The sequence below is a fragment of the Vulpes vulpes genome, chromosome 1 (genome assembly GCF_048418805.1).
Source record: "Vulpes vulpes isolate BD-2025 chromosome 1, VulVul3, whole genome shotgun sequence".
NCBI classification, from domain to species: Eukaryota; Metazoa; Chordata; class Mammalia; order Carnivora; family Canidae; genus Vulpes; species Vulpes vulpes.
Window position 1 is genome coordinate 198,182,072 of NC_132780.1, and position 144,179 is coordinate 198,326,250.

Sequence of the window (144,179 nt, forward strand, 5' to 3'; positions counted from 1 at the left end):
GTGGACCCATGCAGTTCAAACCTGTGTTGCTCAAGGGTCAACCACAATTCCTGTCTAGCCAGAGTTCCATAAGATTGATTAAGGGTAGTCTAGTTTTTAATCAGCTGCTTCCATCTGTGTCTGGGCACACATGAACATGTGCCTGTATCTTTTTCTTGTGAATGTCCTCATCAGTGGGAGTGCGAGGGCAAGGGATGTGCTGTGACTCAGGAAGAGGAGGAAGCCCCTAGACCATGATTACTCTTGAATCTCAGAGGGCAAAAATAGTGACTACAACTAAAAAGAAACATTTGTGAAGTTCCTATTATGGGCCTGTCCCACTACTGGGTTCTGGGCCCCGGGTTAGGAAGATGAATAAAACATGAAATCAGCATATGCCAGATTTCAAAGACTTGAAACAGAAAAAAATGTAAAATATTCTATCAGCCATTTTTACAGTGATTACATGTTGAGATGAAAATATTTTTGATATAATGGGCTAAATAAAATATTTTACTAAAATTTACTCATTTCCATTTACTTTTTAAATGTGGCAACTATGGGGCACCTGGGGGGCTCAGTGGTTGAACGTCTCCCTTCAGCTCAGGGTGCGACCCTGGGATCCTGGGATCGACTCCTCCACCAGGCTCCTTGCGAGAAACTTGCTTCTCCCTCTGCCTGTGTCTCTGCCTCTCTCTGTGTCTCTCATGAATAAATAAATAAAATCTTTTAAAAAAATAAAAATAAATGTGGCGGCTAGAAACTATTAAATTTACATTTGCGTCTCCTATTATAGTTCTGTTTGACATTGCCCATAGAAGAAACTTTTCTTTAATGATTTGTTGACTTAAAGAATTAACCTCCAAAAATATAATTTCTATTACTGAGTTGTGACAAATCCACAAGTTTGACCGATCGTCTCCTTGCATCTTGTGTCAGTAACCTCCTATCTCATGTAAGTATTAAATGACAACATGTGTCTGCTCCTGTGTGGAAGGCCACTGATTACTAAAAATGAATCATAGGAACAGAATCTCTAAGAGTTTCTGAAAAGGGTGGGAAATAAAATGGGACCCAAGACATCTGAGGAGTAGGTAGGATGGAAAGTGCAGTGAATTTTGAGACTTGCCTCTGGGCTTGTACTCTGAGTTCTCCGTGTAGCCCCTCTGACCTTCCTCATTTTTGTCCTCAACTCACAGTAAGAACTAGACTAGCCCCACCCAATTTCTGTGACTTGAGGTTATAATTTCATGAAACGTGAAGGACCTCATCAGGTATACAAGCACTGATAGCGTTTAGTTAGAAGAAAGGGATGGAGTTTCATTAAGCGAGGAGTGGATGGGCATTTACAAAGGCCAACTCCAAAAGGAAAAAAAAATTAGGGGGAATAATAAATAGACCAGTCATCTTAAGGCAGATGGGCAGAGGAAAAAAAGAATTGAAAAGCTCTGGAGGTAAACCATAGACAATTTCCAATGTCAGCATAAGGAAAGAGAACTTAACCTTCCAGATGGGTGGTTCTCAACACTCCAGCTCCCCAGAAGCATTTGAAAATCTCTGGAGATAGTTTGTAACAAGTTTTCACACCTAGGAGAGGGGAGGTTGTAACTGGCAGCGAGTGGTAGAGGCTAGAGATGCTGCTCACCATCCTGGAGTGCACAACTCCCCCAAGCAGAGGATTATGGGCCTACGGTGTCAACAGTGCCCCGGTGAGGAGGACTGGCTTAGGCAATGGAGAGGAATTCCGGATCAATGACTCGGTCACAGATTGCCTCGCTTTCTGATCTCAGCTATGCGTAATAGCTCTGCACTCTAATCTAGAGAGCTAAACAATTTACACCCTATCCCCGATCTTGCATAGTCAATGGCTATGCCTATTTAAATAAAAATAAACATTACAGAGCCAGGGAATTTGCATAACAGATATTCTTCAAGTTACTGCTTTATAGAATCGTATTTAGCCTTGGAAAGAGAGAAGCAATTAGTGGGATGGACCAACCTGTTCTGATTAAATAGAATGTTAATTTAGAAGTGACCTGAAAGTGAACTCTTTCGAAAGCCAGGAATGTGTTTGTACTAATTTGGGATTTTATTTTCAATTTCTCTCTGATATAAGAGATGTGGAAACAGTAAGAGCCAGAAACTGTCTTCACTGAATATCCATCTGGAAGAATAAAATGATAGAAATATTGGAGCAACTCCAGTCCAATTTTGCAAATTCAAGAGCGGAGCTGTGGAATGAAGTATTGTTTGTAAAACCCCGGGGGACATGGTAGGCTTTAACTAATCGTAACTTCTTCTCTTCTTGTGTTTACCTATTCTGGGAAAAAGTAAGCCTGGGACAAATTATCCCACCCTCTTGTAGCAGACACACATCTTGCAGGATTTTTGCTTTTCAAAGTGGAGTCCAACGTATCATTTTTAAATCCCCCAAAGTTTCCCTTTCCCACTTCCTTTAAGCGGAGAAGAGGATCGGGATCACGACTCACACGACTATCAGTAAATATGCAAGGATCACACTATGTGCACAACACAATGCTCTCTGTGTCTGTCCAGCAAATATCAAGGCATCTGGGTACTAACAGACAAAAAGAAATGGAGCAATAAAGCTGAAGACGTGGCATCTTGCGATTTTATTCCAACTCATGTCATTTCAACTTCAACTATATACTGGTAACTAGGAGATTTCGAACCCCAGCCCAGAACTCGCCCCTGAATTCCAGGCTCACACGGCACGGTCACCTGCCTCATTGACGTGTCTGTTCATGACATTGCAAACTTATCATGTACAAACCAAATTCCTAATTTTCATCCCCAAGACTGCTCCTCTGGTGGCTTCTGTATTTCAGTTGATGAAAATTCCAACCGGCCAGTTGTTTAGGCCAAAATCTTTCATTATATATTGTCTATATGATATAGGTAACATATACTATATAGTAAAAGTATATCCAGAAATCAATTTTATTCTTTTCACCTCATTCATATCCTTTCTACCCTAGAATGGTTTCTCTCTTCTAATGCAATCACTATTTAACTGGTCTCCATGCTTCTAATCGGTCTACGCTCAACAAGATCACCAGGATTATTTTTTTAAAAAACACAAGCTAGATCCCGTTACCTCACAAACCCTCCAGTGGTATCCCATTTCATTCAGGTTAAAAATCCTTAAAATGGCCCCTATGTAATGGCCTATAGCAAGAGCCTCAAGCGTTTTTTGCACAAGGTCAGAGAGTAAATATTTTACACTTTGTGGGCCAGATGGTTTATATCTTTACTACTCAACTCAAAGCAAAATGGACAAATGTAAATGAATGGTCAGGGCTGTGTTGCCCTAAAACTTTGTTCACAAAAGGAGGCCAAACCAAAAAAGATTTGGATAGTTGGCCATCGTTTGGCAACTGCTGTGTAGTGCTCTCATTTCGCCCTTTGCTCTACTCCATCGCACTTAACACCACCTGATGTGCTACTTACTTGTTTATTTTGTTGCCTTTAATTAGAATATAAGCTACGTAAGAGCAGGCACATTTCCTCTTTTTTTTTCTTTTCTTAAAAAATATTCTATTTATTTATTCCTGAGACACACAGAGAGAGGCAGAGACACAGGCAGAGGGAGAAGCAGGCTCCCTGTGGGGAGCTCATGCGGAACTAGATCCGAGGACCCTGGGATGACGCCCTGAGCTGAAGGAGATGCTCAACTGCTGAGCCACCCAGATGCCCCCATTTTCTCTTTTCTTAATGCAGTATTTCTAGTATCTAGAATAATCCTTGGTGCATAGCAGGTATTCAATAAATATTTATTGTGTAGAGTATGTAAGTGAAGATGAAGATTGAGCCCTGCAGATCATTTATCTGCTGGCTGCAATGTCTCTGCACATGTACAAAAAGAACTAAAACATACAATTCACGGCACATACTGTGATGCCCGACCTCATAACACTGGAAAGTATTTCCCAAGGCCTCCATCTTAATTTCTTGATCATGAGTGTGACTAACATTAGAATAACAGGAAGATTTCTTATGTTTCTAGAACACTGTATTTTTCAGAACCACTCTCAACATCTATTATTTCATCTTGGCGACAGTCCTACAAGGAGTCAAATAAAAATTTTATCACTCGCATTTAGAAACCAAAAAGACAAGATGAAGAGGTTAAATAATTTTCCAAGAGTTAAGGAAATTAGTGAGTCCTTTACAGAACCTAGCGAGAAATGAGGTGTAAGGTGGTCTCCACTGAATACTCACTTTGCTATGAGCATTTTTATCTTCTTGGGCATCTGATTCTCAGTAGTTAAGGTTTTATGTTTCCTAATAAAAGGGGAATATATTCAGGAAGGAAAAAAAAAAGAAGAAGAAGAACGTTGTCCCCTGAAACACTTTGCAAAGTTGTGGGAGAAAGCAAAGCAGTTAAATTCACCCATCCCTGAAAATAATAACTCTCTGCGCTTTAGCAAGAGAATTATTGGGTGCTAAATGACAATTTGCTAGTAAGAATGAAGAATTAAGGCAATATTTACTGGGAAGGTAGTAAAAACTTTTTTAAAATAATCAAACTTTTAAACTTCGTTGACCTCTGTTTCTCCAGAGACTCTTCCACCGGGTTTTGGCAGGGGGACACGCGGTCTCGAAAACTCCTCTGCATGGTCTTCCAGCTTCTTTCTTAATCAGGGGCTTGGGGAGCCAGGGCCTGTTTTCTTAGCGGCAAAGAGGCAGCAGGGAGATCTCTGAATTCCTAATTCTGAGGTCAGCCATATCCTAAGGGAGAGATGACAGTGTGAGACTCTGCTTCTTCCACGGGACATTCTGATTCATGACATTTGGTGTCACAGCTCTGTTTCTTTCGTGAGCCCGTCAACGTGAACTCAGTACAAACTCTCTTTAAAGCGTCTACACTCAGCCTCTTAATGCCTAAAATGCAATTTGCATTTAAAAGAAAATGTCAACAGCTCTCTCCACAGGTTCCTCTCTTTGGGATCCTCCCGCCCATTCATTATCTAGAACAACATGATCAGAGAAATCTTTGTAATTAGATGGACCAGTCAAAAACTCTTAATGTATCCTACAGAATGAACTCCCACTTGGGAAGGGCCCCCTGAGTCCTGGGACTGAGAAAGAATCTGGAGCTGCTCTGAGCTCAGCAGGATTAACCCAGCGGCCTGGTTGTGGAAGGGTTGCTAGAGGCCTGATACCACTGGTTTGTCATCCCAGACCTCAGTCCTACATTTTCAGCCCAACTCTCTCTCTCTCTCTCTCTCTCTGTCTCTCTCATTTCCCTTCCCCTCCTCAGCTCCAACTCCCTCCTGCTGCTGAACACATCCTAGGGCCATGCTTCCCCCTTCCTAAAGGATTGCCCACTCTGCGGGCTTCCTCAAGTGCAGTCCCTCTAGCGCCCTGGAGCCCTCCTGCGAGGGTCCCACCCTCCTCTTAATCCCTGTCATCTCTCCTGCCTTCAGACCCCACTGCACCTTTTAATTGAAGGCTTCTGGTGACTTCCTAATACTCAGGTGTTTCCCATTTGACAATCTCCTCTTTTTTAACCCCACGCAAGGCTAAGAATTTGAATTTATTCATTGCATAGGAAGGGATTAAATATACTTGCGGTGTAAAACTAATGATTAATTAGGTTTTTCCTTAAAGTCTTCTTATCCTTTGAGACCTGTGAGTTTACAGCTGCCCACAAAATAAAATCCAAACTTTTCAACATGACGCAACATCCTTCCTGGTCTGGAACAGGCCGCTGCTCCGGGGTGTCTCCTCTACTCAGAGCGCTGTCCCAGGCACGCACACGTACATACACGCCTTGAGTTACAAGAATGCTCACCAACTTGACAGTCCTCAAGTGTGCCTTGTTTCATAGCATGCATTTTTTTAATTTACTCATTTCGGATAGAGAAAGAGAGAGAGCGCAAGCGTGCGCAGGGGGTGGGAAGGAGAAGCAGACTCTCCACCCAGTAGAGAGCCTATATGGAGCTCCATCCCAGGATGCTGGGATCATGACCCAAGCTGAAGGCAGATGCTTACCTGACTGAGCCACCCAGGCACCCCTTACATCATATATTCTTGACACTCCATAACTTTATCCCTTTGTCCAAATTGTCCTTCCCTCCCTAATCTATGTGGACCATCCCTCTTTTCATCCTTGAAAACTCAGCTCATTGATAACTGCTCAGTGAAGTTTATTGGATCCCTCTCCTCCACCCCACCAAACCTAGGGGTAACCACCACTGCATCCTTTGCAGGCTTCTGGAGCTGTATCCATCACAATTTAATAATAAAAGTTACTTGCTTATATGTCTTTCTCTCCTGCCAGATGAAGAGATTCTTGATGCCCTTGCCTTGTTTGCCATTATCGGCCAGGAGTGTTTAATTAATGTGGAGCACCATATGAAGACCTGAAGGGAACTTGCAAAATTTAAAATGCGGATGCAAGGGTATTTAAAAATTATTTAGGTGGGTCAGGTAAGCATAAATTAAGAATACTTTTAAGCAACTTTATGTCAGTTAGGGTACTATCTGGAGACAGAAACCGTGTCAGTACTTTGAGTAGGAAAAAGTGACATAAAGAAACTTGTAGAAGAAGGTTAGTTACTAAGAGGAAAAGCTACCTAAAGACAACTCCAAACAGTCCAGAATTGGCAGGTGCAGAAAAGCAACCACTACCTGTTGGTTGAGGAAAAGGATACAATAAAGGGATTTGAGACTTAGGACAGGGCCTCCCCAAGATGGAGATTCAGGATTCAGATCTCTTCAAAGAGGACGTGGTCTGATGGCTCAAGGGCAGCTATCACATGTGGCCCACAAGGGGTGCTCCGAAGCCGCCCCTGGGTGAAGAAAGCGTGTCCTGAGAATAAGGCTGGAAGTTCTAGACTCCCACACCCCGATTAACAAAGGGAGGATCAGAAGCAGGAGAGGGTGGGCCTGCCCGTGTCACCTTGCAGCATCCCTCTAGTGCCCTCTGTTGGCAAAGCCTAGCGTCAGGCCAACTGCAAAGGAAAAATGCTTCCAGGGTCCAGTTCCATTCTCACCGAGCAGGGCAGGGAAGGGTGGATTTGGAGCTCGAAGACAATAATTTGATAACTGACACAAGTTTCAAAGCAAAACTAAATCAGGAAAATCGACATAAAAAATAACTGAATATAAATATAAATGTAAATGTAAACCTAAACCTAAATCTAAATAATGTAGAAGGGCTATGGGCAGGTAATCCATCATATATTACTCCTAAGAAGAAAACTGTGAATGTGGTTTTTTTTTAATCATTTTACTTTTATAAAACAACAAAAATTCTAATATAGAACCTTGCAAAAGTAATGCTAGTTTTAATTGATTACAGGTTTTTTAATACCAAGCATGAGACATTCCTTTTTTTTTTTTTTTTTTTTTGAGTTCTAGTGACAAAATAAAAAGGCAGGTTTATGTAACCTGAAATCATAAGTTTGATGAGTTTGGAGTATTTGAAATACTATCAAAAGTATCCTAGTCTATTTTACCAGAACCTACAACAGAAAATGTCTTTCACACAAACGAATTACTTCTTTCCTCTACGTTAGAGTAGTAAGAGAAGATGGAAGGCGGTAAAACAACAAAGGGGACACCTGGGTGGCGCAGTGGTTGAGCATCTGCTGTGATTCTGGGGTCCTGGGATCGAATCCCACATCGGGCTCCATCCATGGAGCCTGCTTCTCCCTCTGCCTGTGTCTCTGCCTCTCTCTGTGTCTCTCGTGAATAAATAAATAAAATCTTTAACCAAAAAAAAAAAAAAGGGGGGGAAATAGAAAGACATTAATATGCTTAATTTTTGTCAGCTAAGCAATAACAATATCACTTAATAGAATGAAGGAACAAAATAAATTCATATTATAAGAAAAGACAAATCAAACTTAACCCAAACTTAACCTCTTAGACATTGGACACAGGGCAGAAGATAGTAGAGGACCATCAAGTCACAACTCGGGCTGATTCCCCTGGAACCTGAGGAGTATAAACTATGTCTGTTTTTCCCTGTGTTGTTCCGTTACCAGCATGGATTCAGATATTGTCAGTGTAGTTCTGCATATTGTATTTCATTTTCAGGATCTGTCATCTAGAAACACGAAGTCAGTTATAAAGACAAACATTGTATTCTAGAGTTCGGAAGATAAGAATGCTGGGAAACCTGTTGACCTGACAAATTGAGAAAGCTTCCTTGGTGCAACCCATACTGAGTACCAAAGTTTCTTAAATGTAAATGTAAAACTATTGTCAGAGACATATTTGTTTCCAATGGTTATGATGAGAGTATTTGAGACCTGACAGGCAACGCGTCTACGGATATCAGAGCACTGGCATAATGGACGTCAATTTTTGGTTCCATTTTTCCATGGAGACTTTTATAATAAGAATCGCAACGGTCCGCCACAGGACTTAGCCTGGTCGGTTTCTCTTCAGGGTAAAATCAACACCATACACCCTCGGTGTGTTCTTTCTTCCTTATCTCCTCAACATCTGAAGATTTCTTTCTTTGATTTGCCTTGGATGACCTCCAGACACAGACCACTGGTTTTTACTAAGGAATCTGGTACAACCCGTTAGAAATGCTTATTTTTTTCTTGCAGAGCAGCACCCATGATGCATTGCTTCCTCTCACAGAGCTCACTAATCATAATGCATTTGCCATAGGACTCATCTTGAAAGGACAGGTCACTGAAAGCAAGTTGTTCTTTCCCTTTGGGGAGCATCTGGGAGTAATATTCCCATATGTCAGATCTGTTAGCTCCTGTCTCACCCACATGAAGACACCTGGCCACCAGATTCACCCACCAGCTTGTCGAATCCTGTTGTTCACCAACAGTACAGAGGGTCTGTAGATTGGGGTGACCCAAGAGCGGGATGCTTACCAGAGACAATACCACCTTTTATCCTTTTTTGCTGAGCAATGATTATCAGAGAGATTTGATCAGCCGACTCTGTTATTTTTCTTAGTCTCTGATAAATACTCGTTTCATCCTAAACCATTTTGTTGAGCACCTATTGGAAAAGTGAACTGAGGTCATATTTCTTAAATACTTATTAGACTTTCATGGGCACCCAGATGTATTTTTCTCAAGGTTAACACAGACAGCCTTTATTCATCCTTGAGCATGAATATTCTTGCTGTTTTTGAGAAGATGCATTACATGGCCTAAGAATGATTATTTATATGCTTGGATAATGTGTTAGAGATTTGTAAAGGAGGCTCAGGTACTTCAGCTATTTCTCAAGAATGCATTGTGGTTTAAATTCAAACCAGGCTGCACTCATCAACACATGTTTCTTTGATGAATTATTATTTATGTGAACTGACAAAGCAATGTGATTTTTCCATCAGTCATCAAATCTGCCCTTTCACTGTTGGCAATAAATGTTTATTCTCGTCAGTAAGAACGATCTAAATATGCTTGCAACCTGCTGTTTGTTATGATTTTTTTTGTGTGATAATCATACTTCTTTTATAAAAATCTGATTTAAACATTATACAGCTCTTGAGTTCAAAACTAGGAAACCAAGTGCCTGGGGGCTCCACTGATTAAGCGTTTGCCTTCAACTCAGGTCATGATCCCGGGGTACCAGGATCAAGTCCCACATTGGGCTCCCTACTCAGCGGGCAGCCTACTTCTTCCTTCCCCCTACTGATGCTCTCTCTCTGTCAAATAAATAAATAAAATCTTAAAAAAAAAAAAAAACTAGGAAAGTTAGATTTCTGCAATTTTATTCCAGTGATTAATATTCACCAAGTACCTAATGACATTGGGTTGCTTTATCTCAACAGCTACTCAAGGCTCAAACATACCAAAGGAAATTAAAGAAGATAAGAAAAGTATATGCTGGCCAATGATGGAAATAAGATGTAATAGATCACCCCTCAATGAACATGACCAAATGGGGAGCCTTGATTATTCAATCAAGCAGATATGGCTAAGAAGGCTCCTTATTAAAGGGTCAGCAATGCAGAAAAAGTTGAGGAGCACTGCCATACATCTCACCCAAATTCCGACTACCACAACACTGGCTATTATCACGTCTTTTCCTGGTTTACAAACCTCAATGTTTCCCTATTAAAGATGATCCCCTATTAATTTAAAGAATAAACTCATTGGCCAAACATCCAAAGCCCCCATGCTCTCAATCTACATTTTTAGCTTTCTCTTTCAATCCCATCATATAACTTCCCTGTTTAACATTATATGGTCTCATTCATTTGGGGAATATAAAAAATAGTGAAAGGGAATAAAGGGAAAGGAGAAAAAATAAGTGTGAAATACCAGAAAGGGAGACAGAACATGAAAGACTCCTAACTGTGGGAAATGAACTAGGGGGGGTGGAAGGGGAGGAGGGTGGGAGTTGGGGGTGACTGGGTGGCGGGCACTGAGGGGGGCACTGGACGGGATGAGCACTGGGTGTTATTCTGTATGTTGACAAATTGAACACCAATAAAAAATAAATTTATTTAAAAATATATATATATAAAATAAAATTAAAAAATAGCTCCCCTGTTTAAGAAAACCAACCTTCTCATTTTTTAATCACACCCCAAATGTCTTTGCCCTACACCTTTGTTGTCACTGTTCCCTCCTACTGAGGAGGTGTTTTTTTTTTTTTCCTTTATTTTCTCCTCTGCTTCTTTCCCCAAATTTTATCATCTTTCAAGCCCTGGTTCAAATGTCACTTACTCCCTCAAGAAGCCTTATATTCATAAGAGTAACCTAAGAGTCATCCTCCCTTTTGAACTTCTAACCAATAACTGATGTTTACCCCCAGTTTATCTGGAATAGAGTTGCTTGGGACTGTCATATCCACCAGTAAGTATAAGTTCCTTGAGAAAAAGCACTGAGTTTTACACAACTCTGTACCACCCAGATGATCTAACAGAGTAACTTTGGACATATTAAATGCTCAATTTTATCAACTGGGAAAAAATTCATCCTTTGTCCCTTTTTTTAGGAGAAAATATTATACTTTTGTCAGAGCTCATTCCGTAGATCAATGTGGGGGTTAGTATGAGTCTTTAGTGGACTCTTGCTTCTTGCTTCTTCGTAAGTGATGATGAGCACAAACTACCAGTTTGGAAGACCCACAGATCCCTCCTCGGCATTGCCCCAGAACAATTCCTCTTTAATTCCTTTTGAATTAATATTAATTATTAGGCATGTCATTTTGAGTATGTAAAGTAATATACAAGAAGCCTCATCTCGGGGAGTTAAGGATTGTGTATAACCATGTGTCTGTGTCCTCTCAGTTACCCAGACATTTTCTATTTTTTCTGGCGCCAGGATGGCTTGTGTTAAATCTGGGAAACCACATGCCTTAGCAAATACTAATAGGCTCCTTAATGCATGGATGATGATGGTATGGGTGATTTCTTGAGTTCCCTTGTTTAGTGATATTTTCCTGAATAGTTTCCCTAAAGGGGCTAGAATACCAGGGAAGCTTTTTGGCAATAGATACAGTAAACACCAAGCATATCCTGCATCCCAAATCAATGTAGGGTAGTTGGCCAATGACTCAAGAGAAAAATAGTTTTTCTGTTTTTTAAGAAGTCTAAGGTTAAGTTAGGGAAGAATTAAAAAAAAAAAAAGGTCTTGTGAAAATCACATACCTTAAAAATGGCAGAGTCGGAACATGAACATACATCTATCTGATTTTAGAAATGGAAAACTTTGGCCATGTTGTCTACACATAACCCTCTCCTGGCAATATCTTCATCACCCTGACATGCTTTTTCTCCAAAAGGCTTCCTTTGTTGGTCAAATGTTAAAGTATGTACTCTGTTGGTAGGGAAAGCACAAAGGATAAAAATGGGTGCCAAATTTCTGAGAACAATCATCAGCCCTGAAAATCCTCTAAATGGCTATAACCATTAGTTCTAGCTGTAAGAAAATATATAATTTTCATGTTCATCATTGGTATTACTGTTGCATTAATCCAAGTTATCAAATTATGGAATAAATTTTTCAGAAAAGTAGATCAAGCATCATCCCTGGATGCTGAACCAGTGTTCATTGACCCTTAGTGGTCTGAATAGCTTCAGAATAGAGCATCAAGGTGAGACCTTCTGCCATCATATTTTGTCATTCATTTTTTTTAAGATTTATTTATTTATTTATGATAGACAGAAAGAGAGAGAGGCAGAGACACAGGCAGAGGGAGAAGCAGGCTCCATGCCAGGAGCCCAATGCGGGACTCGATCCCGTGTCTCCAGGACCACGCCCTGGACCAAAGGCAGGCACCAAACCGCTGAGCCACCCAGGGATCCCCTTGTCATTTATTTTTAATTAGATTCGTTCCTTTCTCAAATAGCTGATCACATATATATTTTTAAATTCCTTTGCATCCTCAATGTATCTATTTCAGTTATAATTTATTAATAGCATCCATAAAACTATTTCCAAAATCAAACTCTACTGAAATGTATAATTAATGACACAAACTTGCTCATCTATTCCACTCATTGTGCATTTTTGTGTCTTGATTGCAGTCTTCTAGAAAAAAAATTGTGGCGGTGATATATGTAAATCCCCCCCAAAAAATGTCTTTGCTCTTTCTGTTGGAACAAGATCTCCTTCCCAGCTTACTGTGAAAGAGGAAGAAAATGAAACCAAATATATAATGGTATTTTTTGTTAACAGTACTAGTTCAACAGCCCCTCCCCTGTTTTGCAGATTCATACTTGGGGAGGAATGTGGTGATTTATCTATTCTTAATACCTTCTTCAAGAAGTTCTTAGAAATAGAACCTTGAGACTGAGGACAATGGAAGAGCAAGAGGAATTTGATGTTTATATGCATGGGTCATGAGAAAGCCATCCTATTTCATGTCTAATTGATAGCAAAACAATGAGTGTAAGAATTTATATCTATATAGACGCACGCAGTAGCTGTTTTATTTGCTTACCTTGTGTAGAACATAGCACGTCGTATGCACCTGCTTATTATATTGAACCTCTGACTATTTAGAATTGACACCAGAATGTAAAAGTTCAGAAGATGAATTCCCTCCCAGTTCTAGGCAATGTCTTGATTACCTGGAGCAAGGGTAAAAATCTGTATAGATTTTAGTGTAAGATCTACTTCTGTTATGTGCATTCACATACATGCATTAAATATATCCTCTATATATGATATGTATGTGTATATGACTTATGCCTACAGCTAAAGACAACTCTCACCTAAACAAAACAGTTACCAGACTACTCCATATACTGACCATTTTAGAGAGCAGAATTAAACCTCTAATAATTTTATTCAAATTTGAATCATAGTGCACTCTAAAATTTGTGATATAAAATTTGTATAAGTGGGAAATTCTGGTTTTACTAAAAAAAATCTAAAAAAAAAAAAAATCCACATACCAAACAGATGGGCTAGAAAAATGGCTGGTTTATTTGTGTGTTATGTTCTTAGCCTAACCTCTGTCCACAAAGGATTTAAATGGACTCACAAAAATAAAAACAATAAAAAAGAGGAAAGTAAAAAGTGAGATTATATTTCTTGAAGCATAACTAAGAATAGATATTTAAGGCCAAACTGGGTAAATATCACAAATATGGAGGCTCTAAGGGCCCATGGTCTAACCTTAAGTCCTTGTAGTTTTTGTGTTTCTTTTTTTTTTTTTTTTGGCAGTGGAAGCAAAACGTGATAAAAATGACTTACACAATCTTTTTGGTAGTAATGAAAATGTTGATGTGCCCTTCCCAATGCCCCAATTTTGAAAGAAGTTTGCCCTCTGAGTGTTGTGAGTGAAATCCGTAATAGTCCGTGTGATCTGTCAGCTGTGAAATATCTATCTATGTGCATATATGTCTATCGGGGCTCTTATACACACAGAGAGACTCTGGAATATCTAAAACTTCAATTTAAATGAACTGAAACTTCATAGTATGGAGCAAATCTACAACAGATATTGGATATATTCAAAGGAATCCCAAAAAAAATTATGTTGTGTTGACCCCACAGAAGTATTCTAGAACTAAAAAGGAGATGTTTGTCTCACACCAAGTTAAGAGAAGGCTAATGCCATAAAAGGTGGCCCAGTTTTATCCAGCACCATCCTGGAAAGAGAGAGAGAAAAAAAACTTGGCCTTGAAATAGGCTTTTTGGCCAGGATACTGCACCAGGTTCTGTAAGAAATTTTTCTTAATATTGTCCATCTCTCTCAGCTCTGCTTCTTATGTTTCCCAAGGAAAGTTAAAGATGGCAGAAAGAGCAGACTCCAGATGGAGAGCAGATTAGAAACCACCTTTAGAAGGTTGGTCAGAGTGAGCTGACCTCACTGAGTCTGATCAACTGCAGAACACTGACCACCCTGTGATAATTTTAGTAGAAACCATCTCGTTTTCTTCTAAAGACGTTCAATCTTGGGCGGGGGGTGGGGGTGACTGGGTGACGGGCACTGAGGGGGGCACTTGATGGGATGAGCCCTGGAGCACTGGGTGTTATTCTATATGTTGGTAAATTGAACACCAATAAAAAATAAATTAAAAAAAAAAAAGACATTCAATCTCATCTTTATCCTCCACGAATATCATTATCATCAGAGAGAAAGAAACAAGTCACTTCATCCAAGAAAAAAATCTTAGTGCTAGTTCTAAAAAATTTCTCAGGTAATACTTTCCACCGCGTAGTCTAGTCTAAATAGTAGATATCACCAGAAAGAAAGATGGGGCCCAGAAATTAGGCCGGTGTTTCATAGTTTCTTTCAACCAAAATAGAAGATGTGCCATTAGAGCTTGGGGAAAAGTAATTCTGAGTGGGGTGAAGATAACGTGGACCAAGTGGATCCTCTTTTCAGTTATCCTGATACATGGGTGGAACTTTGAGTGGCCAGGAAATTGCCTTTCAACGGCACCCAAGATAGTCATTTCTTCCCCGGGGCTTTGGGGAAAGGGACTGGAAGCAATTCAAGATTGTATTCTCCACGGAGAGTCTGGAGTCTGAAGTCTGGAGGGAGGGAGAAGTTAGAGTCCACAGGGAGAGTCGGAAGTCTATATCCTGAGTTTATTTGCTGAGGGAGTCTCCTCCACTCTAGGATTTGGCAGAAGGGGCAATTGTTCAGTTTTTAATCGTCTGTGGGAAGATGAAAAGCCTGACCAAGACCCTTGTTCAGCTTCTACACACAGTATGACTTAAAAGATAACCAATGAGAAAATAAACATTGATTTTTTTCAAGTAGTAAATAAGCAAATGGGGGATTGAGCTCCTGAAGATCCCCACTAAGATGGATTGTACCCGGAAAACTTTCAAAGTAGAAGTTACCATGTAAATGGCCTGGGTCTCCCTTTGACTGTGCCTGTAGGGACACAGCCAGGAAATGTGGTAACAGTGGTGCCACGATGCATCCGTTAGAGGAATGAAAGGTATTTAATTGAACAAATATTATGATTTTTACATTACAATGACTGTTTGTTAGGATTGTGTTTTATTCATTGATTTTAGCAAGCTCTCTCATTCTCACTCGTTTCAAGGAACAAGTCACATCTCACTATAATGACAGTGGTCATCATAAATTAATATCAAGCTCTTCCAAGTTTCTTGCTCAGGGCCTTTATTTGATACCTGTGGTTCTGTAGAAATGTGATTGTTCCTGAGGGATTTAACAACCCGATCACTGATTTCCTAGAAATGGGATAGTACTGTAAAATTATTAGCCTTTTTATTATGCAATTAAGGCATGTTTATTACAAACACACATAAAATGGTGGATGAGAAGAAAATCTTAAATCACTCATAATCCTAACATCCAGAAATAACATTTTGGTGTATAATTTTACCCTGCGTTATAAAAAATGTATTTTGTGAAACACGTGAAGGAAGAGGAAGAGGGGGTATTGGGTTAGCATAGGGATTAAGAGCAGCGGCCCAAAGCTGAGGCTGGACGCTTACTGGCCAGGCACCGTGCACACATTGCTTCATCCTCTCATCTCTGAACCAGATGTACATTTAGCTATAAAGGCAGCCTCGCCGACCGCCTCACGAGGCCACGTCTTACAGAGCTGATGGGGGGGTAGACGGCTATTCCCTCTGTTATCCCTATTTTCATCTTCTTTGTCCTACCTTTATTCTTTCTTCCTACCCTTCCTTCCTCCTTCCCTCCTGACTTTTAAAATTTAAGTTGGTTAACTAAACCCGCTTTCTTCACAATAACCCCTCCTAAATTATTTTGTTGTTGTTGTTGCCCCAACTCCTTGGGCCTACCATGTACGTTTTAGGCTCCTTTTCGGACATAATAGTCACCATCGTAATTGTATATGGAATCGTAGGTGCGGGCATCGACATAACATCCCAGGCTCTTCGCAGCCCTCCGCCAGTGCACTGAAGAAGCAGGAATCCCTGTCCTAGCTCTCCTTTCTTCCTCTGCTCCCTGTAAGTGGATTCCCTCGTCTGACATTACTCCCAGTAACACTCTGGAAACTTTCCTCCAGCCACTGGCAAGACAGACTTTCCATTTGTTCTTGCAGCTTGCAGTTAGCAGCTGTGGGGCTGGTGGGCAGGGATGGGGGGAGACGGGGAGGCGCTGCGGGAACCGGAGGGGACACACATTAGCAGAAGCTTCCTTTGATCCACTGGACCCACGGAAGATCAACTTAGTCACCCACGTACACTCGATTTTGAATGTGACAAAAATATTTGTGGATCCCAGGCGTCTGGGGAAAGAAGGAGAAGGAATAGTATAAGACAGTGAGAGAGCGGCCCCCAAACCAGAAGTTTCTGCACAATATGGGAAAGACTTGGTGTGGTTCTGGCCACCAGATGCTCGCTGTTCGAATATCTCGTTACATCTGCAGTTCTCAGAAGCCTAAAATCCTGGGAAATCTACTAATAGCATTTGCAGTCCATCCCAAACCAGGAAGCTTTCAGGAGCGCGCCCGGCCGCGCCGTGTGAGCTCGGTCTTTTGCTTTGTTCCTGCAGCAATCTGATCACTTGCTTTAGAGAGGAAATAGGGTGTTTTTCAACCTTGCCTTGAAATCGTGAAATTCCTGTCATAAAAATAAGAAATCGTATATGAAGCCTCGGGGTCAGATCACCCCCTGGTTTCAGGAGTTCTCAATAGAGTTATTATGTGTTGGAGCAACAAGGTAAGGGGAGATTATGGTTTCATACCAGTATTTGAATTTCCTGATATGTGTTTGCTTGAGAAAGACCCTTATCATCATTGCAATGCTTAAAGAATGGAAAGATCTGGTGGGTTGTTTTGTTTTTGGTTTTTTTTTTTTTTTTTTCGTTTTTTTTTTTTTTTTTTCCCAAATCCAATTTTTGAAATAGAAAACTCCAGATGGAATGAAATAGCCACAGGTTTGGAAAGGGTTTTTTATATGTTATTTTTCTATCTGATAAAAAAAAATACTAATCCAAACGTTCAGGTTTTTTTTTTTTTTATCATCCTTCTTTTCATAGTCCAGTAACATACTTAAATACTGGGAAATACTCACTCTGGCAGGGGGGAAAAAAAAGATAAAAGATCCCTCTAACACATGATATCCCGTGGTATTTTCCTCAGTTGTTAGTCACATTGTATTTTTGGCTGGGCCCCAGGAACCACAACCCTCAATTACAGTTGCTTTCAGACATGTGGAAGAAACACATGCTAAAACAATTAACAAAATTATGACATTTATATTTTTCCCCAGACCGTCAGTCCCTGCGATTCTTCAGCATGTGATTCTGTATGAAACAAAACAATTGTTATAAATCAAGCTGACCGCATTGAGCCTTGCGGAGTGCTCTGAAAATGTCAAAAAGTAAGATAGAAGACAACAGATTTTCCGTGGGCTAAGCATGCTCCACTGCCTGCCGACGGCCAGAGTCTCACGTGGCGCCGGTAGGCAAGCAGAGCACCCCGGCCTTCCATCCGCACGCACCGACCTCAGTTGCCCAACTGCAGTTTGATGACTGGTAGCTCTGAGCTGTCTCGCTCACGCTGCATTTACTGTGCCTCCTACGTTGACAGATGTTGGGGCCTACTCAATGGAACGGGCAGGAGAACCCAAAATTGATGACTTTCAAGTAGAAAATGAAAGAGGGACACCGAGTTGTCATCGTGTAAGGTCTACAGCAAAGGTAAATGCATCTTCTAGCAACCCACACGTGAGAGCACATCTCAGAGGCACCCATCGTGGTGTGCATGTGCTTATGCCCCGTCACCCGACGGACTTGTGGGACTCCGACTGTGGCTCACCATTGACTTCACACATTTGTCATTCTACAAGCATCTGGGCTGAGCGCTGAGGTACTGTAGGCATAGAGATGACTAAGACGCAGCCTCTCGCTCTCGGGGAGCTCCAACGAGCAGACAGGACAGGTTAGTGACTGTGCTCACTGACATGCAAGTAGGCAGCAAGCCAGCCGAAGAGGTCCGGGGAATCCAGGTGAGAAGGAAACGCTTCATCTGCAAGTTGCAACACGGCCTGTGACCTGACCACAGCCAACAAATATGTCTCTGGTAGCTGTGCTAGCATGTCTCTTGCCTGTCCTTCTAGATCCACTCTCTACCTTTTTCTACCCTGTTCCTGCCCCAGGAAGCTGACCTCTGAGGACTAGACCAACAGGTGTTTTTTTTTTGTTTTTGTTTTTGTTTTTGTTTTTGTTTTTTTTGTCTTCTTGGCTACAGACAGGATCCTGGGAGGAGAAGGAGGTCAAACTACGCATTCCCCACCACTTCCCACCACTTCCTCATTTTCCACGGTTTGGTTGCATCTCTCCACCAAAGGCCCCAGTTCCTGACAGTTGTCCCTCTCCACACCCCTCCCCACCTCCAGGTTTCCAGACCCACCTTCCCCTTTTCCCTTCTCCGTAGGAGAGGTACCACATTATCCTGTGACGGGTTCCTAAACTCTGTCCACACCTTTGTTGGAAGGAAGGAAGGAAGGAAGGAAGGAAGGAAGGAAGGAAGGAAGGGAGGGAGGGAGGAAGGAAGGAAGGAAGGAAGGAAGGAAGGAAGGAAGGAAAGAAGGAAGGAGCCTTTATATTAAACCCTCCTCAATTACCTAGTTTGAGCACATTGTCTGTTTCCCACCAGAACTGACTCCTACGTAACCCTCTTAGCATTTTAAGGGTTTATGTTCTCAGAAAAACGAGCTCAGAAGCATCGAACCGGTGTTTTACTAGTCACTGAATGCCCTAAACTAGCTACCTCTCCAAATAATCTCAGTTCTTATTCTCCGGAGACCCGTATGACACCAGAACAGGCCCCATCTCCTCAGTCCTGCCGCAGCAAGCCACACCGACACCCGGTCTTCTCAGCGGGGCCTCCCAGATTCCCACTCTGTGATGTTGCACCTTCCTCCCCCTCCTCAAATCCAATCCAATACTAATCTAGTTGCTGTTGCAAAGAATTTTGGCAGATGTAATTAAGATCTCAAATCAGCTCTCCTTAAAATAGAGATTATCTGGGTGGGCCTGACCTAGGCACAACACACGCTTTTAAAAGCAGAGCATCAAAAAAATAAAAAATAATTTAAAAATAAAATAAAAATAAAATAAAATAAAATAATAAAAGCAGAGCATCTTCTCCAGCTGGTGGATTCAGAGAAAGTCACTTTCACTGGTTCACTTCTTGGTTCCCCTTGAAGGAATCAGCATGCTAGGTCACATCGTGGCACCAGAATAATACCCTGTTGTCCCAGTGTCCTAGGACGGGAAGGAGGTACTGAGTGGTCATCGTGCAGGCAGGAGCTGGGGCTCTGCTCTGCGGCCTCCTGGTCCTTGTTCCAGGCAGGACCGTCCCTACCTGGAAATGTGCTGGTGCCCAGGACGGAGGGCAAGGAAGGGGCAGTCAAGCACAAAACTGATCCTACGGCTTCTGCGTGGGAGCGGCCACACTGCTTCTGCGGGCTCTTTCCTTCTGTAAATCACAAGGCTCGTTCCAAAGGAGCAGGGAAGTACAACCCCTCCCAGAGAAGGGAAGCAGGTGTTGCTTCCCGGTGACACAATCTATCACAGAGCCCAGCAAATAGTTGATGCTTATCAAGTTAAGTAGCCTGAGTAATGAAAAAGTTCAATGGTTCCACCTAGACTTCACTCAACAAATATTTATTAGATTCTTTAAATATTAGGCAGTGTACTAAGTACTATTTAATAAGGCAGATTAATGGGTAATATATGGATTCATCCAGTGTTTGCATTTCAAGGGATACATTTTGTGTATCTGAGAAAAGCACTCACATGAGTTAGTTCATTTCTCCAAGACAAAGCAAAGGTACAACACGGCCTGTTTGCATTTTTCCCCTGCTGCGTTGTAAGTTATCAGACGCTTAGTGGCCTATAGAAACTCAAATTGATCATCTCAGTTTCTGAAGGGCAGCGTCTTGGCGTGGGGGAGCTGCATTCTCTGCTCAGTCTTACCAGGCTGAAGCAAGTGCCAGCTCCATCCCTGGTTCTCAGCCTGGAACTTGAGGTCCTCGCTGGGTGTGAGCAAAAGCCACATCCTTAGGGCTGTAGGACTGAGGTCCTTGTTCTCCTGCTAGTTACTGGCCAGGAGGCAGTAACTCCCAGAGGCAGCTGGATGGGCTCCATGGCAGTTCCCAGCATCTTTTCTCCCCCCAGAATATTCCACGTCTTGGGTTGATACGTTATTTCAATAGCTTTCTGCACTACCCACCTCTAAATGTACCTTTGAAAGCATAGGCTTCTTTTAACTGCTGCCCTGTTTCATACACAGCACCAGCCGTAGGATGCTGCAACAAAGCGTGCATGGGTCTTGTGAGGATTCTTTTCCACTTACAGATTATTTTCATTTGCTTTCAGCGACACGGTTATATTTCATGGTTTAAATATAGGGAAGGGTGCCTTCTGCATGGATGAAACAGTAATTACATATTTTTTAAAAAAGCAAAAGCCTATGTGCAGAATGTTAAATAAAGTTTTGGTTTAAAAGCATCGTGAAAAAATTAATAAAAAAATAAAAATAAAATAAATAAAATAAATAAAAAATAAAAGCAGCGTGACGCCAAGATGTCATCACACGGTAGCTAGCGGCCCCTTCTCAGAAGCTCTAAAGGCCTATGAATAGGACAATCAGATTGACTTCAAGCACTTAGACTCTTCCTTCCCACCACATCCTACTGCCACCTTACTGAACCGCTAATGCTGCATAGTAACGAGGGTGCACAGTGCTTTCCCTGCAGCATGGACGGGGAGGCTGTTTCGTGCTCCGTTAACCATTCTTTTTTTGTTGTTTGTTTGTTTTAAAGATTTTATTTATTTATTAATGAGAGACACACAGAAAGAGAGACAGAGACATAGGCATAGAGACAAGCAGGCTCCATGCAGGGACCCCAACGTGGGACTCGATCCTGGGTCTCCAGGATCACGCCCTGAGCTGAAGGCAGATGCTCAACCACTGAGCCACCCAGGCATCCCTTGGTTAACCATTCTCACACCACGTGCTGTAAGGATTCAAAGATGAGATAGATATAGCCTTGCCCTTCATAAACTCAAAGTTTTCTAAGCTTAAATTTTTCAGATTGAATTTTATTTCTATTTTGTTTGACTTTATTTTATTTAAAATAAAATTAAAATTAAAAATGACTATTTATTTGAGAGAGAGAGACAGAGACAGAGATAGCAACAAGAGAGCACAAGTGGGGAGGAGTGAGAGAAGCAGGGTCCCCACTGAGCAGGGAGTCGGAGCTGGGGCTCCAGCCCAGGACCCTGGGATCACGACCTGAGCAAAAGGTGCTTAATCGACTGAGCCACCCAGGTGCCCCTCAGATTGAATTTTTAAAACTCTCTTCTAAAATAAACAAATTAAAATGTTCAGCGTATGGGGAAAGGCAGAAGAAACTGCTTACTGAGAATAACAGCCACCGAAAATCTAGTTTTCATCCTTGCTCTCTGCTCCAGCGGCTCCTGTCTAACCTGGGTCGCAGAATTGAGGGAGCAGGAAGTGGTAATCGCAGCTCTGCATGAGGACTCGGGAACACATTCCTTACACAGGGCTCCCCCCTTGCCTCGGTTTCACTTTCTGCGGCCTCCCTTGCTGTGCACAACCGTGGTCCAGAATGGTTTTCCCTCCATGAGCACAAGGCCAGTAGCGGCCTAACGCTCCCTCACCTCACCGCGCCTACGTCACCCACTTCACTTCATCTTGGAAGCATTTTATCAGCTCACAGGAAGAAGGGTACAGCATTGTACCTTCTGAGACTGAGAGAGGGAAGCCACATTCACCTGACTTGTATTCCAGTGCAATGTTTTAATTCTTTTCATAGTAGCACTTTTTTTTAATCTCTTACCCACAAAAATTAAACTTCACCACAGGTATGAAAGCACAGGAGAAAAAAAACCACAGTGCATCTATGGTTCAGTGCTACCCCCATGTCAGGCACCCGTGGGGGGTCTGGAACCACACCTCCAACAGTTAAGGGGGGCTGCTATACTCGAGTACATACGTCCCTGGGAGTCCCACCGTCCTAGACCATAAGGCTTTTACACGTAGGGGGAAACACTTCCTCTGGCATCTTACTGGATCACCTTCTGGTTTAACTTTACCTTGTTTGTTCCTTCTCAGAGCTCCCTTAGCACCTCCAGTTTCCTCTCAAATCAGACAAAGTCTGATTGCAAGGTTCCTTGCAGTCTCTATTGCAAGGTTCCTTGTCCAATGACCATAGTGCTCTCTTGTCTAAGTAGAAGATGAGGCTCTGGGTCTGGTTCGTGATCTCAGAAGGAAAACACTGGGGCCTTCATGTGATGCCAAGAATAGGGCCCTGGCCCTGTTCCACCAGCCCGTGGTGCTTCACTTCTTTTATGAAACACGAACTGACTGACATCCCCTAGCCTGGCGTTGAAGACGCCACAATCCTGCCTTTCTAGATCAGACTTCCTCTACTAAGCTGCCACCCAGACATCCTCATCTCTTTGCTACCCCTGAAATCCCCATCTGAGTTCACTTACTTAATTGTTTCTCCCACCTGGAATACCTGTCATCTCCCTCTTTCACTTTTTCAAAGATTTACATCTCCTCTTCCAAGGCCCAATTCGAACCCCATATTCTCTGTATAGACCTCCAGGTCTACATGACAAGACCCGGCGACTTCCCCTGCTCGGAGCGCTCTCCAGTTTGATTGACAACTGCAGTCATCATGCAGAATAGAACCATCTGTGTCTCTAATGGGCCAGGTACGGTGCAGGGAGGGTGTGGGGGCTTTGAAGACCCGCAGGACAATCCCTACTAGACTTTCCTTGCTACTAGAGAGAATGAGATCCATACCTAAGACGATAAGTGTCAGTATTTCCAACCAGTGAATGGCACCTTGCCGTACTACATGTGATATGCTACAGTGATCTGCATCACTCGCTTGATGGTATTTGCAAAAATACACACACAACGACTTCTGACAAGCACTGACTTGTCAGTTAAGATAGTTTAGCATAAAGGAGTTCTCTCCTCCGTGATCTGAAAGGGTTGTGAGGCCAGGAAGCCCCATAGATGGTTGTGCAGCTCTAGCATTTCCCAGGGCAAGACAGCAGGTGCGGCGCAGTGTCACAGGCGGCAGTGCAGACTGCAGCCAGAAGGCCGTGGCCTGAATTACAGCGAAGCTACCGCGGCTGTTCTGGTTTCCTCATCTGTAAGATGGAGATCATAGACGTACATACCTTGCTGACGTTTGGAGAAAACTGAATGAGAAAAAGCACCTAAAGCCCTTGGCACACTGCCTGGCGCACAGTAAAGAGTCAATAACTGTTGGATAGCTTTACGCAGGCTTCATGTACCCCAAATGCAAGGGTATGGCAGTCCCATGATCCTGTTCCACTGTCCCTAAGGAGTGAGGGCCACAGGTGCTGAGGACCACCTGGTGCTCTTGGGTGGCAGGGGGAGGAAAAGAACTTTCACACTTAAACCGAGTCTTCAAACCAATTCTTTTTTTTTTTTTTTTTAATTCTATTGCATCCTGCCTGCTGGAGCTTGGGCAAGCCCGTGGTGTAGGCCATCCCCAGGTGGAGCTGTGGGCAGGGAGCTTTCTCCAGGGAACTCTACCTGGCTCTTGGCCCTGCCGGGGTGAGCAAGGAGGAGTTCACACAAGTTGACTACACCAATCCTGGTTTGCCCAAGACCTGACAGGCCACCCGGGCTGTCCTGGTGTTTTTATTATTAGTGCCCCCATTTCCCTCTTAGACCCGTTCTGGTTTGGATAATCAATTACCCAGCCACCCCAGAGGCAGAGCTTGCTTCCCAGCTTCCCCTCAAAAGAGCAGAGGGGAAGGGGCAAAACACGGGATGGGCTTGAACCTGGATTTGCAGCTCATTCGGTGAACTTGGCCCAGGGTTGTGTTTTGCTCAGTGTGAAACCCGAGTAACGATACCCACCCACCTCACTAGGCTGTGTGGCAATGATGTGGATACGCAGGACCTGACACAGAGTAGCTCCCCAGACGTGGGACTTCTTCCATACCCTTCTCCCCTGCATGGGTGCAGAAACCATCACAGCTGTGCCTTTTCTGAGATGACGCTGCCCCTGGCAGGGGGGTGGGGGGGTGGTCAAGGGTGTCTGCTCCATGCACAGGCTTCCCCTGCAGCGGGCAGGGAAAAAGCCCTTCTGGGGCGGGCAGATCCAGAGCTCTCAGGAAAAGAGAGAGACCCCATGGCTCCTGCTTACAGTCTTCAGCTGTAATCATCCAATTACACCCTTTTATGTTCTATTTTACTGCACCTGAAAGGAGCAGGGATATCTGGATATCTAATAGCTGCGTTTACAGGAGGTGAGCAACTAAAAATAGCCCCACAATCTGTGGGCAGGTTTCCAGGAAATGCTTGACTTGTTAGAGAACTGCAAAGAGAGTGTTAATCAAGCCCTTCATCAGAATCACTTTCCCATGCTGCTCTTAGAAGGTTGAGGGCTTAGGTCTTGTTTTTACCAAGTGAAGTAGCAGCTTAAAAGAATATATAAGCAAAGGGGACTGAAGATTAATACTGGGACATTTGTGGGGATCCTACAGGAGTGACTTTGAGCCGACGATAAACACCACACCACCGCCACCGCCACCACCACCAAGCGATTTATATTTTATTTCCCTCTGTGTGAGCTTGTCTCTAGAATTCCAGGTCCTTAGTAATAATACATGTTTTCCTTTGTTGATCCTCCAGCGTTTAAGTTGGAGAGGCAGAGGACCCATACTTCTTTTTTTTTTTTTAATTGAAAGTAAATATGGTGAAAAGATTTAACGTCACAGCTGGGTGCTACTTGCTGCATTTCACATTATTTCACGCAGAAGATGTGCTGGTTCCTTGCGATTCTTACAAAAGGCAGAGATGAAGGCTGATGAGGATAAATTTCCATTGTCAGAATTTTAGAGTCTGGCATTTTCCTGGAGCTTAAATGCTATATTAATAAATGTTGAATATAGCTTAATGCCACTACTTTTTCTTATGTGAATTGAAGTCAGTTATTAAAAGGTCAGACATTACGAATGATTCTTAGGGAAGGATAGGGTGGAAATGAAATGGGATTCACACATAGTAAGCACTTTTTAAAAAATGTTAGTACCTATCTTTAGGTAGCATTAAAGAATAAATGATAAAACTCCAAGTCGAATTATTCATTTGTTATGCACTTCAATATAGTAAATAAAAATGCAACATTGCCAGAAATTAAGAGTATAATTATTTATCTGCTAGAAGCAAAATCAAGGTGTTTTTTTTTTTGTATCTTTAACTAATCGAACTATTAATTTACAATGTGCTAAGGCATTTTGCAAAAAAAATTTTCCTACTGTACTTTCGATAAACAGTGGACTTAAGGGGATTCTGTGAAAGAGCGAACCAATGTTTTGTCATGAGGAAATAAACACCTTTACATGGAGTAAGACTGCACTATCTTGAAGTGGCAATTGATTCCATCCTGCTGCTTCAATTCTGTTTCAGACTGTTTATTTCTATATAAAGGGGGGTGGTATTCCTGACAAAAATCTTTCAATCAGCTATTAATGAATGGCTCGTGGTCAGGTTCACAGACAAAAGCCTTTTTGTTGACTTCGGTTGGGTCAGATTTCCAGATTTTATGCCTGTTCTCATCCCCTGATGAGAAAGCAAGTCAGAGGAGGACTGTTGAGGGCCATACATCTTGGCAAGTGTGTGAAGCAGGGGCAGCAACCAAGAGATTTCCTTCGAAGATGGGATCTAGTTCCAGGTTTGCCATGAACGGTGTGACATTCTTCCTCAATCTTTGTATATTTAAGGCACAACATTCTCTTTTTGACAGAGATGTCGTGCCTGGGGGCACAATTGTAAGGGAGCAGTGGTGGACTGTGGAACCACTCTGGTCCCAATTCCACCCCAATCCTCCAAAATTCTCGGTCATTATTTCTGCCAAAAGATAGGTAGACAGGCTTCTTCTGAGGTCCCTTTCTGCTAATCTCACCTATATTTTATTTCCTGCCTTATATATATATTTTTTAATAAATACACATTTAAAAAATATATATCAAGTACAAGTCAGATCACTATTTGTATATTAGTAAGAATTAAGAACCATATTATTTGTGATAATGAAGCTCCAAATTTCAAAACAGACTTGTTAGCTCCTTCTCTGTCTTCTTACAGTTGAATAAGTCACCTTGTGTCACCTTTACGGAGGCTCCAACCTTATTTTCATTACAAAGGAAGTGGCGATTTATAGGGCCAAGGATCAGAAAAATCATATAAATGCTAAAAACAAAAAAGAGGCAAGTGAGGAAGGAAACCAGGGTCAAGGAGGTATGCAAGCTCTTTTCTTAGGCAACACCATGAGGTTTAGTAAATGAAGGAGCAGTTGATACACTCTTCGGGAGTGTGGAAGAGGAGGTGGTGTGTTTCTGAAGGAGAGTCTAAGGGAGGGTTAGAGGTCAGAGGTGAACCATTTGGCTGTGGTTTTTATGTGCCTTTTACATTCATGGCTCTCCCATAAAACTAAAACGTAACAGGTTAAATAAGTGTCACTCACACAGGATATTGAAGTTATAATAAGATTGCAGCACCGTGAAGAAGCCTTGGAGAAATTCAGAACTTAATTCACACATTCCTTGCTTAAATAAGGTTGAGCTACTTGTTTCATCCTTTTTAAGAAAGGATTCACTTAGAAAGGATTAGGACATCTTTACTTTTATTTATGGAGACAAGTAGTTTAATAGAGATGACTCGGCTGAGTTTTCATGAAATTGCCAAATATATCTATATATATATAGATATACTTATATATCTACATATATAGATATATTTATATATCTATATAAATGTATATATATATACACACACACACCTATATATATTATGTTTATATGTATATATGTTTATATGTGTGTTTGAGATAGAAAACTGTCCTCCAATTCTTTAGGTATGCCAAAGCATTGCCTTGGAACGGAGCTACGTAGTTAAACATGCTGTGATCCTGATTTCATGTTTTAAGTTATTGCAATAAAAGCTTAGATGCTGATATTCACACATTTAAAATCTCAACACACAAAAAAAAATTAAAAATAAAATAAATAAATAAATAAATAAAATAAAATCTCAGCCTAAGACTTTTGCTCAATTAACTCCTCTGCTGGGTGGCAGGGCACGCTTTCAGAGCCCAGAGGACTTGGCTTCCGGTGTGTGGCTACAAAATGGGGCTTCTTCGCAGTCTCCTGGGTTCCTTAGGACCATGTCTAGAAAATAGGGAGAAACAAAAATCACTAAAAACAGAAGACCTGTTCAAATGTCTCTTGACCTTACCCTTCCAACCCTAAGATCCAGTGACTATGTCAACTCATGGCTAAAATGCACTGAACCTAACTTCTGAGGTCCTGAAAGGCAACAAAACCAACCAAACAAGCAAAGGAAAACCAAGCCAGCCAATGGCCCCCCTCAGAAGGGGTCATCATTGATTTCTCTCTCTCCCACTTGCGGCTACGCTCTGGTCTCTGGATCTTTCCCATTCTCCAACTCCCACTCCCTGGCTCACCAGTCCAAAGGCTTGTCAGCTAAGTCTAAAAGACTAATAACTGTCCTTCCTGCCTCCAGGCTTCCCTCCCTCTCCACATAGCGCTCGCTCTTCCTAAAAACAACTGAAGTCATCATTTCCCCATGCTCTCAAGTCTTATGTCATAAAGTTCAAATTTGCTCTGGCACTTAAGACTCTCCATAATCCCGACTCATTTGTCCTTTTCAGAAATATGGCTCTCTATTCCCTGACCTACAGAAATTCTTGGCTCCAAATAAATGATATTATTCACCAGCCCCGAGTTAGAGCCACAATGTTGCTGCAATATTTTTCATGTCCTTCTCATTCTCTCTCATGTGCAATGGGTCAAGCGAGGTCCTCTCCAGCTATCACAGTCTTCTCCATCCTTTAATGCTGGATTCCAATTCTACCGCTGCTCTGAGGTCCGCTCCCTCTTGCCTCTGAACTCCATCAGTAAACCAGGTCTTTATTGCCCATCTTGCCTTTTGCATTTACCCTTTTTGTTAATAGGCCTTGAAAGGCAACAAAACAAAGCAAAACAAAATGAAAGTACTTTCCACGGACTCATGTGTCTTCCTTCAGCAAGGCCATAAAGTCCTTAAAGAATAAACCCTAAACCTCACCTTCCTCTGTCTCTTGCTCACTTATTTATCAAAGCCTGAGTTCAGGACTTCTTGAGTGATATAATAACAATTATGAAATGTGTCCATACACCCTTATGTTATGCTTACATTTAAAAACCAAATGGTGGGGACGCCTGGGTGGCTCAGTGGTTGAGCATCTGCCTTCGGCTCAGGACGTGACCCCTGGGTTCTGGGATCCAGTCCCACATCGGGCTCCCTGCATGCAGCCTGGTTGTCCCTCTGCTTGTATCTCTGCCTCTCTCTCTCTCTGGGTCTCTCATGAATAAATAAATAAAATCTTTAAAAATATAAAATGAAATAAAATAAAGTGGTCCATCACTTTGAGTATTCCTTATCCCTTGACCAGAGTTGGCATCAATAGACTCACTTGGTGGAGTGTGAAATGTGTGGAAATTCAGATATACTTGCATTATACATTCTTCGATATCAACAGCCTTTCAAGTCCTTAAATCTCTAAAGACCAATGAAAACCGATAAGCGAAAGTATGCAAGTATTCTCTTCATTTCCATTAAAGATATTAGACAGAGTAATAATCTTCAGCCATCACATGTATCACAGTTGTTTTCAGTATCAAAATGTGACTTTTTCCTTCCCTTGTTCCCCTTTAGCCAGCGTTAATTTTTTTAAAGTAATAATTCTACCACAGTCAAAAATTCTTCCTTGTTATTCAAAATTAAAATTTTATATGACCTACAATTTTTTACAATACAAACCTCTGGCAAAATGTAAGACAAAGCCTGAGTGGCTTCACAGAATGACACTATGCATACAGGAAATGGCCATAGTTTAGCTAATTGTGAACTGTTTGCAAAACCTAGTTTTTATATTACTCTTTTTTTATACACAGTAAAGTGAAAGACCTATTTCTAGGAAGCCTAAAGGTCTGGAGTTGTAGGAATTAGTCACATACCTGGATCATCCTTTGCTACAAGCCATCTTGGTTTTACATTATATTTTTTAACCTGGGTTGGGGAAAAAAATAGAAAACTATAGTGAGAAATTAGAAAGGTGGAAGATGTAGGTGGCTTTCCTGGCTTTTCCTCCAGTGAATTTCCGGTAGTGCCCTCAGGACCTTTAAAATGATGGGGAACATGGTCTTTCCCTGCAGCTTCCTGCCGAAGGGCCCAGGAAGAAGTCTGCAGCCTCTTTCGTGCTCCTAGCTGGGACTGCCACACTTTCTCTAAGCTAAGAGGAGTGTATGCCTCTCAAAGTCCCATCCTGAGGGCTGGGGCAAGAAGATGCCTATGGAATTCTCCTCCTGTATCATTTTAGAGAGTGCATTTGCCTGATTTTCTGAATGCTTAATTATCATTGCTTCTGAGTTAGAATATTTTAAATAATGAATTTTTAAAGTAAGTTTCCACTTCAATTGTCTTTGGACACCATCAGGTTCCATTCCTTTGGCATATAAAGCTACGCTTGCAAATTCCCCAGCAGGTGAGCCTTGGGCCCAGGGTGGCATAGGAAAAAGTCTGGGAAAAAGTCTTTTTAGCCAAGCATCAAGAGCAACTTGGAAGTCCATACGTCAGCCCCCAGCAATATGCCCCAGGATGGAGGACTGAAAATATTATCTTTCAAATAGGACTGACTCCTGTAGAGAGAGAATTCCTAAGTCATATTGTTTATCGTCATGCTGTTTTGATGGGCTCAGCCTATCGATAATGATGCTATCAGCTACAAGTACCTGGGGTACTCACCTGGGCCATACTATGTGAGGTGAGCTCCCACGGACATTTCCCCAACTAAAGCCAACGTGGCTGCACTGGCCCCTGAGGTTATCATGACTGCAAAGCCCACCTAAGCAAAAAAAAAAAAAAAAAAAAAATCATAGAACTTTGAAGAACAATATTTATAACTCATAGTTCCTAGAGAATACGCAGCACACCTGTGGACCACAGCACGGTCACAAATAGAGGCTGGAGTGCTGACTAGGGTCTCTGCATCTACTGGGGTTGGAGGGTTTTGCAGGTTCACTCTGTTTTGGCAAATTTGAAACATTAACAACTGGAATTAGGAATAAGCAGAGTCACGCAGGTGGTCGGTTATCTGGGTTAACGAGGACTTTCCAAAAGGGGGACTTAATGGGTGAGGCCATCTGGTTCCTTACCTGGAGTTTTGTCAGGAGCCCTGCCCCCAGCTGGCAGTAGTTTATTCAAGAAGGAAGCCTTTGAAATGGTTGCCTTGGCAATTAAAAGCCTAATGTCAGCCGCGTACACGACACATGCTAATTCCTGTCTTCTGGCTTCGTGGTCTGGAAACATCCTCAGCCAGCATCTGTATTCCCAAATATCTCCTGAGGAGGGGACAGTAAGTTCTTCAAGCCCGTTGTAGAGTTTCGGTTTCAAAGCTTGATTTTCCATGGGCTCCAGGGTGCTTCAGTCCACCTGGCGTCCTGCTCTTGATCTCAGAGTCAGGAGGTGGAGCCCTGCATTGGCTTCCATGCTGAGCGTGGAGCCTGCTTGGGATTTTCTCTCTCCGTCTCCCTCTGCCCCCTTCCCTGGCTCATGAGTGCCCTCTCTCTCTCTCTCTCTTTCTAAAATAAATAAATAAATAAATAAATAAATAAATAAATAAATAAATAAATAATTTGAATCTTTTTTTTTTTTAAGGTCTGAATCTTGAAGAACCAAAAAAACCTGATTTTTCTAGGGAGTAGTTATGAACACAAAACCCACAGCTCTTACTTAAGAAGTGCTTGTTCTAGATAACTTTTTGGGAAACTCTTTAATTTAGATATAAAGTAATTCTAGACTTAGCTATGAAGAATTCTGTCCAAGTGTTTGCCATGCCAATGATTTCAGTGGGAAAACAGTTCTGTTAGCTGTCTTGATCCCATAATCTGCCTGGGTAAGTCACATCTAAGAAGTGGCTCACCAGCAAGCTAACACAAAGTGGTTTCTCTGGCCCTAAAAATGACGTCAGAGGAAAAGGAGAGTGTATGTGAGCGTGGAGCTCACACCGAAGAGTCACAGAGCCTATTTGTTGATTAAAGTCTTGAAAAGTCCAGGGGTGCAGAGATGGGACTGGCCTCATATAACAATACTTCCCAAACACATTTGGCCATGAGACCGAAAAACTGGTTTCTGGTTAGCATGTGGCAGAGCTGGTATTTCCCCAGAATACACTTTGGGAAATAGTGGGTTAAGTATCTTGCCTTAAAAAAGAGAGAGAGAGAGAGAGAGAAAGAGAGAGAGACTTGAATTTTTTTTTCTGACGTGAAGTATAATGGAAATAAACAGCACTTCATTTTTATTCTACCATAATTTACCATTGTCTAGCTAGCCATGGGTTTCTCCCCCATATTTCTAAAGGCCTGGCCTTGGGTCCTCTATTCATCTGTCCTTTTAGTCCTGTTTGCAGGGGTGTGTGTTCAAATGTGCATGAGGATTCCATGCACTTTCTGAAACTGAGAAGGGAGACCTGCCACATGGGGTTCCCCCCACACATATACTCTGTTCCATTTCAACTTTTTATCTTCCTCTTTACTTTAGATTTTCTAGCAAATCTGTAATTATACTTGGTTCTTTCTTTTTTTTTCTTAAGATTTTATTTATTCCTGAGAGACACAGAGAGAGAGGCAGAGACAGAGGCAGAGGGACAAGCAGGCTCCATGTAGGGACCCCTATGCAGGACTCGAAAACAGGCCCCTGGGGATCACGCCCTGAGCTGAAGGCAGATGCTCAACCACTGAGCCCCTCAGGTGTCCCTATACTGGATTCTTTACGGAAGTGGTAGGTGTCTTGATGGTGAGTCAACAGGACAGAGGCTGGATCAACTTCTCAAACAATCAACAGAATTTCCAAAGAGATGATTGAAGCTACACCCTATTAAATATTTAAAGTCCAGAACAGTGGATTAGAAAATAACTTTCCCACACAGAAACTGCAGGGGAACAATTTTGAATCAATGAGGAAAAAAAAAAAAGCGCTGAAAGCAAGAACCACAGACTTAGAGCTACTTTCTTCGTTAATGTGCTCCGACACTGCAATAACTTCTGGTTACATAAGCCATAGGGTGAAAAGCAGATAAAATTATTGGTCTGAGTGTCTCAAAAATACTAAATTAAGAGTGGAAACTCTTTGTCCTCTGAAGGGGGTGTAGAAGACGCAGAGCAACCAGGAACTGAGTAATGCTTTTAGAGCAGAGCGCTAGAACCCACGTCCTGTGATTTCATTCTATCGCTCATGCCAACCTGCAGCCAGAAGATGGGGAGTCCTGCCTCTGCAGTGCAGAGACCCAGAGTCTTCTGGTTTACTTGAATTCTTAGCAAACTTCCCAATTCTCCAGTCAGTAATTTTTGCAACATTAAAGTTTTGCTTTGAGAGGCTTACCAATCTCCACAACTTAGGACCCAAATGCTCCACTGATCCAGTGTTCTCATAGTAGTAGTAGTAGTAGTAGTGGAAGTAGTCAGGTTAAGAGATAAAAGTACTAAGCCAAAATTGACCCCCTATTCATACACACACTCCAATGGAGCCCTTCAGGGTCTGCTCTGGATATTTCTGGGAGTCTGAGAAGCTGCCTTAAGTATGCCCCTCTAATAGTTTGTAGACTCTAGGGCATTCTGTCTTTATGCTCACGTACCCCTCACCAAAATGCCACTCTACCACCAGTGCTGATGGTACCGTCGATGCTCCTGGAAACAGGCCCTGATGCACCCTATGCTGCCACCGGCCGCAGTGTACCAAGGCGTGTCATATTCCCCACAGAGATGGGGAGATCACCCCACTCCTATGCCATGTCACCCTTAGTCATTGCAAGTTCCTTTGTCCACCCCTCTCGCCATCTCACAGAGACCCTCCTACTTCTTCAGCTTTACCCCCAATACCTCAGTCTTGCAACCACAGGGAGCTTGAGGGAAATTTCTACCACAGGGAGCTTGAGGGAAATTTCTACCACATAAAGACTCTAGCAAGGCCAAAAAGCCTACATGCAAATCACCTTGTGCCCACCAACCCCCAACTCCTCATGCCACCAATTTGAAGCCTGATGTTGATCTTCATTTTCACCACATTTCACTGAAAAGGTAGGAACTTCCTCCAGAGAGAGACTTGCCCTTTAGCAGAGGGCTCCCAACAGACTCTCAACCAGGACTTAGAAAATCTGGAGCACGTTCAGAGAGATGTCAAAGAACGATTAAATATTTAAAGCACTGAGAATTATGGAAGAAAGCAAAAGGCTCTGAAGTCACTGGAAGCATCCCACAGGAGCAACAGCATGGGTTTTATAATCAGAGAGACCTACATTTAAATCTCAGCTGTATTTAATAACAATGACCATGAGCATTTGCTTAGCTTTTCTGAGTCCCAGTTTCCTCATCTCTGAAACAGAAATGATACGTAGCTTACAGATTGTCTATATGGTCCAATACCTAATAAAAACATAAGAAACACAATGGGAATGAAAAACTTTGTGAAATAGGATTTCTGTTTCTTTTTGCTCACAATTAAGTGAATGTTGGCCCCAAAAGTTTGGAAAACTTGGGAACCGAAACTCTTGCATTATAGAAATAATAGAAACAATACCACCACCCCCCTCAATGCCACTATGGAGGAACTCTTGAACCAAAAAATCTCATAGGGTCTTGAAATATAGAAATACTAAGACTGGGATTTCAGCTGTCCTGTATCAGACAGTTCCTTCCCTCCACCTTCCAGGTTCCAGTTTTTTCCTGATGTAAATCCATGATTTTCATGAATTGGAAATACATAATGATCCTTCACTTGAAGGTTAATGCATATCAATTTAGGACAAGCAAGCAAATTCAATTTGAGATTAGCAAATAAGGTTCTGCATTAACAAGTGTTCCTTCTTATATCTGAATTGAATTTTACCTTATTTTCACCACTATAGGGCAGAAAAAGAAAGACAGATTTTATATATATATATATCATATATGCATATGTATATATGATATATATATATCACAGTTTATATTAAAAATAGGAGGAAAATCCCACTGTAGTGGGTTGATATTTTTCTTCAGCTTCTGTTTAAAGTAAATGGCTTTGTTGTGCCAAGAATATTTTTGACCTGCAAGGTATACTTTATGTTTGGAGGACCATGAAAAGGAAAAGAAATTCTCATAAAGACGAAGCAGTGCTCTTGTTACATAAATCAAGTTTTCGTTTGGAGTATCTCCAGAAAGATGTAATAAATAGGACTGTCATTATCTATTTTGTAAATAAAATATTCTATTGCATGAATATATTCATTCATTTCATAATTTGGAAAGTAGCAAATTGTGCTGAGCTATGGTAAGAGTTAATAGGATGCATCTTCGTGGTTGTCCTGAGAGGTGCCTGCTGTCGGAATAGATCAGTTATACGTGCGGCAGGGGCCTCAGGTACGTCTCCCTTTATCCTGAGGGAATCAACTGAAGCCACGCATCCTAAGTCATATAAACACTGGATGCAACCCCATGCACACTCTGTACACTCACTAGTTACAAACTGGAGATCATAAAAGAGATGTCTAAGCCAGGATGTATTTGCCAGGCATAAATAAACATGATTTAAGATATAAATGGTCTTGATTCAACTCTAAGCCCTAGATTTCATAAAATTTCCTCCCCATAAAGGGGCATTTCATGAAGCCAATCTGTTTCAGACATAAGTTTTGGGAAACAAGTGATTTTTTTCCCTAAGATCATCAAAAATTTTATGGTTATGATACACATTTTAAATTTGAAAAGTGAAAGCGCTCCCAATCCATAAAATGCCCATGGCATTTCCAGAAACGCTTTTTAAATTCCTCCAGTATAAGTTGAATATGTATTTATGCACTTCTCAATGGATTATTCTCCCTTGTTAACTAGACTGAAAAAAGGCAATAAAATATTCAGCTGCCTAGTGCAGTCTTTCTGATAAAGAATTCAGCTGTAACAGCTATTCAACCAGCAAATGTCTTATTCAGGGATGACCCTAGAAACTCTCATCCCACTAATCTTTGATTTAAAAAAAAAAAAAAAAGTCCCTACTGAAGAACTGCAAATGAATGAAAACTGAAACATATCAAATTTGTCTAAATAATCAAAGAGCAGATTTGCCTTTGTCTTTTTCAGAGGAGAGCTTATATGAACCAAGCCACTTTGTTTTGCCTGTACTTTGCATTTTCTCAAGTCGCAAGGATTTCCCTTTTGGAAATTATATTAATTTAGAGCAGCAGAGTCCTGAAAAGTGCTGTGTGAAGACACTAGACAAATCTAGCAGTATTCTCTAACCATTTGAAAAAGCCCATGCAGCTGTGAAAGGAACTCTTAGAAGAGGGCCAGCATCTTACAGAAGAGCTGTGGACAGCAGCCCAAAGCACAGTCCCCAAAACTTGCCTGATACACTGCCCCAAGTCAGGGCCTCATTCACAATTCTGCACCCGTAACTGTGTCCATCTATGCACGTTACGATCGTGCGTGATACCAACAGCACAGAGAATGAAAAATCACCAGATAACCCTACGATCTCGCTTAAACAGTTCGTTTCAAATTTCTCTTTGCACGATTTTCTATAGAGCTGCTAACCTTAAGAGAAAAGAAAAAAACAAAACAAAACAAAACATGACTAGAGGAAGCTTCTCTCTCCTACCAGAGTTGCTAACTGGAAAAAGAAACGCAGTATGTGTGAAAAGAAGAATAAAGGAACTCGATAATCTACCTGAAAGTCAGGTTCTGAAAAACCTAGAGATAAATATGAATCCGCACAGAGAACAGGGAGTCATCCTTTTTTCTGATAGAAATCTGAATAGTTAAGAATATAAAAATATCTTATCCTTCGGCCCATTATTTTAAAATTTAGGTGATATGTTGGTTAGGTTCATTGTTGCTAATTGCCTGTGACTTAACTTTGGATCTCACAGTACCTTGCCCCCCTCCCAAAAAAAAAGAGTATTTCGTTCCAACCTATTGGAAAAACTGTTCTCTCCCAGCCTCACGGCATCCCCTACACTTAGTAGAATGTGGCTGAAGGCCTCTGTAACCCCGTTTACTCATAGTCATCTCCCCTTGCTTCTGAAGTCGTTGGTGTCTTTAGCTCTTCCTGGTCACTTTGGCATATATTATTATGCTGTTAAATATTTTTTAAGTCTTTTCTTCAGGTAAATATTCTTCAAATGAGTAAATAATTTCCTTGTGTATGCGTTTCGTCTTCCCAAATATATTTCAAGCTCTTTGATATCAGAGAATCTCGGTATGTTCCAAAGCATACGCCTTCTGAAGGTCAGGGTGTGTGTGCGTGCACGTGGGCACGTGGTGTGTGTGCGCAGGTGCACGTGTCAGAGAAACGTCTAAGTCCACCAAGGCTATTTTCTATGACCCAGAGCCCCAAGAACAGGAACAAGGTCGGCCTATCATAGGCACCCTCGATTTCATGTAAGCCAAAGAGAATGGTGAGCCCAGTAAAACGACTCCCGACCAGCGACGGACAGGGGCCTCCTTCATATTTCACTTCGAATATCCTTGATCCTGTCATGGTGCCAAGGGAAGTGGCATGAGGAAGGCGTTCTCAGGCCTCCCTGCGTTTCCATCAAGGCCACTTTGCGCCTGCTCTGTGTCTCATGGTAGGTGACCAAGATAGGTGAGGGAGTCCACACCACGTTTTATGGTTCCCTTATCTTCCCTCACCACCTGCACACATTTCCATACCAACAGGGTGATTATATGCTTCTCACTAAATGTGGAAGGCAGGAAAGGCATTGGAAATGTGGAAGTGGATTCATTCACTCTGTCATCAATTATTTTTGGAGCTCTGCTGGGTCCTAGGCCTTTCTCTGGACCAGGACTGCGACGAAGAACAAAACAGGCCAGGCTTCTGCTTACACAGAACCTTCTGCTCTGATAAGGAGTGAGTGACGTGGCAGGAAGCAAGCAACAAACACATAAAAAATGAACAGCAAGAGTGTTTACAAGGGAAAAGGTGCTCCAACAACAACCACAACAACAACAACAACAGAATGATGCAGCAGAGACCAGGGGTGTTAAGGTGGGCGCTACTGTAGGCAAAGGCCACATGAGACCTCACTGAGAAGTAGACGCCAGACTGAGTGAAGGAGCCATGGCCCTCGGTGCACAGCACTGGCTCCTCGGAAAGAACAAGAACGTGACCGAATCTTGTGTTCAAAAAGAGACAGCAGGCCCGTGGGGCTGAAACACGGTGAGTGATGGGCAGAGAGGCACGAGAAGAGGTCGAGGAAGTATGACGTGCCAGGGCAAGGCTTTGTGATCTCAGAAATAATTTGGGATTTTGTTCTCGGTGCAATAGGGAATCCAGTGGAGGAGTTAGAACAGCTGTGATGTGCTCGGATCTAACTTTTCCAAGGACTACTTTGGCTGCTGGAGTCTGATTTGGGCTAGAACAGAGACAAGAGTGGGAGCCAGAACATGCTCCCACGGTGGTCAATCCCGTTTGAACTGAAGTGACCAATTAGAAATGAAGAAGAAGGTTTCAGAATAAGTTTTGCAGGTGGTTTTGCCAAAGAATTGGAAGACAAGGAATGAATGGCAGAAAGAATCAAGGATAGCTTTGGGGGGGCTGGACTGGGACCAGGTGGACAGCTATGACAAGGACTGCAGTGCGGAGAGGTGGAGGCGGAAAGTGAGCGCTCCGTGTGGCTGTGTCACACCTGAGACAATTAGTGTGCTTGGGAGTGAAAATTTCAAGCAGTCAAGCGACATAGTTCAGAGGCAGCAAGACACACCTGGTCCCAGTGATCAGCATTTGGACCTTGGGAACCACAGTTATGGAGGCTCCAGAAGTAAACGCCGCTGTTCTCTTGCTTGAGGAGCCTTCAGAAGAACGTTGGAGGGATGGTCACATCCATAGTTCAGTGTGTGACAGGTGAGACCTCCGGCAATTCCTGAATCAGGCCCCCAAGGAAAGCATCTGAGAAACCTTCAGAGGGAGTGACTGATTCTGACTCGTGTCACCTTCCAAACCCCACTGCTAAGGTCTTCCGCTCTTCCCCAAAGCTTCCCTACCTTCCCACGTCACTTCCTTCGGGATAGAGTCTATTACTCTTCTGGGCCCATCATTTTCCAGAGCTACTAGGGGAAATCCCAGTTATTTTTCCGTGGCTGATTCCTTCATGCTCTCGACATTTTACAGAGTTAAAGGTGGTCGGTGATGATGTTAAATGGGCTGCTTCTGTGGACTTCCAGGTTTCTTTTCTAGGGGCTTCAGAGGGCCTTTATGGGTTAAAAATGAAAGCACGGGCTTAAATCAATTCTAGCACTTTTTAGCACAACATTTATATTATTCTGTTTGAACGGTGCCAGGAACCATATGATCAGTGATGCTTAAACTCTCAAAGCACCGGGCAGTTCCTGATGCAACATTTTCGTACATGATTTCCTTATTGAATAGATGGTTTATAAGTATTCAGAAGAGTGAGTGGGTGGTGAAACCATTTACCCGCCCCCCCAAAAAAAGTTTATTTTAGTGCAAAACAATTTTAAGTTCATTTTGCTTTTCTTAATGTAAGGTTCTAATGTGCCTTAATATGTATTTAACTATAGTCATTAAGCCTCTAAAGTCAAGAATCTATGAACTAACTAGTAAAAATTTACATCATAAGTGGGGATAGGCTGTAGAAGAGCCACAACAAGATAATGACCAAATAACACACACACACGCACATGCACACACACACACACACACACAAACTGTGCTGTGACTGGTATTTCTTTGTAAAGAATAAACCCAAAGAAACATGTCTCATACATAAGTATAGATTCCAATCAAAAATATGTTTTTGCCAATAGAAAACCCCATATTTTAAATCCTCAGCGCGACTCCAAAGCTCCCTGCCCACATGATGCCCTGGGCCCTGCCCCTTTCTCAAAAAGCAGTTCCCCATTAGCGCACAGAATATCAGGGCTTTCTAGAAAGAACCTTAGAGATCATCCAAGTTGGCCAACACATTCACTTGATGCACACACTTATTTTACACATACACATATTCTGAGTCCCAAGAAGCTTGCTGAGGTATGCAGGGTCATATCACTGGGGCAAGAATTCTTCAAGTTCCCCGCCATAGCCATTGAAACAATTCCTCCATCCTTCCATCAATCCATATTTTACTTTTCTTTGTAAAGCTGACCTACAGGTAAAGAAAATAATTTTAATAAATGAATCTACCCTGAGATATGAATCCTCTTCTTCTTTTTTTTTTTAAAGATTTTATTTATTTATTCATGAGAGACACACAGAGAGAGGCAGAGACACAGGCAGAGGGAGAAGCAGGCTCCATGCGGGGACCTCAATCCCAGGACCCTGGAGTCACACCCTGAGCCAAAGGCAGACACCCAACTGCTGAGCCACCCAGGTGCCCCTGAATCCCTTTCTTCTAACCCTCACTATAATTATTTACTGAATTATTATTCAATTATTATTAAGTTTATCATCATTAATATTATTAAAATTTAATTATAAAACAACAAAACTACAAGACAACCTACAGAATGGGAGAAGATATTTGCAAATGACCTATCAGATAAAGGACTAGTATCCAAGATCTATAAAGAACTTATGAGACTCAACAGCAAAGAAACAAACGATCCAATCATGAAATGAACAGAAGACATAAACAGAAATCTCACCGAGGAAGACCTAGACATGGCCAACAAGCACATGAGAAGATGCTCCGCATCACCTGCCATCAGGGAAATAGAGATCAAAACCACAGTGAGATCCCACATCACCCCAGTGAGAATGGGGAAAATCAACAAGACCGAAAACAACAGATGTTGGAGAGGATGTGGAGAAAAGGGAACCCTCCTGCACTGTGGGTGGGGATGTGACCTGGGGCAGCCACTCTGGAAAACTGTGTGGAGGTTCCTCAAAGAGTTAAAAATAGACCTGCCCTACGACCCAGCAATTGCACTGCTGGGGATTTACCCCAAAGATTCAGATGCAATGAAATGCCGGGACACTTGCACCCCGATGTTTCTAGCAGCAATGTCCACAGTAGCCAAACTGTGGAAGGAGCCTCGGTGTCCATCAAAGGATGATGGATAAAGAAGCTGTGGTCTATGTGTACAATGGAATATTCCTCAGCCATTAGAAACGACAAATACCCCCCATTTGCTTCAACGTGGATGGACCTGGAGGGTATGATGCTGAGTGAAGTAAGTCAATCGGAGAAGGACAGACATTATATGGTCTCATTCATTTGAGGAATATAATAAATAGTGAAATGGAATAAAGGGGAAAGGAGAGAAAATGAGTGGGAAATATCAGAGAGGGTGAGAGAACATGAGAGACTCCTAACTCTGGGAAACGAACAAGGGGTAGTGGAAGGGGAGATGGGTGGGGAGAAGGGGTGACTGGGTGATGGGCACTGAGGGGGGCACTTGACAGGATGAGCACTGGGTGTTATACTATATGTTGGCAAATCAAACTCCAATAAAAAATACACACAAAATAAAGATTATTAAAAAATTATTTACTACTGCAAATACATTTGTAAGTGGTAGTATTTCTGCAGTGAGACAATTTAGTAGCAGGAGGCCAGTTCCAGAATAATTGAGATCACACACCTTCACTGCATGTTCAAGACCATTGCAACTGAAAGGAAAGCAAAGAGAAATTCCTGGCTCCCTGCACTCTCCCCTACAGAAGGAAGGACTAGGGTAACGTTTGTCTCTGATCTTCTTCTCCCTCCCCCAGTATTTGTTGTTGGTTGCTCACGCCCTGATGGCCTAGTCTAATTCTTGCCCAACAGTAAAGGTGACCATCACTATCTTAGAGGTAAAGGGCTTCGCATAGCAGGCTGGCCTTGTAACCCATCCCTACCTGGCCCATCCCACAAAAATACCAAGGATGCAGAGAATCCTGGATGCCCAACCCAAGTACACCCAGAAGGTTCCCAGGACAATTCGCAGCTTCGCTCCGTTTACCAGCCATCCTTGCATTTCTCTAGTTCACCTCTTTCTTTAGGAAGAAGAAAATGGCAATAGCAATTTTGACAACCTTATACTTCCCTACAAAGTGCTCCCCCCCACCCCCGCCCCCGGCTCCCTTTCTTGCTTGCTCAGAAAGTGAGAGAGCTTGACCTCAACGTTGTGCTTCCTCAGAGGACTCCTCCAAGTGAGTCCAAGAAAATCCCATTCAGGGGAAGCCACCCTCTGCCCCAGCCCCATCCTGTGGAGGAACAGGGGCCCTGCCTCTGAGGAGCTCAGGGATAACAGGCAGTTCTGAAAGGCAAATATGGGGACTGTTTTCTGCACCTCTAGCAGAACAGGGCTCCACTCTTCATTTATTCCTCAGTCTGGTAACCAGCTCAGAAAACAGAGGCATCTGCTCTGATTTAAAAAAAAAGAAAAAAGAAAAAAAGAGGGGGTTGAGCATATTAGATTCCACTTTGAAAAAAAAAAGGGGGGGGGACTTTAAAATTGGAGAAAATCCTTTGTTTAATCACATCAAGTCTATGTCACAAGCTGAAAAATGCCAGGAAATTCCAAGCTAAAGGCAGATACTTCATCTATAACTCATGCCACGGGGCTGATTTTTATTCTTTCCTAAGCCTGCAGAGGACGAAGGATTAGAAAAATTGGGTTGTGTGTCTTGTTTTTGGTTTTGTTTTGGTTTGGTTTGGTTTTTTTGGTCTTGTCAGTTCATGTCATAAACTTGGCATTACTCTGTATTTTTTTTTAATTTAATAAGAATATGAGATTATACTGATCCTGTTCTCCAATTTCTTGTTAGTGCTGAACAAGCACTTTTGGCACTCACAACTCAAATTACTGCCATGTTGCTCTGTGCCTTAGTATGTTTGGCTACGAACTCAGGTGTCTTGACCTACCATCTATCTTTAAAGCCTGAGAAAGAAATCATTTTAGCATTCCTGCTTTTAGCTCATATATATATATATATATATAAATCTATGATCTATGACTTGCCTGCAGCTCTGAAGTTAGCACAAAGCCATGAAGAGCAAAAAGAACAGAGGGGATGGGGATGGGGGCGGTGGGGGGGACGGGTGGATGAAAAAATAAAAAAAGACCCACAAGCAGAAAAGTATAAAATCTCCTTCTTTGTGCCCAGCCATGGGTTCTGGATCTTATAAAAGGGGATAAAGAATGTATGTAACTCCAAAAATATGTAACTCTTTTTCTTTTAAATGTGGAAAGTGTTCATTTTTCAATCTGAGTGAATTTCTGTACTGGTTTAAGAGTTGTGGGCTACATAATAAAAATATGGAGCCTGCCACAAATAGTGCCGTTCACCTTTCCAAGGATTTGAAAGCTTAATCACTGCAAACATCTGGGAATAGAGAAGAAAAAAAATGACGACTATGATTGTCAGTCATTATAACAGAAGAGCAAAGCATGCCAGAAATATGGCTTTCGTGAAATAGAGAATGCCCTATAGGAGATTAAACTTTAGGATCAGTTCTCCACCGGTTAGTGAGCATTTACTGAGGACCAACCAACTACATGCTTCACTTACTAGAAAGGTAAACTATGGAACCTGCTGCCAATTAGCCCCTAGCCTAGTTTCAATATGACAGTATGGGGTATAGGATATAGGACAGTGCACATACAGCCACCAGGACTTAAAAATTCATATACAAGGGTTGACTATGGGAACCCAGCAACCACTGCTGCAGTAGGTGAAGCCATGACTCTAGAGTCTTCTTAAAGGCTTGGGGTGGAATCTTACTTTAATTCATTCTTTCACCAGTGTCCATTGAGTGCTCGCTCGGGAGCGTGTCTACGACGGGCACTATCGGTGCAGCAGGGGGAGAAAAAGGGATAGCACCCCTACCCTCACAGAGCTTGGGGGGCAGTCTGCGACGCATGCATCAGTCATCACGCAAATGCAAAATCCCAACTCGTTATAAACCCTGAGGGGAAAGTATCTGGTGAACAGGAGAGTATAAAGAGGTCGCAGTTTGGGCCTGGGGGGTCAGGTAAGACATCTCTAAGCATCTCTTGGGCAGAAGCTCGGGAGAGTGTGGGCCTGCTAGGTGCTCATGGGGCAGAGCGATTAGTGGCAAAGAACAGGGCTTCCAGCAGGCCCCGGCCCGCTCTCAAAAATAAGAGTGCGGCCCTTGGGGTTGAGAACATCTCGTCCATGGATCAACCAGCCTGAAGTCCAGTCTTCTCATTAGTAAAGTCAAATACATTAATATCTGCCGCAGACTTATATAAGAAAATAAATATCACATTTACAGACCATCTTTACAGAAAGAACAGAATATCCTAGGAAAACCTACTGAGATTGTACCAAAGGTCAGTCAATGCCTACTGAGGAGTCAGTCCTACAGACGTAATAGAGGAAAAGAAAGTGATCAAATCCCTACGAGGCCATAAGAAGGAGACAAATTCTAGAGAATAACGAACGGGAAGACATGATGTCTGCAGTGCGAGGTAATTAATGGTGGGGCCTGTGGGGGTCAACACTTCTTTTTTTTAACTTCAGCAAAGTATTAGATTTATGAAGCAAGACATTGAGAAGTTCATATAACTAAATATACAAACTGGCTTGTTTGTTTTGGATCATTCAGTGTCTGAGAGTGAATTATTCATTGAAGCATTAATAAATTAGAATTTTTCTATTTGGCGGTTGGCAAAATTTACTTAAGGAAATAAAAGAGATATCCACCAAGTTTGGACTGGCTTATGCATTTTTTCTTTCAGCTGGCTCAAATCTCAAATCTCTTAAGCGTAGAAGGTTCACGTTATTTATTAATGTGTATCTTTTACTCCACTGATTTATAGTACATGTGAAAACAAATCCTGAGACGGGTTGGAGCTCAAGTATGAAAAGAGCAAGAATTTACCTGCATATTATTTAGTCCAATGATAACACTGACTTTGGTAGGAAAGAGAATCTGCTATGAGAATCAAAGCCAATGGCATTTTCCTCTATCATGAAATAATTTTTAATGACACCCCCTTCCCTTTCAAAATGTCACTGCTATTTTTTTTTCCCCCATGGCTTAAACATGTTTTTTCTCTTACATTCTCCACTGCAGTATGTTTTTGGTGACTTCCAACTTCTGAAAACAATTACAGTTCTGGCCTATTCTTATCTAGATTCAACAGGGAAATGTCATTCTATTAACTACTCCGCATAAAAAATAATGGCCCCAAATGACGATATGCAGTCTAAGATCCATTAGAATTCAACTTTTTCTTAAAAGAAAAACAGAAGACTATTTATTTGACTTCCTAAAAAAAAAAAAAAAAAAAAAAAAAAAAAACAAAACCACACATGGCTACTCACTTTCATTCTGCTTTCTCATATTGTTCAAACATCTCTCCTCAAAAATGTCTTTGTAATTCCTTTTATTCTACTTACTTTGATGAGCTTGATAGAAAGTAAAAGAATCCAGCATGATTTCTCTAGCATGTGATTTCTCTGTTTATTTATGAATCGCAGAGATCATGCACAACCCTTGCAAATTTTACCGCAGTCAGAGAAATATTTCCTGGTATCTGTCACCACCCAATTTTTCAGCACTCTTGGGCGATTTTGGTGAGCACTGGCAAATATGCTTGTCTTCCATTATAATTTCTCATCCTTAGGGAGGAAAAAAGCACAAAACTTAAATCTCAGAATTGCTCCATCTTTCTTAATCCTAGTATCATCAGTAGAGTTATTTTTCTCTTGCCCCACCTATAGCTTAACAGAAAACCACTTCCTTCTCTTAACTAGGAGCTCGTAGGAAACATTTTTCCAGACCCTGTTACATAATAGGCACCTGAAGTATTAGGTCCCTTCTCATTCTTTTCACATATCTGGCTGCATCTTTGACACGTTATTGCTAGAAAACTGATTTAAATTGAAGTTTAATAAAATTATACATTATTTCCTGGTTTAAAATCTCCTATTCAATACATTTCCTCAAATTTGACCTATGGGGGCAGCCCAGGTGGCTCAGCGGTTTAGCGTCGCCTTCAGTCCAGGGCCTGATCCTGGAGACCGGGGATCGAGTCCCACGTCGGGCTCCCTGCATGGAGCCTGCTTCTCCCTCTGCCTGTGTCTCTGCCTCTCTCTCTGTGTGTGTCTCTCATGAATAAATAAAAAAAGTCTTAAAAAAAATTTTTTTTGACCTACGGATTTGAATTAATTTTCCATTGTAGTTCATCATTAAGCCCAGTTTTCTCAATTTACCTTTTGCTCATCTCCTGTCCTCTGACTGCCCCAACATTCCTTTGCTTCTCTAGCTGAGAGTAGAAGTTGTGTGCTGTGAGATTTCAAATCTAGCAACATATTGCCATCAACCAATAAAGGCCTGCTTACCTGGTGCCAGGTGCTCCGCTAGATTCCGCTGGGTGCAAAATACATGCATCTGATACATTCTTTACCCTCGGGATCCGAAGTCTGCTTGGACACAAAGTAATGGAAAAACGATTTGGACCTCAAGTTGCACTAAGTAAAGAGAATTCGGAGAAAAGTGAGGTAGTTGAGGCTGAACCACACGGGGGAGGCTTTGAAGGCGGGGCCAGATTTTGATATGTAAAGAGAAAGATGGTGATCAGCTTGTGGACCAAACTATCTGTCCAGTGACGTGCAAAGCAAAAGGGTCCCAATATGCATCGAGCTTTGTGATGTATTTGTTAGGCTTGATAGCATCCGCTCCTGACCAGAGGCAGCATTGAGTCTGCCTAATTAGGTTTTGTTGGAACAGTAACTGGAACAGCAGAAGCTCAGCAAGAGTATGGTGATACTCATGTAAACTTTCCATTTTACCACACTTTATAGATTTTTCAAAGCATTCCACATTTGTGATCTCATTTGACCCTGTAAAGTAGATAGAACCATACATCTCATTTTAAAAATTAGGGGAAAAAAAAAAGTGAGTCTCAGTGTGAAGAACTTCCCTAGTGCCTTCTGGTATTAGATACAGAATGGTAATGAAATCACAGGCCTTGTGATCCAGAGCTCAGAGCGTTTCCCGCTGGAGCAAATGCAATAAAAAAATTCCCAATTTCAAGAATTATATTGTAATGATTTTTTATGGGTATGTTCCATAGAAGTAAGGCTTACAGAGAAGAATAAGTGTATTTATGAGATCTATCTATAAAATTTCTCATCACTGATTAAAGGGGGAAAATAACCCAAATTCAGCTGAAAGACCTATATAATTCTTTTAGTTTGCATAATAATTTTTAAACTATTTATATACTCATCTAGGAATAGTTTTAGCTAAATTTTTTTATTTCAAATATCGAGCTTATTTATGACCATTCATATATTACAAGTCCTAAAGATGAACAGAAATTATTTCATTGCCTATCAAAACCAGCGTTCAAGTTCAGCTTATGACCTGTGGATTTTAAGATGTGGTTCCCCTGAAGGCTGTCGGAATTTTTTACCAAGCCTTTGACTTTCCCAGTATGGCTACTTAGTATTAATTAGATAGCACTTTCTCAAGATAACACAAATACCCACTTGTTCTATTCTTTGCTCAAAATGCAAACATTTTAATTACCCACATATTCAAACACCCTAAGAATCTTATTCATAGAATCTGAAGCATGTTTCCCTCATTTATGGTCTAAAGAACTCAATAAAATATTACGACTGTGGGCAACCCCGGTTGTTTTTGTAATTGTTCACTATTTCCAGTGTGCATAGATTGTAATCATAGAGACCACTGATTAAGCCCTCCCCTTTGGCCATGAACTGTGCTACTATTACAGATACTACCCCATTGAATTACCTCAATAACTTTATTAGGGGAATATCATTTCCCACATTTTATACATAAAAAAAATTGGGTTTTGGCAGTAACTTGAGTATTGAGAGGTCATTTACTCTGGTTACTCCATTATTGGGATATTTCTACGAAAAGGAAAATATAAGCATAACTGTTGCTATGCCGTTTCCCCTCCCTATTAGCCGAAACAAAAATGGATTGAGTTAGCTCTTTTCCTTCCGCTAACAGAGAGATGGGGCTGTAAATAAATCAGACAGCACATACCCAGATGAATGCAGAGTGGTTTTCATGGATACGCATCCACTCCCATTAATCCCAGTCACCTGGGCTCCTCCTAGAAGCCATGGAAGGACCATACAGGTGCCTGCTGTGTGGGCGACATTTTTCTAGAGATAATGTAAAGTCCAAATTGATATTATTCACCTGTCTGTGTCCTCAACGGGGTAAATACCATTAATTATATGCCAGTAGAAAAAGAGCTGAGAACAGCACACTCCTCCTCTATGCCACCTTCCTGAGCGCTTCCTTAACTCCCTGTCCTGACACATCTACTCCCTTTAGGCTACCGCATGGAATCAAAAAACTTAACAGCTTCTTGGATTTCATCTCAGTCGTCTAAAAGCTGAGAAACTTCAGTTGCCCTCAGCAAATATTTGTTTCCTTATTCATCATTTACTGGCATGTATGTATTGGCCACTATTACTATTACCCAGCTCTTCCCCACCGTCGATGCATGAAAAGGTCTCTGTTACTGGTGATCACATGCCCTATCGTTACTGGTGACATATGTTCTCTTTCCCAAGATTATTTGGATTTTAAGAGGGGAAATGCCTCAACTCAAAGTAATTAATATTAGGCATTAATGAGTATGTTAGGGGCCACACATTTCGATGGAAGGCCTCACTAGTTGCCCTCAAATCCTACCTGGGAGCATTGATCTACAGGTTATTCCAGCCTTGATCATCCATCTCAACATTTCTGTTTTCTTCTCAAGTAGGAACTCCTGCTTTTATTTTTTTTTTTAATTTCAAGATTTTATTTAAATTCTAGTTGGTTAACATACAACGTAGCACTAATTTTAGGGATAGAATTTAGTGATTCATCAGTTGCATTTAACACCCAGTGCTCATTACATCAAGTGCCCTCCTTAATGCCCATCACTCAGTTACCCCATCCCCACCAACCTCTCCTCCAGTAACCCTCTATTTGTTTCCCAGAGTTAAGAGTCTCTTATGGTTTGTCTCTCTCTCCGTTTTTATCTTATTTTATTTTTCCTTCCTTTCCCCTCTGCTCATCTGTTTTGTTTCTTAAACTCCACATGAGTAAAATTACATGGTATTTGTCTTTCTCTGACTTACCTCACGTAACATAATGCATTCTAGCTCCATCTACATTGTTGCAAATGGCAAAGATTTCATTCTTTTTGATAGTGGAGTATATTCCGTTGTATACACACACACACACACACACACACACACACACACTACATCTTCTTTTCCTTTCATCAGTTGATGGACATTTGGGCTCTTTCCATATTTGGGCTATTGTGGACATAGCTGCTATAAACACTAGTGCAGGTGGCCCTTAAATCACTATTTTTGTATCTTTGGGGTAAATCCCCAGCAGTGCAATTGCTGGGTTGTAGGGAGCAATATTTTTAACTCTTTGAGGTACCTCCACACAGTTTTCCAGAGTGGCTGCACCAGTTCACATTCCCACCAACAGTGTAGGAGGGTTCCCCTTTCTCCTCACCCTCCCCAATATCTGATGTTTCCTGAGTTGTTTATTTTAGTCATTCTAACTGGTGTAATTTATATCTCATTGTGGTTTTGATTTGTATTTCCCTGATGAGTGACGTTGAGCATTTTTTCATCTCTTAGCCATTTGTATGTCTTCTTTAGAGAAACGTCCATTCATATCTTCTGCCCATTTCTTAACTGGATTTTTTATCTTTTGGATGTAGAGTTTGATAAGTTCCTTTATAGATTTTGGATACCAGCCCTTTATCCAATTTGGCAGTTGCAAATAGCTTCTCCCACTCCATTGGTTGCCTTTTAGTTTTGTTGACTGTTTCCTTTGCTGTGCAGAAGCTCTTTATCTTGATGAAGTCCCCATAGCTCATTTGTGCTTTTGTTTCCCTTGCCTCTGGAGACGTGTCTAGCAATAAGTTGCTGTGGCTGAGGTCAAAGAGGTCACTGCCTGTGTCCTCCTACAGGATTTTGATGGATTCATGTCTCACATTTAGGTCTTTCATCCATTTTGAATTTTTGTGTGTGTCTGGTGTAAGAGAGGGTCCAGTTTCACTCTTCTGCACGTGGCTGTCCAATTTTCCCAACACCGTTTGCTGAAGAGACTGTCCTTTTTCAGGGGATATTCTTTCCTGCTTTGTCAAAGATTAGTTAACCACATAGTTTTAGATCCATTTCTGGGCTCCCTATTCTGTTCCATTGATCTATGTGTCTGTTTTTGCGCCAGCACCACTCTGTCTTGATCATTACAGCTTTGTAATACAGCTTAAAGTCTAGAATTGTGATGCCTCCAGCTTTCATTTTCTTTTCCAGCATGACTTTGGCTAACCGGGGTCTTTTCTGGTTCTATATAAATTTTGGAATTGTTTGTTCTAGCACTGTGAAAAATGCTGGTGGTTATTTTGATAGAGGTTGTATTGAATGTGTAGATCGCTTTGGGTAATATAGAGATTTTAATATTTGTTCTTGAGCATTGTATGTTTTTCCATTTATTTGCGTCTTCCTCGATTACTTTCCTAAGTGTTCTATAGTTTTCAGAGTATAGATCTTTTGCCTCTCTGGCTAGGTTTATTTCTAGGTATTTATGGGTTTTGGTGCAATTGTAAATGGGGCCGATTCCTTGATTTCTCTTTCTGCTGTTTCATTATTAGTGTATAGAAAAGCAAAAGACCTCTGTGCATTTATCCTTCAACTTTGCTGGATTCCTGTATCATTTCTAGCAATTTTTTAGTAGGATCTTTCAAACCTCCACTTTTAAAACCATCTTCCCAGACCACCAGAATATGGGTATATTTAGTTCTGTTCAGTTTCAACATGAAAGGTATCTGATTTTTTTATAACAAGACACGCTGAGAGACAAATTCTCGGAACAGGTCTTCTCCATAGTATGTTATTTATGAAACACCTTTTTATGTAAATAGTTCTGGGAGTGAGGGGAGAGAGGTGAAGAACAGATGAAAAAGTAAGGCAGTTCCTTCCTTGAAAGAAGCCCATGGTGTTGAGTCCACTCACAAATACACATAGAAAGAGATAAATAAAGGAGACAATAGGGAATGGTGCTGAGTGTGAACTGGAAACGGGAGTGTCCCACCTCAAGGGTCAAAATGGAAATACTGGTGTCATATTTGGAGTTACTGCTCCTCACTCCTCTTTCCCAGGGTGTGGCTGTTGAGAGATATTAATATGCTTATTTTCTTGGATGCCTACATTTTACTGGTCAGCCGTCTTCCTCCCAGCCTTCATGACCTTCCGTACTGTCTACTATGCAGTGGAGTAATGTGGGGTCCTGGAAGGTTTCTAAACACGGCTATGGACCACATGCCTGAGAGTCACTTAGGGCCTCCACTGAAAATATGGCTTTTGGCTACGCCGCTCCAAACACATGAATCATTGGGACTCTAAATTAGCATTTTGACACGTTCTCTAGAGGTTTCTAATGAATGCCAAAGTTGACAAAACTGCACTAAGAATAGCACTCGACTAGAATCGCTAAGCCCTCATTGAGTTCATCTCTAAAATTAAGAGTTGGATCAAATCATCTCCAAGTTAACATCCATCACAAATATTTAAGAATGATTCTAGGTTAAACATTTCTACTGTCCTGTGTATTTCCTTTGGATATTTTGGATGACTTTTCTTGTTTGTTTTCTTTTTTCTCCAGTGTTTAATTCTGCAAAGCTTTTATCCCTCCTCATGTAAGATTTATCTTAACATATGATTATGAAAACAACAGAACAATATAGTTTACTTTGGACATTTGGACACCTTATATGTAACCGATGTGAGGAATAATGGAAGCACACTAGACCCTGATGGAAGCATTACTCCTGAAAATTTAATTTGGTTTAAACCCAAAATCATAAATTTTCAGATGTAGAACACGGGAAGAGTTTGTGCTTATGCTCTATTTATTACCAACCCAACCTTCTAGGACTTGTACTTTATTTGCCCTTTGTCTAAAATATGGGTCCTAGGCACATAATTAATATATAAGAGATATTTTAAAAACAAATATTTTAAGATATCTAATCAGAATTAACCTTGTTCTTGTTAAGCTACAAGACTGCACATTCCACCAGACAGGATACTCCATTTAAACAATTAAAGGTTTTCCAAACGAGTGTTTATTAATTGAGCCATAGCATTACAGTGAAGTCCCTTTGCACTTCCTCTTGTCAAACCTATTGAGGATGCAATGCAGAGCTATTTGGCGGGTGGCCACACTGTAAAGCAGCAGGACATATTTGGCAGATTTATAAGTCGCCAGACTTTTGCCATTTGGCTTGCTAGCACGTTTTCATTTTTTTCTTCTTTCCTTTTTTTTTTTTGTCCTTCATATAAAAATGTTTTTTCCTCAACAGAATTATAATTCGTAGATATAATTAGCATCATGTTAATTATCAGTAATTAAATCAAGACATGACTACAAAATTTTTGCAAAGTGCACAGAATTCTCTCAGGAGAATTTTCTCAAGATCACACAGGGTAATCCTTGACAGGAAAGTGTTGATCTACAAATATTAATTGTAAATGTCCATGTTCTATGCACAAACCCCATTTACCTCCAAAACATGTCAATTTTACTTTATGTAGATGCAAATCATGTAAAAGTATCTGTGAAACAAACCAAAATTCCTTTTTTTCCCCTGAAAGAAATCCAAGTTTCAGTGAATCTGAACTTTTCCATCTTTAATATATATCTTGACCAAATATGGCTGTATGTTGTATTCCCAAACTGATTTCTTAAGCCCTCGGCATCATATTTAGTAAAAAACAAAGCAAAAGAAAAACAAAATTCTGGCCTGAAACCTGAGCAAGAAGGGCCCCTGCCTTGGGCCCTGTATTTTTTTTTTTTTTTAAGATTTTATTTATTTGTTCATGAGAGACACAGAGAGAGAGAGAGGCAGAGACACAGGCAGAGGGAGAAGCAGGCTCCATGCAGGCAGTTGGCCTGTATTTTAAAGGACCCTGCATATCACAAAGAGCAAACAAAAATGCATAAAGGGAAAACATGAATGCCTCCCTCACTCAGGATGGAGAGCTCAGTTCCAGAACCTGAGCTCACTTTTTTTTTTTTTTTAAGTTGCTAACCAAAACTTTCATTGAAAGCAAAAATACCAGGAGGCTGTCTTCTGGAGGTCCTTGGGCCTCAGACCTTAGGCAGTAGGGCCCCTATGCCCTTGAACTGTTAGGAAAAGACTGGAACAAAGTTCTACGTCCAGGCCACCCTCTGCTTCCCAGACGCTAGGCTGAGTTTCTAGTCCCGTGCCCATGTGTCTAGGTCACAGCCCTGGCCTGTGGACGCACAGTCAAGGTTTGCAGGCCCCCCAGCTTGGTCTTCAGAGGTGGCCCTGCAGGGCAAGTCTGTATGCTTGAGGGCAGAGCCACGGGACAGGTGTGCCGGTGGTTGAGGTCCACCTCGGAGGGCACCGCTTGGGGCAGGGCCACGTGGAGGCGAGCTGTTGATGTTACCAGGTGGAGGAGGACGTCACGAGGCTCCTCCTGAAGGGCTGCCAATTCCCTGGGGGACCAGGCATGTTCCCTGGGGGGGGGCCCAGAGGGCTCCCACTGACAGAGCTCGGCCCAGCTCCCCCACCAAGGCCAGGAGGAGGTTCTGAGACTGGGGGAACTGGCCCAGTGGGGGTCAGCAGTAAAGTCAGCATGCGGGGGGGGATGCCCCGAGTGTGGGCCCCAGGCTGCAGCTGAAGGGGCTGGCCGCACCAGTGCTGCCCCCCACTTCCTGTGTCCCCACGTGGCCCCTAAACAACCTGCCTTCCTAACATCACTCAAGCCCCAGGGAAACACTTGATCACACCTTCTGCTCCATATCCTCAAAGGTCTGTGAAGTGTGCCATGAGAGGTACACACTGCTTCAAAGGACAGGGACAACTCTGAGCCAAACACATGAGGAAAGAAAAAAAAGGCAAATTAATTAACTTACCAAATCCTTTCTCTCAGCATAAATACAATGAATTTTTGCATAATGAAATATTATTTCCCAGGAGTGCTGACAGCGTCCTTTAATGCTTCTCTTTGTGTCCCAATTTGTGGTTTTAAGGTACTTGCAGATTAGGTTACTATACACAACAGTTGCATGTTGTAGCTTCTGCAACAATTTAGAAATATTAAATAATTCCTATTACCCTTAAATTTGTACATATGTGGTCAAATAACATGCCAAAGGCATAATATTGACTCTTTACATTGGAAACTAGATGAGTACTGAATGCTTGAATATTTTAACAACAAAAAAATATTTAACAAGTTTCAATTAACTTTTTAAATAAAATTTTAAAAATGAAATGTAAAATATTTAAATAATTTATTAATACATTTATGCAAATTTTAAAATTAATTTTATTTTAATTAAATAAACAATATTTTAGAAGAAAAATATAGTTTCTTAAAATCATATATGAAAACCACCTTTAATACTTTACATTTGTTTTAATTTATATCCTGACTACAATGTATTCAATGTGTATACTTCTAATCCTCTAGATCATTACTGTCAATGCACAAAAATAACTTAGAAATTTTTATTGTAATATAATTAGAACAGAAATGTTCTGAAATAACTTATGTATTTATATTATTACCCATCAAAAAATATGATTCATAAATAAAGTACTTAAACATGTGCAAAATTAATTAAATTCAGTTGTCTTTCATGTTTTCTCAGCTCTCAATGTATAAAAATCAGAGCTTTGAACAAATTCTCTTTTGGTCAGAAAGTATTTGAAAAAGTAGAAGGGTTGAACGAATTTAATCAAAAGTTTGATACCTCAAGGTTATATTTTTTAAATATTTAGACACATAGTGCATATCTAACATAGGATTTTATTCTTGTTCATACCTCTCCAATTTCGGAGAAGGTCAGTTTAACAATGTAAATGTTTAACCAATGGATATAGAGTCTCAAATTAAGGCCATCTCAATCCATGGTTATTATTTCATTAAAAATAAGTGCATATACCACAGTAGCTTAAAAATTAAATCACGGAGAAAAATCACAATATATAGTACTCATCCAACTGATTTCTTTAATACATGTTTCATGGCCAACTCTCATAAACTATAGACTTGAATTACTCCTAATAGGCACAAATACTATTCAAAATCATGAAAGTAACAGAAACTTGGGGTTTAAAAATTATTTTCACAGCATCTGTATCTAAAAGCTTCTCAGTTGACCTCAGTTCCATTTAAGAAATATTGATATGGGAAAAGTCAGTTAACTGGTGAATAAAACATTGGTTGGCATATTCAGACTTCATAAGGAACATTTATTCCTTCATGCTGTTATCTGTCTTAATTATGCGTGGTCATCTTTTCCTCTACCATCTTTTTCATGGCAATTATAATCCCCAAGGCATTAGGTTAGTAAGAATGGAGACTTAAGGTCCGATTGAAAAGAGAATCAAAGCAAAACATCACCAAGCTTTGTCACTATAGAGTGGCATTCTTACAAAGATATCTCATCATGTCCTTAAAAAAATGAATTCATCTGCAATGACTTAAGAATCAAATAGTGGATCCCAACAGATATAAACTGGTATAGGCACAACAATCTGAATTAGATAACTAAATCAAAGCAATTATTTTCAGAAACTAAGAATAAATCCTGATAAACCACAAAAGACCCCAAGTAGCTAAAGCAATCTTGTAAAAGAAGAATAAAACTGGAGGTATCACAATCCCAGATTTCAAGGTATACTATAAAGCTCTGGTAATCAAAACAGTATGGTGCCTGCACAAAAATAGACATATGTGTCAATGTCTATGTGTCAATTGTCTGTTGATCAATGAAACAGAATAGAGAGCCCAAGAATGAACCCACATTTATTTGGTCAATTAATCTTCAACAAAAGAGACAAGAATATACAATGGGAAATAGTCTCTTCAAGAAATGGTATTGGGAAAACTGAACAGCTACATGCAAAAGAATAAAACTGGACCACTTCCTTACACCAAACACAAAAATAAACTCAAAATGGATTAAATTCAAGACCCAAAACCATAAAAATCCTAGAGAAGAGCATAGGCGGTAAGTTCTCTGACATCAACTGTGACAATATGTTTCGAGATATGTCTCCTGAGGCAAGGAAATAAAAGTAATAAACCACTGGGGCTTCATCAAAATAAAAAGCTTCTGCACAGTGAAGGAAACAATCAGCAAAACTAAAAGGCAACCTACTGAATGGGAGAAGATATTTGAAAATGCCATATCTTATAAAGGGTTAGTATCCAAGATATTTAAAGAACTTCTACCACTCAGCACAAAAAAAAAAAAAAAACAAAAACAAAAACAAAAACAAAAACAAAAAAACAAATAATCCTACTAAAAATGAGCAGAAGAGAGAAACAGACATTTCTACAAAGAAGACATACAGATGGCCAACAGACACTTGAAAAGATGGTCAGCGTCATTCATTATCAGAGAAATGCAGATCAAATCACAATGGATATCACCTCATACCTCAGTATGTCTAAAATCAAAAAACACAAGAAGTAACAAGTATTGGTGAGGATGTGGAGAGAAAAGAACCCTCATGAGCTGTTGGTGGGAATGCAAACTGGTGCAGCCACTCTGAAAAACTGTGGAGATTCCTCAAAAATTAAAAACAGAATTACCATGTTATCCAATAATTTCACTACTAGGTATCTATCTGAAGAACACAAAGATTCTAATTCAAAAAGATATAAGATATATGCACCCCTATGTTTATTGCAGCATTATTTACAAAAACCAAGTTATAGAATCAGCCCAAGTGTCTATTGATAGATGAATGGGTAAAGAAGAAATGGGATATATATATATATATATATATATATATATACACACACACACATATATATATACATATACATATATATACATATACATATATATATATACACACACACACACACAGAGACACACACACATGATCCAATATTACTCAGCTATAAAAAAAAATGAAATCTTGCCATTTGCAACAACATGGATAGAGCTAGAGGGCATAATGCTAAATGGAATAAATCAGTCAGAGGAAGAAAAGTACCATATGATTTCATTCATGTGTGGAATAAAATCAAACAAAGAAAAAACAAAACCAACCAGAAAACAGACTCTTAAATGTAGAGAACCAACTGATGGTTACCAGAGGGGAGGGAGGAGTCAAATAGGTGATAGAGATTAAAGAGCACACTTACCATGATGAACACTGAGTAATGTATAAAATCGTTGGATCACTATATTGTACACCTGAAATTAATATAACACTGTGTATTAACTATACTGGAATTAAAGTCTTTTTAAGAATACAATATATGACAAAAATAAATCCTAATAAAATAGAGATCTCTGAAAGCCATATTTTAAGATGAAATTGCAAAAATATCTATAGGCTACCTAGAAACAAGAATTGTGATTACTCAATTATATGAAAGAACATAAAAGCAGTGTACAGTTGGTTATTTGAAAATAATCTACTATGATTATTCACTCGACCCAATGAAGCATTCTTCTTTTATGAGGGATTTTAAAATCCTAGACAAAAGTTAGTGTAATATTCCTGGATTTTACTTTGCTTTGGATATCGCTTCTGGTCATAAGAAAGTAAAAGTGTTCAAGGAAATTCTCTTCATCTGTTCGCAAATACAATTTTGTTCAGGCCTCTCATTTTTAAAACACCCCATGAATATATGTGGCATAGGCAAGAGGTTGGTTCCTTTCTTGTCTTTATTATTAAATTCTTTTCTCTCAATCCCAACGTGAATCTGATGGTTGGTTGCCAGAAAGTACTCTCGTCTTGCTAATAATCAGGTTTTACTATCATTGGAAAGAAAAGGAAATAATGTGAACCTAAAAAGGGATTTTATCTTAAACATTTCGGAAAATAAAACTTCAAATAACATCTTCAGAAAGCTAGAAAATAATGTCATGTGTTCATCTTGGAAATTTTGGTAAGTGTTAACATTGTTAAATGAGGATTCTTGTTATACTTTATAGTCAACAGATAGAGGTACTAGAATGTCTTCATCGTTATCATTATTACTTTAAAAGTCCTCTTCAGATGACAGCATATAATTTCTACAAATCAAGTAAGTTTTTCTATACTTATGCATACTTAAATGAATTTTCATGCCATCATTTATTCTTCAATTTGCTTTGAGAGTTGGTAATTACTGTAATGTACCATAACTCATTCATGTGAGCCTTTAAGTTCAGCTTTATGATGTATACCAATGTGAAGAAAGCTCTGTGGGAAAGATAAGTAAAAAGATACTGCCTTTTACTTCGCAGTATCAATATTTTTTTCCTCAAATAGTCTAAATTAGATTACAATTTTTAAAATTAGTGTTTATCTATGCACAATATTTTCTTTCTCAAATAAACACTACTGAAAATCAGTATGAAAGTAGAATGATAATGACATGTTTTATAGAATAAGATAATGTACAGAAATTGGCATAACACTGAGAAATTATATTTCTTTGATGGAATCAGAATGATGCTTTGTCGGGATAACTTTTATATTTGCATTTATTTCTTTGGTTCTATTCAAAGTCACGATCTACCCACATAGCTCTGCTTATACTGTGTGTGCCATCAATAAAACTCTTCTTTAAACTATCAATTTGCAGATTTTATAAGCTTCTGCTTTCATTTCATTTCATCTCCACTGTTCTTGGTTGTATTTTTATATTTAGCTGAACATACCTAATATGAACATTGAATGGCCTGCAAAGTACCTGGCACTAAAAAGATGCATTTATGTTAGTTCAACATCAGAGGTTCACCCACACCTATTAGATGAAATTACTGTGCATAAGGAACTAATTATTTTTCTGGCTCTTATCATACATTAGCCTCAAAAAAGTAACACATCAGGAAACAGGGTCTTAAATTTCCACATTTCATACTGATATTTATCATTTTAAAACCAATGATTCTACAGTAAACCACTGACCCAGTCTACCATGGAAATGCAACATGGAGGGACTCTTAGGCCATTGACTTGAACCAAATTAAAAAAAAAAAAAAAAATCAGGGAAAATGTTCTTTTAAAGAGCCGGATATCCTAGCTTAAAATCATGGCTTAAGTCCCCAGGGAACTACTATTGACAAATTGCAGAGTTACACTGGCATCCTTTTCCTCAAAGCAATCTTTGAGCTTGCTCACCACTCGGACCAGCATCTACTCCCTCTGGGCTCAGAAGTCATCAGAAGGCACGGCCGCAGGTAGTCAGAGCAAACCTGCCCACCGGGCATGGTGGTGGTCACTGCAGGGAAACCGCCTTGTCCCTGTGAGGTTCCTATGTCCTCTATGTGCTCTTTAAATGACTTCTCAGTAATCAAAGTCTCTTTTTCTTTAAAGGAAGAGTGTAGTGACTTTAATTACTAAAAATGTTATCTAAAGAATGTCAGGATCTGTTAACTGGAGACTTGCTATCCAAAGTGTAGTCCCCAGGCCAGCAACATGTGTATCACTCAGGAGCTGTTAGAAATACAGCATCTCTGGTCCTGGCCTAGATCTGATGAATCAGAATCTGGATTTTTAACAAGATCCTGAGATGATGCACATGCCCATTCAAGATTGAGAAGCCCAGAACTCAAACAGTTGTCTCAAACTATGGTGAGTGAACTGGGTTGTTTTTTGTTTGTTTAGTGATTTCTTTGCAATCTATATTTTTGTAAAATATAATAAAGGTAAACTATTAGAATAATTAAATACAAGACACAAAGGCATACAGACTGCTACAGATATGACTTTTCTATTGTACGCAGACAAAAGAGCATGCTATCAAATTTATCAGGTGTTTGGTGACAACTCCTCACAAATGTGCAGCAACAGGATTGACCCTCACTTTGTTGAAAATTGTTGTTCTATTACGCAATTTATCATAACCTAGAAGAGCTCTAGTCCTTCAAGCTTCTGACTTCTATTTTGGCTTTTCAATTTTATCTGCCATTGGAAAACACATTGCATACTTTCCTTGCACACGTGCAAGATTATTATCATTCAAAAAACAAAATCAAATATATTAGAAAGATAAGAAAGTCCAGCTAACCAATTCCCATCTTTAAACAGTTGGGACCGAACTGCTTCTTATTTTGCAGATGCACAAAGAATGTATTTCATAGTTTAAACCCTCTTGACAGGAATTTTCACCCTCTTGCCTCAGCGTGTAATAATAGTAGTCGATAATCAGTTTCCATATTATCTCGTAATAAAGAGAACAATCTCTAATTTAATGCATCAGACTTTACATAATTCATAGTTTTTACTGTGTTGCTAGGGGCACTGCTTAGTACTGCTGTCTTTTTATTTTAATAGGAGGCCTCCCTTATTGAGGAAAGTAGTGCATTGCTTGCATCCTACCCCAATCTCCTCAACTAGATGACTACCGCAGAACATTCTTCTGTCACACTCAGCATCACAACATGTCACGCACCAGCAGACCATGCCCCTGCACAGAAATTAAACCCCAAACCAGATTTGTTGATAGTGTAATCCTTCATAGTTTTCTTCCTTTTACACAGTTCAGAGCTAGCATACATGGTCAGCTCGGTCAAACAAATCATTCTTCTATACACCATCATGCTCAGATTGCACATATATGAAAAGAACTGCTGTGCTAATAATACATGTACATTTCTCAAGTGTCATTAAAAAAATATCCTGCTAGCTCAGTTTATTCTTTGCATAGATCTTCCGTAGAACTACCAGCTCTTGAAAACATCAAGCTGTAACATCATTGGTTTGATTTGGTTCAAGTCAATGGCGTAAGAGTTCCTCCATGTTGCATTTCCACAGAAGGTAAACTGGGTCAGTGGTTTTCTATACAATCATTGGTTTTATTTTTTTTAATTTTTTATTTATTTATGATAGTCACACAGAGAGAGAGAGAGAGAGAGGCAGAGAAATAGGCAAAGGGAGAAGCAGGCTCCATGCACCAGGAGCCTGACGTGGAATTCGATCCTGGGTCTCCAGGATCGCGCCCTGAGCCAAAGGCAGGTGCTAAACCGCTGCACCACCCAGGGATCCCAAATCATGGGTTTTAAAATTATAAATATCAGTATAAAATGTGGAATAGATGCATAGCCTTAATTCTCCTCTGCAGACTTCCCAGTATTTCTAGCAAAGCATCTTTGATCTGGCCTTTCACAAGTGCTTAAGCATTTGGATAATTTCTTATTCTTAACAGCCCAAAGTGCTACTTTACAAAAAGACCAAAAATTACTAATATTTATATGTGAAATATGAAACATCTTCTGTCAACTTTTGAATTTAATAGCCTTACTGTTAGACTTTAAAAAAACAAAAACAAAAACCTGTGGTCTATAATTTTTATGTAAATTATTCTTAACTTTTAATGGATCTTTACTTCATTAATCAGTACCTTTTAGTTAATAACCAACCATGATTTTAATACCCCACCATCAATTACGGATACAAAGTAGAACTTGTATATGAAGGATCATAATTCCAAGTGCAAGCAGGATAAACTCCTTGATCTTCATTTTTTGGAATCATTGTCACCATCATCAGCATTTTGTTTCTGTATTGATAGTTATTAACCAAAAATAATCCAGTGAACCTTATTTTGCCATATGTTAACTGGAAATGCAAATAAATAATACATGCTATGTCTGCCGTTTAGCTAATAATATTAAATTATAAATTTAATTTGATTGAAAGATAATGGTGGGGGGGTTGCCTCGGTGGCTCAGTTGGTTAAGTGTCCAACTCTATTTTGGCTCAGGTCAGGATCTCAGGGTCATAAGATCAGGCCCCACGTCAAGCTCTGTGCTGGGCAAGGAGCCTGTTTGAGATTCTCTCCCTCCCTCTCTAAATAATAGTAATAATAATAATTGGAAAATTATAAGTTATAGAATAGATGCTTACATTTTTCTTTTCTATTTTTGGGTTACAGTTCACCAACCTGAAAATATCACATGTCGTAATGTATTCTTACTACACATGATTATTAGGTACTTCATGCCACATATGACACCATATAAGTTTGACAATGGTCTAACTGGTCTATACTCTCTGCATTGAGACAAATCAGGAGTTTAAATATCACAATAATATAAAGTTGCAGTAAAAATTCCTAAATGCTTACTCTCAATTTCTGTACATATCGCAGTGCAGAGCATCAGATGCACCGTCTGCAAGCTGGTACCATCTGGTTGGGCCACATTTGACTAGCACTGATCTAGTCTGGCTTTCAGTTTTGTTGAATTTATTTCACTAAGGATATATTGAGCACAGTGCCCTGCTATGAGGTGAAGGTGGTTAAAGCATGTACCTGTTCTAGAGATGCTAAAAGTCCATTTAAGGAGACAAAGAAGGAAATGGATGGTATTTTTACATATGTAATTGCACTGGGTTTTAGATACTCTGAGTATCTAGAGATGCAACTACATTCACGTAGGGGATCTGGGAAGTTTTCCAGAGAAGATAATGCCTGAACTATATATATTAAAAGATGAATGAGTAGCAATAAAATATGGGAATTTTTTCCATGGAGAGAGAACATCTTAAGGAATAGCATGACCTAGTGCTGGAAGAAGGGGTAGGAGGAGTGAGAACACGGTGAACATTTCGGTGCTTCTAAAGGGTGAGGTACAAGATGGGTCATGCAAAAGAGGGAACTGCAAGAAGGAAGTTCACTTTATGAACCCAGGAATTGGCTCCATGATGTCCCCTGAGAGATAAAACAATTTGTTTCCTTACGTGTTCTTTGTTTCATTTATGAACATATGGGAGGCAGGCACAAAAGCACCCCACTCCATTGCTATCCAGGCTACTGTGGAACGCTCACCCACCGTGCATCAGCTTTTGCTTATGGTCTTTAAATGTTTCTGCCATTCCTGTCACCCTAGCATCTCCTTTGTGACGGTGACCGTGAGTCCTTAATTTCTCAAAACTGATCATCCACTCAGGCGTTATTTCAGAATGTTGCTTCTCTCCTTCAAACTAAGTCCTTCTCTGATCTATAGCTATATGATGAGGCCAAGAGGATGAAAAGAACAGGTTATGCTGACTTCAGGTAGTTTTATTACGTGTAGGCAGATAGCTTTCAAACAAATACAGCGAGCCAACTGAAGGATGCTAGAGGGGGAGATGAGGACCGGCTGGGGATGGGCAAAATGGGCAGATGGGGTGGGGGATGTGGGCTTCCAGTTATGGAATGAATAAGTCATGGAGATGAAAGAACGGGGGGTATAGTCAGTGATACTGTGATAGCATTTTATGGCGACAGATGGTAGCCACACTTGTAATGAGCATGGCATAAGGTATACAGTTGTCAAATCACCATTTTGTACACCGGAAATTAACGTAACATTGTGTATCAACCGTACTCAAATAATTAGCAAACAAACAAAAACATAGTGGGGAGATGGAAGTTAAAAGTCACTAGAACAAGAAACGTTGGCCTTTTCTTCTTTATTTTTCATTTAAATATGCTCTTCTTCATCAATTATCAAAATTGCTATGTTGTTAGGTTGAATTCCCGTTCTGACTTCCTTTCATAAGCCTATAGGCCTCAAATAGCTGCCTGCTTCTTACGTTCTCACTCTTTTATTTTTTTTCAGACTCTCCTTTTAGAACTCACTTTGTCCGTGAATCCATTCACTTACTGTGAAAATAATTTGATCACTCTGAAGTGCTATTGATTTGTTTTTACTTTATGTTCTTTTCCCATTTCATCAGAGTAGGAAACTAGATGTTACCGTATCCAGTTAATTAACGTGTTCATCCATGAGGTTACATTACTTAAAAGTGCAAGCATACTTTTTAATATAGTACGTTCCCAGAAGCTATAAAAAAAAAAAAAAAAAAAAAAGGTGATTTCAAAATGGAACCTACTGTTTTTAAAGAAAAACCATAAATCAGGAGATTTTTTTTTTTTAAGTTCTTTCATTTGCGTGGGTATCTCTGTTTTTGCTGGCTCTAGCCACTCAGAATAAGAGAAATCAAAAGTAAGTTTATCTTTCATTTTGTGGATATACTTTGGGCAAGTAAAACTTGAGAAGCAACTTCTACCAGAATTATCTTGAAGATTTTATTTATTTATTTATTTATTTATTTATTTATTTATTTATTTATTATTTGTGTGGGTGGGGAAGAGGAGAGGGACAAGCAGAGTCCACGCTAAGCATGGAGCCCAAAGCAGGGCTCAGCAGGGGCCCAATCCCACTACTGTGAGATCATGACCTGAACCAATATCAAGAGTCAGATACTTAAGCAACTAAACCACCCAGGTGCCTTTACTATCATTTAACCTTCTAAGGCAGTTCTCTCTTCACTGAATAAAATTGATGTAAATGCTCACTATGAAAAAGAAATTGACACATAAAAATGCAACTTTATTGACTCATGCAATAGGCTGGCTATAACTTATACATTATTCAAATACTTCAAAATAATTAATTTGTTTTCTGATTCAGAATCTGGAACAGCTTCTGGACTGGGTTTGGGTGTCCCCATCTCTTGAGATCATTGTCCAGGTAAGTTAGAATTATAGCCTTCCTTTCGCTTACACAAATGTCTTTATCAAAAGAAGACACTTTCACAATTGTCCCATAGACCTTAAAACATTTTCAAGCTCCAGAAGTAAGTGTTAGCATTTTTCACTGTTGATCTGGTTGACATTTCTTAAAATAAAAAGGAAGTTTTTAAAGTAATGACTAAGCCAATACTTTTCCTGTTTTCTTCCATTACCTTAGGTAAAGCTTCTCACCTGAAGTTTCTTGATATCTACAGTGGCGCGATATCTGCTTAATAATTTATTAATAACTTATTCTGCTTAATAACCAAATTGTAAGTGCTGTTACCTTATTCATTCCTTGTCACTCTAGGGACATTTTGAGGCTTGGTTGACGGTTGTCACTGACCTTAACACTTCATTGGAAAAATGAAAGCTTTATAAGCAAGTATTCGATAACCACTCGGTCTTTTCAAAAGAAACCTTAACATTGCACCCAAAGAATTGTAAAAGCTGGACTAAGTAGTGCTAATTTGTGAGTATTTACTTGGGGTTGGGAATGCCAAATAGCAAATAAAAGGCATTGTGAGCTGTGGTGTGAATGTTAATTGGTCAGTAAGAAATGAGAGATGTGGTGAAGCACAAAATTATAGGAAATGAGTAACCTTAAGCAGCAATCCAGCAAAGTCCTGAAAATCACATGCTCCAAACTCACTGTCTGCGGCCTCCGCTACTTATTCTGCAGAACTACTTCAGACTTTCCAGCACAAGGGTAGAGTAAATCCTAAGAGCCAACAGCTGCTTGTGTTATTTCCAAATTATTTCAATTCGTATGCAATAGCTAACCATTGCTCAGATCCTTCTTTGAATGTAAAAGTAAGTCAAATATTTTGAAAAGGATATGGACGGTTTGTATAAACGCAAATAATGAGTAATTTACTTTGCATCCTCTACAATTCTCTCATTTCTCTTATATTAATTTTGTCATTGGGATTTTTCTAAATTCCAAATTACTCCGGGCTTCCCAAAGTGGAGATCATAATTATGTTGCATTGTCTGTCCCCTCAGCGTGCTCAATAAGGTGCTCAAAAATGTGTGCGGACTTGCTTTCTTTTAAATCCATTCTTCAGATACAACTCTTTTTATTCCATAACGGCCCACTCCCTTCTTTATTTTATTTATTTATTTATTTTGGGGGGTGTTATTTCCTCCTCTACTCAAAAGGCTGCATTGATAAAAGTCAAAAATAACAAAAACGTACATGCTTTGTGTTTGCAAATAAGCTCACGAATGGAGTTCACATCTTTGATCTATTTCTTTTCTTTGTTCACATCTGTTGTCCATTTTAATAAAAATTCTCTTTCAGGGCTTGAACTGCAACTTTGATCCGCCACCATGCTTTTGTCTACTGGTCCTCAGCATGAGGCATCAGGCACCAGAGAGTTTCATGGGAGGAAAAGATAGAACATAAACCTCCAGTGACCTTCTAAAGAATAGATTTAATATTTTGACCGTACTTTTCTTTGGAGTACGAGGATATTTCTAGGGTTGGTCAGACACTTAGAAGTGTGGTTCGAAGGACTACTTGCATTTTGTTCCTACTCAAGAATAGGTAACGGTTAAACCTGATACGAAATGTCTGTGTTTTAAGAAAACAAAGCAAAACAAAACAAAAACCTCTGGATTAAGACATCACTGTGATCAGATTACAAAATGATTGCCAAAATTGGTTATTCACACTCAACTGTGACATCGATATCATACCAAGTTGTGTGGCCTGTATTTTTGTTTGTTTGCGTATGCGGATGAGAACATGAGTTGTGAAAGGAGAGAAATTAGTCAATCAGAGATCCAAGCAAAACAATCTACTTGTGGTTTTATAAAGGAAATAGCCACCTCACCATCTAAAACTTTTACTCTCTAAATAATTGTTAAAGCATTGCATAAATACATCTTATGAAGAGACTCTGGTTGTGTGCTTTGGAAAGCCTTTCAGACTTGGTCTTGCATCCCCCAAGCTTGCTATTCACTTAGAAGATTCTTTTTTGGTTGCATTTCTACCAGGTCCCTGTGTTTTAATACAATGTATGCTTATATAATTCTCCTTGAAAATATGTCCTTATTAATTTGTTTCCAAAATAAGAGAAAATGGCCCTCGAGGTCTTTATTAATCTCTGAGATTTTCTTTCTTATTTATCAGAGAATATTAATTCATTTGAATTGTATCCCAATCCCTTCCTTTAGTAACAAGGGACTACCGTAGCAAGCTAGTGTTTGTGAGAAATGAGACAGGGGAGGGAAGAAGAGATTTGCAGGTAAATTGAAGAAGCAGTTTCACAGGGGATTTTTGTTTTTAATAAATTTTATGTTCAGGGTTTATGTAGAGAGAAATCTAGGGAAGAAGAACCATCAGTTGCAATGGTCTCGCTGCATTGCCCAATGTCTTTCAAAGGTACACTAATGAGATAAGCAACCCCATGTCTTTAACACAAAGCAGGATGGGAAGGTACTTGAATGCTGCTCAGTGGAAGAGGATAGAGAAATGAGGCCTCCTTGGTCTCTTCCCCACTACGTCCCTTGACTATTTGCCCTTTAGACAAGGATGAAGTGACCCCCTTAGAGCACTCTTTGTTGGCTCTAGTAGTTTCAAAGCAGAAAATTCTGTGTATAAAGGTAGATTTTTCTGGATTTTTTCATCCCAAAAGAGGATCATGAATAACACAAGCAAGTATAACTATTCCCCACTCAGATTTATTCATATGTTTGGGTGTGACATGGTGCTGCTGTGAAGCTTTCGTGGGTTCATTGTCATGTGACCGTGGTATCTCTACATGAATAAATGTTCTCCCCTCGGCCAGCTGTCTCGTCAATGTGTGCCATTATTCACAGAACCACTACACACATGTGTTGAGGAAAACTCATTGCCACTATCAGGAAATCAACTCAAAACATACATCCTATTTTAAAAATATACATAGCAAGTCATGTTCTTTTAGAAAATCAGTTACAAAAGACACGAAAGTATCAGTTTAGATAACTTCCTTTTTCACTTTCTATCATCCTAGAAATTGTCTAAATACATACAGTTGCCTCCAAGGAATTGTGAACCTTAATATATCCAATTTAGCAGTCCTATCATGCAGTGCACGTGTTTAGGTTTAAGTGTAGCCGTGGTATGCTTCTTCCAGCTGGTACGTATGAATACTTCAAAGTACTTGGCTCTTGACTGATGAAGATTCCATGTCTTATTGATTTGGTTTCTAGAAAAGTAGGAGATTTGTTATTTTCTATGAGCTAGTGGCATTTGAGAAACACATGTGTAAAAGACTTGAAAATTTATATGCACATGCATGTGGGGGCACTTTTATTGATCTCATATGAAGAAGCAGGATCTCCAGGTTGATTTTTTATGTGTGTGTGGAATAAGTCATATTATATAACTCTTTTATTTGCTGCCTATAACATACATGATAGAAAACTAAAATAAAATATTTGTTTTTAAAACCAGATGGAAAATTGTGCTGCCTGGATAATACAATGTCTTCTAGAGACTCACACAAAAAGTATAGCAAAGCTTCCTATTTTTAAAAAATCTTTTTAGAAAGAAAGCAAAGGAAGCAACTTTTTTCTTATCTTTTTAGAAAGAAAGGAAATTATTTTGGAGAGATTAGGATTATTAAGTATTTTTTTTTCTTCCTTTTTGCAAAGGAAGAAAGAAAAAGCTTGCCTAAGACAAGACTCTGCTGCCAAATACTGGTTGCTGAAGGCCCACAGTGAGGTCTAAGTAGAGTTCAAGACTGAAATAAATGTCTAAACACAAGACGAGCATAGTTTCTTTCACCACTGCAGTGCTCCATGTATTAATCTCAGCACTGGAGTTCTTTTCTGCATTTTTGGTTTCTGTTTTTATAAAAATAAAAACCCTCAATATAATGAGAGGAATAATTCCTGAAGCCACTAATGTGTTTCTCGGAGTCAGCACAGATGAGCCTCATTGGCAGTGTTTCCTTCATTGTGTGTGTTTCCACACTCTCAACCCTAAATCTGCAGACTTTAAAGTTTTTTTTTAATCTTTCAACATACAGACTAGAAGTCTCGTCATTAAGTATTTTGCTGCTTGTTTTTAGAAGGCAATATCTTGCAACGTAGTCTCGATTCCTGACTATTTAAGAAGGTACGTGTTGCCCCCTAGGAGTCAGGCCACCAGGCTTCACAATGTCTTTTGGTGTCTTTACCTTTTTGAGCTCATATTATGACTCATAGTACTTTGATAGACATACTCATTCATGCTTTCATGATTAGTATCCACTGGATCTTTCATTGCGAATCATTTGTGTGTCTGTGGCATTGATGACGATAATAGCCAATATTCACCGAGAGCTTACTATGTTCCAGGTGCTCTCCTGTGCTTTATACAAATCTATCATCTACTGTTAGAGTTAAGTGCTCTAATCATATCCTCAAGGGTTCTGAGGCAAAATACCTTAGCTAAAGAACTTACTTAAGATCACTGAGCTGGTAAATGGTGGAGCTCGAATTCACATCTAGGAAGTATGGCTTTAGAGCCCTAACATTTAAGTGAGACCCTATGGACATGGATCAATCCACTGCCCTTATCATTATCCCCATCGCTAGGTGCTGCTGGCCTTGACAAATGATGGAAGGGCCCATTGAAGCCATCCTTAGGCGGTGGTAGATGGACAATGCCTTTTGGGAGGGCATTCTCTATATGATCCACTGACCCACTGAAGTTGTGTGATTTCTCACATAAGCCAAGTAGAGAGATCTAGGAATCAGGGAAAGAAGTCCAGGTGGCACCTTCTGAACCTGGAAAAATGACTCCTGGGAAAATTTCTATGGAGATTCTAAGATAATAGGCTCTGATGGGGATCCCTGGGTGGCTCATTGGTTTAGTGCCTGCCTTCTGCCCAGGGCATGATCCCGAGGTCCTGGGATGGGGTCCCACGTCGGGCTCCCTGAATGGAGCCTGCTTCTCCCTCTGCCTTTGTCTCTGCCTCTCTCTCTCTCAGTCTCTCATGAATAAATACATAAAATAAAATAAATAGGCTCTGATGGATTAGAGCTGTGCTGTCCAACATGGTAACTAATAGTCACATGTGGCTATTTAAATTCATTTTAATTAAAATTAGTTTAAGATTAAAAATTTAGTTCTTCAGACATATTTCAAATACCCAATAGCCACATGTTTGCTAGGAGCTGCTTGTTGAATAGTAAAGATACACTTTCATTGTCATGGAAATCTCTACTACACAGCCCTGGTTTCAGATCTAAAGGTAAAAGGAACAGAGAGTCTGGCAGGGATGGTGACACAGGTGTCCAGATGTGACTGCTCCAGGGGCACCTTTCTAGCCAGATCCCAGCTGCAGCTGGACCTGAGCTATTCCTTCAGCCTAACGGCTACAGGTCACGGCCTATTTTGCAAGCCTGATTCTGGGAGCCACCTACACTCCTTCCAATCAATTTCTTTTCTTTTTTTTTTTTTTAAGATTTTATTTATTCATGAGAGACTCAGAGAGAGAGTCAGACACAGGCAGAGGGAGAAGCAGGCTCCAGCAGGAGGCCTGATGCAGGACTCGATCCCGGGTCTCCAGGATCATGCCCTGGGCTGGAGGCAGTGCTAAACCGCTGAGCCACCCAGGCTGCCCAGGACCATCTGGGTTTAAGCCAGTAGCATAGCAGATTGAAGAGGACCAGAATGAAGAATTGGGCTAGAACTGAGGTCACGTGTAAATTAACGTCCTGGTGGAATGAAAAAAAAGTTTCTGAGAAGTGAATTAAAACAAACAAACAAACAAACAAAAAATCACCAAAACCTCAATTTCTTACAAGCACTCACAGGGACTCTAAGTCAGCATAATTTGGATTTTAATGGAAACATAATCTTACAAATTTTCAGAGGCTGAAAAGGTGAATGGAATTTGAATTATATAAGGAAAAACTTTTTTTTTTTTTTTTTTTTTGCCATCCGATGTATTCAACAATAGAATGGGCTGACTTGTGCCCTAATAAGGTACTTACTAAATCACGGGACGGACTCAGCTAGAAATTGGATAAACAACTGTCAGCAAGGCTGCGGGAAAGATTTCCGTGCAGGTGGGATTTCAAAAGCTTCCTCTCACCTCAAGGCTTTGTGAACCTCTGATTCCAAATAGACTAGCCTCTAAAAAACTAATGCGATTTCTGTTGCAAAAGTAGCAAAATTTTCCTTAAAACCCAGGGAAAAACCAAGAACGTCTATTAAAATACTTGGAATTTTGTGGCTGAGCTCTCCAGTTTAACTCTGCTGATGCCTGGCTCTTTCCACTTCTTTCTGTTTCCTTTGTGTGTAACACAAACTGTAATTTTGCATAAGATGGAAGCTATTAAATTGTGTTAGTGGAAAGGTAAATGGTTCTTAATATTATTAGGATTTTAATCAGAATATGATGAACAAATCTTGGGAAATCTTAACCCTATTTTCTACAAAGGTGAAAACATTTCTCTGTAGAAAAACAATCCTATAACTCGCTCTGATTTCTTCAGTGTTCTGCATATTTATGTTTCCAAGAACATTTCAGTCAGGGGCTGAGCAACTTGGGGAAATAGAATTATGGCTGAGTTTCCCAGGACATTCACATGTGCGACCAACTCTGTGGATATGCTTGGAATCTGTTCCTGGCCCAGGATCAGATACATACATAAACTCCTCATAAACTCATACCACATTTTCATCCTATCTGCTTCCAAGAGTAATTCTTCACAAATGCTGGAAGCCTGCTTTATGTTTCGCTCATTTATTAATGGCCCACATCATCTGTAATTTTTCATACCTTTGGAGACTTCAGGTCTACCTTAATCTCTGCTTGCTCTGCTTTTCACATTTGTTGTTTTTTTTCTTTTAAGTTGCTGCTCTCCCAGCATATGCTAAAAAGGAATATCAAAATAAATGATCATAAACGTTACCAACTTTTCTCATTCAGTAAACATACGCATTAAAAACCCATTGTCCGTATAAGTATGTGGTTTGCCAAGCAGTAAGCTACCACCCTGTGATATTGCTTGCCTTGTTGTACATGTTCCTACCTGTATTTGCATGTATTCGCATTTTTTGTGAATTTTATACATTGCCTCAACAAGTAGGTTATAAGGTCTTAGAAGGCAATGTTGGTAATCCCTATATAGTCTGATAATGCCTTGGACATACTTGGTATGTGACATATATTTTGATTTTATTTTTAATTATGAATATTTTTATATTAAACATGGAAAAGTCAACAAAAAGAAAACATCCAGGAACAATGATAATATTACTAATATCTCCTGAGGACTATGTGACAGTCACTTTTAACTGCTTTGCATGAACTCATCTATTTAATCCTCACAACCCTCTGACGTGAGAATTATCATTATTTCTCCTTTACCGCTGAGAAAACTGAAGTACAAATAGTTAAGTAGTTGGCCCAGTGCCATACAATATGAAAGTGGTGAAGTCAAAATTTTAACTCAGATCTTGTGGCTCCAGAGCCTAGACTCTAATCACAAATGTGCGCTGTCTCTAAAGATGGAGAATATGTTGAAAAACTTAGAAGATGCTAGTTTTTCTTTCTTTTCATTATATCTTCCATCAGGAGGATCAGTAATTAGGGTGACAAGGAAATTGGATGCGTACCTTCCCCCCTAACACCCGCACCAACAAGCGTCCTCTACTCCAGTACACAAGCAGAGGACAGCAGGTGGAGGACCACAGCACACCTGCCCTGATAAGAGTCTGGAAGGCAGGGAAAGAATATGGGCCCTGTTGAGCCCTATTTACTGCATCTGAGAGAACATAGTTCTACATGCCACAAAAATAAGCACAAATTCCCTCTAAAGATTTCTTCCTGGTGGTTTTTAGAGTGTTAAACATCTTTCCTCAAAACCTTAGGGTTACTTTATGTTTTGCCCTTAACCTGAGTTAAAACCATCCTGAGATAAGATTACAGATCCTCCTGGTTTTCTGAGACATGCTTACTCAGTCATTTATTTCTTCAATAAACTATTGTTTGACTACCAGACACTGCATGATTGGGTAAAGACAAATAAGACAAAATTCCTGCCCTCGTGAAACTCACATTTTAATCAAAAGACAGGTAATTGACAAGCAATTGCATGGAGAGGGGGAAACCAGCCTCTCTTATACAAGTGAAATAGAGCCTGTTCCTATAAATGGTCACGCACTCATTCAAACATGCATTCATTCAGCAAGCATTGACCAAGAATACATGTACTGGGTGCTGCACGAATGGTAATTGCCTTCTGTAAAATATGTCCCAGAACTGATCCTAGCTTCCCAGACACACTTGACCATCATAGAGTAGCACAGAGCTGTTAGCCTACCTGGCTCCAAACCCAAAGGTCAATTTATATTGAACGTAAGGTCCAATATACTTGATACTTGTTCAGTATACTCGTGCTCGACATGGTATCATCATCCCATACTGGGGATACTATGATAAACACTTCTATAAAATCTGCCCCCAGATTTACGGTAAGTATAGTTGCATGAAAGCCTTTGTGGGAAAAACCACCCTCTGGTTGCGTATAAGAAGTAGTGATGCTTCTTATAGATACCTCATTTGCTTTAATAGCATGGACATTACATCAATTGTAAGTGATTCCTACCCTAGCTTGCTGATAGAAAATCTAAATCATGATTTAGGAGTCCCTCCTCACCATACCTTATTCAACGATCCCTACTGGGTCTGCCCACGCATGCATACAGGACTTCATGCGTCCATGCATGTTTTGTGCACATTTCCTCTTATTGTCTTGTGTTGACTTTCCCTTTGCTTCAATTTTTATTTATCTTGCATTTATTTTATCTTCTAATAATGTATGCTTCTTTGTGAATTACTTATACCTTGTTAAAAGTGAAATTCAGAGAAGAGATAATTACCTTGATATCTAGCAAGCTGGATGACAGATGACAATGAGAGAGAGAGAGAGAGATTGCAGATTCTTTAGCATTTCTTAAATTTGATACTATGCTTCCATCACTGCTGATTAAAATGTCACCTGCCTAGAGTTTCCTGTCATCATTGTCTTCTACTTACGTGTGCTCTTTAGCACTAAGCCACTACACACATATACTGCACTATGTCCCCTGATTTCCCCCTTGTGCATGCCCTTTACCAACTCCCTTTTCTCTGCAGCCCCATTTCCTCTGTCCTTGTCCAGAGTCTGTGGCTGGGTTAAGGCAGTCATTCTTCCAAATATCCCTGCGGCAAATTCAGGTGGGAGTTTCTGTCCCATTTACAGTGATTCCCACAGTGACTGTTTCTGTGATACACCTGCTCTCTCCTTTGGGAGAAATGGGTCCCATCCTACCGTACACATGCTCTGAATAGTAGATGCCAATTTCTTGCTTGACATGACCTCCCTGGCCACAGTATTTGACTAGAAGCCCTGCATAACATTTAGCAAGGCATTTGGTTGCAAGTAACCAGAACTGTTCAACAGTAGCTCAAACAAACCCAGTTTGTTTTTCTCACATAATGAGAATGCTGGAGGTAGGTAGTTCTTACATTAGTGATTGTGGCTCAAAAAATTGAGACCTATAGTCTTTGCCATTCCCTTGGCTTTTCCACATAAATAGCAATTCATCATCACTAGTTGGCTACTATGACTCAAAGCATTATATCTGTTCTAAGGCCAAGAAAAAAAGCAGAAGGAAAGTGGCTCCCTATCAAGTCCAGTGCCTTTCATCAAGAGCCAAGGTGCAAGAGTGGAGTACCAATGAGTTTTTAGAAACTCCTACAACACACAAATCTCATTGGAATGAAGTAGGTTTTGAGGATACCTCCAGTGGCAAAAAAAAAAAAAAAAAAAAAAAAAAAAAGTTGAAAAAACAGAATAAGATTGTAATGCTCAGCTTAAACTAATCATGATCAATTGCATGGTGCTGGGCCCACTACATCCTGAACAAATTCAGGGTTCTGTTATCAATTAAGAAGTTGGAACTAGGTATTGAATAGGCAGGTGAGCCCCAAGCCTATCTACACCCTGTCTCATGGCCTCAGTGATATTTCCATGGATGAGCAGCACATGACTGAAACTCAGCCAACAGAGCCCTTACATAAGATTTTTGAAACTCTCTGGCAAGACAGCCTCCTGTAGTCACAGATTAAGCCTAATAAAAAAATTTAAAAATAAATTTTAAAAATACCTGGTATGAGAGAAGGAAGCTGACATAAAGAGAAGACAAGATATAGAAAAAGAAAATCCAAATGGCACTCAAGGCACTGATCCGTATGGAGTCATTGGTAAGGGCAGTTTGCATCTACCCTTGAATACAGGATCCAATCAATTCTCTATTATGTTCAAACTAGATCAAGTTAGATTTCTATCCCTTGCGATCAAAGGCTTCCAACTTACCTACTTCTTAACATGTTTCCCTGCTTCAGTCAATGAAGCCCTGAGCCCTTAGAGTTGTTTTTCTCCACCATAAATCCAATATTGCCACCAACTTCTAATTCATGATGTTTTCACTTCACCTGCAAGATGAAGATCAAATATTTTGTTATATTAAAAGCTTTTTGTAACCTGCCTTAAACACAACTCACAAATCTATGTTTCGGCCATATAAAACTTGTAACACTCCTAAAACATGCCTTCATTTCCATGCCATTGTCTCCTTTATCTGAGATGTCTTTCCCCACGTTGTCCAAATAGATAACTCCAATTAATTCCTCAGGACCCAACTCAGCAGATCCTGCCTCTCTAGCTTCCACTGACCTGTATAGGTGCATTCACATCTAAACATACATATGCACACCTGCAAAAAATCTCACTCATCCTTTTCTCAGCTCCAACCGTCCCCTTTACATATCTTTCTCACAACATGGATTGCATTGTAGTATAATTCCTCCCGGTTAAGTGTGAGTCCTGCAAGGGCAGGGACTGAGAAAAAGCAAGGAGTGTTTGTTTCATTGAAATAGGTGAAATATTTGCACAAGTGGAGAAAGGAAAGGACTCTGAAAATCATCTGAATTTTTCACCCATTTGGCTTATATTCAATTACATTCCTCAGTGCTTTGTTTCTTGAACTGTTATTATAGTCACCTCTCATCTTGTAATAATGTTACTGATACTTTATAATTTGAAGAATATGTCCGTGCATAATAATATGCTTATGCACAATAAACCTGGTATTGTGTTTTAGCTCAGTTTTACAGATGTAAAATATTTTGATGACTGGATTCTATAATTGGAAGGTATCCTCTCATACTTACGTATGGCGTTAAGAATTATTAATTCTTTATTTCTACGGCATATTGATAATATGTGGAGCAAGATAGAATTTAGAGTTGTGAGGGACACTCACTAGGACCCTTATATAAAGTTGGCATTGATCTACTGACCAACGGTCTTTTTGCCTAATTATTATTATTTTTTAGTAATGGAGGTATAATTGACATGAGCTAAGCTTTTTGTCTCACTGTGAGTCCACCTAACTACAGTTTCATCCAAGCCACAATTCTTAACCTTGTTCTCAAGAAACCAGTAATTTTGGAATGACATTGAAAATACATAAATCGATATGATTATTTTAGAGATGAAGTAAACCTAGGTTCAGAAAAGCTATGTGACTTGTGAAAGCTTATGGAACTGATAAATGGGAGAGTTGGGTCAGTTTTCTGATTCTAAATCCAAAGATTGTTTTATTATACAAAAACCACCTCAATGAAGCTCTATCAAATGTCCTACTGAAATAAAACATACCTGTAGCATTTTGTAATCTACCACTCACAAAGCTCATTTAAATAGGAAATGGTGTTTCGTTGGTATGATTTGTTTTCAATGAAGCCATGGAATTTCTGAACAATCACGGCTTCTTTTTCTACATGCTTACCAACCATCTGTTAATAATCTAGTTTAATCCTAAATGTCTCTTCTGGTTATCCAAGATGTCTCTAGTCAGAGTGTTTGCTCAGCTTCTTATAATCTCCAAAACTATAAGACTTCTGTAGGTTTTTCAGGTTTGGAAACATTTTGTTTCAGAAGCTACATGATCCAAGGAAGCTGAGAATGACTAAGAAATATCAGGGAACAAGTCTGACAACCATAATTCTTTTTTTTTTCTTTTTTAATCTGGAAAATATTCCCTTCTAAGCTATTATCACGACTAGTTGCAGCATTACTGTGTAAAAAGAGCTTACATTTTGGAAGAGGAGGACTATATGTTTGTCTTGAATTTGCATGCATAACAAGCTCACTGTTTGTTTTGATTTAGATTTTTAGACATTTGACGTGTTTGGAGGGTACGTTATGGAGATTGGGGTAGGGAACTAAAGCACTGCCCCCAGCCACCTTTGGTATTGTCACTGGATCCAGGCCAGTTACTTCACATGCCCGAATTCCTATCTCATCCAAGTGACATGCTTGCTTTGCAGTCAATAAGACCAACGACTGAACAGAAGCCTGTTAATTGTCCAGACCACTCATGTCTGGTTGCCAATTGGCAGTTTCCCCTGGAACAGTAGTGAGAAGTCATTGTAGACCAACCTGAGACATTTCCATCCCCCAAGGGGAACACAGCAGAGGGACTCAAAGACTTTGCCAACCAGAAATCTGAAGACTTAATTTCTCCAGGGAGGAGCAGCCTACTGTGCAAGCCAATAAAATCACAAACCAAGAAATCCAGACTATAAAGTACCTCTTCATAAAATTCACACTATGATGGAGGTAAAGATTAGGTCTCTCCTTACATTTCCTCATTTTGGTTGCCAATGAGAAGAAGAAGAGGAAGAGGAAGGAGAAGAAGAAAAAGAAGAAGAAGAGGAAGAAGGAGGAGGAGGAAGGAGAAGGAGGAGGAAGAAGGAGAAAGAGTAAGAAGAGGAGAAAGAACTGGAGGAAGAGAAGAGGGAGGAGCTGCAGCAGCTTTACAAGGTAGACTGAGAAAATCAGCAATTCGTTTTTAATGAGAAGTTCCTTGGAGAACAAATAAATGATATACCCAACCATGGCACATATTATACCTCTTGCCTGAGTTTGCCGATGAGCCACATAGTTGTTGTACATTTTGTAGACACTCACACACACACACACACGCACACGCACACACACACCTACAACTTTGATTTAGTGAGGAAAACAACACAAACATAGGAACCCTGTTTCTCAGCTGTCAGGGCAGTGGGGCCAAAGATTACCACTCAGTCTAAACCAATCTCCCAAATTTATAAGCTTAAAGGCATTTCCTTCGTTTGTTATTGTCAGGGCCTACTCTGGGGGCAAGGCCCTAGGCGAGTATTGTTCAGTGTGTCCATTCATAATAAGATCAAGTTAACATAATATTTTGAATGTTGGAATTCCTTTCTCTTCAAAAGGAATATAGACACAAAAGTCACCTCTAAGATAGGGACAGGAGAACGACTCAATGTCATGGCTTTGTCTGATTTTAGTGATGTCGGGATGAAGTAGGTAGACTGTGGTTTTATTGTCTACAAGCGGATCACAAGTACCTTGTCTCTTGGTAAGCCAGTTCCCTTCTGGTTTAGAGGCGGTCTCTCAAAAAACCAGTGTAGGAGTGCCTTGAAAATGGTAATTTCATAATCTAGGGGTGATCCCAGACATGACTTTTAAAAGCAAAATAAGTCAATCAGATAAGGACTAACATTATATGGTCTCATTCATTTGGGGAATATAAAAAATAGTGAAAGGGAATGAAGGGGAAAGGAGAAAAATGGGTGGGAAATATCAGAAAGGGAGACAGAACATGAAAAACTCCTAACTCTGGGAAACGAACTAGGGGTGGTGGAAGGGGAGGAGGGCGGGGGTGGGGGTGACTGGGTGACGGGCACTGAGGTGGGCACTTGACGGGATGAGCACTGGGTGTTACTCTATATGTTGGCAAATTGAACACCAATAAAAAATAAATTTATAAAATAAAAAGTAAATAAATAAATAAAATAATCAGCCATTTCCACTCTTTTCCAGGACTTAGGAATGACGGTATTTGATTAAACGTACTAGTTGCTAAAAGGAATGGCACACTGGCCACTGTTAACTCGTTTCTAATAAAATTCATAAATTAATCATTTTAACTTTTCCTTATTTTGTCTTGAATTTCTGAAATTATTCATATAGTAAAAGACTATAGAACTCGCGTATTTATAGAAATAGGTTAAAATATTCTATTTCTTGGATGATTACCAACAAGAATGATATTAGCCTGTGTTGAAGGGAAGCCATAGCCACAGCGCTAAGTCAAGACTGTTTTCAGAGGCCGGGGGCTTTCCTTAATGTGGAAGCTAAAGAATGAGTATTAAGACCTTAGAGAAGACTTTCAACTCTCAAAACACCCCCCCTTTTTTTTTTTTTTTGGTCTACCCTGTAGGTTTGCCCACAGAGTTAAACACTTGGAAAAACATTTTGCAAAGAAAAATGTGAAATGCTTGTTCATGGGAAATCTTTACTCCACCCAGGAAAAGATAAATGGTACTTAAGAACTACTCTTTAAGAGTGAGATGTTTATCGAAATAAGGGAGGCTAATTGTCAAAAATGATGAGAAACAAATGTGAAAACCCCTGCATTTGGAACTCTGGCTATATGGAGCACTTAAACAAGCAAATGTTGTGTTTCAAAAGAAGAGGCATAGTCTTAGAAGTTGCCAATTTTTGGAAAAAGCGTTCAGTGTACGAATGAAAAAAAAAAAAAAAAGAAGAACATGACTGCCAAGGAACATGGAAGAAGAACCGGGGAACAGGGTGCTGAAGTTCACTTCTTGGAAGCACTGGGGCACCACTTTGATATCAGTTTAGCTCTTTTATAACATTCGGTGACATCCCAGTGACTAGTCCTGCTGAGGACAGGTACTAGGGGAGCTGACACGTGAGAGCTGCTGCAGATGGAGAAAATTCTCAGTAGAGATGTACAGCACTGCTTGTCCAAGGTCTCAACCTTTCCAAGGATTTGCTTTTAGTTTCCAGAGCATCTAGAGTAGGGTTTCTCAAACTTGGCACTACTGACATTTATTCTCTCAATAAAATAACTCTTTATTGGGAGAAGACTGTCCTGTACCTTATAGGATGTTCAGCAGCAATCTGCAACCTTGGCCTCAATGCACAATATGCCAGGAGCAGCTCCCACCTAGTGGTAACAACCAAAAATGTCTCCAGACATTCCCAAATGTGCTGGAGGTGGGGTGGGGGGTGGGGGAGAATTGCCCCTGATTAAAATCCGCTGCTCTCGAGGATAAACTATTGACTAAGGTTGTCAAATAAACCCTGTATTGTGCATTTGCAAATGCATTCAGCAAAGACGTAAAATTCATGAGGACACTACAACCCTGGTCCCCACCGGAAAAAAAGGTAAGTTGGGGATCCATCTATTCTCCTCAGGTAATGAGGATTGCTTCTGGTGCTTCCATAGATTTTGCTCCTGGCTGCATCATTTGCCACTAGTGTGGCCAAAACTTGTTATCTGACCTTTCTAAGCCTCGGTTTTCCTCGTTGCGAGATGGGGTCACTACCTACCTCGTGGTTTCGTTGTAGGGATCAAAGAAGAAGCCTGTCTTAATACTCCCACTTGGAAATCACTTAATACATCACCATCTGTTATTCCATGGCACAACCCATATTCAGATTCAGCGAAGCAGATCTGTCTTTTTTTTTTTTAAACCACTAACCCAATCAGCATTGACAGATCTCATTAACTGGAACAAGTTTAAGTAATCATACAGGAAGACCTACAAATGGTTAGAGCTCTTTCCAGCTTGTATTTCAACTTGCCTTAGTCACCCTCATGTTGGATGCGTATTAGTCACTTGTTGCTGTGCCATCAGCCCAGTTTTCGTTTTCGGGGGGAGGTGCCCAGGGACATACTCAACACCAACTGAACTGCGGCTTCACAAACCGCAGAGTCGTTTCAATAAACCCCTGATGTGCCGAGCCGTGTGCGTCTGGGAGAGGCTGACCGGACCGTCGACCAGGACTATCCTGTGGGGGGGTCCACCCAGTCACAACCCCGTCACAGCACGCCCCTGGGATCATGGGGGGGCTGCTGATTGCTCAGAGCTTGAAACAGAAACGCACCCGCCCCAGGAGAGAGGATGAGCGGACTCAGAGCCGGTCGGACCAGGCCATGGTCTAAGTGACAAGAAGAGACAGGCCCATCTGAGGTGGCTTCTGCTCATTTTTGCTGAAATTTTCCCAAGACCATGCTGCTCGGGGGACCAGCAGTGACTATGAGAAACAAAGTAGTCTCCTTTACAGAAGCTTTCCAGAGAGATTAGGATGTTTACGCCACTTAGAGAATAGGCAAGCCCGAGTGAGCTCCAGCCCAGCATGGAGAAGCCATCGCGTTTACGACCTGTGGTCTGTACTTGGGGCAAGCAGGCCAAAGGGCTCCCCAAGAGTGGCACTGCCTGGAGAGCTCTATGGGGCATTCTACAAGGGAAGATGATTCCTCGTTGACAGTCCCCTCTATCTGGGAGACTCTGCTTTCACCAGCCGCGCAAGCCCACAGAGCCTCCCCCAGGAAGATGTCGGGGGTCCTCACCTTGGCCTAACCAGCTACATGCACAAGCAGCTGCTCTCCCTACCCCCTTCCCAGCTTCTCTCCAGCCCCAGAGCCCGGCGCCTACTGATTTGTACAGGCAAGACCCTCGCAAGGAGCAAGAAACGGTGGTACAACTCTGACCACCTTAGGCCAAAGACAAATTTGTTGACCCCATGAAAGAAAGAGCAAGACTCTTGCTCAAGAAAAGAAGACTCTCAATCAAACAAGAGTGTGTAGGCCCAAACTCCTCCATCGCAGTGAGTGTAGCTGAGCGTTTCTCAGAGGAAGGAGACCGCTGGTCCTGCACAAGTACTGGGTGTCTACGCCTATGTCCAGCCACTTCCCACAGGTCATCTGGACGCAGAGCAGTACCGATGCTTTGCGTCAGGCCCACTGGCTGCCTTCCTAAATTAGGTTTTGTTAAATTCAGTGGGCGATTCATTTACGTGTGGTCCATGGCTATTTCGGCCCTGCAGCCAGCCAAAGGGTCGCTCTCAAGACGGTGGCGCCAACAGAGCCTGTATCTATTGTCTGCCTCTTTGCAGGAAAAATGTGCTCACCCCTGCTTTAAATAATTCTCTCAGAGATTATGTAGGTTTAAAATCGGGCTTAAGTAAATCCGAAATGGTTACAGGTTTGACAACCCTTTCCAGCCCCAACTGTTTCCTCTGAAAGAAAATTGGTTGTGTGTTCCTGTACTTACCCTGAGCCTTTGACTTGTTTATACGCCCTCTCTTTAGAGGCTGAAAACATGAGGCAATATATTTACAGTTTTAAACATGTCTTGCATGATGTGGGTTTGATAACTGACGAACCCCCAAGTCACTAGGCTTGCCACCATCCTACATGGGTAAGAGTCCTGTATATTGTTATGATTCCCTCCTTCAATGGATTTTTCTTTTTTAAATAACCAACTAATTTCATTTATTTTTTTTAATTTTTTTTTTTTTTTATTTATGATAGTCACAGAGAGAGAGAGAGAGAGGCAGAGACACAGGCAGAGGGAGAAGCAGGCTCCATGCACCGGGAGCCCGACGTGGGATTTGATCCCGGGTCTCCAGGATCGCGCCCTGGGCCAAAGGCAGGCGCCAAACCGCTGCGCCACCCAGGGATCCCCTAATTTCAAATGACAAACAGATAAGAAAGATCCTTTCATATATTTAAATGTTTTTCAAAGTCCACAAAGTTTGGACAAGATTTGGCTGAAATAAATGCCTTTATTCTTGCTAATTTAATTATTACTGATTAAAACAATCTTCTTTTTTTCCCAGGCTTGGCTGACACACCCTGGGACTTGTCTACAACTCAAGATTTCAAAAAAGACTGGTGCTAAAGGCTCTGTAAGGGACGTTTTTAAGCCTTTGTTTTCTCTCTGTAATTGCTAAAATTGCCTGGTAATCGAACCGGACTATTAGTTCATGAGAAGGCTCTCGTGGGTTTCCTAATGAGTTAGATAGTCCCTGTTCTATTTCCTCTGACTTGTCCTCATATTCTATGACTTAATGAGAAAACAGAGGGAGGTATAAAATATAAAATAAATTAAATAGGAAGAGCATTCTATCCTTTTTGGCCTCTAAAAGTTTTCTTGGGGCTGCCTGGCTAGCTCAGTCAGTAGGGCATGCTATTCTTGATCATGGGGTTATGCGTTCAAGCTCCACATTGGATATGGAGATTACTTAAAAAAATAAAATCTTAAACAATTTTCTTAATCCTCCAGTTCAGGTTATTAATGATTTTTAAACAATGGTAAAATTAAAGATAAATAAGTTTCATTTCATTTCAAAAATAACCAGGCAATGAACAAAACGTTTGTTGAGTGCCTGCATTATGCAAAGCACTGTTTGGGGCAGTGGTGGTTAAAGGAATGTCTAAGACAACATGATCCCCCAACAACTCCCCAATGTAGGAGGAAGATGAACAGACCTCATCTCAACTCATACTTTGAAAATAAGGGTTTTGATGGAGGAAAAGGAAAGTGCTATGGGAACGTAGTGTAGAGAACAACTAACTCCAGCTAGGAAGGAGGCAAGATGTCTAGAAAACGTTTCCCAGGGAACACACAATCTTAACGCCTCTGATATGTGTGAAAGGGTGCAGATGAGGGCTCAGGTTTACTGTTCTTCAAGGAGAGATAATATCAGGAACAAAAGCACAGAGTGTGTGTACCTCTTTCAATCACTTACCATATCACATTGAAGTTACTTGGTCATGGGTCTACCTTTCCCACCAAATTTTAAGTTCCCAAGAAGGGGCCACGTCTGCTTCATCACCTATGCTACCAGAGTTTCACAGGTAGGTGCCCCTTGAATTCGGCAATGAATTGATCACATGATCCGATCTGTGCCTTATTTCACTTACTTCAGTGTAATTCAAGTTTTCCAGAATGAAGCTTTTAAAAAAAAAAAATTGTAAATTTTAATCCCTGCCTAAGTCTTACCAGTTTACCGGGACTCTATACTTACCCTCTCGGATCCTGTTTCCTAATCTACCCCGTTGGGAACAGGAATGGGGTGCATGGCCAGGAAAAAGATCAGAATAAACAAGACAACGCATAACCTAACTCCATGTTGGGCCCAAGAGATAATTAATTTGGCTTCATTTCTTTTCTCTTAAAATCAAGAGTGAGAATTGTGATTTCCACATGCTCAGTACTAAACATAGAAATTCCAAAAACTGTGACCCAAGGACCTGTTTCCCTGTGAGCTCTTCTAAACGTATTCCATCGATGAATGCGTTTGGGAACGTTGGTACTATAGTCCTCCTCTGGCCAGTTACGGGGCACATCGGCATATTAAAATCCAAAGTAAGTCCTACGGAAAACAAGTCTGTTGAACTTTATTTGTCCCAACGTCTTTCAAGCGTATTTGACCACAGGCTTCTTCCCCATGGTATTAGCATCCATCAAGACATACTTTATGCACTCAGATCTAAAGAGGACAGTCTTGGCTCACCACTCTCATTCCACCACCCACCTCACAAATATTCTTGCCCTTATACACATCTCATTGCGTAAGTAGACATAGCAGGAAGGTAGTTTTTTGATGGTTCACTTGTTTGTTTTGTTTTGTTTTTTGGCTCTGAATAGCTGTGGTACTAAGTCATGTGTCCTGTTTTCTTAAGCATGACTTAAATAGTCCTCCTTCCATTAATACTGAGCATTTTTTAAATCAAAGCACAGCAATTAAGGACCATGTTATTCTAAGGATTATAGTTTTCTCTCTCTTTTTTTTTTTTTAAATCTGCACTATTTGGGCTTATGTATTTATTTTTAATGCAAAGAAAAAGAAAAGTTTCAGGAAAATCCCCTTAGTGACTCACACCACCCATGGCTATCTGGGCTCCTCATTTCTACCCCCTGCCACTATTCCCGAAACCGACCCAACACTGTTATCATTTGTCATTCAACACCAGCTAATGTGTCTGTGTGATGTTCAGTCCCTCTTTCACCAGTGTTTCACTTTTTATTTTGTTTTCGCTGTTATCCATTAGTCCCAGCCTGAGGATATTTTCATCTTGCTAAAAGTATATGTAATAATGATGCCTCTTCTCTCTCATTGTGAAATTAAAGAAAACAAAAATATTGCTTTCATAAGCTCAAAATCTAGTTTTAAAAAAATGCTAGAAATCTTTTATAAAAAGTAGTAAAAAAAAAAAACAGTAGATTAGCACAAAATATACAAATACGTTTTTGAAAATTTGGAAAATATTATCATGTTCCCCTTTTCCTGCTAGTGTCCCACACCAGATTCTAAGTTCTTCAGCAATGAAATAACATCCAACTTATCTTTTTACCCCCAAGGCTTAGGGCAGTGTCTTACACATAGCATGCTCCCAAATATTATTTATTGAACTGAACTGAATTTACGTCTTTAAAGAGTTAATTTTTCCAGTGGAAGTTGTTTCCAAGAACATCTAGATCTTTGAAGAGTAGTGAATTCTAATTTCATATCAATTTCTGAGTCTTTACATGAGCAGAATCTGAGTAAATCAGTGGGAAAAAAAAACAAAAACAAAAAAAACAAAACAAAAAAAAAAACGCAGCCCAATATCCTGAACCTCAAACTGTTTTTAATGCTGACCCACTCGAGGAAAAATAAAATGTGTTCTACATTTGTGTTAGAAATTCTCTCAGTTTGATGAATAACATCTTGATTATTCAGAATTTACAGCTGGGTGTTACCTTGCTCTTCTCAGCTTCAGGACAAAGGGGTGGGAAGGAGAGAAAGACAGAGAAGAGAAATGGGGAGAGGAAGATCAGAAGAGAGGGAAGGGAGGAGGGAGGAAGGGGGGGAAAGACTGAACCAAACAAAAAAGGAACGGAAGGAAGGAAAAGAAGATGCTGTTATTAGGTGCTCATTTATTTCAAACGACTTTGGCAGTTTAGAGGGAGTCTAAATTAAGTTGAATTCCTATCAGTCTTCCTCAAGCTTCAGGATTGTACAGTCACCTTCAAAGGGGAAAATTTTGATGATGAACTTACCTTTACCATCAATCCATTATCAATAAAGTCCAACAGTGAACCACAATATAAAAAAAGTTTTTTTAAAAAAAGAGTATCAATGAATTTTTCAAATCTTTCGCTTATATTTGCCTCTGCATTTATTCCTATTGAACTTTTACAAGCTTCTCATACACAAGCAAGAAAGATTCTCATGCGACACTCGCTCACCGCCTGAGCATTGGGAGTCTGGTGCCAGGCTCTTTGCAGTTGCGCTTCTGTCCCATGTGCCAAGCGGAGGCCAAACTCCCATTACTTCTCTTTAACCAATTATGGTAAAACCGTCTTTTGCATGGTTCTCCATGATATCATTTTGCCTCCACGTAGCAAAAACATATCATTTAATTATGTACTAAGTCTACTCCTGTTTATTTTCCTCCCTGCTCTGTAACAATGAGTACTCAATTGTGCTTTGATGGTGCAAAGTCCCAATTTCTTAAATAACTTAAGAACATTTCTGCAATTAAAACTGGCAAAAGAAATTCATCTCAATGAATTTTCTAAGGTAGAATTTTTTTTTTTGGTTTTGATTTATTTTTAAAATTTTTTATAAAATAGTTTTTTAATTAAAGGTAATTTTTCTCCTTAAAATATTGTTTAATTTGAAATTTTAATTTGTCAATGCTCTCCACTTGATGAGAGTTTTGTTTTGTTTTTCCCCCTATTGGGTTTCAGTTGCCAAGAATTATAATCCAGTTTTTAAGGAGTAAAATCATCCATCCAAGACCTGATAACAAGGGAGTTCATCATTGTGACACTTTTAACATTTCTATAATTATATTGTGCTTCTCCTAACAGTTTTTTAAATCAGTTTGTAACTAATAGTATTTCTTTTTCTTTCTTTCTTTTCTTTCTTTCTTTCTTTCTTCTTTCTTTCTTTCTTTCTTTCTTTCTTTCTTTCCTTCTTTCTTTCTTTCTTTCTTTCTTTCTTTCTTTCTTTCTTTCTTTCTTTCTTTCTTTTTCTTTCTTTCTTTCTTTCTTTCTTTCTTTCTTTCTTTCTTTCTTTCTTTCTTTCTTTCTTTCTTTCTTTCTCTTTTTTACTTTCTTTATTTCTCCTCTCTCCCCCCCTGTCATGTGTGTGACTAAAAATTTTCCTTTAAAAGTCATATACCCTAACTTTATAATGCTGACCATTTCCTTTTTTTTATTTTTAACCAAGCTGAATTTTTCACTTGGTGGTATAATCATTCTTTCAGTGTACTATTACTTTATCTAAACACACCATGGTTCAAAATGTCTATGCTCATAAAGGATTGAAAATAGAACAAAGTATCAATGTGCAGTAAAAGAACTATGAGAGTATTTGCAATCTGGTTTTTCTTTGCAGAAAAAGCAAGTTTGCTTTTCAGAGCACCACCCAGATAGTATCAAATCACATTAACTAACCATATGGACCCATTCCAAAAAACCAATTTCAGAGTCACTGGGCTTTCTGACTTTGAATAAGATAATGTCATTTCTATTGACACGATTTACTAAAATTCAAATTTAATGCAGCCTGAACTGTGGTCATTACCCATAACTACCCAGAGTTATCACACAGTATGAGATCTAGCAAAATTCCTGTTTTTCTCTGATATGACCAACTTTCCTTTCGGGATGCTAATTTACAAGAAATTGTACATTTAGAAGTAAATGTGAAAGTATCCTTGAGGCATGAAAAATTCGCTCCTCTTAAGAGTTTCTGGTTTGGTAGAGCTTGGTTGGTTTGTTTTCTTTTAATTCCCAGAGTTAATACAAATCAGCAGACTGTAATGCCCTAATTGCAACCAAGACCAAAAAGTCAATGCCAATAATACCACTAAAGCAATTTGAAGAAAATCATTACGTACTAGGCGAGCTGTTAATGGGGATGGTAATCACAATAATGATATTTTATACCTCTACAATGCCTTTCCGCTGAGCATCTCAGGCGGCTTTATTGATAAATACTTTGATTTTTACCTAAATAAATATGCTCTTTCATGTATATGCATTTCTTTAAAGTTGCTCCAAATATCAGCATTAATCAAAAACACAGAATCCTTCAATTTTACCATTTCAACCGTTTATACACTTAGCTTGAGGAATACCTGTGTGCTTTTTGATGTTCTAGAAACAGCTTGCTTCCTGGGAATTGATTATAGGTGTTATCAGAGTTAAACATCTGTTATTATAAGAGGTACCAGAATAAATAATAGATATCTGCATCTCTTCTCTAGGTCAGGAATAGAAATTCTAACGACATAGACAAGCAAATCGTTGGGAAATTTGTTCTAATCTCAATAAAATTTAGGCATCTGTTGTTCTTCTTCTTCCAACTTGAACATCTGAATAGCAGGACACTTTGTATTTTTTAAAATACATACACACACACACAGACTCCTCGGGTTTCATGGTGGGCTGATATACTGTAAGATACCCCCGGTGTCAGAGTACTCTACGAGTACTATTCCTTCCCTTACTCTGCGTGGGCCTTTCCAGGGTTGGTGCTATGCTGTATCCCTGATAGAAAAGGGCAGCCTTGCCCAAGGGATACATCTTGCTCTGTGGACAAAGGCATAAATTAGCCAATGGTCTCCTGATAGAACGTACACTCAGGCTCCCCAGGTTCACCCATGAGCAACCCAAAACATTTGGCCTGGTCAGTCATGTAGTCAATGCTAAGTAAAAAACAACAAAGCCCATCACTCAGTAGGATTACTGAAGGGACTAACAGAGTTAAAGGTTGAGGAAGTTCCTAACATGATGCCAGACATTCATGACTGCTTATGAGCCAAGGGGAACGATTCCACTGAAAATTACTTTAAAACCAAATGGAGCAAAACAAAACAGAAAACAGACTGAAACATAAACAGAAAACTCCATTGTTGCCTTACGGCCAGGTCTCTTAACCTGGGGTCCAGGAATGGCCACTTTTGGGGGCAGGTCTCAGGTGATTTATAAGCACAATAGGAGGTAAAGATGTCCATGGGACTTTTTCTAGAGTCTCTCTCTCTCATCAGAGATTCCGAAGGGTCCCCGACCCAACAGAGCTCAGGAACCACTGCCTTACAGTGATAATAGTGTTGTCAGTAGCAGTGACAGCATGACAGCAAAATCCTCTCCGCCTTGTCAACGTACCACACCCTCACAAACTCACTGGAGGAAAAAAAAAATGTTTACAAATTACAATGTTTGATAATTTAGTGTCTTCTGCTGATAATTTCCTGATGATTTTATTTGTAAAATAAGGCGTGCAGCCCATGAACTCTGTACTACTGCTCTTCCATTATATGGACACATTGTTCTCTCTTTCCTTTTCTTCCTCCTTATCTTTCACATCCATAAATCCCCTTTCACTAATTTCTGGGTAGATAGAGATTAAGATGTTGGTGTGTAACTACATGGAAATGCATAGTGTTTGTGAATCCCAGTCATTGGGGTGTGTGCAGCAGCTGACAGTTTTAAAGTCCTTAGTGTGAGTCCCATTTTGTGGATCAGAAAATGGGGTTTTCTCCCCACTGAGCAGGGAGCCCTGCTAAATGGCTAAATGACTTGTCCAATTTTAGTTGCCTCATGCAAGATAGAGCCAAGGCCCAAGCCTAAGAGATCTCCCTCAATATCCTATATTCCATCTACTGACACTGCTACTCTCAAAGGAATGCAGCCTGGCCCTCTTTTCCCATAAGACTCCATAAAAAAAAGCATTCCAAAATCAAATGCATGTCAACTCCTGTGGCTGTGTTCTGGAAGATATAGAAGATCGCAAAGACAACAACAGCAACAAAACAACTGTTTATCTTTCTTACCCCAGACACAACCAGAAGACCCTATAGAACAAAAATACCAAATGATGCCAAACTACATCAAATTGTGTCCCAGAAACTAAGTCTCAGGATGGAGAGTTGGGCAGGAAGTAACTTTTAATTCCATTCTCCCTAACAGCCCTCCCAAAACATGTATTTTGAATGAAGCAGCCATCAAAAGGAGAAGTTTTCTCTCATCTACCTGCTTTAGTTTATCAAAGTTTTTAGGCAGCTCTATTCCGGATCTCCAGTCCCCCCTTAGTGTCAATCCACTTCCTACTGTTGGTCTCCCCCAGGCTATTTTTCTACTACAACCAAGCATACTATGTTTTTGCCAGATCAATCTTTCTAGAATACAGGCCAAGTGACATTAGTCCCCCACTCAAAAACGCTTTACTGTAGATGGTGACCTACTACAGAACACTCTCAAGGGCTTCTCTAACCTGGACCCAAGTCGTCTTTTCAATTTTTGTCTTTCCATCCTGCCACATTGAAGTTGATAAATATGTGGCACATCATTCAACAACTGGCTGTTGAATCCCTACTGTGGGCATGGACCCTGTTGAGCTCCAGAAATATCATGGGCCTGTGATTCCTGACCTCACAGAGGTCAAGACTAAGTGGAGAAGACAGGCAATAAACAAGAAAACAAATGAACTGTGGTAAGCATGTCTAAGGAAACAAAACTGCTGCTGAATACAGAAAAGGAGATGGGGCTTATGGAAGACAGGAAACGACCTAGTTAAATAGTATGTGGGAGGAGTGCCTGGGTGGCTCAGTAGGTTAAGTGTCTGCCTTTAGCTCAAGTCATGACCCTAGGGTCCTGGGATCAAGCCCCCTGTTGGGCTCCCTGCTCAGCAGGGAGTCTGCTTCCTCCTCTCCCTCTGCCTCTCCCCTCACTTGGGCTCGCTCTCTCTCTCTCACTCACTCTCTGTCTCTCAAACAAAGATCTTTTAAAAAAGATAGTTGGGAAAGACATAGCTGAAGATGTGGCATTCAAACAAGAGGAAGTCATCCTTGCAAAAGAACATTCCAGACAGAGGGACCAGCATGGGTGAGGAGCCTCAGGTGGGAACGAGCTTGCAGAACTGGAAAGAGGCCTGTCTGACTGGAGACCAAGGGCCCAGGGCTGTGGCCTCCAATGAGGCGAAGTCTACATCATGGAGGTCCTTAGACCGATGGAGACAGTTAGTTGTTTTACTCAGTGTACTGAGAAACCAACAGTTTTAAGTAGAGAAGTGCCACAATCTGATTAATATATATTTTTTTTAACTCAAGGAGACATTGATAACCAAGATAAGCCTCTGCCTTCAAAGGGAACTTAAACTATAATAGTAATAATGCTAAAAAGCAAAAGTACTGAGGCATGGGGGGTGGGGAGCAGGGGAAGAAGCTGTTGTATAAATAAGTTTACTTTAGATTTTTTTTTCTTTCTAACAAAAAATAAGACTAGAAAAATGTTAGAAGATCCATTTTTAGGATTGGAACAACTAAAGGTCTCTCTAGCCTGGAAGTATGGTTTGGCACATTCTGAATGAAAAGAAGGTAGAAGTCAGAGCTTTTAGTACCAGCTTCAACTCTTTGGGCCCAAATCCATCGAGGAGCTGGGGTGAGGGTAGAAATAGAGTATAAATGCAGCACGCAGAATACTTTACGAACGAAGCTCAGCCTGGATTTTAGAGCACAAGGGCACATGGCATTCCTGAGCATGCTCCATATATAAAATCAGGGGACATCTAAGGAAATCTAATATCTAAGAAAAGTCAGAAGATCCCCTGAAATATCAAAAGCAGCAGCCCCGCAGCATTCCCACCGACTCAGAGGCTGATCCACCAGAATTGGGATCAAGTCCTTGCTGGATCGGCAGCCTGTCCGGCACTGGAGATGATTTTTTATCTTTTTTGAGTCTGATGTAATATATTTATATATTTATTTCTAAATATATTTTATATATAAAAATATAATATTTAAAATATATATTTATATATTATATATTCATATATAATCTAATATTCTATTATACATTATTTATATATTATTTATTATATATTTAGTATATATAATATTTTATTATATATTTATATATTTATATATTATAATATAAATCTATATTTATATTACATTATAATTTATATATTATATTTATATATAATTTATTTTTATTTATGTATAATTTAATAATTTTTATTAATATTAATATTTATGTAATAATATTTATTACGTTTATCTATGTATATATTTATATGCATATATATTTATGATTTATTATATATTCATATTATATATTTATATATTATAATATTTATTCATGTATTTGTACATATTTATATACTATAAAATATATATTTATATATTTATATTTTAAATATATATATATATATATTTTTTTTTTTTTACAGAGACGTGGAGCAAAGCCTAGGCCTGAGCTGCGCTGCAGACCCCCCAGCCTCCTGGGGGCACCGGGGGCACCTGTGAGGTCCGGCCTGTGCTCCGCCGAGGTCGCTCAACCCCGACTGCGTGGACACGGGTCCGGGCAGCGATCCGGATCCCCCACCCCCGCCCCGTCCATCCCCGGCCCGTGGCTCAGGTCGGGGTCCCCATGTGCCCCCGGTGCCCCCGGTGACCCGGAGGCTGCCGGCCGCTCCTCGCCTGCCCGGTCCCTGCAGCACCCAAGTCTGTGCCCCCGGGGCCCCAGGATGCTGATGGGGGGGCCAACCCCAACCTGCCCCAGGATGCTAACGGGGGGCCCACCCCGACCTGCCCCAGGATGCTAACGGGGAGCCAACCCCGACCTGCCCCAGGATGCTAACGGGGGGCCCACCCCGACCTGCCCCAGGATGCTAACGGGGGGGGGGGGCCACCCTGACCTGCCCCAGGATGCTAACGGGGGCTGCCCCAACCTGCCCCAGGATGCTAACGGGGGCCACCCCGACCTGCCCCAGGATGCTAACAGGGGGGCCACCCCGACCTTCCCCAGGATGCTAATGGGGGGCCGCCCGGACCTGCCCTCCCTCCCTCCTCCCGAGGTGAGCTGGGGGGCGGCAGAGGTGCAGGTGCCCTCCCCCAACACAGCCCGCAGGGACCCAGAGGCCCCGCCACGACCCCAGGGCCTCATCTTCCCCAGGAAGCCGAAGGAAGACGCGATGTGCCATGTTCTGAACAAAAATCACGGAGATGCCTCTTGTCACGAGTTGATGGGATCAGAAAAACAGATACGTTAAGTAATCAAAATAAGTAACTTTAAACATGTCTTTTGTGCAAAACTGTCCAGCCTGTGCTTTAAAATTTGATCATTTATGGGGACCCCTGGGTGGCTCAGAGTTTTAGCGCCTGCCTTTGGCCCAGGGCATGATCCTGGAGACCCGGGATAGAGTCCCACGTCGGGCTCCCTGCATGGGGCCTGCTTCTCCCTCTGCCTGTGTCTCTGCCTCTCTCTCTCTCTCTCTCTCTCTCTCTCGTGTCTCTCATGAATAAATAAATAATTTTTTTAAAAGAAGATGATCATTTGTCTCCTTTGTAATGATACTTGGCAAAGTGTACGGCTTTCACAGGTCCAAGATCCTCCATCTGGAGCCCTCCCGGCCGAACCCTGGCTCTGCCACTTTGCAGTGGTTGAGCTGAGCAGTATCTGCCCGTCCGCTGCACACAGGCGCGAGCCGAGGAGCCTCAGAACTGATATAAACCACGTGGCCGTGTGCGGGACCCTGGGACACGACGTGCCCTCCACGGGAAGGAAGGCCAACGTGCCTGCTGTTGCTATCGGCTGCCTGGGACTGGTCCCGTCCTCATCATCCCCGTCGTCCTCGTCATCACCTTAGTGGACGCCACCACAAGGCAGTACGGACGTGTGCGCAGTGGTCTATTATATGAACCAAAGAAACTAACTCCCTTAATGGAATGAAGGAAGGAATATTTAAATATTTACATAGCTTTCAAAAAATAAGACTTTCCGGGGTGCCCGGGTGGCTCAGTCAGTGAAGTGTCCACCTTCCGCTCAGGCCGTCCTCCCAGGGTCCTGCGATCGAGCTCCACCCCACCCTCTCTCTGTCAAATAAATAAAAAATAAATAAAATCGCTAAATATAAGACTTTCCAACTAATTAGAGCAGAGGCAGGACTAGAATTCTGGGCTCTTTCCACGGGCCACACAACCGGGAACGCGGCAGGGAGTGGGTGCGAGCTCCCTCCAGGGTAAGGCCTCAAGTGTTCCGGGACAGCCACAGCCCCTGGGACCGCTGTGGCCTCGTCACTCCCACCTCTTTTAAATGACAAGGCTAAAAAAAAATTAAAAAATAAAAATAAATAAATAAATAAATAAATGACAAGGCTGCTGATAACACATATTACCTCCATCCCTTCCCCCACGTCCCTGAAAATAAATCTCCCCCTATATCCTGGGGACCACTCCTTCCTCCTCCTCCTTCATCTCCTTCCTCCCCTTCTTCAGTCCCTCTTCCTCCCTCCCCTCCATCTACCTCGCTCCAGATTTCTGTTCCACCAGTTATTCTCCTTTTCTAAAATTCCCCCACATTATCCCCCCCTGACTTTATTTACTCTACACGAGAAAAGATCTTCCCTTTGTGTCAAATCCTTCCTTTCCATTGTGACTTTTCATGAATGGTCCACAATCTCCTCCGCTTGCTCCCACTATCCTATCATCTAGCCCATAGGGTTGTCAAGCTTATTGGGTTTTCTTGCTTGAAAGTCACCAGGAAGCCATTTCTTACTGTATTTGGTGCTCTTTTCTTGGCCTCTGCTTCCCTTTGTCTCTAAAGCAGTGACCCAGAGGCCTCCCCACCTTTCACTGTGACCCAGAGCCCTCCCCACCTCTCACTGTGACCCCAGAGGTCTCCCCATGTCTCGCTGTGGCCCCAGAGGCCTCCCCCCTTCTCTCTGTGACCCTAAAGGCCTCCTTACCTCTAACTGTGACCCTAGAGGCCTCCTTACCTCTCACTGTGAACCTAGAGGCCTCCCCCTCTTGCTGTGACCCCAGAGGCCTCCCCACATCTCGCTGTGGCCCTAGAGGCCTCCCCCCCCTCGCTGTGACCCCAGAGGCCTCCCCCCGTCTCGCTGTGGCCCCAGAGGCCTCCCTGTCTCTTGCTGCACATTCTCCCGTGGAACTCACTACATCTATGCCATCCTCATTCTCCTCACAGCCATTCCTCACACTGTCTCCACTAATAGTTGTCTTTGTTTTCTCACCTGGCTTTTTAATTTTTTTTCCCATTAAAAAAAACATTATTTTGAAAAGATCTGTCCTCAATCACTATTCACTCTCTCTCCTTTATTTACTTATCTGTATTATGGATCTGCAGTTTCAACCCTATCTCCTCACTAGAACCTGTTCACCTCCCAATGATTTCCCTATTTCTTGTCCTGGTCCTGGGTAACTCTCAAGAGATGAGAACTAAAAAGGGCCTGGGATTAAATCTGAGCTTTTCCATTCACCTATCAACCAGAAGATCTTAACGTCTCAGGACTTTGGCCCAACATCCACAAAATGAGGCTTGGGATGAGGAAATTATAAGTACATACAGTGCCATCCCGTGAGGGGGATCACGGGAAGTTATCCCCGCCCTCTCCTGACCCCCACCCCACCACACACACATCCCTTCCCCACTTGAGGGTTCCAGCACTGAAATCAGTACCAGGCTGGAGTCCTTCCCCTGCCCCATCCATCGCTCAGGACCAGTCTACCAAGTCCACCTGCTTAGTGCCTCCTTCCTATGGGTTTTCTTTCCATCTGCAGAGCACGTCCCCATTGCTCGCTGCTGGCTTGTCACCACAGTCTTCTCCCCGGTTCTTTTGTCTCCATTCTCCCAACCCTCAATCCATACTGGACAACGGCCCCACTTAGCATTCCAACCCACTGCTCAAAACAATTGCTTTCCCAGGCTAATAAGTAGGACATAGACTTGAGCCCGAACAGTCTATTCCTGGGTCTATGCTCAATACTACAAGCCTGTACTGTGTCCGTATCAACGTTTGGTCCAGGCATTTAGCATCCTTGACGATCCGATCCCCGCCACCTCTCCAAGCTTTCCTCCCGCCACACCTCCACACCAGTGTTCGATTTACTTGTGCTTCCTGACATAAATGTTCATTATCCTTCAGGGTTCTTTCAGCCGTGAGTCACAAACTACTAACCCAAGTGGTTTAAACAGTTAGGGGATTTATTATCTCATGTAACCAGCCCAGAGGGAGAGTATTTCCAGAAGTGTTTACTATCACAGTTTAACAGTAAACCTAAGACCCAGATTCCCTCCATCTTCCTTCCATCTCGCTACACTCCACGTGATCTCATATGGGCTCCCTTTGCAGTTGCAGTGTGGGGTACCCCAGCTCTAGAAAGCATCACAGATATGACAAGATCCAGCGGAAGACAAGACAGTAGCTCCACGACGTAGCATAATTTGAGTGAAGAATCTTTTCCCAAACCCCACCTTTCCCAGCCGACCTCCCTTGACATCTCATTGGCCAGAGCTTTAAGAAAAATCACCAATTTGTAACTAAAGCACCAAGGAGCCAGACAGATTAAGCAGCTTTCAACACTTCGGAGTGAGAATTACACGCTATACCCCAGCTCACTAGATGCATAAATACACTTCATAACGCCCATATGAAAGGCAAATGGAAGTTTTATAAAAAAAAAAAAAAATTTACCCTTACTATGTGACACATTCAGATACTTTCTATTCTATTTTATTCCCTATTCTACTCTATTCAGTTAATCAAAACAAACAAACAAAAAACAAAAAACAAAAACAAACAAACAAACAAAAAAAAAACAAAAAAGACCACAAACCTGATTTTGTAACTCCCTAATGGACTGCTACCTGCATGTTGAAAAACACTGGTTTGTACTAATTAGAATTTATTCAGGTATTGCTGGAGAGACGCGAACTCAAGAATATTAGCAGGTCGGTATGGTGAAAGGGGAAATGACTGTTTTAAAGATGACTAATACTATCTCATTTTTGTGTGTCTTAGATTATATATTTATCATGTTCCCATGCAGATGACACCCCTCACTCAACACCCATTTGCTAAAATTGGGATGTTTCAAACGGGATACTTCAACTTGCTGCTGAAAAGGCTACAGTTTTTATTTGTAATTAAAAAAAAAAAATCTGACATTCCTCGGTAGTTTGTAAGCCACAGAAAATAAATCAAGTATTCTTTTTAATTTCAAGATCTAGTTTCTTTTGATGATACAAGTAGGGTAAAAGGTCATGGGAGTTCAATTAATTTACTTTAAAATGCTCCTTTTAAATGATGTCCAAAGAATAAATCATCAAAGATTAATCAGGAAAAACTAAGTCTCTCCCCCTTGTTTGGAATGTCTTAGGATCTGAGAACAGCTGGCCCCATCTCTGTTCTCTCTTCTCCTGATTCATCTTGTTCATGATCCCAGGGAGAGGTCACCCTGGGGCCCTAAATAATATAAGCCTGCACACAGAGATGGCCACTTCCTCCCTGCAACCACCCTATCCTTAAGGACCTTGCCGAGTTCAGCAAAGGCTTTCAAGAAATTGGGCTTTGTACCCAGTCCTGCTTTTCACCTACTGAGCCAGGCTTCACAGGTCTATGATCTTTCATACCTTCCCAGAAACACATTGGTGTATCCAAGGTGCCCGCACATCCAACGGGTACACAGCAAGGTGCAAGGCTGCAGGAAACCCTGTGCTGATAAGCCACGGTGCCCACGCTTTTTTTTTTTTTAAGATTTTATTTATTTATTCATGATAGACAGAGAGAGATTGAGAGAGAGAGAGAGGCAGAGAGAGAGGCAGAAGGAGAAGCAGGCTCCATGCAGGGGGCCCGACGTGGGACTTGATCCCGGGACGCCAGGATCAGGCCCTGGGCCAAAGGCAGATGCTCAACCGCTGAGTCCCCCAGGTGCCTCCATAGTACCCACTCTTAACTGGCTTGGCATCTAAGACAGGATATATTTCTGCAAACAGCTATTTAAACAGAAATTTAGGGGGACCTGGGTGGCTCAGTCAGTTAAGTGTCTGCCTTCAGCTCAGGTCCTGATCCCAGGGTCCTGGAATGGGGCCTTGCTTCAGGCTCCCCGCTTCACAGAGAGTCTGCTTCTCCCTTTCTCTCTCACTCTGCTTATACTTACTCTCTCTCAAATAAATAAATAACATAAATAAATAAATAACATAAATAAATAATAAAATAAAATAAAATAAAATAAAATAATAAATAAAATAAAATAAAATAAAATAAAATAAAATAAATAAAATAAAATAAAATAAAATAAAATAAAATAAAATAAAATAAAATAAAATAAATAAATAAAATAACAGAAATGTAATAGCGGAGGTTTCCAAGAAGGGATACTGGCTAATATTTGGCGAGTGCCCGCAAAGTGCCAGACATTGTGCTGGGTCATTCACGTGAATGACGCCCATCAGAAAACCATCACTCTCTTGCAATGTCTTCAGCTCCCTTTGCAGCTGAGGAAACTGAGGCCAGAGAGCCCCAGTAGTTTTTCCAATGGGACGTAGCAAGCAGTAGAGCCCAAGAGCAGAAGGAGATCCTTTAGACCCCAAAATTTGTTTTTTCTGTCATTTTCTCAGAGCCCACAGGCAAAAGAAAAGTTTACCAGGTAAATGGGAGACATACCTGAAACATGCCTTTGAAAAGGAACCAGGTGTTTCCTGATGGGGGAGGGGGCAGAGCAGGGGCTGGGCATGGACGGAGCCCTAGGGTGTGTTGTGCAGGCTGGCAGGGCACCAGGCCGGGCTCAGGGGATGCTAACCGGTGCAGTTGGGTCGCCACGCGAGGGGCGCTTAGGGGAACAAAGGAAAGCAAATCTGGGAAAGGTGCTAGACTGCAGTTCCCCCAGGTTTTATGATTCAGTGGAGATTCCCGAAGGAGGAAGGCCCTCCTGCGGCTTGGACTGTGGGCCGGGGCGGGAGGCTTGCTGAAAGGGCAGGAGCGCAGGCCGCCCTCTCAGAGCAGCCAGCAGGCCTTCGCCGGGCCCCTCCCAGTGAAGCTCAGAGGGCTGCAGTTTGCCCCAAATGACTGGTGACAGACGGACACAGGAGGGTCTCCTGCTCTCTCCTGCTATGTGGCCTGAGACCTGGGCAGAGTGAGTGGTTGGACGGTGGGTAAGTCTGACCTTCCCCACACCAGCCTCGGGATGAGGGAACTAGAGGGCATGGCCTGTCGTTGGCTCGAGCAGCGTCACTTCTCCCGTCGGGCAGAGATGTGGCAGGGGGCCGAAAGGTTCAAGGGAGAGCAGACAAAAGGTCCTAAAGGGTTAGCCAGGGGCCCCATGGTCCTTACCACCAGGCCGCCCAGCTGCCATGGTAATTGCCCCCACCAGGCCGGGGCTCCCCTGTGGGTGAAGGAAGAAAGGAGCCCAATATTCCAACTGTAGGTTCCTTGCTGCTGGGGGGTGGGGGACGTAGGCAGCTCAGCAGTTCGGCCTGGCAAGTTGTTAAGGGAGGAACCCCCAGCAGAAGGGCCCAGAATGTGCAGCAGCAGAAGTGTGTCGCAAGGGGAGCCCCCTTGGCTTTGCAGCCAGGTAGCCCTGGGCCCCTGAGGCGGCTGTGGCAGCCTGGGCAGTGAGGCCAAAGCTGGGGGGTGGAGGGAGGCGGGAAGGGCCACCAAGGGGGGACAAGAGATGGAGAGAAAGTCAAACTTAGAGACACATCTGCTTCTGAGACGGCGAAGGCCTTGAGTTCTTAGTTAGTGGTCGGGAGCTCCAGTCACGCTCAGCAGGAAGTGGTTGGGGACGCTTGTTTTTGCTGCGTGGCCATACCTTCCGTTGGCTTTTCTACCGAGCACGGCGCAGGACGGAGGTGTGCTGGCCACGTGTAACGTAACAGAGGTGGAGGGGAGGGTCCCCGAGATGTTCCTGGGAGTGTCACCCAGTAATTAGCAAATGCAGGTGCTGGAACCTGGCTTTGGATGAACGTGGCAAGGCCTGTGACTCCAGTACCACGAATGGGACGAATGGGACGGCTCTCCAGACGCACCCTAAGGAGCATCCGGGGTTTAATCCGGCAGCGGTGTCCTTTGAAGAAACAGCTGAACCTGGAAGAGCGTCAGGACAGCCGGTGCATGACCCCTCGGCCACATGCTTACTGCAGAGAAGGAAAAGACCGAGTCCAACCTGCAGTGAGGAAAAACATTCATTTTGTAAAAGCCAAATAGAGTCTTCTACGGATTTTTAAGGTGAAGGTATATTACTCTGCTTATTAAGATACAGGGAATATGAACTGCCACGTGTGTTCGTGAAGCATAAGGAGATATTTGCACTAGCATCTAAAAAAAATGAAAATATTAAATATTAAAATATTATCAAATATTATCAAATCTTAAAAAGTGTTTAAAAACCAAAAAATCTAGTGTCAGAGGCTAAGTGCACCGATGTGGTCAATAAATAGTTATTCCCTTCCTAGTGTCTCATTTTCTTATGTGATTGTAAAGGTGATTTTGATCTTCAAGCTGCGGACGTACTAAACTCTGGGGAACACAAAATAGCAGATAGACTCCCCCTACCTCTGGCCCCAGCTCTCTCTCTCTCTACCTGACTTCATAACTGCATGCACCAATGCATCCCCCGACACAATAAAATTAAATGTTATCAAGCAAGCCGATTTCCTGAAAAATCTAAATTCTAAAATTAAAATGCATTAAATGCATTAAATGCATTTAATGCATTTTAAGAATTTGATAGGCTTCCAAATTATGCATTTTAAGAATGTGATAGGCTTCCAAATTATGCCCATACAAAAATGTTTGGTTTTTTTTTTTTTTTTCATTTTGTTCTACTTGCAGATTGGAAAAGTTTGAGATATTTATTAAACATTAGATGAAACTCGCTATTCTTTATTTGTGAATCCAGGAATGCTAGACTGGGGCATTTGGGGAGACTCCTCCTGCCATCCTTAACCTGATTTGCCAAATCTTCACAAGTCTGTCCTAGGCTATATTTGCGGGAAGAAATCCCACTGCTGTGATGGGATGATCTTTTGACTTTGGCAAAAAATAAAATGAGATGTAATTTTTCCCTTGTAGGCTGAGTTCCCTTGATTTCTGGCTGCAATGCCTTGCTTCTAGATCGTGGTTTCCAGGTAATGATTCTTCACAGGAGGACGGTAAAGGTAGAAACAGAGGTGTCTGAACTTGTAGTTTCTGAACTTCGCGAAGGGTCCTATTCTGGATGACTCGGTTGACCTGCCTTACTTCACAGATGAGGAAACTCCAGCTGCAAACACTTAAGAGATTTTGCCCACAGGCATTATTGACAACAAATCCAGCAAATCCAGTGAAGAACCCAATGCTTCTGCCCCACAAGTCAAGGTCCTGTCACTTATGCCGCTATGATGCGGAAAAACAAAGTAAAATTTGTCATTGTAAAATGATGGAACTCCCTTCTGAAAAAGGTGAAGACATTTGCAATAGAGCAGATACCCTTCACCGTGTCAGGCTTCAGGCGCCAGGCTTGCGGGGAGCCTCTCTGATGGTCTCGAGGCCCCTTCCCCACCATCCCCACCTCTGCTCCTCCTTTCCTCTGCAGTGGTGTTCCTTAGCTCTTTATATACTCACACAGGGTTCTGTAGACATGTGTTTGTAAGCCTGTTTTCTCCACTAGATGTTAAATACGCCAAGAACATAACAGTCTTAAAAATAAATTTGTTTAATGGCGTCTAAATATTATGCTATAACGCGTGTCCCATGCTTCACCTAGAACATTAACCTTGTCAAGTTCTGCGTTAGTAGCGCAATGACATCTATGCAATACCTGCTCACTCTTCTCCTGGAGCTGTCAAAAAATGTTATAATCCTTCCACATGCTAATGATTTCACTTTTAACATTTTTTTGATTTAGAAGAGATAAACAAAAGGATGGGTTTTCAGATGCCCGACTTCACAACTCTACGATCTCCCAAGAGACCCGAGCCCACACGTTGGAAATCTCACCAAGTAAAGATTGTTCCAACACCTAGAATGAGACCTTGATCCATCGTGCAAGTCATTACAGTGGAGCAAAGCACCCACAACAGGAGCAAAGTGCAAAGGTTTGGGAGGAAGAGAGAAAGAGACAGGAGAGAAAAAAGAAAAAAACAAACAGCAGGTCTCCCTTGCTTCCTACTTTAAAATATCCCCACTAACTCATAGGTTATAGCCAGTATGTAGCTATTTCACCAACTTCAACCCCTTTGTCACAAAAAGACCCCATGTTCCCAAGCTGCATAAGAAGAGCACATACACACTCACTCATGCACACACACGCACTCATACATATTCACGTACACGTGCACACACACATCCCCCCCCAGTAGCTCAAGAAGGCCATGTGCAAGAAAAATAGACAATCTCCAATTATGTTTCTTATGAGCCTGAAGAAATCCAAGTAGATTTCTTGCACTCTTCTTTTTTTTTAAACAGCTTTTATCAGCTAAAACTGTTCTAGTTTCAAGTGACGGAAATCTAACCTGAATGGTTTAAACAAACAAGAAAAAAAAAATGAAAGTAGAGGTAAAGAATTTATTGGCTTACTGAAAAGGTCAAGGGCAGAGTAGCTTCACACAAGGCTGGATCCAGGAACTAAAAATAAAAGAAAAAGTCAAACAAGACTCAGTTTTTCCCTACCTCTGGTTTTCTCCAAAGTAGGAATTATCGTCAGTGAGGCTCCTCGTGATATAAAGAATATTAGCTGAAGCTCAAGATAATAACTGCAGCAGAAAATAAGGCTCTTTCTCCCCGTGGTTCCCACAAAATCCCCTGACTGGCAACCGGTTTATGTGTTCTACGTCTGAGCCACTCACTGTGGCCAAGAGGATAAGATGCAGTAATGGGACGGGCATGGTTTACATGTGGGATGACAAGCCGTTCTGTTTTGCTGGAGACTAAGTCCTGTGTCCCAGAAAACCCTTGGGTAAATCAGGATGGTTGATCTCCCAGTTTTCGTGGAGCACTGAGGATGGGATTATTTCTGAATATGGGCGTCGAGAATGTACAGAGTAGCAGTGGCTGAGTGGCAGGCAGGGGAAATAGTCCCTACCCCGACAGACCAACTCTAGGGCTGTGCTCAACAACACGGCGCCTACATGAGCCCATTTGAAATATGGGCTTGAATTCTTGAAATACTTGAAATACTTGAAATATGGTAGCCTTCATTGTAGTCAAAAGTAGGTCTGAATTGAGATGATTCTTAAATATAAAACACACACTGGGTTTTAAAAGCCTTTGAAAAAAGGAATGCAAGGACTCTTACTAGTAATTTTGTTAATTGATAATTTATTGTTAAAATGGCAATGCTCTAGATCGGTTTGGTTTTTTGTTTGTTTGTTTGTTTGTTTTTGTTGTTGTTGTTTTTTTTACTTTTTAATGTGGCTCTTAGAAAAGGTAAAATTATGCCCGTGGCTCACGTTGTAATTCCATTGCCTGGCAGTGTTATATGTTTTTAACAAAGAAATAATATATTTATGTCACATATAAGCAGGGATATATTTCAAAAGAAGCTTTGAAGGTATGGCATCTTTTTTTTTTTTTAAGATTTATTTATTTATTTGAGAGAGCACAAGCTGGGGGAGGCGCCAAGGGAGAGGGAGAGAGAGAATCTCAAGCAGACTTCTCGCTGAGCACATGGGGCTCAATCCCAGGACACTGAGATCATGACCTGAGCAGAAATCAAGAGTTGGCCGCCTAACCGACTGAGCCTCCCGGGTGGCCCTGAATGTAAGGCATCTTAAGCAACAAATGATAAATTAGAGAACATCAGGACCACAAACAATAGGAGGAAAAAATATCAAACCCAAGACCGAATTTATTCACTCACCCCTCCCTGTCTTCATCTGTGCCAGGATTAGCCTCAAGTTCTAGGACTTCGGGCCCGAACATGAAAAGACGTCTGTCCTTCAAGAGCCCAGTGACCAGAAGGCAAGAGACTGGGGGGAGGGGGGGGGGATTGTAATACAAAATAATGCTGTCAGCAATACGATAAACTCTAGTGTCCATGGGCTGTATTGGTTGAATTAACTCTCAGCCACGTATGCTTTGTGCATTCAATCCATACTCTGCATTTTCCCCTTTCATTGCATGCCAAGTTCCTTGAGAGTAGGAGCAGCGTGCTGATAAGTTGCATGCAACCCATTGCATTGGTTTCAGGGCTCTCTTTTCACTTCATGACCAAATGTTTCTCCATCTCTTGGTTACTCTTACCAGAAGCGGGTTAGCCCCACGAAAGCTAATGGGCCTAGGTTCCAAATATTGCCAATGTTCCTCACCACCCCCCTTACTCCTGAAGGCGGTTATGTACCCTGTGCTTCATTTTCCACCCACAGCATTGAGCAACAAGATCCCAAGTGACTCTTCGAACACACACACACACACACACACACACACACACACACGAGTCTTCGTTTGCAATTTAGCTTATTATTGTTAATCATCTGAAAATACCCAAATGCTTACAAACACTCCAACTTACTGTAATTGGACTCCTTCAATATAACTATTTCAGTCACAGGGAGGGCTCTGCATACTAGCAATTGAGTTCCCTCTAAACATCCTTGAGAATGTTTATTTGAAAAGATTACCTTGTTTTCCTTCAGGATTAAGTCATGGTCACTGCAGAGAGAGATGATTTGGAAAGATGACAAGCAGTTTTTGATAGTTCCTCAAAGACTTCCCTTGTTAAATAACATACCCACAGAAAAACAAAATGTGTTCTAGCCCACACACGTTAGAGACATTTTTCGAACACCTAGATTAGAGAAGATAGGTATTACAAATAACATATTTGTTGGAGAGAGTGAAGAAATCACAAACTTGCTTGGATAAACACTGTTAAATGCATACTTAACCAGTGGATTGCGACAGTTCCCCTCTGGCCCTCACTGACAAGCTTGACTCCAGCTGTAAATTCGGTTGCAAAACTTCCTTGTCAGAGAGCTCGCCCTGTTAGGAGGACTCAGCCCTGGCTTTGAATCTGCAAGGACAGAAAAATCAATGTGACGGCAAAGCAGTTGCTTGTGTCAGGCCTAACCAGGGAGAGAAAGGGCTTTAAATTAATCGTGATTTAGGGATGCTATGAGCCGGTGCAAAGGCACATTCCTCTGGAGTCTCTGCGAAAAGGGAAAAAAAGAGCTTGGAGCTCTCTGCCCCGGCGCCCCGCAGATCCTGCTCTTCTGTTAGAAACAGTGTTTACGGTGGGAGCTGATCTTGTGTAAACAGATAAAATGCATCAAAATCTACAGGCTTTGGGTTGAGGCAGTTAGGCAACAGGATCTCTCCACGTGAAGGGTAAAGAGCAATGAAGGTTTCGTCTTTTCTTCTAGAACCTGTGAACCGAGTTCCCTAAGGCTGGGAGGACTTTAGGTTCTGTGTTAAATGTTGATTCCCTACAGAAGCACAGGGCTGGTGTGAGCTTCTTATCTCCTTCGAGATCCGCCTTTGTTCATCCCTCACCTACCTTGGACAACCAGAGCATGGAACTAGGAAACAGTTATTTGCGCGTGGCTCGGCTCCCAAAGCTGTCACCAAGGACCTACTAAGGGTCTGTTCAGCTGCTACCATCAGGGGGCAGCTGCGAGGCAGTAACCCTCCGAATGGTGGAGGCGGGCTCCAGCTCCCCTATGGGTCTCTGCTGGCTGAACAAGGCCACTCCAGTCAAGAGAGGTCTGCCTCCATCTCCGACTTGGGTAGTTGGGTCTGCATTGGAGGGAAAGACCTCGGAGTCAGCTGACTTCAGATTGACGTTATTCCTGTACCAGGCCCCACACCTTGTTAGCTCAACACGTATCCGCCCATCCAGGCTACATTAGGAAAAAATGCACTCCCCTCTAATGAAACTGCTGCCCGAGGTGGTGGGCAACAGGATTCAGGGATGGAGATGGACAATGTCCCCGGTTGAGGCACATTCAGAGAAAAACTGGAGCTTGGTCTTTCGTCCTCCATCTGGCGTTAGAGGCCAAGTCAGTGACCCAGACTCCCTTGGTTCCGCGGCCGTGTCCGACTAACAGGACCAGGATTTTGCGGGGCTTCAGAAAGTCACTGGCCTTGGCTGTTTGGCCACAGGGGTTTGTTCATGAGATACACACGGCAGTGATTCCTCAGTTCTCTACTCTGTAAACGGAGGGACACCCCCTGAAGAAGACCCGACAGCATCCGAGCCTATTTTAAAAAGGTTCCTTTGGCTTCATCTTCTGACGGCATCACCTGTATCATCATAAGACGATCACAGGGCACAAGGGGCTCCATGAAGCACAGAGGATGTGCTTGGAGATGTCCCCTTTGAGAGGATGGCACAGGCTCCTGTGCTCCTGCCCACGAAGGCTCATGACGGAAACCACAGAGCACTTCATCTATGCAGATGCAATCAGTGCGTGTAAACAACAGGATACAAATGCCAAATGCGTAGAACGTAGTAAAATATCAGCATCTACGGAAAACAGAGTTGTGGGAAAGCATAATGTAAGTAAATGTATTTATTATGTATTTTCCTTTTTCGTTAGTGAAACTTTGAAATTGAATCCAGGATAAGGAAAAGAAACGGTTTTTACGACTATGCCGCTTCCTACCTTCAGTGGTCCCAAAGCTGAGCTAGAGACACGGCCCCCTAAGGTACACAGGGCCGCTTTCGTCATAGGCTCTTTCAAGCAGCGTGGGGTGTCAAGGAGCTTTCAGAAATCAAACCATTCTGTTACTTTTTACACAGAAGAATTACAGCCATCAGTGAAGGCTTCTTTGAAAATCAAGAACAGTCTTCGTAGGTACCAAGGGGAATTACCAGGGAAGTTAGGGGGCCCTCCCTCTCTAGAGAGCTTTACAAACAGGGTAACCTTGCAACTGTTTTGTGTGGCTTTCCCTGAGCAGATAATAGGCAAAGAAATCCTTTCAAACTCCTCTTTAGTTCTCTCATTCGTCGGTTATTTTCCAGCCATTCCATCCACTGGCCTTTTCCGCATCCTGCAGTCAACTCTTGAGAAAGGACGATCGGAGAAGATGAAGCAAATAGGGTCAGGGTGCCTGGGAGGGTAGTAACAAGAGAACAGCTAATAAACATTCAACCCTTTCTATATTGCAAGAACGACTTAGTACTCTACTTGGGTTTTCAAAAGGAGGCAAAAAAAATGTTGTAATCTTCCTGTCTAGACCAACTCAGCAGCCAACTTTATAAAGAACTTTCCATGTGCCAAGCCCTATCCGGAGCCTTTACGTGAATGATCCTATTCAACCTAACAGCAACTCCATGAAATAGACATTTTGTTGTTCCCATTTTACAGAGGACAAAACTGAGTCTTGGAAAGATGATCTTTCACAAACTAACAGGATTAGGATGTGTTGGAACTAATATTCTGTGTGGTAGCACACAAATGGATTCTGTTATAGTTCTGGAGGTCAGAAATCAGAAATCCATGTCAGAAAAAAAAAAAAAAAGAAAGAAATTCATCTCAGTAGGGTAAAATCAAAGGGTCGGCAGGGCTGGTCCCTTCTGGAGCCTCTAGGGGAGAATCTGTTTCTTTATCTTTTCCAGGATGGATGTTGTCTTCATTCCTTGGCTCATGGCTCATGCATCACATCATCTTTTCTCTCCTTGCATCACATTGCTTTCTCCTCTCCTTTATCAAATAGCTTTCTGCTTCCCTCTTATGAGGACATTTGTGATCACATTTAGATTCTATTCTATCCAGATAATACAGGATAATCTCCCCACCTCGAGATCCTTAACTTAATTACATCTGCAAAATCACTTTCACCATATAAGGTAGGATGTGTAGATTCCAGGGACGCCTGGGTGGCTCAGTGGTTGAGTGCTGCTGCCTTTGGCCCAGGGCGTGACCCTGGAGACCCGGGATCAAGTCCCACATCAGGCTCCCTGCATGGAGCCTGCTTCCCCCTCTGCCTGTGCCTCTGCCTCTCTCACTCTCTCTCTCTGTCTCTCTGTCTCTCTGTCTCTGTGTGTGTGTGTGTCTCATGAATAAGTAAATAAAATCAATCAATCAATCAATCAATAAATAAATAAATAAATAAATAAAAGGTTGTGTAGATTCCAGGGGTTAAGACCTGGATATCTCTGGGGGCTGTTATCCAGTCCACCATAATTAGCATTCAAACTTCCATTCTCCTAAACACTATAATATCTTCTTCCCAGATGAGTAATTCTGGACAAACTGAGTGACTGATCTTCAGCAAGTGGGTAGATATCTCCTATAAATGAAAAAGATTAAATTTAATCATTTTTATGGGTCATAGGACAATATAGTGACAGGATACCTGGACTTACAATCAGAAATTGGAGTTCTTATCATTAATTAAACATGCAAGCTTGGACCAAGCCCTACATCTCTTGGAATTGGGGATCATAAAGAAGTCTCAGCATGTGCCAACTCTGATCAAATCTCTTCCAGCGTCAGTGGGAAATGCTGAACCCGGTTATCAGTGCCTGCCCCACTTAATCTCTGGAGCTCCTTTTAACCCAGACTTTATATGATCAATGATATATGAATTATCAATTACTGCCTAACAAATCATCCTAAAATGTAGTGGCTTAAAACAACAAACATTTATTATCTAAAAATGCTGACGAGTCTGGTATTTGGGAGTGGCTTAGCTGGTGGCTCGGGCTCAGAGTCCCTAGAAGGCTGGAGTGCGGATTCCTGCTGGGGCTGCAGCCGTCAGAAGGCTTGCTCAGGGCTGGAGAGTCTGCCTCCAAGGTGGCTCATTTACACAGCTGCTACCAGGAGGCCCCCATAGGCCACATTAGGACCTAGTGACTGGCTTTCCCCAGAGCAAGTAAACCAAGAGAGAATAAGACAGATGCCCCAATATATTTTATGGCGTAGCTTAGAAGAGGCGTACCATCATTCCCTCTGTGTTCCACTGGTTACACAGACCTACACTAATTCAGTGAAAGTGAGGATTATACCAGTCATGGATACGGGGAAGCAGGGCCAAGGCCATGAAAGTTCAATGACTTATGGGGACTAGGACTTCCACAATGGGACTTTCGTGTTCATGTCTATCTAGAGACCTCATCAGCATGTGGAAACCCGTATTACATAATACTTTGTGATGGTTGAGTGGCTTTGTGGCTTTGAGAAGGGTATTAGCAGCGTAAAACATATTTTTAAGAAGATAGCTCTGATGGCAAAGTAGGGGGTGAACCAATGCGTGCCCCTACTGCCTGCCAGGTGTTCCAGGCCGTAACAAAAATGTTTAGACTGGCCTTGCAGATTTCACATGTGTCCCCAACCTCTTCTGTCCATGTGTTTTGTTTCTAGCCACTGTGACATTCTCAGTATATGCGGACCATGCCTTAAATAACCCTCCTAGCTCAAATGCCATACTCTCCATGAAGCCTTCCCCTAGTCCTGAGACAGAGCAAGCATCTCTTTCCAGCATTTTCATAGCACTTTATTCACCTCTCTGTTACAGTATTTATCATACTTTCCTTTGAATAATCTGATTATGTTTCTCTCCCCAAATATTGGGTGCAATCCCTTGAGGGCAGAGACGGAACCCTTACCCTATGATTAGGATATCAGAGCAATCGACAAATATTTTTTGATGTAATGAATAGACTTATTTCATAAATCATATTTCTAATACACTCGATGAACACCAGTTAAGTGATAGGCATTGTGTTAGGCCCTAAATCATGGAATAGTGATCAGTGGGGCACCTGGGTGGCTCAGTGGTTGAGCCTCTGCCTTTGGCTCAGGGTGCAATCCTGGGGTCCTGGGATCAAGTCCCACTTTGGGCTCCCTGCAGGGAGCCTGCTTCTCCTTCTGCCTCTCTCTGTGTCTCTCATGAATAAATAAATAAAATCGAAGAAGAAGAAGAAGAAGAAGAAGAAGAAGAAGAAGAAGAAGAAGAAGGAAGAAGAAGAAGAAGAAGAAGAAGAAGAAGAAGAAGAAGAAGAAGAAGAAGAAGAAGAAAGAAGAAGAAGACAAAGAAGGAGGAGGAGGAGAAGAAGAAGAAGAATGTTCAGTATGGGCAGGCCCTACCCTGAGGATTTAGAGAGCGGAACCACAGCTGGTAGTCTTGACAGTGATTATGTGCCTTTGCTCTCTCTCTTTCCTGCTACATTTTCAACTTTCCTACCTTATCCTGCCTTTTTCAATTTTCCTTTCCCCTCTGACTCTTTCCTCAGCATACACTGCACACAGAGACATTGCTTGGTCTCTCTAACAAATATCATGGCCAAACAGTTACTCCAGGGCCAAGGCCAGGACCAGGGCGAGGTTATGATGTCTATGTTGCTGGCAAAGCCCTATGTGTATGAAAATCTGTTCCTGTTTCTCAACTACCACTTAGGGAAAAAAAAAAAAATGAAGGATAAAACAAGCATTCCCATGTCTGTATGGCTCACTTTTTTTTTCTATCGTTTCCTATCTTTATTATCTCAAGTGAGTTGAATGCTCATAATTGTCTCTTTCAAAACGTTGGTTAGAGCAGCATCCATTATATCCATTACCACCTAGAATATAAGCTCCATGACTGCAGAAAACATTGTCTCTTCTCTTCCTTCTAAATCATAGCTCCTTGAATGTTGCCTGGCATACAGCGCTGACATTTGTTAAATGTGTTCCTTGAAGCCATGATTTCTTCTCATGCTAAGTTTATAAATGACCCGTACTATTTCCTGTTGCAAGTGGCTAGGTGGCCTCAGTCAAAGCATTTAGTCTGAGTTCCCTTTCCTATAAAACAGGAACATCAAGTTACCTCTCTCACACAAGAATGTTTTGAGTATTAGAGAAAATGAATGTAAAGCACATAGTTCAGTGTCTTTCCAGAATATGAACTATAAATGGTTTGATGCTGACTCCAGAATCCTTCTAATTCCCCTGAACATGTAGGTGTGATAAATGCCTTTCTTTGATTGTCTATAATCCACGAAGTCGATTGGCTTTCTATAAAGTCAGGCTCTTGATGACTTCCAAAACACAGTATACTGAATCAATACTTATTAAATACTTATAATACAATTGCAGTTATGCAAGGCACTACAAATAAAAAGAAATACTGAAATATGGCCCTTCATCTAAAGGACTTTATTCTTGGGTAAGGAGAATAGACAATATAATTTTTTTAAAGTTATAGAATAATATGAGATGTGGTAAGACTGAAATAGGCATTTCGGAAGAGCACCTAACCCAGCCCGGGGCATAGGGAGGGTTTTTCCAGATTATCTTAGTTAGAGGAGTTAGACACAGAGAGAACTCAGCCAGAGAGTTTCCGGAAAGGAGAGCAGGATGTTGTTCTGAGTGGACAGAGCAACCTGTACAAAGGCACAGGGAGCCGGAATGACATGGTCAATAGAAAGAGTGTCAGCGAGGGGCGCCTGGTGGCTCAGTCGGCTCAGCGTCCAACTCCTGATTCCCACTCAGGTCATGAGCTCAGGGTCAGGAGATTGAACCTGCATAGGGCTGTGGGCTGGGTCTGTTGGAGATTCTTTCTCTCCCTCTGCCCCTCCCCTCACTTGTATGCACTCTCTCTCTCTCTCTCTCTCTCTCTCTCTCTCTCTCTCAAGTAAATAAATAAATCTTTTAAAAAAGAGAGAGGGAGTGCAAGAGATACCATTTTGATTAGGACATGGAACAAGAGACAAAATCAGGTCAAGGGCTAAAGCCTTACAGTGATGCGCAGAAGTCACATCTGACTTTGTATGTCATGCTGTGGATTTTGGACTGTGCCCTTATGGTTTCTGGAGAGCCCATGAATACTTTTAAGCTGATAAACTGATAAATTGGACTCCACCAAAATTTGGAATATTTTCACCTCATCACGGTTACAAACATTTGTACTTCATTTTTGAAAACAAAAAAGCAAGCCACAGACCAAAAGAAAATATTTACCAATTATGTGTTTGATTAAGGACTTGAACCCTGAACATGTCAAGAACACTTACAATGCAGTAATAAGACAAACATTCCAATTTAAAAATGGGCAAAAAAAAAAAAAGGGGGAGGGATTTGTCAGTATCAAAATTCAAGTTAAAACCATATAATATGCCACTTTACATCTACTAGCATTACTATAATAAAAACACAAACAATACAAAATACTGGCAACGATGTGGAGGAATGAGAACCCTCGTGTATTATTGGTGGCAAAGTAAAATGGCGCTGATACTTCGGAAAACATTTGATAGTTTCTTAAAAATTTAAGCATAAAGTTACTATATGACAAAGCAGTTCAATTCTCTTGAACCTACGCAGGACGAATGGATGCATACGTCCACGCAAAGACACGCGAGTGAATGTTCACAGCAGCATTATTCATAACGGCCAAAAAACAATTTAAATGTTCATCAACTGGTAAGTGGATTTTTTTAAATGTGAAATATCCATAAATAGAATATTATTCCACGATCAAAGGGTAGTACAACTGATACATGGTATAACATAGATGAATCCCAAAAAAGAAGACACAAGAGGCATAACTGCTGTAAAACTCATTTATATGAAATATCTAGGAAAAGGAAATTTGTAGAGAGAAAATGCAAATCAACGTTTTGCTTGGAGTTAGAGGTAGAAGCAGGATGACCTATAAAAATGCACCAGGGAAACTTTAGGGATAATGGAAATGTTCTAAAACTGAAATATGGTAATGTTTGCATTGCTACATAAATTTACAAAAATCTTTTAATTCTGAGCTTACAGTGGATGAATGTTATAGTATGTAAAGGATACTCCCACAAAGCTGTTTTTTTTTTAATAATTGCATTATATTAGAAGATATATGGTCATAAACTACTTCGTAAGCAAGAGGTCTGCTTATTATAAAGACATCCTCAGGATTAAGAACTCTGACCTATTTTGTAGTTACTTTTCATCTGGACCCGATCAAAGTAATAGAAAGTTGATTTAGTTAGATTCTCCTAAACATGAACACATCATAAATGTGGAGGCAAAAAAAAAAAAAAAAAAAAAAAAAAAAAAGCAAGTCAGCTCTCACATGACCTGAATTTGTTGGCCCATCTCTAAAAATGAGTCACAAAGGCAGTTTCTTCCTTGCTTATGAAAATGTTTGAGGAAAAACTATGTGCTTGCTTGGGCATAATTGACCACAGTAATTATAGTGCATGCAAATTTATGTTGTATTTATAAGACTGCTGGATTTGGTAGTGGGAGATGGGGGGAGTTGGTGCTTGAAATCTAAGTCTTTAATCCACAAAAAGCCATGCTTTTTTTTTTTTTTTTCTTTTGGTCCAAACTGGCAATTATGGGTTATGGAAGTATTTGTGCTTGTTCAGATGTTCCATAACCAAGAGTTTGAAGATGTCTATTTTCTACATAAATCCAGTACTGAGGAAAAGTATTAAATTGTCAGATCTGAGAGCTGTATCTATTTTTATAATTCACCACATAACTGGGAATGAGGTAAAGCCAAGCTCATCTTTTAAGAGAGAACAATGCTGTCCAGAGATTATTTAAGAAAAAGGTACGATTCGGATTCTTGGAGGAAACCAAACATTGCGCTTATAATTTGGACTCCATCGCTAAATCATTAAGGATGGTCTCAGAGCAGCTATTAGCTCAGACAAGGGTCATCAATTTGATTTCAAAGCATCATAATAGCACGAAGACCCCATGAATTCCCCCCAGAGCAGCAGAGTGATCACAGCTCTTAAGCAACTGCTACTTAAACTGATAATTTTGTCATTTGGTCAAAATCAATAAGGCACCAAAGCCATTATTTCAACCCAGATTAGGATCACAGGATCATGAAGGCATTTCCTCTGCTGGGCATCATCTATACTTTATAATATTAAGGTTAAAAAGACCAGCTTTCAAGCTTGATACCCTACAATCATTTTGAGACAGGATCATTTCGATTAGGCTTATTTGATAGATTGTTATAGTGAAAGCAGATGGTCCTACGTATGATGACTTCCTATGTGCCACATATTTAATTTTGATTCTGTTCCTCCACGTAGGCAAAGAACATAAAGAAAAGGGAAGTGTTTAACCATACGTCTAGATCGCCAAGTAGTTTATGCCCAGTATCTGCGGTGATGTCAGAAAAGCAGCATTCTGTTGTCTTAAACAGTGTTGAAGAGCCACGGTAGCATCAGAGCTCCTCATTTCTGTCCTTTCCCCTCCAATCCAGAGCCCCACAGACCGACTAAAGGACCTTGGTTCAAAAAATAATAATAATAAATAAAAATAAAGGGCCTTGGTTCATATTTTAAACAGCAACTCCCCAAACACCTAGAAAATTTGTCAGAATCCAAGTTGGGCTCCTTTCCCATCCCATCAGCAACCAAGTGACATCGCTCCTGTTGGCACCGAGGCATTCGGATGTGATCCGGAACTGTCACTGCTCAGGCCGGAGGTAGGTCAGAGGCACGTGGCTGCTCGAAGCTTTGCTGTGTGGGGCTCCCCCCACCACACCCCCACCCCCTGGCACCTTATACTCTTCTGGCAGGTTCGGTACTGTACCTACACCCACCCCTGGGTGCAGTTCTTTCAATGACCTGAAGCTCGTTGGCTTGAAACACATTGAATTCTTGTCACAACGTTTTTCATGGTGTCCTGGTGTCCTTAGACCGCTGACCTCTCCCCTTTTCTAGCACCTCAGAACCCTACATCCCTGCACTAGCTCCTCATGCCTGGCATCTGCCCAGCAATTCCCATCTTCGTCGCTGTCGCTAGACCTGTCCTAGCCATGCCACCGAGGGACGGCGACCACTGGCACTGCGAGGAGGCGTTGAGCTGCCGTCTTGGGCCACGGCCTTCCCTACAGCCAGTTGTCATTTGGCAACACGAGGCTCTCAGCCTCCGTTCGTGAGTCCCCTTCCCTCAGTGTAACAAGCATTTCTTAGAAACCCACTCTCTGCGACGTGTTCTGCCAAAATTACTCCCTACCTGTAGTTCCCCAAATGCACACCGCTCCCCGCTCCCACCCCAAGAGTTTTCTGGTTTCCAACTGGGCCTGAGGAAGAGTTAGCAGTGAGGGAAAGAGCCAACCCTGAATGCTTTATTCTCCGAAGCATGAACCCAAAGTTTTTCTCTGACTCATGAATCACAGTCATGACGACAATATGCTTTGAAGTTATTTTCCTTGAAATGTTAGTAAGAGGCATTTTTCTATCCTCCTCACAGGGGTTTAATGTAAATTAATGCTGCTTCTGGAGTACTTCAAAGGGAGTATAAATGCACAAACCACAGGGTCTCTCTCCATGACGCTTACTTCCGAGGTGTCCAGGCCAGTGCTCGTCTAATAGACATAGAATGGGAGCCGCATACGTGATTTTTAACTTTCTAGTGGCACCCTTCAAGAAAGTAAAAAGAAACAGGTATTTTTATCTATTCTTTTTTATCTAAAAATATTACCTCCACTGCCTTTAAAATCTCAGGTGTATTTTATGCTTACAGTACATCTCCGCTCGGAGGAGCCAACGGCGGGGGCTCAGGAGTCCCATGTGGCTGACGCCACCACATTGAACAGCACGAGCCCAGGTGGTCAGGTGGGGAAAGCCGTCCGGAGCAGAACTCTAGACTCAGAACAATTCTTCTGAATTATTAGGCTTTTGTAATGGACTGAAACTTGCCTAATGGCCAGGATCTTAGGTTTTGCTTCAAGGTAAGCTGCAAATCAGAAATACTGTTTTTGACTGGTGGAAGCTTGCCAAATTACAAAATTGATAAAGTTGGTCCGATGACTTGCTGAGACCTTGCCTAAGTGTAAAGGGCCTTCCATCGCAGGCCTGGCTGGGAGGATGTGAGGCGTCGCAGTTAACCGGGCAAGGCTGCTAGTCTAGGCAGTTCCACCTTTTGAACTGAGCTCTCTCAAATGCACCTAAATGGGCTATGAATCTCTATATTAGCATCAGGAAACAAGTTAACGAGGCTCTTCAAGTTAGACTCCATCCTTTGCCTATCTTGGGGTATATCTGGTGGCACCGGGCCCTTGGAAGGTTAGAGACACAGACGTGGAGCCAGAAGGACTGGGCTATAATCTCGTGATAATTAAATTTGAGGACATGAAGCTGCTGACCCTGAAAAGAGGAGCCTCCCCTCATTGAGACGGCGCATCTAGTCTCTTCCTGCGTGAGAATGTTTTGCTTCCATGTAAACAAACTCAAGAGTTGAAAAATGAGGTGCAAAAATACCCTCTTCGGGGTAAACAACAAATCAGTTAGAATATGATTTTCCTGGAATGTGTTGTGAATTCCAAAGGCAGGCTCACACTTGTCAAAGAACAGGCAATTCTCCCGATGGACACAATAACTCAAGACTTAGTTGGATGCATTCATGCATGAAGCTCCACAAATCCAAATCTGTGTTTACATTTTTTTGTATTTTTTTAATATATCCAGATATTTTTCTGGGCTTTAATTAGGGGGAAAGGAGGCACAGCAAGTGCTTGTTGCAAAGAACAACTTGGTTCTGAAGACCATTAGGACCCACCTTACTTGGTAGCTTCGCTGAATATTAGAGTCACGTTCTAGGACCCCTGATACCCATTTTGTGACACATCAACTAAAGAAGTAAACGTTTCCCCGACTATTTGAGTAACTCAGCACAATTGCAGGAGGGTACGGTTGACTAAGCTGCTAAATATCCCAGCAGGTAGAAATATATCCCCTGTTCCTGATATTTCCATCTGGAAAGGCCTTCGTTAATGTTAACTTTTGGGCTTCTTGCAGGGCTGGGACCGGGGCGAGGCTAGTGAGTCACTCACCCCGTGAGTACACATCTTAGGGAGGCGACTCACTCATCAAAACTCACTAATCGAGAACTCTGTGTATTTTAACGCAATATTTTTAAGAATCAAAATTAATGCAGAAAGCACCTATACTGAATAAAATATCAAAATTTTACACCAAGACAGAATCTGACCCTTCACTAGCTTCGCCCCAATTCCGGCCCTTTCAGTTGCCTGCTTGGGAGGGAGAGTGATGGCGAGTTCCAGAGAGGGAACAGAGCATGCGCTTCCTTCCCGGCTCCGTGAGGTCGGTGTGCAGCAGGTGGGCCCCCAGGTGCGACGGCCTGCGCTCAGCCAGAGCTGCCGGGGACTCAGAAGTGTTGGCGGGATTCACAGCCCTGCTGCTGTATCACTGAGGCCCAGATCCCATAGGCAGCCCGTGTGCGCGGCCGTGTGGTCCCCTCTACACCGTTCACAAGGTAGCAGTGGACCCCTCTGAGGTCAGCGGGACGGTCTCTCTCCAGGCTGCCGAGATAAAGGCTGCGTCTTCATCTAAGGGACAGCCCATCGCCTTTGCCATATTCCCTGGGCTGGACGCAGTCACATTCAAGGGGAGGCTACACGAGGGCACGCATCACCGACGGTCACCCTGAGGCATCCCTGCTAGAGTGACTGACCGTGTTCCAGAAAATCCAAAAAGCGGTTCAGGGAGGCCTGGAAGCACGCTTAGGCCATGCCACAAGCAAAGAGGCGGTTCTGGGATGAAGGCCCGCTCTGCCTGAGGTTCCACACGGGTCCCACTAGGCCTGCACTTTCTAAAGTACCTTCTGTAGAACCCCCCGTCCACGAGATGATATTTGACGTATTTGCAGGAGGGGAGCTCAGTATCTAGACAGGTCTAGAGAATGCTGGCACAACTAACGTTAAATGGGGGTTTCAAATGAAGAGCTCTAGCCCTTTTATGACAAATCTCGGGAAAGACGGGGAGGCGCAGCTCCCCGTCTTTGTTCATTTTAAACTTGTTAATTTCTAACAAAAATTAGAGCTGGAACATTTTTGTGATTAAAAGAACAACAACAATAATAATAGCTAACACCGCTGAGCACATCCCACGATGCGGTGAGAAGGTAATGCTGGAGGGGGACCCGCGCCAGAGTCAGTTGTGTGCAGGTGTGTGTGTGTGTGTGTCTGTGCACACACAGGCATAGCAAATGTGTAGTTAAAACTGGAGTGACGCAGCTTCGCCCTCTCCCCCCCACTCCCAACGTCGAGAGACAACGGACCGCCCCACGCATCTTCAGACAGGTGCACTGTCACTTAAGCAACCACGAGGTGGCCCGGATCCCGGCCTGTTGGTTCCAAGGCGGTTGCTTTGCCGGGTGGGAAGCGGCCTTGTGTGCTGAAGGCGGTCACACGTGGTGTTGCTCGGCTCTGAACATTTATCTGGAAGGAAATGGGGAGGATCAGAGGCTGCAGCTTTGCAGTGCGCTCCCTGAAGTCAGCCGAACACGCTCCCTCTGTCTCATTTTGGTACAATCCCTGCCTTGCTCCCTGACCTCCTCCGCCTGGACACCCATTCCCTGAGATCTGCTTTCTTGAAGGAAGGCCCAAGGCTGTGGCTAGCTGGCAGCCAGGAAGAGGACGCCACCCTCCCTAAAGGTCAGCAGAGGACTGCAGCCAGCACCGCAGGAAGGGGCCCCGGAGCCAGGAAGCCAGGCCGTGCATTTTCTCCAAGGCCATGTGACAACCAAAAATCTTCCCGAGCCGAACGAGAGTAAATATGCCAGGAATGGCTTTGCGGTTGGTTGTACCATTCCCACAAGAGCTGAAGGCAATTTTAAGGAACCTGCCCCAAATCCTGCCTGTCTACGTAAAAACTGTTCATCTAATCCTCTGTTTCTTTGTCGCTCCATGGAGACTGATGTCAAAATGAGAACAGACTTGGGCAGTCAGGAGAGTTGCAAATGGAATACACAGATTTAACCAATCACTGAAAAAAAAAAAATTTAATACTACACGCAGGTAAAATTATTTTTAGATTTTTGGAAACAAGGAAGGAAATGCTCAGAGAACTTGTAGAAATAATCTTACACAGGCCTGACAAGTGTCTAATAACTGTTTATAATATTAATCTAATCTTTTATTTAATTTATTGTTATTATTGGTTTCAAAACCTCCTTGCTCTAGATCGTATTTTTCTGTAGTTACTGCTTTTTTGCTCTGCACGGGGCTGTTTGCCATTCTTCAGTTAATGGAAGGAATTCTGTGCATGAAATGGTACAAACGAAGGTCAGGTATTTAGGGCCAGGATGTCAGCAGGAGCTCATGTTCTGGACTGCAAGGGGTAAATCACCACTGGTCACAAGAAAGGAGAGAGTAATTGAGAACTGGTTTTCTCTCTTCCTGCAGGAAGACAACGCTGTTTTTCAGGTGTGCATTTCCACTTAAGAGAAAAGCAACACAAGTGGCAGTTTAGTTTCCCAAGACCCTGGATTGTTCTTCTTTATCTGCATTTTATTTTTTTTTTAAGATTTTATTTATTTATTCCTGAGAGACACAGAGAGAGAGAGAGAGGCAGAGACACAGGCAGGGGGAGAAGCAGGCTCCCTGCAGGGAGCCTGATGCGGGACTCGATCCCAGGACTCCAGGATGACGCCCTGGGCCCAAGGCAGGCACTAAACCACTGAGCCACCCAGGTGTCCCTTTATCTGCATTTTAAAAGCAAAAGCACTTTTTCTTTAACTGGTTAATGCCTGAGCTTCTGTCTTGTTCTATGAAAGAGGATTTCTTTGCAGGTGGGGTCATTGAGTTCGAAGACTAGTTGGTCTTCCAAACCTCAGTGCTTTCCTTTATCACCCACTAAGGAGAATTAGTCTTGAATGATTACGGCCAGAAATCTAGATTCTACTCCGGATCAGGGAAGGGTAATCCTAGTTAGCATAAGGTCAGAGAGTTAATTTAAGATGTTACTGTATTAAGTCATGAAACAATCAGGAAAAACCCCAACTTTTTCTGTGGGAACTGAGATATCTGAAGCCGTCCTCCATGAGGAGGCTGCACCACGGGGCAGCAGCGAGTCCTAGAAAGGATGAGGACAGCAGTAGGAGGAATGCAAAGACAACATTTCATGTAACCCTTCAGACCCGGGGCTTTGTGGGCCACCTACAGTCTCTGTGGCATACTGTCCTTTGTTTTTCCTACAACACTTCAAAATGTAAGAGCCATTCTAACTCTTAGACCGTACACCAACAAGCTGCACACCAGATCTGGCCCAAAGGCTCTAAATTTGCCAGTCCCTGCTTTAGTCAATTTATACCCATAAAAACCAAATAAATTCTTTTCTTTTTTTAAGATTTTATTTATTTATTCCTGAGAGACACAGAGAGAGAGAGGCAGAGACACAGGCAAAGGGAGAAGCAGGCTCCATGTAGGGAGCCCGATGCGGGACTCGATCCCAGGACCCCAGGGTCATGCCCTGGGCTGAGGGCAGACACTTGACCACTGAGTCACATAGGCGTCCCAAATTCTTTTTTTAATATAGATTTAGAAATCAAAACTCCTGTTTGTTTAAAAAGAACTCAATAAGAAGATGGTTCAAATGTGATTAAAAATTTGATGTCATAAAAAAAAATTTGATGTCATAAAAATATAATCCAAGGTGTCAAGTCAAAGAGATGCATTACTTGTCAGTTTTTCTTTTTTTTTTTCTGTCTCAAAAAAAAAAGTAAACAGGAAAATCATTGTAGTGTCTAATTAAAATTGTGTAGTTTCAAAAATAAAAAAGTGTTCTTCATCTATTCATGTAAAATTCAAGAAATATACATTGAAAGGCAATAGTTACCTAAGATAGCCTTAGAGGGATAATTATATATTCCCCGTAAACACCGGAATAATGGTAATTCTTGGTTTGGTTATGAAAAAAGGAGAAGGAGGAACAGAATGAGAAACATGTGTATACAATATTACAACAAATCGACAAGCGTAAACAGCAGTAATTAATAAGAATTCAGCTGATTGGGTTAGTTTTTAAAAAACATAGTTGAAGGCAAAGAGTTATCTCTTTTTCGCTGGAAAAAGTAGTCAAACAAAAACCATTTCCTTCCACAAGATGAGTCTCACAGGAGTCCAATGGGACTACGAGTAGTGGTCGTCCGCGTGGAGAGGGAAGGAAGCTGAGCTCAGGAATGCGGGGCCCACTGCCTTTCTCCATAAGGGCCTCACAGCGCCTTAATGCCAGGGAGGAAGACTTCCACATTCCACATTTTATATTGTGCCCACCTCAAGTGTGAACTTATTTTAAAGTCTTAATGTGAATTTTGAATTCAACCTTGCAATACATCCATTATCATTTTTTTAAATAGATTTTTTCCTTTTTTAAAGATTTTATTTATTTTTTAATAGTAAATTTATTTTTTATTGGTGTTCAATTTGCCAACATATAGAAGAATAACACCCAGTGCTCATCCCGTCAAGTGCCCCCTCAGTGCCCGTCACCCAGTCACCCCCACCCCCCGCCCTCCTCCCCTTCCACCACCCCTAGTTCGTTTCCCAGAGTTAGGAGTCTTCATGTTCTGTCTCCCTTTCTGATATTTCCCACACATTTCCTCTCCCTTCCCTTCTATTCCCTTTCACTATTATTTATATTCCCCAAATGAATGAGACCATGTAATGTTTGTCCTTCTCCGATTGACTCATTTCACTCAGCATAATACCCTCCAGGTCCATCCACGTCGAAGCAAATGGTGGGTATTTGTCGTTTCTAATGGCTGAGGAATATTCCATTGTATACATAGACCACAGCTTCTCTATCCATCATCTTTCGATGGACACCGAGGCTCCTTCCATAGTGTGGCTATTGTGGACATTGCTGCTAGAAACATCGGGGGGCAGGTGCCCTGGTGTTTCATTGCATCTGAATCTTTGGGGTAAATCCCCAGCAGTGCAATTGCTGGGTCATAGGGCAGGTCTATTTTTAACTCTTTGAGGAACCTCCACACAGTTTTCCAGAGTGGCTGCACCAGTTCACATTCCCACCAACAGTGCAAGAGGGTTCCCCTTGCTCCCCATCCTCTCCAACATCTGTGGTTTCCTGCCTGGGTTATTTTTCCCATTCTCACTGGTGTGAGGTGGGATCTCATGGTGGTTTTGATTGTATTTCCCTGATGGCCAGTGACGCGGAGCATTTTCGCATGTGCGTGTTGGCCATGTCTATGTCTTCCTCTGGGAGATTTCTCTTCATGTCTTTTGCCCATTTCATGGTTGGGTTGTTTGTTTCTTTGGTGTTGAGTTTAACACTTGGAACTAGCCCTTTATCTGATACGTCATTTGCAAATATCTTCTCCCATTCTGTAGGTTGTCTTTGAGTTTTGTTTATTTAAAAGAGAGCGACAGAGGGGATCCCTGGGTGGCTCAGCAGTTTAGCGCCTGCCTTTGGCCCAGGGCATGATCCTGGAGTCCTGGGATTGAGTCCCATGCTGGGCTCCCTGCATGGAGCCTGCTTCTCCCTCTGCCTGTGTCTCTGCCTCTCTCTGTGTCTCTCTCTGTCTATAATAAATAAATAAATAAATAAATAAATAAATAAATAAATAAATCTTAAAAAAAAAAAAAGAGAGAGAGAGAGTGACAGAGACCAGGGGCTGGGACAGAGGGAGAGGGAGAAGCAGGCTCCTCACTGAGCAGGGAGCCTGATGCAGGGCTCGATCCCAGCACCCCGGGATCATCGCCTGAGCCCAAGGCAGATGCCTTACCCACCTAGCACCATTTTTACATCAGAGAATGGGAGATTGGTTAAATTTCTCCAGGCACTGCTCAAGTTCTCAGTGTGTACGTTATAGTTCATCTGTATCCCCTGATGGCACACGCAGCCTTAGAGTAACACCATCCCTGTGCTGACTTGTCGGAGTCAACGGAAGGAACTGAAGAATTTCTCCTGCCAAACGCCACCTTTCTGCCACGGTGACTGAGCTGAGGCTTCTGGAAAGGACAAAAAAAAGAAGAGGACAAAATCCAGACCCTGGGGACCGAACAAACACTTTATATGATTACATGAGGCTTTCTGGAGTGTGTCTAAGTCAAGATTTGCATAAATTGGAGAGAATGTTCTAAGTGTCCCAAAACACTGCTATTTGAAGGACAAAAACAAAAGCCTTTTGGAAAAAAAAAGAAAGAAGAAAGAAAGAAAGAAAAGAAAGAAGAATAAAGAAAGAAAGAAAGAAAGAAAGAAAGAAAGAAAGAAAGAAAGAAAGAAAGAAGAAAGAAAGAAAGAAAGAAAAAGAAAAAAAGAAAAAGACTTTTTTTAACACAGATTTTCTCTACCCATTTTTCTGGTTTTCTCGCCAAACCACCTGCGAAAGATGATGTGATGAAGAGCGTCCCGTCTTACCCCCACTTCACAGAAAACCAGGCCTCAGAGAGGACAAGGGAGTAACGTGCCCATAGTCCCGGGGCTGGTGTATAGGAGGGACCCACCGGAACCCAGGCCGTGGGACCCTGCTGCCTGCTTGAACCCAGCCTGACATAAAACTTCATTAAAATCAAAAATACTTGGGCAGCCTGGGTGGCTCAGCGATTTAGCGCCGCCTTCAGCCTAGGGTGTCACCCTGGGCTCCCGGGATCGAGTCCCAAGTCGGGCTCCCTGCATGGGGCCTGCTCCTCCCTCTGCCTGTGTCTCTGCCTCTCTCTCTCTCTCATGAATAAATAAATAAAATTTTTAAAAAAATCAAAATACGTCGTCTTATTCGGTAGCTCCTCACTGTCTACTGCTGGGTGCTGACATCAGCGCTGCTTGTGTGCCATAAGCCGTCTGGGTACCTGCTGCAGCGGCCGCTGAACTATCCAAGAGGCAAGGAGGGAGGCCTCGCAGCCTCGCAGCCTCGCAGCCCTTCGCCGCCTGGGGACCCTCCGGGCCCGGGAGGCTCTAAGGCGTCGCTCCATTAGCTTGTACTTAAGAGCACCCCATTTGGGCCCGCACGGCCCCCAGCGACTCTCCGACCACCGTCTGTGCTTCCATTTGCCAACGCTCACCTGCTCCCCTCCTTAACACGCAGCAGCCAGGGAGCTCGGCTTATTCCCAAGGCCTCTCCTGCCACGAGGTCATCTCTTCTCTCCGCCTCCTGGAGTGGCCCCTGTCTGCATCCTGACGTGGCCCGCAGCCGCAGAGATGCATTTCTGAGAAGCAGAACTACCCAGGAGCCCGACGGCAGCAAGAGGGGTAGCTGCCGGCCACCAAGGCCCGACACCCTGAGCTCCCAGGGCCGGCCGGTCAGGCCCGGCTCGGCGAGGCCTGCAGCCCACTGAGGCCGGGGCTGGCCCGCATGTGGCTCTGGAGGACGGGGGCCTGCCCCGGCCCGCTCTCCCTGCTGCCTCCCTCACGCTCAGCCGGCCCGGCCCGCAGGCCTTCCCTCTGCAGGGGCAGGGCCCGGGCAAGGGGACGCCCCACCGTGACCTCGCAGGCCTGCGGACAGCGGCTTCACCCTGCAAACACCAGGATGTGGCAAGAAGGCCATCGGAGCTTCCTGCTTCTTCCGGGCTCTGGAGACGTGACCTTTCCCGTCCCAAGTTCGGGGGGGTCAGGGGTAAAGTTCCGATTCCCACATGCAGCACTTCCCGTGTGCAGACACCAGGCACGTAAGCCAGCTGTGACCAAGAGGGTGTGTGCTTTTTTGAACATGTGGAAGAAAATATGTTTTATTGACCTCTTTAGGTTTGGGAAAAACTCTCTGCCCTCAGGTGCACCCTGACAGCCTTTGGTTAGCATCTGCTCTCCTGGGTATGATTACCAGGAACGATATTAAAGTGGCACATTCTTTGGTTTCAGAGCATGGTGCGCACAGCGCCCAAGAGCACCATCTGTTTATCGCTACAAAGCAATAGCGTAGAATTAGGATAATCGTCCAGAGAGTCGAAGCAGAAGACCCTTAATCATAATTTTCTACACGTATTGAAGGTAATGTTGGGGTGTTGGGCCGATTCGTGGCTCAGTTGCCTCCAACTCCCTGTTTCATTTTGTATCAGACGAGGAGAAATTTCTGTCCCAACCCCAGAACCACCACCCCAACGTCATCCCTTTAACACATCTCTTTAGCTCCACCCTTTGAACGTCATTTACCTCGGGTCTCACGAAGTGCTCGCGTAAAGTCTTACTCCTGAACGTCACACTAGATAAACCACCAGGTAGTCAGTATGGACAGGCAGCCCCGACGTGTGCAGAACAATCAGGGGATCCAAAAAGAGTCTTTAAAATCAAGATTTGAGTCGAGTTAATTACTTCCTACTGGTAAATTGCACCCGTTATAAGACAGAGACGTTAGGATCGTGTTGTGAGGATTAATGAGATTGCATTGGTTAAGCGCTCTAAGCCCTTTGGAGATGGATTCCATCATTTCACCACCTGGGTGCATGATTAAAAAAAAAGAAAAAGAAAAGCACAGTTTTCTTTGAGGCACGACGTATAGAGTCAGCAACAGCCAGCAGCCTTTATTAATCTTCTTTCTTTTATTTCTGTAGTAACTAACGCTGTTGGAGGAGGGAGTGTTGTGAACCAAGGCTGACAGGGAGGTAAAGGCAAACAGCTGCTTCCTATAACTTTTATCCGATGCATCAACATGATACCCAAATTTTACCAAATGCACTTGTCCGTCTGAATGACGGAGCAAAACGAGCAAGTTGAGGATGAGAACAAATTGGATTCAAATTCCGGTTCTGCAGGATGGATAACTTCCTTTAAACACCTATATCTATTAAAATGCAATGACAAGCGTCCTTCTAATAATTACGATCGAAGTAATTCAGACCCATGCTTTTATTGAGAACAAGTGAAACTTGCTGAACAAAGCATGTATGATGATAATAATAATAATTGCTTCTTATAAACATCAAAGAGATAATAAGATACCGAGAAATTACTGGACCAAAACCTAAAAGACAAGTTTCCAAGGACACCTGAGTGGCTCAGCGGTGGAGCGTCTGCCTTTGGCTTAGGGCGTGATCCCGGGGTCCTGGGATCGAGTACCACATTGGGCTCCCTGCATGGAGCCTGCTTCTCCCTCTGCCTGTGTCTCTGCCTCTCTGTCCCTCTCTGTTTCTTGTGAATAAAAAAAATAAAATAAAATCTTTAAAAAAAATAAAATAAAATAAATAAAGACAAGATTCCAGAGAAGTAAAGCCACTTTTGCTCTGAAGTCATCTGCTGATCTAGAAAAAATAAAATAGTAGCAAAACCCAGATGAGCTTCTGGCCGTCTTAGAGACTGAGAGGGAAAAGTTAAAGCCCAGACTTTACCAAAACTGGGGACTCTGATAAACCACCACCAGGGTAACTAGATACCCTCCACCCAGCCCTCCTGCAGACCTGCAGGGCTTTGGGTGTCCCAGCGGACCTCAGCCTTGGACTTGGATCAAGAGATTTTCTAAGGCGCCTGGGACTACTATGCCTCTGGGACTGGTGGCTCCATAGACATTCATCCATAATGAAGCTTTGAGATCTAATGTACCCTTTCTTAAGAGTCTTATACTTCACTTAGGCAAGGTTCGTTAACACCTATCGCTCAAGCTTCTGATCGGACTTTGATGGGACCACCCACGTCAAGGTTTCAGCATAACACTGAATCAGTCCTGTGTGTTAGCCTTACTTACGTTACCCTCCTTCCTTTCTCTCAACTTTGTATCTTTCTTTTTTGACCCCTTCTCCCTTCAACCCTCAGGTTCATGCTCTTCCCTCAGTCCCATTCACCTAATAGCTGCTTCCATGTTAGGGATTACTCTCCGGTTGAGTCATGTCACACAGGAAGTTGTATCAAGAAGAGGCAAAATGGGATCAAAAGAACATCAAGGCTACTTTAGGACACGTGTTCCAAAATTTTACTGAGAATAGTAGTTTTGAAGAGTTTGTTATTTTAGAATATTATGGTTTGGAATCTGTCTATCTTAATATCTTCATTGTTAGATGTTAGTGGATGATATGGGACCAGTAGTAGCCAGATGTTGAAGAGAATTAAAAAAAAAAAAGAAGAAAAACAATAATTCCTGTCCCTCAAGGTCTACTTGACCTGTAGCTGGAGAAAATAAATGAAAACACATTGGTCAGTTAGAGAAACAATGGGAATCCAGAGAAGACTGCATGAGGAGAGTAGGACTTCAGCTGGGAACAGAGGGTGACAGGCACTAAAGTGTCAGGGAAAGAGGAGAGAAGACGTTTGGCTGGAAAGCAAGGAATCTAACGGAGAAGACGGGGCAGGGAGCAGGGTGATGACAGTAAGTCCACGAATCCAATGCCCATTCTTCTTTTTTTAAGATTTTGTTTTATTCATTTATTCATGAGAGAGGCAGAGACACAGGCAGAGGGAGAAGCAGGCTTCAAGCAGGGAGCCCGACGTGGGACTCGATCCCGGGTCTCCAGGATCAGGCCCTGGGCTGAAGGTGGCGCTAAACCACTAGCTACCCCGGCTGCCCTACAATGCCCATTCAGTATTTTATACTAGTCTACACATTGGACAGAGGCTTCCCAATTTTAGACACCCCAAAAAGCCTTGCCAGGGGGCATCACCATCAGTTACAGATCTTCAGTCGAGGCCGTACCACAGAGCCTGCGAGTAGTGAAGCTAAAACTTGAAGCTAGTTCACGAGGACACCAAAACCTGTGCTATTAGCTATGACCCCAGAATGAGTTCATTAGGGTCATTTTAGGAAAGGCCTGGCAAGAAGGTAAATAGGGGTTATCAATAATAGGCCAATACAGCCAGCCCATCTGGGTTCGTGAGGAAGGAAGTGAAATGCCAAAAGCAGCTTTTAGAGCAATTTCTTCAATCTTGACATGGGGGAAGAAATAGAATTCGGTTATGATCAAATCGACTGGACCACGTAGAAGGTTGCGGGCTACATCCAGGGTTTGATGTGTTCTGGTCTGAGACCAAGTGGTGGGTGTGAGAACAGAGAGCAGCGAGTGAGTCTAAAAACCAGTCTAAAGAAAGAAAAGGAGGACATGTTGACGTTGGCTAACCAAATGAAGGGGGAAGAAGAGTCAAAAAAAAATCTTAGAGGGAAATGACCAAAAAAAAAAAAAAAAAAAAAAGACAAGTAGACAATAGACGGGGAAGCAATCTCTATGAGAAGAAAGGGAGTTCAAGTTCCAATGTGCTCATTCTGGAACAGGGGCAGGGCATATGAGGGCAGGTGTATCATAAGGACTGAGAAACCCTTGGGTAAGAGACCACACTAAGACCCCTGGGAAGCACCAGGCGGGGGGTCCGTAAGATACCTGCTGTCATTTTTGTAAAGTCTCAGAAGCTTCTTCTAGGGAAAATATAACCTAAGTACGGGATAAATAATGAAAACATTTCTCCCAGCTGCCACTTTGCCTAAACTTCTCTTCATTTCATGCTTTCCTCTTAGGACACGCTGACTGCCAGGCATTCATGTGGCAATACCACCTCCACTTCTTAATTTCGGCCCCGTGTTTGTTTGTTTAGATGAGTCTGTGCCTTTAATCCTGCTTTTCGTTTTGCTGTCTCAAATAATAAGGTCAATAATGACTGGAATCTATTTGGGCCTATACAGCACTGATTGGAGTGATATACTTCTATACCATGTTATTTCATAGTAAACATGACATTAAACTCAATTACATTGAAGATTAAATTCTTTAAAGTCAGCCTTTCTAATGAGACTGACCTTGCAGCTCTTTGTCTGACCTTTGTTATATTAGTGTGGATAACAACTGAGCCACTATTAAAACACAAAAAAAGCAAACACCAAACAACAATAGCAACAAAAAAGCCTCGAAATGCAGGGATTCAACTACATGGAATTTTATTTTCCACCCATGTCACAGTTCAAAAACAGCCGTCGAGGTCTGGTGGGGTGGCTCTGACACCATCGGCACCTGGCTTCTGTCTTAGAGCCTAAGGTGGCTATTCCCAGCCATTGCAAAGGGGGGCCGGGGAGCATAGGGCAACTCGCTTCTTTTTTCCAAAGAATTGATACAGAATGTACACACATCACTTCTACTCATACCTTATTGCTCCGAACTTAGTCACGTGACTCCAGGCTAGCTCGAGGAAAGCTGGGAAACACGGCTTCTAGTTGGGTGGCCTTGTACCAGCTACAATCAGGGGAGAGCAGGGGGCTCAGGGCTTTATTGTTGAAAAGAAAAAGGGGAGAGTGAATTTGTGGGAACAATTAGCAAGCTCTACTGCCCCTGGCTTCAGGTCCCCACTCCTCATGATGCTGTTCCCCTATTTAACGAGACCTCCTTCTCCAGGCGTCCAACCAATTTTGACGGTGATGAATTCATTTTGTGGTACTGTTTTCAAATGGGACATAGCACTATTTAAAAGAGCTGAAGGGTTAAAGTTGGAAGTGAGGAACCAGAGTCATCACCTGCATCTCCTCAGTTCTCTCCATACCTCACTTCACGGGAGTCCCTTAATTCTGAGAAAATCTGGAAACTGCTCTCATGATATTTCTTGTCAAAAAAGAATATGTTAGGGGCACCTGGGGGGCTCAGTCGGTTAAGTGCCTGCCTTCGGCTCAAGTCGTGATCCCAACGTCCTGGGATGGAGCCCCACATCGGGGTCCCTGCTTCTCCCTGCTAGTGCTCTCTCAAATAAATAAATAAAATCTTTAAAAAAACAAACAAACAAAAAAAAGAATGTGTTATGCTTTCTAAGCCACCAAACACAACCAGTGAAAATTACTCCCATTTAAATAATGAAAAGTCCCCCTCGAGTCCTGATTTACCTCCATTTCATCAGCTAAGTGAACAAGGGAGCACAGAGCTATTTCCTGGCCTGTTCCGAGAGAGCTTCTGACCTTGCAGAACACCCTGCCAAGTGTGAATTAATAATCACTTTGATGCAAAGGGTAAAAGGGGAGGATATTTCTGTGATTCTTCCTCACAAATCTAATCTTGACAAATGGAATAACATTATGTCTCATTAGCTAATAAACTCTCTAGATTGAAATTCCGTGGAGGGGGAGAAATGAGCTCAAATTATGCCTGGAAACAACTTTTCATCTTCATTTCAAGAATAAAATGATTTGAAGTGCTGGGGTTTGGAGCCAAAGACCAAGATGGAATTCTTGGGATGTCTTCGATGCAAAGAGGTGGTTTTATTAAAGCACAGGGATAGGACCCGTGGGCGTAAAGAGCTGCACTGGGGTCATAAGAAGTAGCCCATTATATACCTTCAAGTTGGGAGGGGTTAGGAAGAGCACAAGTCTCTAAGGAATTTTGGAAGCGAGGTTTTCAGGACCTCGAGGGGGCTAGCTAATATTAGGAAAAGGTCACTTATTACCATCAAATAAAACCAGAGTCATGAGGCCCTTCAGATGTGTATCAGTGGGCCATGTGCTCGGGGGATGATCGCCAACACGTATCTGGGGGGTTTAGAGATAAAGGAACTTTCCAAAGGAATTTTTATATGTTAAAGGAGACTTATGGGATCCTGGGGGTCGGGCTAAGGTTGCCTTTTGCCCTCAGCAAAGTATCAACATCAAGGCAGCTGAGTCCCTAGAGGAATGTCACTCTGCCTGTTTCAAGGACTTGTCAACGGGCTCTAAGAAGTAGGGAAATTTAATTTTTCCTTTGCCTTTGCTCCCCACATCATAACGGACATTAAAAAATACATATATCCCTAAGGAAAAGTCAACAGAATTGTAAACAAAACACTAAGAACTTTTTATTCTAGCCACTAATTCCATGGACTTCATGACTGAAATCTCAGAAAACACGGTGAACACCTTGACCATGGGGGTCATGGCCAATTGTTTCAGATCCTCTGAGCCAAAACCAGACCAGAAGCCCTCTCCAGGGCTTTCTGTCAAAATCAAGCTATTTAACAGCTTTTTCTTTCTTTTTCTTTTTTTCTTTCTTCTTTCTTTCTTTCTTTCTTTCTTTCTTTCTTTTTCTTTCTTTCTTTCTTTTTTTTTATTTTTTTTGTTAGCACGGTACTATAATTTCTCATTTATTCATCCATTTTCTGATGAAAGTTCCCAAAGACAGAATCTCGTTCTTGAAAGGTCCAAGTTGGTGGCATAAATCATTTATTTACATTTCAGATTTCTGAATGCAGGAGTAGGTTATACCCACCTACGTGTTCATATTCCTAGGATTAGCTCAAAGTGGGTCATATCAATACTTGTGAAAGGAAATTCTTTGCCGGACAATCTCCTTGCCCGAATTAACAAGATGCACATGCTTTATCACAGTGTGACTTTGTCATGGCCCCGGCGCGCTGTACGATAGGTTGTTAACGGTGTCTTTATAGAATTCAAGTTTAAAAAACGCAAAATATTGATGCACTTTATATTTGCAAGAGTAAAGTTTCTCTGTACTTTACAAGAGGTCTCCTGTTTATAAAGAAAGAACTTCCAAGCCACACTAACATTCTTACTGTCTTACTAGTGATTCCTTTGCTATGGAGAATTACAGGAGACTAATATTGAGGATTCATAATGAAGCACACATTAGAGCATCTAGCCCTTAAGTTTTGTTTCAGTTTCAATTACTTTAATTTGCACAAGACCTCATGCCGAAACTTATTCAAGAGAATATTAGGGTTTCAGATATTGCTTTACATGTCCTATCAAATGACATTTAGCTGATCAAAATACTGTTTTGCAAGTCCCAGTCCTTGAAAAGTTATGAATAACCACTTGCATTCAAAAGAGAGAACCCTTACTATGACAATGCAACGTGTTATTTTTCCACAAACCCCTATTCTAGGTGCTGGATCAAACTGGCAATTAAACTATCTAAGTACTACGGAGATAAAATCAGATTAAAATCAAATTATGGCACCTGGTCAAATACTTGCCCAAATAAAAACAAAAAGAGTCAATAATCCCTTTTGAAAGATGCCAGGTGCTTCAACCCACAAGATAAATAGCATTTAGCAAGTCCCAGCTCAGAGGTAGCGCCTGTTCCAGTGGGTCCTTTGGCCCTGACGGTAAACTTCCTTGGCCCTTATCTGTCTTGCTTTCTCTAGACCTCCAAGCATGTGTGGGTGTTTGCACACACACACACACACACACACACACACACACACACACAGAATCTGTCTTGAAGTCTGTCTCTGCACCAAATCATAGCCTGTCACTACAGGACAATACTCTAAACTTCAGCGGGGCCAGGGTAGCATCTTTCTTAACCACCTCACATCCTCAGTGATTGGCACAGAGCGGGAGCTCAATAGATATTTTCGAATGAATCAGTGAATGAATAAACTAGCGCCAAGCTTTTCACTCCCACATCCTGTAAAAACTCCTTTTTGTCAGGCTCCTCGGCTACCCCCGTGTTGCTGAAGCCAGCTGTCCATTCAGCGTCCTCGTCTTTTTCACTCATCGGCTCATTTGACAAAATTGGTCACTGTCTCTCCTCTGAGATCTTCATCCTACAACACTGGTCACTCTTTTTCCACCTTTTTTGTTGGTTTCTCTTCTCCTCCCTGAGTTTTCATGTCAAAGAGCCTGGATCCAAGGGGTGGTACTTTCCCCCCCCCCCCCCCAATCTATTCCTCAATGAGCTCACCCAATCTCACAGCTTTAAATGACATCACTAACTTCCAGATTTGAACCTACAGCCAATTCCAGACTATCCAGCCATGTCTTGATATCCCCGCTTGCATAGCTACTAGGCATCTCACACTTCCCATATTCAAAATCGCACTCTTGCCTTCCTCCCTACTCACCCACCCACGTCAACCCCAAACACCCCCCCATGTGCATTCATCTCCCTATCCGTTCATGGCTTTTCTGTCCTCTCGGTGCTCAGCACCCACTGCTCCTACCACCACAAGACTGGAAGTGCCATCAGAAGCAGAAAAAATGACTTTTCTCTTCCTCCTACACGCATCCTCCTACCATCCTTTCCATTGGCAGATTATATGTGGCAGCCAGCTGGCAGGAGAGTCTAGGGATAGTGGTTTGAAGCTTCCAGACTCATGGTACACAGAGAAGAGTTTAGAAGCCTGAGCGTGGAGCTGAGCATCTGGGGACACTATCTGCCACGGCCTACTAACTCGTCTCCCTGCTTCCACCCTTTTCCCCTGGATTTCTCTCAACACTGCACCCAGAGGCACTCTTGAAAAAACCCAAATCAGATAATGTCACTCTTCTGCTAGAATAGAACAAAATAAAACAAACCTTATTTGCTATCTGTTTCACTGGGTAGAAGACAAAGTGCTCACAGATGGCTGCAAACAGAATGTGATCTGACATCTGTGGTCTTTCTGACTTAGCTCTGCGGCAGCAGCCCTGGCCTCCTGTTCCTGGACTACCTCTAACTCCCTTTTGCCCGTGGCTCTGGTTGCTCTGACAACCTAAAACACTCTTGCCCCAGGTGCCCACCCTCACCACTAAATTTTTACTTAATTATTACTTTTCTAATGAAGTTTTATTTTCAGTTTTAAATCCCACCCCTAGCATTTCTAGTACCAGCGCAATATTGTGGATCCATCAGAAATATACAGTCAGGTCATTCAGATGAACACATGTATATCTTATAAGTATTGGTCTTTGTGCATAGTTCTTCACGCACAGCTCCTAAAACCCTTGGAATTTCCTGTGATAACAGGGATGAAGGTGTCTTTTGTCATGTCAATGAGGTGATTTTTGGACCCCACCCAAGGGAAGCAGCTGGGTGCCAGAAGAACCAATCCTGTGATTAAAGGGTTGGAATTTTCAGTTCTGCTCCCCTCACCCCTAATCTCCAAGAATCAGAGGGGCTGGAGGTTGAATTAGCCAACGGTCAATGAGTTAATCAACCCATGTAACGGCCCTTCCATAAACATCCGAAAGGATGGTTCAGAGAGCTTCTGGGTATGATACAGGGAGAGTGGCGCGCCTGGAGAGGTCGTGACAGCTCTGCACCTTTTCCACGTACCTTGCCCTCTGCATCTCTTCATCTGGCTGTTGATTCAATATCCTTTACCATATCCTTTAGTAAACAGGTAAACATAGGTGTTTCCCTGAGTTCTGCGAGCTGCCTTAGCAAACTAAAGGTACCTAAGGAGGGGGTTATTGGAACCTCCAATCTATAGCTGGTTGGTTAGAAGTGCAGGTAACAGCCTGGGGCTTGTGACTGGCTTCTGAAGTGGGGGGTGGGGGAAGGGGGGGAGTGAACCCTCCTCCACTTATATAGGACTGAACCCTCAACATGCAGAAAGCTGATGCTATCTCCAGGTGGATAGTAACAGAATTGAGTTGACACCAGCAGGGTGTCCAAGACTTGCTTGGTGCTTTATTGGAGAAGGAATGTCCCCCCCACATTGCAGTGAAGTACAGAAACCCTAAAAGAACCCCCTACTCTGATTTCATTGTTGTCGGTAGCATTTGTAACTTAGCACTTATCTCCTACTAACCCAGAGAATAATTTATATGTTTAGTTTTTCATGTGTGTGTGTGTTTAATGATTTCTCCCTGCATAAAAAGATGAACCCCCCAAAAGCATGAACCTTTGTTCAATGACATTTCATAGGCCTAGATCAGTGTTTTAAAAGTAATGAAAACATTTGTTTATCCTTATGGACATCAAGTCAAGGCTATTGACCAGGCGACTGGTTTGTGCGAATGTTAGAACAGCTGCAGGTAACTCTTTCATGCCTTTTCTTATTTATTTTTTAACAGTTAAACTTGACTTTCATGCCTTTTCTGATAAATACCTTTATAGGAAGAAAAACAGAAATGGGTATTGCAATGAATTGGTAGGCTAGCTGCCAAGTGACAGCATCAATTATCTCAGGAGGATCTCGCTCATCTGTGGGAACAAACACCCAGTGAAACGGACTTAAGTCAGAAGTTGATTTATGGGGGCTCCTGGGTGGCTCAGTCACTTAAAGGATCTGACTCTTGATTTCAGTTCAGGTCATGATCTCCGGGTTGTGGGATCGAGCCCCACCACTGGCTCCAAGCTCAGTGGGACCTCTACTTCTCTCTCTGTGTCCCTCTCCCTCCACCCCTACTTGCATGTGCATGGACTCTCTCACTTTCTAAAATAAATAAATAATTTTTTTTAAAGGTGATTTATTGACTGCGTAAGTAAAAAGTCCAGGAATTGATGTGGAAATATCATAACTGGATCCACTTACTCTAGTTGTAACCCCAAGAATCAGTCTCTTTCTTCCACATGACTGATACTTCTGTGTTGGCCTTATTCTCAGGCAGGGACTCCCTAACTGCTGCCAAATCTGGCCACCAGCAGCAATGGTTTCCTTCCTGCTCATGAGGGCCACAGTGGAGAAAGCGGCTCTTTCCCAGCGGTTCCAACAAAGTTCCCTTCCTGACTCTCACTGACCTGGATGGATCGCTGCCCTTCTCAAACCAATCGCTTAGCCTTCAATTGCCCTGGTTTAAGTCATATCCTGTTCCTAGGCCAGGGGCTGGGGTGAACCCACTCAAACCAGATGAGAATGACGGATAAGTGGTTTCACAATGACAAGTCAAGAACTTTTACCAAAATAAGGAAGAAGGGGCACTGGGCTGGCATTACAACTGATGTCTACTATGTTATGAAATGCCCAGATCTTTGAGAAAAAGTTAACAGCGTGTCTCGAGTAAAGTGATAGGAAATGACAATGGAAAATTAGACAGAGGCCTGTTTATTAAGAGTTTTTCTTCTTCTTTTTTCTCTAAATGAGAAAAGCACTGCATGTGGTCTCAGGAGATCTGGGTTCTCTTCTCAAACCTTTCTGGAACTATCTATGGGATCTTGCCAAGTAACTTAATATCTATATAAATGTGTCCTCAACTATAAAATGATAAATTACACACAAATAATCTCTGTGTTTCCCTCTAGCTCTATCAACTGACGGTTCCAATGGGGCACGGTGAGTGTTGCCTCCAGCTAATGTACCTACCATAGACATACTTATTATCACGTAAGGCAAAGAAGAGGGGAATACCTGCTCTTTCCCTTGCCACTAGCTAGGAACACTATTTCGTACCCGTACCTAGTACACTACAGAATTTTGATGGATGGGAAAACTAATTCCAGGCAGAGAGAACTGGTTCCAAGTTTTGGGAAGCTAGTGCTTCAGCATGACCTGGGAAACTCAAAAAAATATAGACCCAGGCCCACTCCTATGGTGTAGCTCATATTCATGAATTTGTACTTCTAGAATTCCCCTTGTTTTTGCTTCCTCCTACTCTTCAGTCTTGGATATGGCAGCTTTCTTAAATACTAATCAAAAATCTTACATATCTACATGCCAAGAGAGATCTTGATTTGGGAATATGTATCCACAAAATATGGTCTAGAGTGCCTGACACCAAAATATGGGAGGAAAAAGAAACACCACATTCACTAACATACTTGAGTACTTTATGCAGAAGAGATGTATTTCATTTGACAAGAATTACGGTTTTCATAATATATACAAGATGCACCCTCTTTATGCTGCCAGTTTCAGAGAACCAGTCATAACTTTTCAATTTTCATATAACATTCAAGTCACAATAAGAATGAAGGCATCCTTCACACATCTTCAGTCACTGATTTTTTTTTCAATAAATCCCCAGAATTTTTTTTAAATGTAGTGATGGCAAGCAACTCAATATCAATTATATCTAGCACACCTGCTCCCATTTGCGATAAATTTTTCAATAGATCACTACATTATAGTTTATCAAGTTCTTAATCTTAGGAACCAATCATCTGCTTTAGTCTTAATTTTTCTCAGAGCATTTTCCTTAGATTCGTTCAGCCAATATTTTAATTTTTGAAAGTCCATCCATTCAGATATGATAAAATTAGCCACAAAAGAAGCTTGAATTCTGAGGAAATAATGTCTCAATGCGGACATGTTTATCTTACATAGTGTTGTCATTCTGACTTCCTGGGCTGTGCGAATACGTGCTCTGGGTTTGTCAAGAAAGAGTTAACTTCCATATGATGCATATTCCTAGGACTAAAGGAAGGGAGTGCTGAGAAAGCTGAAGTGAGATGTAAATACAGTATTTCCTTTCCACAAACATAAGAAAACAAACAAGCATCAGACGTACATACACACACACACACACTCACACACATACACACAATACATTTAGGATCAGTACGTGAGGTGTCCTGAGAACAGTTTAAGCAAATAATCATTTCAGACACAATAGGAAAAATCTCCAAACATCAGATAAATTCTGACTGCTGTAAGAAAAAAAAAAAAAAAAAAACTGAAAAAAAATAGATTTTTCCTTTGCCCTAAAGAATAAAGGTGATGTTTCATTCTTTCATAAGGTACTTCCCTGATCAAGGCTATTTAGGAGTAGAAAGAATTAATATTTGAGTCACTGAATTGTTGGATCATTAACTTATCACACATTTATTTAACCTCTTCTATGTCTACACAAACCTCTTCTATGTCTACTTGATATTAGGGAGATGTTTAGTCTCTTCCCATGGAAACCCTGACTGATACTACAATAGTTTTTTGGGTAGATTTACTGAGACCATGCAGTTGTCACAGCCTTCCAAATCAGAGGAGGGCTCAGAAGCACCACAAGGCCCCTCCAGCCCAAATGAATCCCCTATCTGGACCCACCATAGAAATGTGCCTCTTTCCCATGTTCATAGAGCACATCCTCCGTGCCCAGCTCTGCCCTCATCCTAATTCTGGGAATAGAAAGGTAAATCAGACTCAGATCCTACCTCCTAGAGCTCTCATACCAGGGAGGGAGTTGGACACCTAAGAAATCCTACGTGTATGCCAGAAGCTATAACCATCGCAGGTGCAGAGTGCTAGAGCACCGGGAGGGCAGCTAGCTCCATCAGTCATGACCCCAGGGGCATTGAAAGCCATGTAGAGAGCAGGAAAGAAAGACCAGGTGTGGGTGGCAGAGGGAAATGTTGGCGCATGTGCAAACACAGGCATGGCAAATCTGGGGGGAGTAACTCTGGATGGCTTCAGAGAGCAAATGTGAGGAGGATAGAGAGAGAGGCATGTGAAGAGAGAAGTGGTAAGAAATAACAAGAGGTTTACTCGCTTTGCAGAGACGTTTTTTACATGTTGCCTGAACACTAAAGTGGTACGGTCAGACGGCATTTCAGAACCACCCATCCAGGGGCGCCTGCGTGGCTCAATCGGGTGAGTGGCCATCTCTTGATTTGGGCTCATGTCATGATCCGGGGGTTGTGAAATTGAGCCCTGCTTTGTTTGAGATTCTCTCTTTGCCCTTTCTCTCTCTCAAAAAAAAAGAAAAAAAGAAAAAGAAAAAGAAAGAAAAGGAAGAAAGAAGAAAAGAAAGAAAGAAAGAAAGAAAGAAAGAAAGAAAGAAGAAAGAAAGAAAGAAAGAAAGAAAGAAAGAAAGAAAGAAAGAAAGAAAGAAAGAAAGAAAGAAAAGAAGAAGAAGAAGAAGAAGAAGAAGAAGAAGAAGAAGAAAGAAAGAAAGAAAGAAAGAAGAAAGAAAGAAAGAAAGAAAGAAAGAAAGAAAGAAAGAAAAGAAGAAGAAGAAAAAGAAAGAAAGAAAGAAGAAAGAAAGAAAGAAAGAAAGAAAGAAAGAAAGAAAGAAAGAAAGAAAGAAAAAAGAAAAACTACCTCCTCAGTGTTAATGTGTGAATGGATTCATGTGAGGAAATCCGAAGTTAAGGAAAGGTTAGAGGACTCTCTGTATCACAAAGACCCATGATAAGCGTCCACCAAGGAGGGGTGCCTGTAGGACAAGGACAGATGAGTCTGAGATCTGAAGTGACCAATCTTCAGTGGAAGATGCAAGGAAGGGAGGACTCAGGGATGCCTGACAATTGCCAGATGGAGAACCAACATGGATGGTGGCACCTCTGCTAAATGTAACAGGGAGAAGTAAAGATGTGGGGGAAGGTAGGAAGAAGGGGGAGTTGCTAAGTTGGGTTTTTCTCATGTTGTTTGAGGTGGGACAACCTCCAGTTGAGGTTTCCATGGGGCAAGGGGATGTCAGACCGGACTGCGAAGATAGCTGAGAGCTGGGGATGTAGTTTCTGGAAACTTCTGGGTACAGGTGGCAGTTGAAGATGTGAGAGAGAGTGAGATCAATCCGGACAGCTGTCCTGTGAGCGCGGCGGCAGCCTGAGAACGAACTCTGAGGAAAGCCAACGTTCAAGAAAGGAGTAGAGGCAAAGCAGCCGCAGAGGAGAGAATAAATCGGGATCGTCTGGGGGAGAAGCAAGGACTGAATAGTGATCCTTAAAAACAGCAGCAAGGAGTTCAGTAGTAACTTCAGTAGAGAACTTCAGTGCTACACATGGGCAGCAGCCAGATTAGTCTAGAATAGAGAATGATGGACGGAAGTTGAGGATGTGGACTGTGAAGCTAGACCACAAGAGCGAGGAGACAGAAGACAAAAGAGCCCATGCCAAGGTGGTTTCATTTTACTGTTTTGGGACAGAAGATGTTTATCTCTCGAGAGGAAAGAGGCACTAAAATTAAGACTGGAAAGCCTAAGCCAGAGGAAATAATAAATGGGTGAGGTTTCTGAGAAGGCTGTACAGAGGGGGAGGAGAGGCAGGAGAGGGCGTAGGGAATGGATTTGGAGTTAAACAGAGAGGAGGACATCACTTCTCCTGACAGGGGAGGGAACAGCATGGGGTGGATGCGAATACAAGTGTATTGGGGGGAAGGGACAGGAAGTTGAGGACCTTCCCCTGCATCACCAATTTTCTTTATGACATAGTCTGAGTCATCCTAGGAAGGGGAGCATCTTGAGGCCCCACTGTTGCAATCTCGTCCTTGGGCGACGGGAGTAATGTGACAACCTTGTGACCAGAGTTTGATCATTAAAATGCACAACCTTGTGGGGCCCAGAGCTGCTAACGGATGCCCCTCATTCTGAAGGACTTCAGGGGTGAGCTTCACCGTGTGGGGACGAGACTCCACTGGGAAACACCGAATGATTTAGCCAGAAGGTGGCCAACGTGGCAGCGGGAGGGCAGAGCGGAGAAGATGGGAAGAAGCTGGTCCCCCAAAACACTGGGCCCTGAGGGATGCCAGGTTCTAAGCAATTTCCAGCAAAGATGAATTCTGACTTAACTAATCGGGTGAAGAAGCAGGCTCGTGTGGACTCATGTTCATCCACATCCTCCAGCGCTGAGTCCCGCACGCTGAAGGAGCCTAGAATTTATCTCGTTGCAAGTTCAACACCTGTCTTCGAAATTAAGTTTAGAGCCATTTAAAATTGAAGGCAATTTTCTGGTCTTTGTGTCAATAGTAATTGAGAAGCGAACCGTTGGGTATGACGTTCTGTGTTCATTTTGGCGGAAGTTCTATTTACCCAGGTAGTAACCAAGAATATGGTAACATCATCAGGACTTGTGAGCTGCACGTGTACGGCCGCCCTAAGCCTGTCCGTGTCATTCCCCTTTTATTCGACTTTATCTACATGAGTCCATTTCTAGTCAAACTGGTCTGTTCAAACACAATTTTATTTCCTTTGGTATTAAAGCTTACGATACCTTGCCTAAAATCCCTTCCCTGCTCCTATTGTTCTGGATCATATTCATCCTGGCATTTCTTCTTCTTCACTGTGAAGTCACTGGGCGCTCTTCCTTACTGTGATATCTTATCTGAACTTCCTGAGAAGGCATCGCCCATATCGCTCTTCCAGGACCTGCGAACATCACCTTTATTGTAATTTTTATCTTTATTTGTGTTTAGCTTCCAATTTGAGTTACAAACTCAGTACAGCTAAAATCCTCCCCTACACTTCTGTGTACCCCCTCCCTCCCCACCACTACCCTGTGAGGCCATCTTAAAAGTCTCCATCCCTGACGACAATCTTCTCCGTACCCCCCAGTTCTCTTCCCCTTCTTCCCACCATAAATGTTCTACTGTGTCCTTTTTGCCTCATCCTTCCCTCCATTGTCTCTCAATCTATCAGTCACTTTCTTTTATTTCCTTTTCTAGCCAGTCTAGATCACACGGTCCACCCCTTACACCAGAATGTTGTCGACATCATCAGCTTCCTTCTTGTGCGAAATCACCCACCCAGTAGAATGCCCAGCTTCAATTCATCTGACCATCAACCACCTCCGCTACTGAAGTGCCCTAATCATCAGCACTGGGGTCTCCTGTCGCAACAAGGCACTGCCATTTTTCCATTTGACCCCAGTCACCCGCTTTGCCCACCCTGCCCTACAACCTGGCCAAAATGTTTCCATTCTCCTCTAGGTACTAGCTCCACCAATACTCCTCTCACTCACGGGAGAGGTTCGCCTTCTAATTCACAGAGAAAATAGAGGCTGTTTGGCCCATAATATCAGGCCTCCCTTCTCTGAATAAGCCTATTTATTCCTATGTTATTGTTTTTCTTCAATTCCAATATTCATTGGAACATTTCTTTTTCAGCCAGAATTAATCATGTTATGTACACCATGTTATGCATCATCATCCTCCACATCCTCAAGAACCTTGTTCTTTTTCCCTCTCCTTCTTATATCTTCAACTCCTCACTCCTCACTCTCTATCCTCTTTTCTCTAAGCTTATGAACATGCTCGAAGATGTCCATATTTTTAAAAAAGGGAGAGAGAGAGAGAGAGAGAATGAAGCTCTTCCCTGATTCTATGTCTCATTCATCTATGACCACATATTTGTACCCCCTCATGGCCATGCCACATGAAAGAGTGGTCTATACACACTCCCTCCCATTTCTTTACTCCTATACTTACTATGTATCACTGCAAACCCACTTCAGAACCCTGTGCTCCATTGGAGTGGCTCATGCAAATGGCACCAATGACATCCAGGGAGTATTTATTTAGTCCTTGCTTTTCCTTATTTCAGTATCTAACACTGTTGGCTATTCTCCATCTCTCTCCTGGTTTCCAGAAACCCACCTCTTCTGTTATTTTGTCTGTCTCTCTGGCCATCCTATTTTAGGCCCCATCTGGTTCCCTCTTCCTACGTATTTCTAAGGATCATTCCCTCACTTTTCTTCCCTTTGTATAATATAGTTTCCAACTTTGATTGCACATTGGGATTACCTCAGGGACTTATTTGTAATGATTAATGTCTAGTCCCCAGTCCCAGAGATTCTGATTCATTTGATCTGGAGTGATTCATACATCAATATTAAAACAAAATAGGGGTGCCTGAGTGGCACATTTGTTAAGTGCCTGACTCTTGGTTTTGATGCTGAGGTCAGATCTCAGGGTCATGAGATGGAGTCCCATGCTCGGGATTCTCTCTCCCTCTCCCTCTGCCCTCCCATTCATGCTCTCTCTCTCTCTCTCAAAATAAATAAATAAATCCTAAAAAAAAGAAAAAGAAAGCAAAATAAAAATAAATCTTGTAAGTGATTCTGGTGCACAACTATATCAAAGAGCCACTGATCTAAAGAGTTGTCTTGTGTAATTCTATCCCTTTCCGTAACCGCTTACCATCCATTATCAACTTTGGGTTCGCCAGCACAACAGGGGAAGAAAATCCTAGATGATCATGTCACAGGGAGATTATGAACAGACACAATATACTGTGAAATAGTTTTAAAGCCCATTTATTTAGAAGGACTTGTTTTAAGGGACACATTTCTCATTCTAGAGAAATCATTCGAAAGTATTACAAGGACAGTGGTCTAAAATTACATTACTTAAGGAAAATTGGTCAAAAGTTTCAAAGCTGTCTTCCTTATGTTGCTGTGAGTCAGAGCTGAGCTCTTCCTTTGTTCAGATAAGAAAACAAAAGACTACACACAATGTGTCTCACTCAGAGCACATTCTCCTCTCAACACTTTAAATGGTCCAGCAACTGCTGCTGCTGCAAAACTCCTGTCCATGGCTCATCTCGTCTTCACTGGTTGACCCCACCCTTCATTGCCATTGCCTTTTCCCACATCGCCATTTTCCTTCTTCCCACATCATAATGTTAACTTCCTTCGGAGCTTGCAGATGGTAGAGTCAAAATACTCACTCATTAAAACAAAACAAAGCAAAACAAAAACAAAAACAAAAATGAAAAACAACTTTCTGGCCTTAAAAAGCATGATTTGCAATTTGCTTTCACACCCACAAATGACAGTTCTCCCGTGCCAGCCTCATAGCCTTATGTCTGTTTGGTAAGAAAGAGGGGTCTGCAAACTGTAGTAGCCACTATATAAGCTGTTGTAGCCTCCAGATGATAAATATCTTCTAAAATATTGCTTCATGGAAATTGTGTTTTTTCTATAAATATACTGTTTAACATTTTTAAAAACCACATTTAATCTACAACCTGCAAAAAAAGTACATGCTGATCACTATGTATGTTTAGAGCTCCTAAATCTCCAGCTGTATCTCAAATTCTTCATAATGGTTTTGGACTGTCCTGCCAAAGATCTGCTGAAGAATCCACCTGGGTACTCACTCCATAGCCATCTCACACCTAAAATGTCCAAAATGAATCCATCATCTCCATCATCCTTCCTGGAGCTTGCTCCTTCTCCCTCTTTTGGTGATTGGCACAACGAGCCCCTTGCAGTCCACCTGGCCAGATCCTGCCGTGCTCAGAGCCCTACATAGGTCTCTGCCCCTTTGCTCGTATCCTCCTCCCTGCCACTCTAATCTGTCTCCTCACCTCATATGGAAGAGGGTGGGATAGAGAGAGAAGATACAGATTATTTTTCATTATTTTTTCACTGCTGCTGTCGTTACTATAATTATTATTCATTTTAAACAGGCACATTTGTTGTGGTCTCTAGCATTCTAGTAACTTCCTACTGGAACTAATACAAAATCAAAACCTACCATAGCCTACATGACCCTACAGAAGCCGATCCCTTTCTGTTTCTAAGATCCTCTTTTCCCTTTCTCACTTATAGCTACACAGGCCTTCTTACCATTTCTTGAACATTCCAAACTTGTTCTTGATATGAGGTTTTTGCCTTTGATATTCCTTCTGCTCAGAATACTCTTCATCTGTCTTGATAAGGTTGGTGTCTTCTTACCTTTCTGGTCTTAAGTCAAAGACATAGCCTCAAAGAGTATCTCTCTGTCCATAAATCTAAATGAGGCCTATGCCCCATCGTTACCACAACATCCTATTTTGCTTTCTTTATAACATATATCATTCTCTGAAGTTATTGCTTTGGTTAACCTTCCTGGTTTTTGTCTGTCTCGCTTCACAAAAATGTAGACCCTCTGAAGAGCAACTATGTGTTTCTTGTTCACATCTCCACTTCCCGGAGCTAGATTAGTGCTGGTACAGAGTAATGCTCAATCATTTTTAAATATTAACCGATAATAATAAATACTAAGCTGTACACTAAACCTGAAGACGTACACCCAAAACATTTGTTGGAGGATGGGAGAAGGAAACATCAAGAGAAACACCAATTTGGAGAATATAGCAGCCTGTTAGGATCCCCAGAGGGATGCCTCGGGTCAGTGGTAAGGGTAGCAGAAAACAGCCAATTTGTAGGAAGTCATGGGGACTAAGACAGAACAAATTTTCAGCAATGGTTTTGAAATCCACCTGACCCACCTCTGAGTCCCTGGATAGAGAACCACGGGCTCAGGAAGTACGTGTTCAGAGGGTGCATTTCGTCAGTTAATTGCACCACACCTGGTGTAGTAATTTGACTAACGGATGTGCGTGTGCCTCTTCTTGCAAGGCAGTGTGGTGTGGTTCAAAGCACACTCACTGTGGGATCAAAGACCCAGATCCTAGGTCATTAACTAGCTCTGTGACCTTAGGGAAGAACTATACCTGTCCAACTGTGCTGGTGAAACTGTCTCCTGCCCTCCAAACCAGCTGGGACACGAAACCATTCTTTTGGGGTAGGATTTTTAAATGATGTTCTGCTTCCCATTCAACACCTTGACCTTGGCTGCTCTTAGATTTAGCCCACACTCAGTTGTTTTTTCTTCCCACAATGCCCCTTATTATTTGTTAATATTTTCCCCCTAAGTCCAGATCTTCCTTAAGATCTTATTCAGGACTACAACCACCTTCCACCCTAATTTCCTTATCCTTACCTACTCCCAAACCCATCCCTTCACTACTATGCATGTAGTTAAAAAATGTTTTTAAATGTTTGTTGAAATGTTCCCCAAAATTTTCTGGAGGACAAAATAGTACTATAATATCAAGTGCTTTAAAAAGAAACATATTCTTTGACCGAATTACTCTTTTAGAACCCAATCTTAACATGGAATTCTAAAAGCAAACAAGAATATATGCGTAAAGATGTTCAGTCCAGTGCAAAATAGAACAAAATAAAAAAAAAAAAAAACAAGACAAAAAAATGGAACAAGTAATCATCAAGAGCAGAGGACTAAGTAATTCATGAAATATTCAATGATAGAAGGTTTACATACATGAATATATGATAAGCGATAGAAGGATATTAAGCATTCTTGTAAAGTGATGTTTTATGGACGGGAAAGTAAAACATACAACTAAGTGAAGAAATCAAGTTTTAAAAAGCTATACACATTATGACTGCAGGTGTGCAATGTTATAAACACACACACTAAAGACTAGAAATATAGTGAATTATTAACCATGAATATTCCTGGAGTGGGATTATGCATGATCATTTTTCTTTTAAATCCTTTTCCATATTTTCAGTTTCTGTAATGTACCTTCATAACTGCTTAACAATCCTAATTAGTGAACCGATGAATTCAAAAAAATTGTTATCCAACTAGTTTAACTATAAAATGGGATTAATAATACAATTTCCCCTCCCATGTTTTCCTGTGTGAAGCTTGATGGAAACACTGCTACACATCGCACTTTAATAGTGTTAGCTTCCTCCCTAGGCGAGTGAAATTCTAAGGAAAAAATGACAATTCCTTATATCTCTTTCAGGTTAGTGAATTCCAGTGCACGTAGTAAGACGTGGGCGGTAAACATATGAAGCAATGCTTTACAAG